Below are 144,179 nucleotides of genomic sequence, written 5' to 3' on the forward strand. Positions count from 1 at the left end.
CAAAGAGCCCCTCCCAAAGGGTGCTCAGAACAGTGGGCTTCTTGCCAGGCTTTGAGTGGGAATATCATTCCACCACTGTCCTCACCATTTCCACTATAATAGGAGATGCAGTCACTAATTTCCAACTCCATTAAATTTAAACAAACATTAGAATAAACAATCAATCCAGTTCATCCAGCTTCTGCTGAGAATAGGGTTGAGGTTGGGGAATGGATTACCCAGCATCTCCTTACTGCAGAGACAATGTCCTTCATCCAAATATTCCCTAACCCATTCCAACTGAGAAGCCACCAGTTCTGTGTACCGAACTCTGCTATTCTGAAGGTGGAGAAGGTGGTACTTAGTCCCAACCCTTTCATCCAGTGCCTTTGTCAATCATAGTATGTGTATGGAGAAGAATGACACAATTTAGGGGATCAAAAAAAATCTTAGGTTATAAGTAAGTCAAGGTTATGAGTCAAGATATAACCAGAATTAAGATCAGGCCATGGTAAGGTTTAAGTTCAGGCCAGGGCTAAATATCAATTTGCAGCTGAAGAATAGAATAAATGTCCATGTTCTTCACAGAAACTGATTCCAGGAAATGGCAACTTTAGCCAAGTCTTCCAATGCTATGCATTGGTCCAGGATGCCTCAGATCTGCTCTTTAAAGGCTAGAGTCCAGAGTTGGTCAAACTAAAGTTAACTTCTCACTTGTGAGACAAGCCATTCCTTTTTCTTTACTATCACTCTAAAAAGGTCCCATAAGAGAGGAAAGATCTTTGCACCCTTTCAGATTTGGTGCTCATCTCCCCACTGCCATTCTATGGTGGAGAAGTCTTGGGAAAGAGTTCCTTTGAAATTGGATTTTTTTTAAGATTTCATTAGGGGAAATAATCTCTAGGATCCCAGATGTCAAACCCAGAGAAACTTTTTGTCCACGGAAATGGGAAAATTCTCCTCCTAACTCTCTTTGGTAGTATTTTTCGCCATTTGCATGCAAGTCTTAGGATGGCAGAAACTTTGCTTCATACAACATTATATCCCCAGTGCCCAAAATAGTTCCTGGCATATAGGTGATGTTTAGTTGAATTTGCCCAGAATGGTGACAGGGCACTAGAACTTGACCAGCTGGTGCCCACAAGCAGAATATATCAGTCACAATCACCTTCTCCACATACATACTGTCTCCCACTTAGCATCTTGACTCCAATGGTGCCAATCAATCTATAGCATCTTCACAAAGGAAGGGTTGGTCCAGGATGTGTCAGATCTGCTCTTTAGGGACTAGAGGCCAGAGTTGGTCAAACTAAAGTTAACTTCTCACTTGTGAGACAAGCCATTCCTTTTTATTTACTACCACTCTAAAAAGGTCCCATAAGAGAGGAAAGATAAATATAGGTGCTCAGTCTTCCATCTTAAACTGGGAGTCATGCCACTGAAACACAAAGAACCCAAAGGCCAGCAGGTTCTCCAGAACTCATTGTTCCAGCAACTTTCCCACAGGACTCCTGGCACTCAAGATACCTTGGGGGGAGGGGGGCCTCCCAATGAAACTATGTGGGTTTCTGTGAAGACTTTACTTGAAGCAAGAGTTCCTGTGCTTTGCTGGGCAAAGTGGGGTACACCTGTAATCCCAGCATTTTGGGAAGCTGAAGCAGGAGGATCACAAGTTCAAAGCCAGCCCCAACAACTTAGCAAGGCCCTATGAACTCAACAATACCCTGTGTCTAAATAAAATATATATAAAAAAGGGCTGGGGATGTAGCTCAGTGGTAAAACACCACTAGGTTCAATCCCTGGTACAGAGAGAGAGAGAGAGAGAGAGAGAGAGAGAGAGAGAGAGAGAGAGAGTTCTTGTGCTTTAATCTTTGTTCTAGTTCAATCCCATTTGCCCTGTATTATAAAGTAAACAACTGGGCCCAGAGATTTGCCAAAGGCCATAGAATGAGAAAGTATAGAGCCTGAATGCCACTGCATGGTTCCCAGGTAAGAGTTCCTACAAAACTGCTAAAGACTTCCTTGTTGCCCTAGGAAGGCTCTGCAGTTAGAAGTCACACTTTGCCTGCCAAGGGTTCAACTCTAATTGAAAGAGTTCAGTGGATGGGGGTGTGTTTCATATTGCATCACAATTGAGACCACCACTGGTCTTGCTCATTCTTCTACTATCTGTGACAAATAGTTTAACCAAAGGAATAAACCCAACCATAAGTCTTCTTCAGCTGAAAGAATTGATAGGTCACATGCATGACACTTTCAGAAAGCCTTCCAACATTTCTTTTAAGGATGGCCACGCTTCCACAAACGAAAAATAGAATAGATCAATTATTTATCAAAAGTGCATTTAAACTCTCCCTGAAGTCTACTTTCCCTAGGAAGTTTTGGAGATGGTTGAAAGGGGACAGTTAGAGGGAAACAAATAGAAATACACTGGGGATGTACCTGAGAATCTGAGTTCCCAGACCCTAAGTTCTAGCCATTTTGAAAACAGGATGTCTCTCTAGACAATGTCTATTCTAGAACATAAATCTCATGTGAGATTCATTCACATTCATTCATTTGTAGCTGAAATAAATACTAGGGTACTTTGTGGACTGGTCTCAGAGCAGCATCCTTGCAAAGAAATAACCACTCATAATCCCTGGCATCCCCTATAAACTAATCACTTCACACACCACCATTCCCCGATAACAGAGAAGAAAGAAAAGAGGAAAATAATCATATTTAGAAAGATCCACAGATACAACCACGATACCCTTCAGTAGATGAATGGATAAAGAAAATGTGATATATATACACAATGGAATATTATTCAGCATTAAAAGAGAATAAAATCATGACATTTGCAGGTAAATAGATGGAGATGAAGAATATGATGCTAAGTGAAGTAAGCCAATCCCAAAAAAGCAAAGGCTGAATGTCTTTTCTGATATAAGGATACTGATTCTCAATGGGGATGGGCGGGGGAGCATGGCAGGAATAGATGAAGTTTAGTTAGGGCAAAGGGGAGAAGGAGTATGGGGTGTAGGAAAGACGGTGGAATGAAACAGACATCATTACCCTAAGTATGAAAACACAAATGGTGGGACTCTACTTTGTCTTCAACCAGAGACATGAAAAATTGGGCTCTATTTGTGTAATATGAATTGAATTGCATTCTGCAGTCATATATAACTAATTAGAACAAATACATTTTTAAAAATTCAAAGAAAGAAAGATCCCTATAAAAACAGACCGGGAAGAGTCATGGTTGAAGTAGAAATGAAAATTAGAATGAGAAATTTTAGACTTGACCCAAGATAGAGACTACGGAGAGAAGAAATGGATTCACAAAGTTAAGTGGCAAAACCAATCAGTAGAACTTGTAGACTGGCTAGTTTTGGAGTAGAGGGTGAACCAGGGGATGAATTTAGGTGTCTAGCTGTAACTGCCTGGATGGTGGTTCCATTTTCATAAGGGATTACAGCAAGTTGAAAATTTGAGTGTCCAAGATGGTGAGTTTAGTTTAATTTGGTTTTGTTAAATACCTCTAATTTGAGGTGCCCATGATGTATCCAGGCAAAATTGTGGGTGTGGATGGTGTGCTTGGAGCAGTATTGAGCTTTATCCCAGTCTCTCCACTATTAAAACCTCTCTTCAGATAGAGACAACTCCTTCTCTCTTTGCCCCTGCCAGCAGTACATGTGTCTAGACCCTTCCCAGATTTGAGCATCTGATAAGCTGGCACAGGAAACTGACAGATGATCTCACAGCTCCTGCCTTTCCATGTTCCTTCCCAAAGATCTCTAATACATCCTCTTGCAGACCTTCTGAGGACCACCGAATTCTAAAAGGAGTGAGGCTGCCCCATCTTCTTCCAGGCACCCTACCCCACCTCTCCTTCTCACGTTGCTGGCAAAGACACCTCCAGCCTTCTGCTGGCTCTCTAGACAGAATCAAGCACAGATCTCTGTGACACCAGTGAAGAAATCTCCTAGTGCTCCAGCCCCATTCTCCTAACCCCAGTCTTCTTTGAAAACTCACCAGACCTAGAACCAAATAGACTCCATTGGGGTTACACCTGTCCCACATTATGAGAAGGCAGCCAGCCATGGACACTAGGACTGCCTCCCCTCACTCCCAAGTGAGGAGCTCCTGGCATCCCCTTTCAGTGCCCTTCCCTTTCAGAGAGGAAGCCCAGATTCAGGGTTTTGTTTTTGGTCAGCTTCCAGCTAACCCTTAAAAGCCACATTGCTTTCATTTTAACCCACAGTGGTAATTTCCAGACCCAAGTAAAACATGGATGATTTAATGGGGTAACTGTGGGCTTTGAAGAACTGTTTCTAAGTTATGATTATTACAGCCTTGGCTTCCTAGGCTGGAGGAGGGGCTTACCCATATTTCAACAATTCTCCCATTTCCTGCTTTTTCTTCAAAGCAGCTTCTCATCTAGGACTTTCAGACAACTTGCCTGTTAGCCACAGCCCGAGACGCCAAGACCCATCTCCTCCCAGCCTTCTCTCCAAAAAAATCCCCTGGCAAGTGTTAAATCATCTTCATCTTGCACCTAAGAGGTGGCTTTATGCTCCCTACTGACTCTTCTTCTTCTGTCCTTCATAAGGGCCAGCAGCCACTTAAGTATTTTATGTTGGCTTAATGAATGATCATCTTGTGTCTCTCCCTGCCAGATCTGCTGGTCAGTAAAAGGCTCCTCCTACTCTAACCTCCACCAGTGTCCGTGCTTCATACCAGTGCCACATTCCTTCTGCCCCCCCACCCTGTTCAGATCCTGCTGTTCTAAGTCCCACTCAACTAAGAAACCCAGGCACTAGGTAGACGCTATCTTTGACTCTCATTTTACAGATGAGAAACTGAGGTAGGTACAAAGAGATCCAACAGCTAATAAGGGAGGAGCCTGGGTATTTGGAGCCAGACTTCTCTCTTCCCTCCTCCACCCCCATCCATCCTGCCAAGTGACCTTTCCCACCCTCCAGCACTTGTGCTCTCCCTCCCCAGCACCAGGCCGCTTATTTGCAGTAGCAATAGAAAGATTTATTCTGACATTTGATGTAGAGTAAACTAACAGTGCGAAAGTTGGTGTTACATAGATCACTGTCCTGGGCAGGGTCTCAGGGCTATAGCCACACAGTCTGTTCGGCCGGCGCCCATCATACCCAGCTAAGGCCTCAGCTTATACCAGGCTTCTGACCCCTTCCGGGGCTCTCTCCACGCCTTCGTACTTGGCAGAAGGGTTTGAGACCCTCCTCTAGCCTGTGGCCTGAAAGAAAAAAAAAAAAAGAGGTGCGGCAGATTGATCCAGGCAGTCTCAGGAGGCGACCGCCGCGACACTGCACCGTCCAGTCTGCAGTCCGCAGATCCCGGGCGCTTGCTGCTCTCTGGCGGCCGGAGTCGGGAGTCTGGGGACCAAGAAATCGCGCCTTCTAAGCTCCGCACGCCCAAGGGCAACCAGTGAGTGACCCGGAGGCTGGAAAGGGAAGCGGAGAAGAGGGACGCGGCTGAGGAGTGAGAACAACGGGAGAGGGGATCCAGAAGAGGAGCGGGAGAGCGCGCGAAGGGAACAGCGAAGGAAGAGAGCAGAGCTGGCACCAGCGGCAAAGCGTAGGTGGCTTAGGAGTCGGAGAGCGCGTCAGCACCGCAACCCCTCCGGACCTTCGCACACGCGGTCTCCCAGAGATCAGAGCCCCTTCTCCCAGGGAGCGCGGCGCCCCCTCTCTCGGCTCCGGCCGCCCCCTCCTCCCTCCACGCGCTGCCCCTCCTCCGTCCCGCCCCCCGCACGGAGTTGGGAGCGCCGCAGTGGCCACTGCCTGCACCACCGGGTCCCGGAGCCGCTGCTTTGCCGGATCGCCTGGGCACGCTCAGAGAGCAGCGCGAGTCACCCGCCCTGACTCTTCTTCAATCCGACTCCACGGGTGGCCTCGGGGAGCCCCAGCCGCCTCCCGACCTGGCATTCCGCTCCCCAGCTGCCACGCTACGCATCACAGGAACTTGGGCAGGACCCGGACGGGACTCGCGCGCGGGGCTGAACCCGAAGCCCTGCGGCTATGCCCTCCTGCCCCCTCCCTGTCAGTTGTTGGTCCTGCATCCCGGCTCGGCCCCCGACGGCTGCGCGTTGAGATGACTTTCGGAGACCTCCTTAGCGTCACTTTCGAGGGACCCCGCCCGGACAGCAGCTCCGGGGGCTCCAGTACGAGCGGCGGCGGGGGCAGCACAGGCAGCGCGACTGCCTCGGAGGCCCCGGCGGTGGGCAGCGTTTCGGGGGCCACGGGCGGCGGCAGCGGCGTGGTGGGAGCGGGCGGCGGCGAGGACAACCAGAGCTCCGCTGGGGAGCCGGGGGGCGCGGGCGCGGGTGGCGAGGTGAACGGCACAGCGGCCGTCGGGGGGCTTGTTGTGAGTGCGCAGGGGGTGGGGGTGGGTGTCTTTCTGGCAGCCTTCATCCTCACCGCTGTAGCGGGCAATCTACTTGTCATCCTCTCGGTGGCCTGCAACCGCCACCTGCAGACGGTCACCAACTATTTCATAGTGAACCTAGCTGTAGCCGACCTGCTGCTGAGCGCCACCGTTCTGCCCTTCTCCGCCACCATGGAGGTTCTGGGCTTCTGGGCCTTCGGCCGGGCCTTCTGCGACGTGTGGGCCGCGGTGGACGTGCTGTGCTGCACGGCCTCCATCCTTAGCCTCTGCACCATCTCGGTGGATCGGTACGTGGGCGTGCGCCACTCACTCAAGTACCCCGCGATCATGACAGAGCGCAAGGCGGCGGCCATCCTGGCGCTGCTCTGGGCCGTAGCCCTCGTCGTGTCCGTGGGGCCTCTGCTGGGCTGGAAGGAGCCGGTGCCCCCGGACGAGCGCTTTTGCGGCATCACGGAGGAGGCGGGCTATGCTGTCTTCTCTTCGGTGTGCTCCTTCTATCTGCCCATGGCAGTCATTGTGGTCATGTACTGCCGCGTGTACGTGGTCGCGCGCAGCACCACGCGCAGCCTCGAGGCGGGCGTCAAGCGTGAGCGGGGCAAGGCCTCCGAGGTGGTGCTGCGTATCCACTGTCGTGGTGCAGCAGCCGGCGCAGACGGGACGCATGGGACTCGGAGTACCAAGGGCCACACCTTCCGCAGCTCGCTATCTGTTCGCCTGCTCAAGTTCTCCCGTGAGAAGAAGGCAGCCAAGACGCTGGCCATCGTCGTGGGCGTCTTCGTGCTCTGCTGGTTCCCCTTCTTCTTCGTCCTGCCGCTGGGTAAGCGATCCCTCTCCCACTAGCCCCTTCATTTCCTTTCCAAGCCTATGGCTATGGCTTCCTGGCAGACATGGATGATCCTCCACCTCCTCCTTAGGGTTCCATCCTAACCCTGTAGGGTTGATTTAGCGACTTTCCTGATCTCTTACTTTGTATAGGGAAAATGAGAAGCAGGTTTCGTTTCACAGGGTTCCAGCTCTTTATTCTTCTCCTGTTCGTTGCTATTACAAATCCGGTCTTGTTTCCAGCCCCCCATGACCATGAGAAATCCTTGTAGATATCGCCCACATTGTGTGGTCAGCTGTGTATGTGACCCCTACAATACCCGCCATCCAGAACTAGAGGCACAGAGTGGGTAGGTCCCCTTGTGTTCATTCATTCATGAGAAGCAGGCCCTGTCCTGTCCACCTGTGCATCACCATACTCTAGACGCCACCTGCTTCCTTCAGCACTCCTTCATTTTGGAAGCTGACCTTAGTGGTATCTGTTGAGTGTATCCTGAGCTTTTATGTCTGAAGGCTCTTTTTGAAGGAGTTGCAGGAGAAGATTGTGTGGGGTAAGAAGGGGAAAAAAAAACAGGGCAAATTACAAAATGGACAATTAGTATTGTTTATCATCATTTCTGAAATTTATGAAGTCGGGGAACTTTCCTAATTCCTTCACAAGTTGCCCTGGGATATGGGCAATGTTCTCAGGGGCTTCCTTTCACTCCTTGAGACCTCTCTTGCAGCAGGGACTAGGGGCTGGACCAGTACGGGGAGGAGAAGGAGACAGCAACTGTGGGGACATTTGCCTGGAATCATTTCCCATGTAGCTGCAGCCTCAGCCTGCTCAAGCAGAGGACCGCCCCCCCCCCAGTGCCTTTTCTCCCTGACCTGCCCCCTTCTTACCTTGTGAGACTGAGTCAAGGGAGAAACAATGCCTCACACCCCCCCCTCTATTGCAGGCCCTCTCCCCACAGCAGTCACAGTGACCTTTATACATTATGAATTAGATGTGTCACTCTCCTACTAAATCCCTCAATGTTTTCCCACTGCCCTGGGAAGAAAATCCAAACTCTACGATGGCCTGGAGAAGGTAACCTTCAAATTTTTATTGTTCAAGCCAAAATGGGACACTATGAGTGTTTACACTAGAACCACTGGCATGAACTAGGGCAATCCCAGACATGTAATTCCCCTCCAGAAAGGGAGGTCCCAAAGAAGGGGCTACCTCCCTCTACCCCTGTTCCCTCCCTCTACCTGTCCCCTGCATATTTCACTACTCTGATCCTGTCTGGTTCCTTTACCAAACCATACCTGACTCTAGATTTTTGCACTTGCTCTTCCCTCTATCTGGACAGCTTCCCCACACACACACCTCCGCCCACCAGCAGCCTCTCCTGGCTAACTCTTCATCCTTTAGATCTTCACTTAAATGTCCCCTTTTCTTAGAGTTATGGGTCTCAGTTGTCCTCCCTATTTTCTGTTTCAAAGGATAAGGTTCTCTGTCTTCACTGAATCATCAGTTATAGTTACATATGTGTGTGCTGCTTGATTTGATGTTTGACTTCCCCACTGGCTCTGAAGCTCTGTGATGGCAAGGTCCCATAACTGTCTCATCATGAATTCACAGTGGCCAGCATAGCACCTGGCATATGAGTGACAATAGAGTGTCACATTGAGGGTCACAGGCTCTGACAACAAACAGCCTGGGTTCAAATCCCAGCTCTGCCTCTGTGGAACTTCAGGCAAGTCCCTTACCCACTCTGTGCCTCTGTTTCTTCATCTATAAATAGGGATGGTGGTGATGATAATAATGCCAGCCTAGAGTGCTGTGGTGAGAATAATATTGCATGAATATAATTGTGGCACTTAGCAAGTGCTGGATAAGCTGATGCTAACTCAGAGTAAGGCATGAGTGAAGCCCCCACTTGAAGTCATCTGTCCCAAAGAGTTTTCCCACTGCTCTGGGAAGAAAATCCAAACTCTGTTGTGAGCACAGGGGCAAGCAATGTTCTGAAAGCAACACACCTGGAGGAGAAGACAAATAAGCAGTCAGGAGAGAGTGGGTGTGCCCCCACCTTAGACACCTACTCAGCCACCCAGGATTTAGAACTCTCTGAGCTCCATCCCCACACCCCTGTGCTGGCCTTGCTCCCCTACATCTTGTTCATAAGCACCCTCGTTCTCCCCCTGCACCTTGATTCACACAGTCTCCCTGGAGGGAAGCCACTTCCCTTTTTATATTTTCTTTAACTTCTTTTAAAATTTTAATTACAGAATAAAACACAAATGAATAGAAAAATTATATAACAAGCACCTATGTACTATAACCACCCATTTTGAACACATGTTAACATTTTGCCATATTCGCCTTAGATCCCTTCCTCTTGCTCCTTTCAAAAAAAAAAAAATAGAACCCAGCTGCAACCCAGTGCCCTCCTCCCCGCCTTCCTCTCTCTCTCTGTGCCTCCCCAGAGGCAAATCTGGCATTTGTCATTCCCGTGTTATTTGTTTATACTCTTAGCACAAGCATCTGTATTCATAACAAAGTATAGCATTGCTTTGTGTGTCTTTAGAATTTATATCAATGGCACCTGCTGTGCATATCAGTCTTCAGTTTACCTTTTTTTACCCAATATTATGTCCTTGAAATTTATGCCATGCTGGGCCATTGTCACAACAATACATTTGAGTATCTTCCAGGTGTGTTGATCCAGTGTCATGCTGAATGTGCAGTTTTTCTTGGTTTTTGCAGTTACAATAAGCACTGCAAAGGGCTACTATTGTTATTTGAGGTCCGGATCACATGTTTCCCTCTTCTAGGAAATCATCCCTAAATTTCAACGGTCTTTGTCCCTTCCTAGCATCTACTGCTCTTTCTCAATTCCTCAGTCTCTGCTGCTCCTCACAAGTGGCATGGGGTCCCTTCAGAAGCTCTGTATCTTGTTCTGGGCAGAGATTTGCGAGGGTGTATGCATATGTGAAGTCATAGAGCTGTATGTTTAAGACAAACACACAAGAGCTAAGGGATGCCGGTGGAGCTGAAGGGAGTGGTATTGACAATAAATGAGGCAAGAGAGCAGAGGCCAAGCAAGGAAACAGAATATTCCAATCTTCCCCATGTGACTTGAAGAGCTAATAAAAGGGCAGAGGCTGCTAAGGGAGCAGGAATGGCTTGGAGGCTGTGTAGGCAGGAAATTGGGCAGGAAGTCTTAACACCCCCCAGGCCTGGGATGGGGAGGTCCCTTTGGAAGAGCCCGAACATTCTGAGCAGCAACGCTTTGAAGGGAATCTGGCCTCTAAGGGGCAGGCAGATCTTGTCATGAAGGTGCCAGGTATATGGCAGGGAGGGGAGGATGAGGGGAACTTGGTTATGGGGTCAAGGATGGGGGTGCTCACAGGAGCATGGGGTGTAGGAAAGGATGGAGGGAGAATAGAAAAGAGAAGGGTTCGGTGGAGCTTCAGGGAACACCTGCTTTGAAAGAACCAGAAGAAGCAGAGAGAGAAGCAGCTGGGCCAGGTGTGGTGGCACATGCCTGAAATCCTAGCGGCTCAGGAGGGTGAGGCAAGAGGAACACAAGTTCAAATCCAGTTAGCTATTTAACAAGGCCCTGAGAAATTTAATGAGACTATGTCTCAAAATTTAAAAAAAAAAAAAACTGGGGATATGACTCAGATGTTAAGTGTCCCTGGGTTTAATCCATGGTACCAAAAATAAATAAATTAATTAAGGTAGCTGGGCAGGATAGCCATACAGGTAGCACCTCCCTCCTCAAAGATCCTGATGGCCACACTAGGTGGGATGAGCACCAGAAGTGGAGGGATTGGGAAAGATCAGTGTGTGTCCACAAAGGCCATAGGCCATAGAAATTGAAGGACCTATAAAGATACTACCCAGGGCTGCCTAACAGTCCACAGTGCCCCCACTCACACCTGCACACACAAAGCTAAGTAGAAGCAGCAGCCAAAACCACAGCAGAGACAGTGCTTTAACAACAGCCACCAATAGCCAAGGCGGGTAACAAGAATATGGTCCAGAGTCATAGAGGGACACTGGCACAGTGGGCCAAGGACTGGTCACCTAATGCTGTGGGTCAGACCGGAGAAAGAGAAAGAGCACCATCTGTGGGTGTCCTGAATTATAAGGAACCCTGGGGACACAGATGCCAGACACCTAAAATCCTGAGGGGCCCAAAGAGACTGGGGATCATCTCCCTCATTTCTGGCTGCCCCACTTTCTTGGTGAGGAGCAACTGCAGAGCACGCATTCCCCTGAGACAGGCAGAGGGTCCCTCAATGAACCTGAGACATCAAGAGTACAACAGTAATTCCAGGCAGCAAAGGTTGCTTCTGATTGCAGAGATGCCTGTGGACATATAAATACCCCTCACCCCTCACCTGCAGCCCCTCCAACCTTGGCTTTCATGCTTATACTCAGCTGAGCATGCATAGTCATGGCACATCCCTGTTCACCTAGGACAGTCCTGTTTTGTGCCTGTTGACCATCGTGATTATGATGGTGCTCCCTGTCCGTTTCAAGGATGTTACTGGTTGGACAAGAGAGAATATGGACATTGGTCTGAGAGGCCTGTGGAGGAGGGGCTGTTGGCAGCCCTACCCAGGACAGACTCATACCCACTGACCTCAGCAAGCTGGCGCAGGGCTAAGTGCCATGGAAAATCACAGGAAACTGCGTAAGTGGTTCCTGCTCACGGGCATCCTGTAGCCCCAATGTCTAGAGCAGCACAAACCTGCAGAGGGTTATGTGGAGAGATAACAGCCAGAGCTGCTGCCTGGGACTTCCCTGGAGGATCCCTGAGGTGGGAGCATGGCCACCATGGGGCCGTAGCCCTGGGAGGGGTGGGCAGCTGGAAGTGTGCCTGGTGAAGCCTTCTGCCCCTGGGATACTTGATGCATGAGTCTCCTTGCTCTCAGAGGTCTGAGCCAATCACTCAGTGTAGTCATGCAGGTCACCTTCCCTGAGGGCCAGAGAGGCACAGGAAGGACAGGGGAAACCTGCCCCTAGCAAGCATCCATCTGCTGCAGAGATTCCTTCCTCTTCCCAGAGTCTCCAGAGGCTGTGTCTCTCCTCGGTGTCTTCACAACAATAACACTTTGCTACCTTTGGCTTTTGCTGCCTGGGAAATGCACCCAGCCAGTCCCAGAGGTGGATCTGTCCCCTACATTTTACACTCACACACCAGCCACACCTCCTGTCATTCCTGATGACCACTAGCAAACCCCTCAAGCTTACACTCTCAGCTGTGTTTTTGTTGGGCAGATCACAAAGTATCCCTGGCTTCTGAGTGCCATCACCCAGGGCAGTCCCAGAGGCTCAGAACCTAGGGCCCCTCCCAAATACACTTCAAGTTGTCCAGAGGCCCAGATATCAGAAGCCCCCACAGTCCAGCCAATGTCCCAGAACAACACACCATCCATCCACAAGCCTCACCAGGTCTTTCTCCCTGCTGTGAGTCTGTCTCTGTGATACAGCACACCTCCCTGACCACCCAGACTTAGTTAGGTATGCACATGCTTCTACTGCACATTACTTTCCCCACAGTATACTGTCCTTGGGAATATTCAATACATAGCACAAAGTTTGAAGAGTGAGAGAACTTACTATGTGGGCATAGAAAAGTGGCCATATTGCAGGGGTGCTCCTGGCTTGGGAGTCTATGAGACTCTCTTGGAATGTGTAGTCTATGAGAAGAAAGGTCAAGGGATGAGGCCAGCAGGAGGATGGAGAAATAAACTGGACTACTGTACAACAGGGAAAAGAACAAACCTCAAGTATACACAACAACATAGGTGAATTTTTTGTACATGACATTAAGTAGAATAAGTCAGATCAGAAATTTAAAGCATATGTACCATATGGTTCTGTGTATACAAAGTTGAATAATATGTGAAATTAATCAACAGCAATAAAAATCAGGGTAGTGATTGCGTGTGTGTGTGTGTATATGTGTGTGTGTGTGTGTTGGTACTTATTGGAAGCGAATGCTAGAACCTTCAACTAGCAATGTTCTGTATCTTGTTCTGGGCAGTTATCACATCACTGTTTGCATATGTAAAGTCAGCAAGCTGTATGCTTGAGATGTATGCACTTATAAACTTGACTGTCAATTTGAGTACCTTAATGAGAGGGACAGAAAGCAGGTAGGAGACTGTGAGCCATGCTGAGGAATTTGTTAGCACAAAAAGACCAGACCAGATGCAAACTTCATGGATCAGCTCAGCTTTTTATTGAGGAAAGAAGTTTCATGCAGGAAGAGTGTGACACCTCTGATGGGCCCACTTTCCTGGTGGAAAATGAGTCACTGGCCAAAGGAATTTGGGCTTATATAGGCTATACTGAGAGACGATTTAGTGAGCATGTGAGTTTGGGCACTCAGGAATTTGGGTTTTTAGAGGGGTGGGGAGGTCTGTGGCCAGCACTTGGAGAGGATTTATCTTGGAAGAGATTAGTGCTTCCCAGAGACTATCATTCTAGTTTTGATAAAACACCTTCTCCCCACCTGTGGCCAGCATCTGGAAAGGATTTATCTTGAAAGAGATTAAAGCTATCAATGTATGGCTTTCTTTTCATTCCCTTTTCCAGGGCCACACTATTTGAGGGTTTTTCATTTTCCATATCTAACAGAATTGATGTCCAGAATGGAAAGCAGGCTGTGACAATCAGGTAAGGAGTGGTGCAGGCAGGTATTTCTGAGATTTGGCATGTTCCAAAGGACCCATCTCCACAACTTCCTGAGATATTTCTTGGGTCGGCAGGTGCAGGGAAAGAGGTGGGGATGCTGTGTGACAGGTCATTGGTGATGGCATTTGTCCCCATCCCCCCACCCCCATGTAATGTAAAAACCTGAAGAAAAGTCTGGCATTAAGTCTCCTACCTGTGCTTCTGTGGCACCTAGCACATAGTACATGTTCAGTAAATGTATGCAGAAGAAGAAGAAAAGGACAGAATCCATGGCCTCTTTACATCCTGCCATGCCAAGAGTCTGTGTGGTAAAGCACAGCTGTTTTAGTCAACTATTTAGCTGCTGTAACTAAAAGATCTGACCAGAACAATTGTAGAGGAGGAAAAGTTATTTGAGAGCTCATGGTTTCAAAGGTCTTAGTTCATAGAAGACCAGCTTCATTCCTTGGGGCTCGAGTTGAGGCTGAACATCATGGCGGGAGTGGATGGCGGAGGAAAGCAGCTCACATCATGGTGATCAGGAAGCAGAAAGAGAGTCTCCACTCTCGAGATATAGAATATATGCCCCAGAGCCCTGTTCCAGCTCCCACCTCCTCCCCACACCCTATCACTTCAGTTACCACTCACTTGATCCCTTTCGGGGATTAAATCATTGATTGGGTTAAGACTCTCACAACCTAATCGTTTCTCCTCTGAACCTTCTAGCATTGTCTCACATGTAAGCTTTTGAGGGACACCTCACATCCAAACCATATTACACAGCCTTCTACTTACTTTATTTTTTGTGTCGTATTGTGGTATTTTATTATTTATCCATCTATTTATTAATTTATCCACCTAATATGAAATTTACCCTCCTAATAAATTTTAAGTATGCATATGGTATTGTTAACTACAGGAACTGTGTTGTACAGAAGAGCTCTAGAACTTATTCACCTTCCTGAACTGAAATTTTATGCCCATTGATTGGCAACTCCCATTGAGGAATTGTGAAGCACCATCCTGCTCTTTGATTCTATGAATTGGACTACCTCAGGTGCTTCATATATGTGGAATGCTATGGTATTTTTACCGGGACTGGCTTATCTCACTTAGTGTAACTTCCCTCTATTAACTGTCAATCATCCTTACTAGTGATATGGGTGTATGACCCTCCATGTATGTGCTTTAAAAAAATTAAGCATAATATATAACATTGATCCAGTAACTGTTACGAATAAGCCATGAGTTAGGGTTCTTTGTGAGGTTGTTGTTTTGGATTTTTGTTTTGTTTTGTTTTTTTGTTTTTTGGGTTTTTGGGGGTTTTGGTTTTGGTTTGTTTTTGCAGTGCTATGGGTCGAAGTAGGGCCTTGGACATGCTAAACACAATTCTGCCACTGAGTTAGAGCTCCAGCCTGGGCTTTTGCTGTTGTTGGTGGTTTGTTTGTTTGTTTGTTCTTTATGGAAAGTTTCAAGTACCTACAAAAATAGAACAGTATAATTAACCCCCGTGTATCTATGACCCTGCTTCAACCCCAGGCTAATAATGTTGGTTCATCTCAACCCCACCCACTCTCCCACCACTGCAGATTATTATGAAAAAAAAATCCCAGATACCATATCACTTTAACTGTATATTTTTCAATATGTATTTCTAGAAGAAAACGACTTTTAAAAAATAACTACTATCTATTATAACACATTAAAATGACCACTTAATATTATCAATTTAATTCAGATATCTACCTAGTGTTGAAAAGGTTGCTGGTTGCTTTATAAACTTTCACTTTGTTAGAATGAAGATCCAAAAAAGGCACATGTATTGTATGTGGTTCATTTACCTACCAGGTTTACTTAATTGATACATCCCTCCCCACCACCACCACCACTACCTCTTTTTTTCTTTTAATTTCTTTAGTAAAGAAACAAAATTGCTTCTCCCAAGGTATATTTCACAATATATGGACTTCACATCTCCATAGTACCATTTACCATATCCCTCTGTTTCCTATCTGCCTATAAGCTAGTTTGATGAGATTCAGGTTTGGTGGTTTGGACAAGAATTCTCTTTTGTGATGTCAAGATTGATCAGGGTTCAGATGCTGTCGGCCTGATTTGTCCATTATAAGGTAACTCATCAGCCTCTCCTCTGCTGGCTTTATCAGCTTTGATCATGGCCGGGACCAATGGGGCTTAAAGTGATGGTATTTTAATCCTATAATTACTTCTGGATTTTTTTTACTAGAATTTCAAAAAGAATTCACCACTAGCTATTTGGTTGAAATAGTGTCTTTAGAAGAGGCAGGAGAGGTACTGAACTTTCCTCCTTATATATCAAATGAGGAGTCAATTCTCCAGTGTTCTTTCCAGAGGTGGCCAATGGGGGTTTTTTAATACCATGATAATGCCATGGTTTTTAGACATCCATGCTATTCTGACACCTTACAGACATCACCATTTGGGACTTGATTAGTGAGCACCTTTTCAAATTGGCTCCTGAGATCTTTAGCACAACCCAGAGAATGTTGAGTACTTCCTTGCTTTCTGATCGAGTGAGACATTTTAGTCTCAGCTTATACTTTTCCTGCTCTGGACCTAGAATTAGTTATTTCTCTTAAAAGTTCTGGTATCTTTTAGTGGAAAATGACAAGTGAGAGACCACGGTCTGAGCTCTCAGCTCTTCCTTGATTCTGAATTGGTTACACATCTAGTGGACAGATCTAGGAAATATATTTTATCTTTTGTAAAGAAAATATACACCACTGATGGGGATGGGTTTTTGTCCTTGGGGACAGATCCCTTCCCTTCAGATCTCATCCTGTGCCCAACTCCTGCTAAAGTGCTGTCCCAAACATTCGATGACCTTTGGATCACCCAGCCTCATTCATTAAAGACCTAAGTGTTGGGGTCACAAGATTTCTCCCTCACTTTCATCCCTGCCCTTGTCATCAGTGTGACATCACTATATTGAGGCTGACCATGATGACACGTTGGCCTCCCCATTACAGTGACCTTCCCTCTCCCCATTCTAATTAGGGCCATGCCCAAGTCCACATGCCTGCCCCAATCTGCTCCTGTCCTGCCTCCTTGGCTCCCATTACTTCTGCTCATTGATCTCAACCACCCAAGCCTTCACCTTTCTGCCCTACATTTTGTCACCTGACCAGTTATACCTCCCTTCCCTAGCCAGCTAGTCCCATGATCTATCACTTCATCCTCTCCAACAATTTTTAACTCTCTCCCATCTACCTACTTCTATGAGTCCCAAATCCTGATTCAAGCCATTCTTTCACATGGAGTACAGTGATGTTCTGGGAAATGTTCAATAATTGGCTTTGGGGGGCTGGGGATGTGGCTTAAGTGGTCATGTGCTCGCCTGGCATGCGTGGGGCGCTGGGTTCAATCCTCAGCACCACATACAAATAAAATAAAGATGCTGTGTCCATCGAAAACTAAAAAATAAATATTAAAAAATTTTTTAAAAAAACAAAAAATAATTGGCTTTGGGATGGAGCTAATTTGTAGCATCTGCCCATTCCCCTAGTATAAATATTCCCACTGTGGTCAATTGCAAGTTATCAACAAAGCGCACACGCACCACACACACACACACACACACACACACACACACACACATCAGCTTGCAAAATTCCTGAAGATTGAACCATCAGCTCTTGTGAATCAATCAATCCCAGGATCTAAGTGAGCACTCACTAAACAAAAATCACCTTCCATAGTCAGGGCTCTGCATGGCAGCAGGCCTTAGGATCTCTCCAAAATTCCTGCAGGTTCCCAATCAGCTCTGACTCCCTCTCAAAGCTCTTTCCCTTCCAAGGGATCTTCCTCTATCAGCTACTGCTTGTCCTTCCTTACCTTCCACCACTCTTCTGCCCATACACAGCGTACTGATGTGTCCAGAGCTTTCTTAAAGATGTGTCTCCTTCAACCTTGTGGCCCCTTTGCCTTCACCCTCTGCCTATCTTCTCACTGTGATCTTTTCTCCCTTTCACTTATTTGCAATAATATTCCTTGCAACTTAACTTCTTTAAAGAATAATCTGATATCCATACTTCTCCACCTACCAACACACATCAGCCTCACTCACATATCTCCTGCCATCCTTCCCCCAACCCTCATCCTCTGAGGACACACTGCCATAGATATGCCTTTGATATGGTCACTGGTGACTGCCAGATTCTCATACTCAGAGGACTCTTCAAGTCCTTCTTTCATTCATCCCTGTATGTCAGCTTGTGTGCTCTCTCCTGGTCTCTTAGGAGTCTTCGTCTCCCTCTTTACCCCCTGCTCCTCCAGGTGTACCTCCTACTCCTTCTCAGCCTTCCTAGAAGGCCCTCTTCCCCTCAGATCCATATTTAAGTTCCAGGCCCACGTTCTAGTTGCCAAGTCCCCACCAGCCCTTCAAACCCCCTGATGTTAGTTTCTTGTTGCTGCTGTAACAAATTACCTTAAACTTAGTGACTTAAAACAACATTTTATCTCCCAGTTCTGAAGATCAAAAGTCCTAAAAATAAGTCTCCTTAGGGCTGTGCTTTTCCTAGAGATTCCAGGGGAGAATCCCTCTTGCCTCTTCCAGCCTTTGGGGGTGGCTGCATTCCTTGGCTCCAGGCCCCTCCTCTACCCTGAAGCAGTGCTCTGTTGTCACATCTTCTCTGACTCTGCCCCTCCTGACTTGCTTCCTCTCACCAGGACCCCTCTGATTACTTTGTGTCCACCTGGAGAACTAAGGATTGTCTCTCTCACTCAAGATGCTGAATGACAGCTACAAAGTCCCCTTCACCATGGAAGGCGGATTTCTTAGGTCTGGACCTCTGGGGGGCTCTTATTCTGTCTGTCACACTTGCATACCCCAACCACATTGTCTTCCCTTTCTGGACTCCCCTTTTCTTTTCCTTAAGCCTGCCACTGTCCCCAGGGTTAAGGGTCAGTTCATGGCCATGTTTTCAGCTTTATCTCTCACCCAACTCCTCAGCCCCAGCTCACATCCCCCAGACTCAGTGGTGTGCACCTTCCTGCCCCAGATGCTGGCCAAGAAAAGGTCCCAAGCATTGCCATGGGACATGGCTACTCCCTGCATGGCCTGAGCCTCTTATGGACCTGCAGAGTCCCTGAAGCTACTCCTCAGGGTTCCCATCTCCAGCCCACGTAAGCTCTGCTTCATCTTGCATGCTGGGGATGATGGAGGATTTTCATTCCTTCACTTTGTGAGTGAAGGCCCAGGAGAACAAAGTTCTGGGCCTGAGAACTAACATGGGGTCTGGGAGGCAATGCTCAGGCAGCTCAATGCTGGGACTCTCTGACAGTATGGCCACTACCTAGAGACCTTCTCTCCCCTGGCAGAAGTGCTATTCTGCTCAGACCTATGAGTCATTTGTCAGTGTGGCCCCAGAGCTCAGAGGCTCATGCCTGGGTCAGGATCCAGTGGGGCTGAGCACAAGGGCCATTCAACAGAACTGCAGTCTTGGTCGCTCAGAGCTTGGATATGGCCTGTTCCAAAGCTACAGATTAGATCAGGAAAGATGAGTGAATAGATGGCAACCAAGAGGAGAAAGAGGAAAAGAAATTAAAGGAGGGGGGGGCAGAGTGGAAGGGAAATGAGCAGGAGCCAGTAGAGGGATATATTATATCCCTAATGTGGCCTCCACACTGCCTCTGTGCTGTAGGAGCTGCCTGCCCTTCCCTCTCACAGCCTGCAGCTATAGAAGGGTGTCCCAGGCCAGACCAATAGTTCTCTGCCACCCCAGGGAGCCCAAGTATCCCGAGGCAATCATGGCAGCACAGAAGGACTTCTGGCCTATTCCTGGTCGATCTCAAGAAATAAGATCCTGCCAATTGCCCCTCACCATGGAAAATTAGCAATGCATGGAATTTAAGAGATTTGGCTGGCACAGCTGGCCCCACAGTGCCCTCAACCCACCCTTCCACATCCTCACAGTCCATGAGATCTGGCTCCTACCCAGCTCACCTCTTTCTGGCAGCCTTCTGTGAGTGTTTCCACTTCAAAATGGCTTTATCTCTTTCCACTCTCCCTCTCACCTTCTCTGCTGCAGCCATCTTAATTTCTGGTTATCCCCAACTCGTCAGGTACCCTGATGCCTCATGCCCTTGCCTCTGTCTCCTCGGTCAGATGCCCTCAAGTCTTCGCCCAAGGTGCTTTATTAGAGAGGCTTGTCTGACCCTTTCTTTTTTAGCAAAGAGGTCCGTGAGGAGTTGGAGGTTTAGCCCCTCTTGGGAGAGATTTTTGAACTCCAGGGTCAGAGCCACTGCCAAACAGCTAGAGAACTGGGAGACGGGAGGGGAATCTGGAGCTGGAATTCCTTCTCTCCTAGACCCTCCGGTGAGAAGAGACCTGAGTATCTAGAAGGACAGAGTATTTTTAACTCCTCTGTATCTTTCAGCCAGAGAGGATGGCGTACTATGGGTAGAAAAATCACTAATGGAGGAGGGGATAGGAAAAGGGGGAGGTTGGGGTGAAGCCTGATATTTCATGGTTGGCTACAAGTTATGGGAGAGACTGGCTGTGAATTCTGATGGTGTGCCAAGAACAAGTTCCCTTCTGGTGATGCCAAAAAAGTACTGTTAATCACACAGTCTGCCCCCTTGGCTTCAGAGCTGTCTGTTCTCAGCGGGCTTGGCCAGTGTGCTCAGTTCCAGCCATGTCCTTTCCCGCCTCACCTGACATCTCAGCAGCTCCTCCTTAGAACACAGAACTGGCCTTTCATAATCTAGACTACAAACAATCCCCCGCCTCAATTTCCCCCAACAATTCTTGGACCAGGCTGACCCAGCCAACATGGCTATTTGCTGACTCAGGAGAAGCCCTACATCTTCTGACCAGCAGGGGTCTGGTCCCCTGGACACTAGGGTCAGACTCCTGAGACAGACTCCCCTGTGTTAGTCAATTTTACATCTCTATAAAAAAATACCTGAGCCAGGTGTGGTGGTGCATGCCTGAAATCCCAGTGGCTTGGGAGGCTGAAGCAGGAAGAATTTGAGTTCAAAACCAGCCTCAGTAACAGCAAGGCACTAAGTAACTCAGTGAGACCTTATCTAAACAAAACACAAAATAGGGCTAGGGATGTGGCTCAGTGGTCAAGTCCCTCTGAGCTCAATCCCCAGTACAAAAAAAAAAAAAAAAAAAGAAAAAAAAATCCTGAGATGATTAATGTAAAAAAGAAAAAAGGTTTATTTGGGCTCATAGTTTGGGAAGCTCCAGTTCATGATCGGCAATCCCTGTTGCTTTGGGCCTGGCAGAAGTGCATGGCAGAGCAGAACACTCACCTCATGGCCAGGAAGTGAAAGAAGAGGAAGAGGAAAAGACCAGGGTCCTGCAATCCCCTTCAAGGACATGCCACCAGTCACCTGAAGATCTCTCACTAGGCCCCACCTCTTAAAAGATCTGTCACTTCCCAGGAACTCCACAGGCTGGGGACCAAGCCTTTAACACATGGGTCTTTGGGGGACACATATCCAAGTCATAGCAACCCCAATACAGGGAATGGGGAAGACAGGCAGGAGCTGCTAGGTAGAGACTAACCACATGACAGAACAAGGACAAGGATCAGAGGGAGGCAGAGAAAAGCTACGATTATGATCAGTCATCTCTATCTACATCCATCCTGTCTCTACTCATGGTGGTAAAAGTAGCCACTGCACCTCCACCCCACTCCCAGCCACCTTTTGAATGAGGAGGAATGGACACAAATGTGCACACTCCAACCTCACCTTTCCCAGCAATAGGCAGACAAGTTATGGTGGTGACCAAGGACTAATCCTTGGATCAAAGTTTTGGGACCAAGCAAAAGAACTTGAAGAAACATTCGGGAACTTGACCAAGAGTGTCTTGGATCAGGTGTCCTAGAAGCAGAGATTGAGATTAGGCTTCTTTTTACAAAGGATTTATTGAGAGAATGTTCTCAGGAGACATCTGGGAGGAAGGGAGGAAGTGGCATGGGGCAGGGGAAGAGCTAAACCCAGATTGTGGTCTCCAACAAAGGCTTGCCTTAGTGTGATGACTCTGGGGATCTCAGGAGCAAGAAGGGCAGCACAGAATTGTACCACAATGAAGCAAGGGACTGTCATTGGCTATGGGCTGCCACATGGGGTCAGATTCATCTCCCCACTTGAAACAGTGCCCATTGTCTGGGAATAGCTCTCCAGAGAGGAGGACAAGTAGGAGCCATTGGTAGCCAATCCTCATAGCAAATGGGAGTGGGGGCATCTATTTAATGACCAAAAGGTAACTTTTTTCCATTTTTATTGGTGCATCATACTTATACCTAGTAATGAAATTCATTATTACATATTCATAAATGTATACAATATAACAATATGATTTGGTCAATATCATTCCTCCATATTTCCCCTGTCCCTCTCCTTTTCCCTCCTCCAGTCCCTTTTCTCCACTCTGCAGGTCTCCCTTCTGTTTTCATGAGATCCCACCCACCTTCCTCCCATTTTTTCTCTCTAGATTCCACATGTGAAAGAAAACATCGAACCCCTAATATTTTGAGTTTGACTTATTTCACTTAATCTAATGTTCTCAAGTTCCATCCATTTTCCTGCAAATAACATAGTTTCATTCTTCTTTATGGCTGAATAAAACCCTATTGTGTGTATATACCACATTTTCTTTATCCATTCATCTGATGATAGACACCTGGGAAGGTTCCATAATTTGACTATTATGAATTGTGCTGCTATAAACATAGGCATACATGTATCTGTATGATGTACTGACTTTAATTCTTCAAGATAAATCCTTGGAGTGGTATAACTAGGTCAGATGGTGGTTCCATTCCTAGTCTCCAAAAGGTAACTTTTGAGCAAAGACTTGAAGAGGTGAAGGAGACAACCAGGCAGATCTCTGGGACTCATCCTAGGAGTCTGGGGTCTATTCAATGCTCTCTCCAGAGAGAAGGCAACAGCCCAGCCTTTCTAAGTGCCATAGGGTACCCTTGAGGCCATACAGAAAGCCAACAATGTCACATAACCTGGGGCAAGCAGAAGAGAGTATGCTGGGCACACACACTCCAAAGACCACTACCACCTGCCCAGGGGCCACCAGTGAGGTGAGGTTAATCACAGAAACACCTGCAGAGAAGGTGGCCTTTGCAGAGTCTGAAGAGAAGAGGCTACCTGTGGGGAAAGGAGGAGTGCCACTCTGGCCAGATCAGCCATGCTCAGGAGTGGGGACAGGCATGCTGCTTGTGGGGAAGCTGCTGCAGGAATAAAGGGAGTGGCTATGGCCCCTGGCCCTCTTAAGTGATGATATGGGAAGACCAAAAGGTTTAGGACCAGACCAGCTCAGGAGCACAGCCTAACCTTGACCTCTAGGGTTAACTAGAATCTCTGCAAGTGGGCTGTCTTGAGGACTCAATGAAAAAACATTTCAAGGCCCCAAAATGGAGGCTAGTGGGTACTGAGCACTCAGAAAGCATTTTAGAGACCACCTATCCAAATGCCATTTCTGCATTCATTCAACAAATATTTTAGAGCCACTGTTCTGGGTCAGGAACTTATAGATAGAGAATCTTATCCCTGCCTCCAAGAAACATCATGTCATAGAGTAATGGAGCAGTAACAAATTTTATTAAAGAGTCAGTATACAGGAAAGGAAAGGAAACTGACACGAATAGTTTACAAATCATAAAATTGCCGTCCTGGAAGCCACGGATAAAATGAGCAGCATCCAGACGGCCAAGAGTGATGTTCGAAGGCTAGAGGTCCTGGGTGGGGGTGGGGGTGGGGGTGGGGAAAGCAGCAGGGTGACAGGTGATGTGCCCTGGAGAAGAGAAGCAGCAAGAGTAGCCTGGAAAAGGTAAGGAGCACAAGGCCACAACCAGAGAGACAGCAGCTATGACAGGGTGGATCAAGGACCTCAACACAGGCAAGGACACCAACTTTGGGTAGGAGGGTGACTTCTTTCTAACCCAGGAGGAAGAGAAGCCAGATGGTTTGGGCATGTGGCTAGCTTCTGTGGCCTCAGTTCCCTCTGTGAAACAGGAGATGAGTTCAACTGCTTTGGGGAAGAAGAAAGGGTGGTACCAGGCTCAGAGCTAGAAAGGCTAGAGCAGGACAGGAGACAGAGCTACCAAGGATGAAGGCTGAGATCACTGCAGCTCCTGGACATGGCTGAGGTTGGAGGCTTAAGTGTACTCAGAGACGGGTTAAATTGCCAGAGATGGGTTAAATTGGGGTTAGGATCTAGCTAGATGAATCCAGCCTAAGTCCCGGGGGGAGATGGAGTGGGGAATGGTTGAGGTGCTGGCAAGCAGGAGGTCAGCTAAGCCCAAAAGGAAGGGCATGATAGGAGGGATACAAGGAGCTGGAAGAAGGTCAAAGTGCAGATGAGGAAAAGAGGACAGGAAGTGAGGAAATGAAATGCTCAGTCTTCCATTTTCAAGGGATTCTGTGCCAAGCATTTAAGGACAAGATAAACAGAAAACCAATAATTACTTACAGTGTTCTTGGCACTTATAAGTAAGTGTGATGATCTGGGGGTTGGCTGAGGGGACAGGAATACAAATAATTCTGCTGGATCAGGAAGGGTTGATAAAAGAAGTTCTGCAGAAGAAGTTCCCACTAAAATCTGGTCTATATGAACCTTAGACCTGCCATCTATGAGATCAGGGGAGCTGTGGCCTGTGGAATCTGAAACCCAAGGCACAGATGTCTATATTTTCTAGGCAACATGTCTGCACACCATGGGCAGAAAGCAAATAAGACACAGTTGTGGTGGACGTTATTGGCACTTACCCATCTCCCCTAGACCTTCAGTGCACATGGACCCACTTCCACCTGAGCACCTTCCTGTATTACTTTGCCCAGGAACTCTCTCTGCCCATCAAAATCCTTGCCCACCATGGTAGCAGGCAAGAAGTAGAAAAATGAACACCCAAACTGAACAGCTCAACATAACTGATGGGAACGGGAGTGTAAATACCCCACCTCCTTTCCCCTCAGTTGGGTCACTCTGAGGTTTGTGTTCTGCACAGTCACCTAGAGCCCCGCTGGTGGTATTAAGCCCCAGTTGCCCACATTGACAACTAATTTGATAGCCACCTCTCATGGGCTTCCTGCTTTCTTTTTTCCCTCCCAACTCCAAGTGTTTCATTTACCTCCCAAATTGATGACTTGCATTTAAATCTTTGTCTCAGAGTCTGCTTCTAGGAGATCCCAAAGTAAGACAGAATCCTCAACAGGATACACTGGGAGGCTGAGTTTGGATTCCCTCTTTCACATGTAAGGAATTCCCAGTTCACAGCTGGCTTCACACAGGTCAATTGAGCATGAATTAGGATATTAATGTTTACAACAAGACCCAGGCAGTATCATGAAATGCTGTGTTGCCCCCCAATCTGAATAAAAACCATGCTGATAGCAATGTCCTTTGGCCTGCTTCAGGAACACCACTGGAAAGCATAGTCCACTGATTTGTCATCCTGGGCTAAATATAAAAGAATTGTAGCCTGAGTCAGAAGTTATTTTCAGCACTTGATCTGACTGCAGCCATTGAGGGATGCTGTTCTTGAGGGCTGCCTTCCTGGAAGTTGAGGTCCACCCTGGTGGCCCACACATTCCAGGGACTACCCAACACCTCTGCCAGGGAGAATCAGCTCTTCAATCCACCCTGTTGCTCCAGCACCCCAAAACCTACCACATCTCAGCCACTGTTTCTGGTCACTCTCTATATGTAGAAATTGGTCTCTCCCCAAGACTATAGTCTCCACTCTCAAAACCACAGGAAAAAAGTAAGAAGGAAGGAGAACAGACACCAGTTTGTGGTATAGTTGTGGTATTGGGGATCAAACCCAAGGCTTCATACATGCTAGACAAGCGTGGTATCATTGAATTACATCCATCTCCAGCCCCTCACTGGTATTTATTAAGAATCTGCTAACATGCTAGTTCCAAGACCTATAAATCTTTACCAAATCCCTTCCAGAGAAATATTATCATCTCTAATTCACAGAAATGCAAGATGAGACTTTAGAAAGCCAGATAGCTTGCTCTTGAGCCATGTGATGCTGTGTGGCCCTCCTCTTCCTCTACCACATCTCTTGGCACCCAGAACTGTTTCTATATAGTAGGGGGTGGACGATATGCAAAGGTCTCCAGGTCAAAGAGTGAGGCACGGTGCCTCTTCCCCTTCACTAAGGGCCCCTGCTCTTATTTGTGGGGAAGGAGCAAGAGGAGATATAGAAGTTTCCACAGTTTGTTAAGGACCCTGGATTGCTCAGTCTCATGGGCAGCTGCAGTCCCTGTCTAGGATGCAACACCCTGGGCCCCCTACTGCTGCTTAGGTGGAGGAGAACAAGAAAGTGGCTTGATTCCTGGAGTGTATCTTTGCAACTGGCAACTAATTTGATAGCCACCTCTCATGGGCTTCCTGCTTTCTTTCCATAGACATGGCCTCCTTCAGGTCTGTGGTGGGGATGTCAGGGTAGAGGTTTGTGGAGAGGAGGGTCTTCCTGGCACAGCTCCCAAACAGTGCCCCCACCCCCACCTGCCTAGTGCCCCCACAAAGTCATCCCAGAAGTCTTCCCCAACCTCAGTAGGACAGCCTCACTGTCCTGCATTCTGATAGCCCATAGGCATTGTTTATAGAAGCCTAACTCTATGCCCAATCTCTGACCTGCTTTAAGCAATTCATGGTTCTTAACCCACAAAATAAAAAGTTGAACTTTCCAGCATTTAAGGCCCTTCACCATCTGTCCCAAATGAAGTCTTCTGAGTTGATCCTACAGGATATTTCCAGGCTCCAAATTTGGCATTCTCTCGCCCACTTGTAGCTTTCACATGTAAGACACTCTGGCCCTTCTCATCCAGGCTGATTCTCTGAGATCCTTAGAAACACAAAGCCTAAGCTCCCTCCCTATGTGAACAAAATGAGTACTCCCCTATCATCACCCCACCTGCATTTCAGTGATGTTCCTATTGCTATCCTGGGAGCAAGGGCCATGCTTCGTGCCTCCTCACAGGAGAACCCAGCACACTGCTTGGCATGGGGCAAGCCTTAGTCCAGGTTTAATTCCCAGGTTCTTACCCGTTTTTGTGCTGGGGACTACTCAGGTATCTGGTGAAATCTATGGATTCATCTTAAGTCGTACTTTCAAAAGCATGAAACAAAAAAAAATGAGAAATGAAACCGATTTTACTGAAAAAGTTGTCAAAATATTTTTACATGAAATCAATGACTTAGAAATGTGCCTCCACATTAAGGCATTAAATGAGATCTGGTGGTGCATTCTAACGACTGTCATTTCCAAATAACAAGAAGCACAGAAAATATCTCATAACATCCGCAGCAATTGAATGTGATAGGAAAATATCCGCGGGAACTGCCAATCTTGCACTACTAGTTTTGATGTACAAAAACAGTAATTTCATATGATTTTGTCCAATTCTACTCTGATTGTTGCCTGCACTCATTGAAGGAAATGATCAGTTTCGGGTAGAGGTGAGTAAACGTTGGAGATGCTAGCTTTCCCTATCCAAGTTTACGAAGCTCCTGAATTATATCAGGGATCTCTGGGGGAGATCCTTTCAATCTCCCTGGAGTGCATAGAGAGCCTGTCCTCTTTGCACCCAAGGCCTGCCTGGACCTCCCGCTCCCAGAGCAGCTAACCAATCCGGGTCTCTGTGCCCTCCAGGCTCCCTGTTCCCGCAGCTGAAACCATCAGAGGGCGTCTTCAAGGTTATCTTCTGGCTCGGCTACTTCAACAGCTGCGTGAACCCGCTCATCTACCCCTGCTCCAGCCGCGAGTTCAAGCGCGCCTTCCTCCGCCTCCTGCGCTGCCAGTGTCGCCGCCGCAGACGTCGTCGTCCCCTGTGGCGCGTCTACGGCCACCACTGGAGGGCCTCGACTAGTGGCCCGCGCCCCGACTGCGCCCCCAGCCCGAGTGCCGCGCCCCCCGGAGCGCCGCTGGCTCTCATAGCGCCCCCAGATCCCAGCTGCCCAGGCACGGACGAGGTGCAGGCTCCAGTCTCTAGCCGTCGAAAGACCCTCTACGCCTTCCGCGAGTGGAGGCTGCTAGGGCCGTTGCGGAGGCCGACCACCCAGCTGCGTGCCAAGGTCTCCAGCCTGTCGCAGAAGATCCGCACCGGGGGCACGCAGCACGCAGAGGCCGCGTGTACCCTGAAATCGGAGGTGGAAGCCGTGTCCCTAGGCGTTCCCCAAGATGTGGCGGAGGGCGCCACCTGCCAGGCTTATGACTTGGCCGACTACAGCAACCTCCGGGAGACTGATATTTAAGGACCCCCCAAGCTAGACTGAGGAATGTGCTGAGGGTGGGCGTGGGGGGCTTTGTGGGGAGGGAGGCTGGGTTTGTTGGAGTGGCCCGGGTGGATCAGGGACTCAAAAACTGTTCAGGATGGTTGCTTCTGTTGCATCTCTGGAGCAAGCCTGGCTGGACCCTTGAAGCATTGGGAGTTTGGGGGGCCCCTGTTGGAGACAGGTGCGCAGAGCTCTTTTCCTAGGAGGGAGGGGCTGCAGGATCTGTGGTGCCATTGGCACCCAAATTCCTGTTTGAGAAACTAACCACCCCATATGCCCTGCCCTGACCCGAGTAGATTGCCCCAAGTATGGCCAGGCAGGCCTGTTCCTCTTCTTCGAGAGGAAGAGGCACCAAAGTCTTGCGTGGCTGCCCCAAGGGTAAAGACAATGGGGTCAGGTTGCCTCAATGGACAATTTCTCCTTAACTGCCTACTAGCGGGACCCAGTAAACCTGCCACCACTGCCAGCAAGCTTTTGGTGGCCTATTGGTTGACAGTCATACAAACCTGTTGTATTTTTCCCTGGGCCCACTGCCTCCTACCCCCACCCCTGCATTGGTCCAGTGCACACTCCATCACCTGGCTCTGCCCCTCATGACTTCCCTTCAAGGGCCTTACTGTTTACACTCTGTACATAGCTCATTGTGCCTGTGCCCATCACTTCTTGCTGGGATTTTGAGCTGCCAACTGGGGAGAGCTTTGTCATTTTGAAACATATTTATTGGTAAGAGTACTTATATTTTGTCCAAACTGTGCAAACTTTAGCCTATAATCCATAAAGAACTTTTTTTTTCTAAAATCCTTAGAAATCCTTAGGCCCACAACAAGATAGACTAGGTCTCTATTTACCTCTCTAGCTTTGACTCAACTGTCTCTTTAACTGATGACTACTGTCCTTTGGGTCTTTTAGCATGACCAAAGGACTTGGGAGTTTTATTGGCTTTTAAAATTCACATGATTAATCTTGGTCACCAAATAGTAATCATAAGCACAAATTATCCCTTTGCTGATCTTCCCAGATGCATCTCTGATGCTCTGAGGACCTCAGTGAGGAAGGTGGTCATCAGTTAAATGGGTAAAAAAATACTTTATGTGAAAAGATATACAAGCCCAAGTAGACAGGTATACATGGCTAGGGAAGAGAATCCATACTTAGCATCAGTGTTTGTTAGCTTTAAGTAAAATCTCATATTCCCACAGATTGTAGGCAGTTCATTCTTCAGCTAGATAATACCAACCACATTTATCCAACCAGCAAGGGAATAATTATTGTGGCCAATGAACCCTTAAAAGGATCAATGGTTAAACATTGCCCTGGGGTACCTGGGATTATTCTGAAACTGGAAAAGCCAGCTGCTGAGCCAACATGGACCAATATTGAGGCTAGAAGTCTCTATCTTGTACCAGGGAGGTAGTTTATGTGAAAGGTCACCACAATTCAAACCTTTGACATCCATTTTACAAGGTTAAAAGGCAGTCAATGGCAGGGCTTGGATAGTTCACATGGTGGTGGTTCTATATAAGGATCTGGGCTTTCAGGCCTGGCCTTCCTCAACCTTGGGGAATAGGAAGGACAGTTCATAGCCAGTTCTGGGAGTATAGTGCATACTTTGCACATATTGGCCACTGTAAAGCTGGGTGGGGGGCATCCCTTGCTGTCTTCTCACAGAGGTAGAAGCCATTCTTCAAATCAGAGGTTGGAGAAGAGGCAGACACCAGTGTCCAATGACTGAACACTGGCAAGCACAGTGGTAAACCAGACAGAGTTCTGAGCGGGGTAAATGTTGGCTCCCATGCTCCAGGCTAGTTGCATCCACAGGTGGTCGACAGTGAGGGTAAGAGAATAGAATGGGAAGGAGCCTTTATCAGGAGGATTTGGGGACCTCCCTGCCCTGTGTAACTCAATGGAAACAGAGGCAGGAGGAACTGAGGGCTTGCTCACTACTTGCTCCAGGTGTGATGATCACCTGCAGAACTGTTCTTAGGTTCAAGCCACAGCCCTGGCACAGCAGCCATTTGCACCCAGCTGCTTCCTCCTATACCCCTCAGACCAGGTACCAAGCCCACTAGCAGTGCAGGAGGACTGCAGAGCCCCAGAGAGGCCATGCCATATAGCAGAGGCATCCAGGGACCTTGCTCTTAAAACCAATAGAACACTGCCACTGACCTTGCCCTTGGGACATGTCAAAGGGTCAAAGAAAACCCAAGAGGAATGAAAGGAATAACAATGCCCTTGTGGAGGAGGGAGGTATTGCAAGTGATTTGGGAACACATCGAAGAAGTACAATTGCACCATTCCCTGGGTCCTCAGGTGCCTCAGTTCTCCAGCTTGGACTACATGATTGATTAGAGAGTGACCCCCGGCTGCATGTAAAAGAGGGCTTTTGCTTTTAGGGAAGCTCCTTTACGTGTGCTCAAGGATGGGTGAAGCCTGAAGAAATTGGTGAGTGGTGAAAGGGACGGTCCTGTGAGATGTGATAGAGACAGAAACAAGCTTCCAGAGACACGGCATTTGCCTAATTCCTCCTCCCCAATCCTTAGAAAGCCTCATTTCTGCTTCCCACCCAGGAACTCAAGCTGCAGTCTGCCCTCCCTCTCTAGCAGGCTCCTGCCACCCACCTTGCCTTGCTTCTCACACTCTTCCCAGGCTGCTTTTGCAAGTCACCTGGGACAGTCCATTTCTCCGCTCTCCTCCCCTATGACTCTGTCATAGTCCATGTTGATGGAAGGCCCTTGCTTGCTGAGATATTCACTCCATGCCTCTGGGCCATGCAAGGAGATCTCTGGGATCCCAGGGTCTCTCCTGATATGATGAACACTTCCTCTCCACCCCCTTCTTCCTCTCTCCCCTTTCTCTAAAGTCTCCCCTCCCTGCCCTTAAAAGTTTCCCCAGGGTTTTATTCTAACTTTTCTTCAACTCTCCACATACTCTCATCCACTTCACATATCTCAATGACCACTTGCTTATGAATGAGTCCCAAGGGGCTGTCTCTAGCTCTGCATGTGTTCACCCTCCCCCTTGGTGACCTCCAGACACCCCCAAATACAAACCCCAAGGCCACTTGCCTCCTGAGCATACCCTGCCCTCTCTTATTTCCAACTTCCGGAATCCTCAGCTCTCAAGACCTCCTTCAAAGATCCCCTACTTGGAATTAAGCCCTGAGTATCCCATAGCCCCCCACCCCCAGGATGCTCACAAACAGTTCATCCTGGCTACAGTCTAGAAAGCCAGCTATGCTGTGCACTCCTGTGGGAACACCTGCTTCGAGTCCACCTTACCCTCCCATCTGAAGCCCCACTGCCCCTGCAGGCCCCTGCAGCAGCAGCCATTCCCTCCCTTGGTCCTTCTGTTTCAGGCGCTGACAGTTCTGGGGAAAGGTTTGGGACCTCCATTGCCCTCCGCTCAGTGACCTGTCAGAGCTCAGACTCCTCTGAGCCTTTCTGACCCTGATTCTATTCCTGTCCTGTTACACCCCCAGGGGGGTACATGTTCAAAATCCACTTGGAAAGAATTTCCTTTTTTTTCTTCTTGTGACTCTAGGGAAGCACAAAACCAGATGCTTGCAAAGGCTAAACCAGTCCCCACAGCCTCTCTGCCTGGCATAGCTCCCCAGGGAGCTATTGGACCCAGGTGGCTCTGGCGGGGTAGGACCTTAGGGAAGCAGGGCCTGGCACTGCTCCTGCTGTCTGAGCTGGCCCACTTTCCTTCCCCCACCCTGCCCCTTGGGAAAAAAAGGCAACAACAAGAATGCTGAACAGAACCTGCCCACATTCTAAAATTACCCAGGTCTGGGGGTAATTAAGGGGAAACCACAGGATACATATGGAATCAAGAAGAAATCCAAGACACGGAGCCACACAGGTTGAGCTATCAGAGCCAGGAACTAGAGGTAAGGATGCACTGGAAGCATCTGCAAGCACCTCAGCTGTGACATTTCTGGACATTTCCTTCAGGGATTCACTATTCATGTATCTCCACTATACTGCTTGTGTCCACCTCTTTCTGTCCTGCCAAAAACAAGAGAAGGAAACTCAGATCCTTTTCCTGAGAGGGAATCAGATTGGTCCCGCTCATCATTTGAGCCAAGCTATAAGGTCACTGGTCAGCCTATGGATTGGCTAATTTTGGGTCAGGCTTAACAGCAGGAGCAGGCAGATGGGAGTGGGATGGGCCAAGTGGGACAACAGCCCACTGGGCACCAGCCTGTGAGGAGCAAGTCTTTTCCAGAGGGGGCAGGGCTGGTCAGATAAAGATTGACATCTCTGGGACACTGGGTCAGCTAAGCATGCAACAAGCAATGAGGAAACTGCTCGGTATCTAGATAAACCCTTGGGCATTAGTTTTCTCACTTGACAAGTTACAAGGCAAATGGGTTACTGGAATCGTCATGCTCTCTCTGCTTCATAATCTATTTGTCCTCTTTGCTGCTGCATCATGACTACTGGCTCCATATTTCAAGTAGTTGTTCAAAGCAGAGCAAGAAAAGGGTTGGCGGTAGCATCTACCTCCTTTTCTCAAGCTAGCAAAGCTTTCCCAGAAACATCCCTCTACCTCCACCTCCATTCAAGGATATATTGCCCAGAACTGGGTCACATGACCACCCTGTGCAGGAGCCTGGAAAAAAATCAGTGTGATTAGTCTAGATCAGGAGTCCAAAAATTCTACAGGCCAAATTCAGCCCACCGCCTGACTTGGGACAGCCTATGAACTAAGGATAGTGGAAAAAAGCTATATATATATATATATATATATATATATATATATATATATATTTCATAATATGTAAAAATTATATGAATTTACTGCATAATATCTCCAATTTTGCTGACTGACCACAAAGCCCAAATTTACTACCTTGCCCTTTATAGGAAAGGTCAACCCTTGTTTTAGGGCAAGTAGGATCACTGATTGCCTTCTGTTGGGCACACTGCTATCCTGAACCAAAATCAAAGTTCTGGCAGCAATAAACCACAGAGAATGGATATTGGGCAGGCAGCCTTCTATGTCTGTTATATCAACACATTCCAAGTCTAGATCCAATTAATTCATTTGAAAACAGTATAAACTAAGAACTTCCCCTTTCTTCAGGACCCTGGCACAAAGGGATTATTCTGGAAGTCCTCTTCCTTAAAAACATCTTCCACCAAATGTGTACTTTTTTGTTTGTTTTGTTTTGTTTTGTTTTGCACCAGGGGTTGAACCCAGGGGTACTTAACCATTGAACTGCATCCCCAGTCCTTTTTATTTTTTATTTTAAGGCAGGGCCTCACTAAGTTGCTGAAACCGGTCTTGAACTTGCAATCCTCCTGTCTCAGCCTCCCCAGTTGCTGGGATGAAGAGCATGTGCCATCATGTCCTGCTAAATGTGTAGAATTTTGAGAGACTTGTGAAAAGGAGAGGGGAACACAAGAAAATAACTGGCTGGCTGTGCTAAAATGCTGGCCTCAGAATTAGAGCTCCAGCAAGCAGTTATAGTGGCCAGTCTCAAATAAGCTAATACAGACTGCCTAACTCACTAGGAAGTGAAGTTTATAAGCCCAAGGTCAATGTGCCAATTTTTAACAATAAATGTAACTTAACTATCATATAAACCAATATCCCCGTGATAATAAATGACCTTAATGACAAACCAAATCATGGTCTGAAAGCCACTTGGTGAACTCAGAGGCAAAGCCAGAGAGTTAATGACCAGAACCCTTGGCCAGGGTTTTACCTCTTCTTCCATGATCCATCCCTCTCCATCCTCCTAACTGACCCAGGCTTCATTCCCAGCCTTTCATCTTGATCTGTGCGTTGAAGATGACTTTTCTTGTCTTTAATCTCAACCATTATAGTTCCATCTCAGAGTGGAACTCTCTAAAGATAGTCTTGAAGCTTTTATTTTCAAGTTCTTAGGGAGAATCTTATGGTCCCCCTAGTGGACAAGCCTATAAGTATTGAATGTCTGGGCCTTGTACAGATTAGGTACTTGATGTCCCCTCTCCCCAGCTGTGAACTGTACCTTATAGGTGGGGCCTAGGTAATTTCTGGAACCCTTCAACCAATCAGGATGCTTCAATCAGCAACAAATGGTGAGGTCAGGTGAAATCACTAAACAATGCATGCATTTGATATTTACAGAGCATCTATTATGTGGGGATCCATCAATGTATGAGGGATAAAAAACCCTCTGCTTTCCTGGTGTCCTCATTCTAGAACACACAAAAACAATAGGTAATAAACAACATCAACAAAATACACAGTAGTTAGATGGTGATAAGCAAGAAACAAATGGGAAGCATCAGGGTCAGAGAGATTACACTTTTAGATCTAGAACCCAGGAAGTCCTCAGCTAGAAGATGATAAAGCAGAGAGTCACACAAGTCCTTGGGGAGAAGCTTCCAGGTAGAAGGGATAACAGGGGCAAAATCCTGACTTAGGAGGGTATGAAGCACATTCAAAAATTAGCAAGGATGCCAGTTTCCATGGTAACACCCAACAGTCCAGGCAAGAGATGAAGATGCCTTTGTCAGAGAGATGGAGGTAAAGGTAATGGAAATAGGTAGATTCTGAAGAGATTCTCGAAGTGAAGCATTTCCCTGTGCCAAACCCATGCTCAGCACACCCTTCCCAAACTATCATCTAGACCTGCCTGCCTGCCTTATGAAGGAAGGCCCCTTAAAATCTCAGGTAAGATTTTTTTTTTAAATTAATGACACTTTCAACTTAAGGTGGAATCCTGACAATTCCTTTATAAGACCTTTTTCCTTAAAATACCAACAAAGAACAAATCCCATCATTATGTACAACTATAATGCACCAATAAAAAATGTGGAAAGAAAAAAAAAACTAAATGAAATAAAAAAGCAAATAAAAAAGACCTAAAATAAGCATAAAAATTCAAAATGAGTCTTAAAAGTAAGGATATCAACCAACCATTTGCAAACAGTAGAGATTCCAGGTCTGAATAAGCTGAATTAAAAGGCTTGGGGCCCTTGCCAGAATTTTCCTCTTTGCATCAAAGGCATCATTGGCTAGGGGTAAAGAGAAGGCTTGATTCTGTCCAGTGCATAGTCCCCTGTGACTCACCCCTAATTCCAAAAAGTCTGCCCAATCATTAAACCTATGTCCACTGCCCCACTGCCCATAAACTGCTTTCTGAATATCTGAGAACAAAGCCATGATTCTCCCATTCTCCTGAGCCTCCTCAGGAACTTGCTACATCTAGCAAAGACTTCATGCCCACTGGCCTATCCATGTATGTGGGTCTGGGGGCAGAAAGAAAACTGGAAATCAGAGTAAGATACTGTCGTTTTCCAGGTGTTTCACCTGATAGAAGAAAAGTAGTTAGCAGCTCTGAACTTTTAGAATGAAGTTCTTCCTTTTCAGTCAAGAATTGGGCAGTGAGGGTAGAAGATGATCTTAACTGCATCTGGTGGAACAAAAAGAATGTTCACTGGCATCTGTTTCCCTCAGCTTGTTGGGTCTTAGTCAAAAGCATCCTCTAAGCCGGGCACAGTGGTGCATGCCTGTAATCCTCGCAGCTCAGGAGGCTGAAGGAGGAGGATCAGAATTTGAAGCCAACCTCAGCAACTGAGCAAGCCCCTAAGCAACTCAGTGAGACCCTGTGTCTAAATAAAATACAAAATAGGGCTGGGGATGTGGCTCAGTGGTTGAGTGCCCCCAAGTTCAATCCCCAGTACTCAAAAAAAAAAAAAAAAAAAAAAGAAAGAAAGAAAGAAAAAGAAAAAAAAAAGCATCTTCCAGGGGCCCAAATCCCTTGGTCTCTTCCTTCCAGGCCCCTTTGCTAAGGTTGAATCACACTTCACCCTGGGTTCCTTCCCAATCCATCAACCCATTGTTCATTCTATCACCAGTGCCCAAGAATAGCCCTCTTGGACTGGATGAAAGGTGTATCAGTCAGCTTTTTTTTTTCAATTTTTTTTTTTTAGTTATAAAATACCTTTATTTTATTTATTCTTATGTGGTGCTGAGGATTGAACCCAGTGTCTCACACGTGCTAGACAAGCACTCTACCACTGAGCCACAACCCCAGCCACTCAATCAGCTTTCACTACAATAAAGCTGTGAAACAAGCTTCCCATAAATGCACAGATTACAACAGTAAGCATTTCTTTTCTTGCAAGCATTTACCTTTTTTGCTTGTAAATGTTTATAGATTCCAGTTTCAGTTCTAGGCTTCTATGGGCTCCCATCTCTTACCCTTTTTTCCATATTCTCCTTGAAACTTCAGCCCTCTGGGACATGCACTTCTCATGACGCATGGCAAGTACGCAAGAATTCAAAACTGTAACTACGTGTTAAAAGTTTCAGCGCCTATTGCATCATGTCTGTCTGCATTTCAATGGCCAAAGCAAATCACAAAGCTAACATAAAAGCCGGTACGGCAAGAAAATATACTCTGCTCCAAGGAAGAAAAGTATATGACTGAATATTTGCTGAATGATTCTCCACATGTATCACAATGGAAGTGAGTCTTGTGGCAGAACAAGCCCTCAACCTGTCCAGGAGCCCCCATGGTATAATTAATAATCAGCCCAGAGACATCCTGTGAGATCTGAACCCTACAACTGATGGGGGCCAGCCAGCTCTAAATGAAGGCAGGACCACAAGCAGGAAAATCTTGGGGACTCCAATACATCGTCAAACAAAATACAACTGCAGAATAGTAGTGTCGCATCCAGAGGGTGGCCATGTTCCTGGCAAGAAGTCTGAGAATCACATTGCTGTGTCTTCCTGAACCTCTTTTCCATAATGTATACTTCTCTGGCCCTAGGCTCCCTGGATTTGGCTACAGGGCATCTTCCTTGGTTTCTTTCAACTCAATCTTCTAGGAAACAACTAGGCCCCTGCAACTTCAGCCCAGGCCTCAACACTCCTTCCCCATCTGCTTCTGGCTGGGCCATGTTCAGGGTTGTGCAACTGCCTCTTATTACCTGTGGGATCTGAACCACAAGGATGCTGTGTAACAGCCAACCACAAAATCTCACTGTCAGGCTCACATGTCTGAGATCATCTGGGCTTGGCTAGGTTCACTCCTGGTCTAAGGGCTGGCCGGTTATTTGCTGATCTACACTAGCCCTGGCTAGGAAGACCAATGTGACTAAAGTGACTCAGCTCTGCTTCACATGTCTCTCATCCTCCATTAGCCCAAGCCAAGCATGTTGTCATGGTGACTACAGAGATGCAAGAGCACAAGTAGAATGCCCAAAGCCTATTGGTACTCATTCAATTCTACATCATTATCTTGGCTGAAGGACACTGGGTCAAACTTGGATTCAAGGAGTGTGGGAATATAGACTCCACTTCTATATTCATTTTCTAAGGCTTCCATAAAAAAGTACCACAGATGGTGTGGCTTAAACAACAAAAATCTTCGCAATTCTGCAGGCCAGGAGTCGTGGTGTCTTCTGAGGTCTCTCTCCTCGGCTTGTAAATGGCTGGTTTCTCCTCATTGTCTACCATGGATTTGCCTCTGTACAATTCTACATCCTAATCTCTTCTTTTAGGGACACCAGTCATACTGAATGAGTCATACTGAATAAACCTCATTTTAAATTAATTCCCTCTTTAAAGATCCTGTCTGCAAATACAGTCACATTCTGAGGTATTGTGGTTAGAACTTCAATTAATTTGAAGGCAGGGACACAATTTAACCCATAAGTACCTCCTTAGTGGGAGCAGATAGAAGGTCGCCTGGGAAAGCATACAGACATCAGAGAGAAGAACTGAGGTCCTTGCACCATCTACCTACCAGAAGTGGCAATACCGGTGTAGATTGTTCTCTGAACTACCACACTGCTCCAGTTTGGGTGACACACTCCTGTACCCTGGGACAAGGACTATTCCCTGCCAAGCCCCAGGTTTTTTATTTGTCATAGGGTCCAGATCATACCTGTTTAGTGTTTAAGAACCACAAGGAGAGACAAGAGCATTTAGTAAATGCTGCTTGCGGCAGCTGGCTGGCCCCCATCAGTTGTAGGGTTCGGATCCCAACAAAAAAGTAGAAAAATCTTAACAGATTTTCATAAGATAAATTAAAATGATAGTCACATATCTATTCCAAAACATACACACACACACACACTGCACTAGACCCAGTCAGTTCTACAAGTAAATTCTTAACTACAAGTTTCCTTAACTAAATTGAGTATCATTTAGGAATAAATGTGAGAAGTAGATATTCTCGAACATGAATGAATTCTTCTTCTTTTTTAAAAAGTACCTTTGACAAAGCTCAACCAGTGTAAATGTAGAAAGAAAAAACGCACAAATCCGAAACACAAAGGAGACATAACCATTCACAAAAAAGAATTCCATAAACAACTTTATGCCACCAAATGTTTAAACCAACATAAAAGGGCCAGTTTTCAATCACAGTCTCCAAAATTGGATCTCCAACAAAAAAGTAGAAAATCTTAACAGATTTTCATAATATAAATTAAAATGGTAGTCCTATATCTATTCCAAAACACACACACACAAATACACACACACACACACACACACACACACACACACACACACACACATATACTGCCCTAGACCCAGCCAGTTCTACAAGTAAATTCTTTAATCCTTTAGGAAACAGATAACTAACATTTTATACTTGCTTTCCCAATCTACATAATAAAAAGATATAATGCAACCCAAATTGTTTTTAAATCCCAAGAGAAAAAAAAAGGCCACTTGTGAGCATATATCATGACCAATGTTGTAGATTGTATTATTGTCAAAGCTTTTGCTGCACGTCCCTGCAGAAAGATAATATGCCTGCCTCCCTGGTTTGCCCAACAAAATTTAAATAGAAGTAACACCTGCCACTTCTGAGCAGAAACATTAAGCTTATCTGCTTTACCATGTTTCTTCAGCCTGGATCCTAGAATTAAGAAGATATGAAATCAATCCTCAATGTGCTTGTGACATGAGCAAGGAATTAACTTCTGTTGTAATTCAATAAGATTTGGGGGTTGCTTGTTACCAAAGCAGAACTTAATCTAAGCTGATTAATACAATATGGTAAAGAATAACTCCAAAATACAAAGAAATCATTAGAAATGTTAATAATGTAATTAACACACTAACGAATAAGAAAAAAATTCTATGATAATCTCAAGAGATGCAGAAAAGACATTTGATAAAATTTAATGTTATTTACAATAAAACAAATTAGATAACCTGATAAAACATACCTACCAGAAACCCAGATCAAACAGCATACTTATTAGAAACTTTATTTTTATTTTTTTAGATGTGGGCTACTGGTATCCTTCTCTTCATGGAGCTTTATAGTAAGATGTTTTATTGGGCAAGGAGTCTGACTCATCTCCAGGGAACAGACATATCTGTCAAGAAACTGACTTTTGACATTTTATAGCACAGAAAAGTGTCACAGGTTTTATTTGTGTCTGGGCTACCTGTCACAAGTAATGAGATCATGATTATCATAGTTGCCCCTTAATTTGGGAACTTATTAGAAACTTTAGAAGTATTCCCATGAAAGTTAGGAACAAGGCTGTGACCCCATGTCAATGTTTTATTCAACACTGTAATAATTATGTAATAGTTAACGCAATCATTATAGCAGTAGCAATAATTAATGTGGTAAGTGAAGGGGAAAAGAAGTAATCAGTATATGTCAGAAAAGAAAATGCCTATCAAAATTTGCAGATATGAATCTCTATCCAGAAAATGCAAGAAAACTGGCTGATTAAATAATTCAAACCAGAAAAGAGGTTAGCCAAGTTGAAATCATATCCAAAAACTAATAAATTTCCTATTCTCCATCAATGATTACTGATGAAGTGTTGCAAAGCCCAGCATGATGCCATACCTGCAATCCCAGCAACTAGGGAAGCTGAGGCAGGAGGATCACAAGTTCAAGGCCAGCTTCAACAACTTATTAAGGCCCTAAGCAATTTAGGGAGACCCTGTCTCAAAATCAGAAATAAAAATGGTTGAGGACGTGGCTCAGTGGTGAAGTGCCCCTGGGTTCAATCCCCAGTACCAAAAAAGAAAAAAAAATCATTTTATTGTTGCAGAAGAGACCCACCCACAAGCTTGAGTGAGGATTCCAGGGCAGAGAGAAGACTTAGTAAAAGAATGGCACAGTTTATTAGAAGAGAAAAGGAAGAAAGAAAGGGGACATCCTTATGGGTGAGAATGGGTCCTTTCAGAGAGGAGAGTGACAATGACCCTCACCAAGTCAAGGATTTCTAAGGACTTCTGGGTCCCTCTGTTCTTGCCTCAATTTCTCATAACCACTTAATCTGTTCATTACCCTTTGGATAGCCCTCAGCAAATTTTCTTTGTAACAGTCTGATACATCCCAGTCACAAGAAGTGGTTAGGATGGTTGTGACATGGTTTCAGAGACAAGGGAGGGTCACCTGGCCACCTGGAAGGCTGTGACACAATAGTTTTTCTTAAGGGGATGTAATTACTACTTGAAATACCAGGCTCCCATCCCCCAGATGCTGTCTGATAAGGCTCCTGTGGTTTTCAGTGGCTTTCACTGTTCCTGCTCACCTGTTCATGGTTGACTAGCTACCTAACAATTAGGGGACATTTCAAATCAGTGGGGGAAGGGCAGACCATCCAATAAGTAATACTGAGTGAACCAGCCAAAGTCAAGGACTAAGCATAAACCTGGATCCCTACCTCCATAGCCACAAAAAGACTCTCAATAGATACAGAAAAGCTGCAGACTAGGTATAAATTGAGATTACCATCATCCCCTCTCTTTGGGTTTGATAATTAGCTAAAATGGCCCACATAACTCAGGGAAACACTTTATCCATTTATTATAAATTATACAGATGAACTTCCAGATGAAGAGATAAATAGGGAAAAGTATAAATCAGTACAGAGCTTCCATGACCCCTCTGGGTACACTACCCTTCCAGAACCTTTGTGTGTTCAGCAACTCAGAAGTTCATCAGATTTTTTATATGAAGTTCAAGAGTTTGTATAGAGCTTAACCTAGCTGCATCCCTTCCTTAAAGGTGAGTGGGTGGGACTCAAGTTCCAACCCTTGAATCTTTTAATCACTTGATCTTTCTGGTGACTAATCCCACCTTGAGAATATCGAAGGCCTTACCCTAGGTCACCTCATTAGCACAAATTCAGGTGTGATCATAAAGGAGCATTATAAATGATAATAACAAAAAGAAAACATTCCCAGAGCTCAGGAAATTCCAAGGGTTTTAGGAATTCAGAGACATGAACAGGAGACAAAGATCAGATCCCCAAAGTAGTCCCTTTACCCCACCCCCAGTCTGAGATTTCATTTTCCACTTTCAGTTACCCATGATCAACTTCAGTCTAAAACAATAAATGGTCAAATTTCACAAACAATAAGTGTTCGATTGTGCACTGTCCTGAGTCAAATGATGAAATCTCACACCACCCTGCTTTGTCCTGACCAGGACCCCCATCATTTCTTTGTCTGAAGTATCCATGCTACCTATACTATCCATTCATTAGTCGCTTATATCAACACTGCTTATACTCAAGTAATCCTAGTTCTGTTTGATAACAGCCCCAAAGCACAAGGGTGGTGATGCAAAGGCCACACATAAAACATTGGAAAGACAGATAAAGTTTGGTACTATTTGGCAATGCTGCAGGGCTTTTGGCAGAAGCATACTATATATAGGGTTCAGTATGATCCATAGTTTCAGTCATCCCCTGAGGGTCTTGAAACATATACCCCATGGGTAAGAAGGACTGCCTTATTCCATAATACACCACAGAACCTAAGGAGACATAGTAACTAAATGTAATTTTATGGGGTTCTGGAACAAAAAGAAGGACATTTGGGGAAAAGTAAAAAATAAATATTAAAAAAAAATTCTCTCCTCTCTCTCTCTCTCTCTCTCTCTCTCTCTCTCTCTCTCAAAAAAAAAAACCCCATATACTAAATTCTGGGTTATAAAACAAACTTGGACAAAGTTAATAAAATTGAAATCACAGTGTGTTCCCTGACCATAATGGAATCAAACTAGAAATCAATAACAGAAAGATAATGGGAAAAATCTCCAAACATTTGGAAACTAAAATGCACATTTCTAATAATCCATGAGTCACAGATAATACTCGAGGAAAATTTTTAACAACATTGAACTCTCTTCCACCAGGCAAGGACACACAGAGGGTACCATCTACCAAGCAGGGATCCGTCACCGAAATAATCTATCTGCTGGAACCTCCTGCCCTCCAGATCTCTGAAGGTAATTTCCCCAGTTCTTCTCTTTACAAGGGCACCAGAAACTCCCAGGTGCCAATAATTAGAGAGAAACACAAAGCCAGGATGGTGATTTTGAATCTGTCATAAGGCCCCTCAAAGATCAAATCTGTGTAGAATTAGGGGCAAGGGCTCAAAAGCCCTCAAGGACACAAGACTTGAGGCCCCAGCTCCAGACTCCAGGCACAGAATAGACCTGAAACTGAGCTCTCTGCAGAGGTGGGCAGCCAGGAAAGGCTGTTCTGCCTGTGAAGCAGGTCAGGGAAAAGTCCTGCCCCTGGGGTGAGGCCAGGGACAGAAAAGGGGTCACCGAGAAAAATCTAAGCCTGAAGCCTCTGCTCCAAGTGGCTCAAGGTACAAACATGTACTGTCTTCAAGGTGAAAAAAGTCAAAGCCAAAATAATAAAAAGCCTCATACAGACCCAGTGAAACCCAGAGGGCCTTGGCAGAGCCATACAGAAATGCCCAGCAAGGACCCTTCACCAATCAGCCACAGAGAATTCCCACAATAAGCAAGTGAGAGTAAACTCCCCGTCAAAAATGAGAGAAAAAAAAAAAGTCTCTGAGAGTTCCCGGTGCAGTGGTGCATGCCTGTAATCCTAGAGGCTCAGGAGGCTGAGGCAGGAGGATCACAAGTTCAAAGCCAGGTTCTGCAATGGTGAGGCCCTTAGCAATTCAGTGAGACCCTGTCCCTAAATAACATACAAAATAGGGCTGGGGTGTGGTTCAGTGGTTGAGTGCCCCAGAGTTTATTCTCCAGTTAAAAAAAAAAAAAAAAGAAAAAGAAAGAAGAAAGAAAAAGTCTCCAAGAGCCAGCTGATCCAAGAAAAAAATACAGCAAAACAGAAAACCAGCCACTAGAGGAGACGGAGCAATATGAAAGTACATTTAAAATCTTACCTAGAGAGACCAACCAGGGAAAAGGGCAATGAGAGATGTGGAAAAGCATCCAGAAGGTGGCGCAGAGAGAAAGGAGAATACAGGAAAGAGAATTTAAGAAATATGAAAAATGGAATGAGAAACTTCAGCATGTGCCAGGTAAAAACTTCAAGAGAAAGTGGAGACAGGACAAGAGAGAAGCAATGTTTTAAAAGGCAACTTTCCTAGACATGGATCCTAAGACTGAAAATTCTGATGAATCTTAACTGGAATAAACACAATGAAATTGACATTTAGACACACTGACCTTAAACTTTGTTGAATCACAGTTAATAAGCAAATCTTCAAATATGCTGAGAATCAGAAGCGGAAGGATCAGAGTAGGGAAATAGATGATGGAAGAAAGGAAAAATAACTCCATTGACGTGGGTTTGTCATCAGTGGACTTTTTATTAGAAATAATAAAAAATAACAGGAGGGGAGAATTAAGCATTAAGGAAAACAAAGCTCAGTGGCAGATTCTTCTCAATAGCTACAGTCCTCAGACATATCTGGAATAGCTATTAAATTGTTCCTTCTCTGTATCATGTCTCTAGACAAGATTTTGTCCTTTCTGTCTAGACAGGAGAATTTGAAGTAAGCCCAGTGAGAACAGAGTTTCCGTTAGGAGGTGAACCAGCAACATAATAAAGTCACATCATGGTGTTGCTCAAAAAAAAAAAATTGAACTAAGTGAAAATGAAAATATAACAGATCAAAATTTGTGGGACGCAGCTTAAGCAGTGCTGAGAGGGAAAACTATGACACTAAAAGCTCACATTAGAAAAGAGGAAAGATCTCAAATCAATAATCTGAGCTCCTGTCTATGTAACGAGAAAAATGAATTAAGCCCAAAGTAGTAGTAGGCAGGGAATATTAAAAACAAGTAAAAATCAATGACATTTGAAACAATACAGGTAAATCAATGAAACGAAAAGCTGATTATTTGGGGGAAAAAAATCAGTTGGTTAACCTCTAGCACAGACCAAAAAAAGACACAAATTACCAATATCAGAAATGAAATATCACTGCAGGTCCCGAGAACATCAAAACTTATGGGATAAAGTCAAGGTTGTGATCAGAGGAAAATTTATAGCTTTGAACAAATATGTTAGCCCATCACTGTGGCACACAGATAATTTGAGAGGCTGAGGCAGGAGGATCACAAGTTCAAAGTCAGCCTCAGCAATTTAGTGAGGCCCTAAGCAATTTAGTGAGGCCCTAAGCAATTTAGTGAGACCCTATCTCAAAATAATAAATAAATAAATGACTGATGTAGAGTACCCTAGGTTCAATTCCCAGTACCAAACAAAACAAAACACACGTTAGAAGAAAAGCTAAAATTCATAAGTATCCATCTCAAAAAGAAGAGAACATGAAGCCTCAAGAAAGCAAAAGAAGAAAAAAAAGGATTAGATCAGAAGTTAATTTAAAAGTACAAAAGAGGATCACAAAGCTCAAATTTCTTTCTTTTAATATAAAATTTTCCAGTGAGCTTGATCTTTAAAAAAGATTAGCCAGGCATAGTAGTGCATGCCTGTAATCCCAGCAATTTGGGAGACTGAGACAGGAGGATTGCCAAGTCTGAGGCCAGCCTCAGCAACTTAGTGAGGCCCTAAGCAATTTAGGGAACTCCTGTCTCAAAAAAGGACTAGGGATGCAGCTCAATAATAAAGCACACCTGTTTTCAATCCCTAGTGCAAAAAAAAAAAAAAAAAAAGATTGATGGTCAATGTCAGGACATCATTATGATATGTGGGCATAAATCAAGAATAAAAAGATATTTTGAAATATAAGGCAATACACTTGAAAACCTAGTAAAATGAAAAAAATTAATTTTAAAATACATCTTACAAATCTCTTGTAAAATAAAAATAAAAATACAGATAGATAATCCTACAATGAAGAAATAAATTAAACCTGCAACTTAAAACTTTCCAAGACTGGATGGCTTCATCTGTGAATGTCATCAAACATTGAAGGATGCAATAACACCAATTTTAAACTCTTCCTGAGACCAGAAAAAGAAGGAATACTTCTGAATTCATTTTACAAGCCCAGAAAAACCTTGATTCTAAAACCAGACAAGGACATTACAAGAAAGAATGGGGAACAACTGAAACCTGGCAGACCGTACGACCACTTGGGAAAACTGTGCACCTTACTGGCTGAAGATGAAGTGACTCTCAGAGCCATCAGATCCATTTCAGACACAGATCAATCAAAACGTGTTCGAATGGGCACCCCAGGAACAAGCATGCCTAAGAGCCACAAACTAAAAACCACCCAAATGTTCAACAAAAATAGATTTGGTAAAACTGGGGGGTGTTGTTCAGTGGCAGAGTACTTGAGGAACATTCAGGAGACCCTGGGTTTGATCCCCGGAACCACTAATAACAACAACAACAGATTGGCTAAGAAAATGATATGTATAAAAATGTATAAAATTCAATCACATACAACATGGATGAATTTCATGAGTAATCTGCACAAAAGAAGCCAACCACATCCTGAGTAGTCCCCATTTGGAAAGTTCAAGGCAAGCAAACAAATCAGAAATGATAATGTTAGAAGTCAGGTTCTTTGGGGAGGGGAGAGGAATTTGTGTTTGGGAAGTGTGATAGCTTGAGTGCATCACCTCCAAGTTCATATGTTGGAACCTTAGCACCTCAAAGCCAAAGTACTGGTGGTGGAGCCTAGTGGGAGGTGTTTGGGCCAGAGGAAGGGTCCTCATGAACAGATGAACGCCTCTTGTGTGAGTTCTGGTTCTCATGAGAGTTATGATAAAACAAGTCCACCCCTCATGTTCTCCCTCTTTCACATACACCGGCTTCCCCTTTTGCCACAAGTTAAAGCAGCAGGAGGTCCTCACCCTAAGTCAAGCAAATGACAGTCCTTGGACTTCTCATCCTCCAGAACCATAAATCAAAATAAATTTATCTTCCTTTAAATTATCCAGTCTCAGGCGTTCTGTTGTAACAACAGAAATGAACTAAGACAAGAAGGTTCATGAAAGGGGCTTTGGTAGTGCTGGCAATGCTTTATGTCTTCTCCTGGCTGGTGGCACAGAACTGTGCAAGGCACCTGATTACTCAAAATATGAATATATGGTGAATGAGTTATCTCTGTGAAGTCAGTTTATCATATACTGGTTACCAATTTGTCAAAATCTGGTGGGATGGAACACCGTTTGTATAAAGTAGCTTTGTCACTTACGGATAGCACCAAATGACAACAAAAGCCTAAGATTCTTTGCAAACTGGTTCCCCAAGACTTAGGAAAACTGCTCAGGACAGATAGTATCGGATCACTAGGAGAAATACTATGCACTCTGCATATTACACTTCAGTATAAAGAGTTGAAGAAAAAAGGAGAAAGGATTGTTATAGAAAAAGAGAGACTTAAAAACTATAGTTCCTAATAAAACAGCTCTCTGATGATTCAGAGATGATTTCCATGCCTCTCAGACATTGCTAAACTGCTTTTATTCAATTGTGGGATGTAAAAGTTTGATGGTGAAGAATTTGTTGCAATATATTAACTGGCCAAAAACATAAAATGACAAGTTTAGGGAAACAGAAATGGCAACAAATTGTCCAAAAATTTATGCCTGGAGTATGGCATGATCTGTGAAATGGATTGATCTGGGTCATTGCACTGTCCCAGAACCCCTTAAATGAAGGAAAAGGTTGATTGTGCTTGGCTAAGGTCCCTCCTATGACATCACAAGTTTTCTTTTGTAAACATTTTCTTTCCACAAAAGTACCTGTGTATCAAAATGAATTTCTAGTTGGAAAAATAAAAAAGAACAGCAGTTACAGTAGGAGCTATGCAGGTTGAAAGTTGATGGACCTTTGACCCAAATCTGCCTTGTAATAGCCCAAGAGATCTGAACCCTTTCAAGGTTAGTTCACCAATTCCTTCATGAATTGCTGGAGTAGAAATGCTTGGTCAAGTTCACCTCTTTGGTTCCCTGATTCATGGAATGAAGGCCATTGTGGTAAGAGAAGCCACAAAGAAGCCCCTATCAGAAAATCCAAGGTAGGAGCTGCTGCCAACATTGAAGAGCACAGAGGTGAGGCTGATTCAAGTAGAGCTCTGGGCGTGACCCTGGGCATCCATGGCTTTTAAAGTTCCCCAGGTGATTGCAATATGCAACCAGCATGGAAACCATAACTCCAAGCCTGAAACCCTGGGTTATTTTTTGTTGTAGTTTTTTAATCTCCCCAGACAATCCTTGTGCTGGAGTGAGGAACCCGTGGTGTAGACAGTACATCTCAGATTTTACCCTGCAATCAAAGCTTCTGCAGCTCTTATGAAAAATATAGAATGATTCGGCAGGTTCAGGGTGGGACCTGGGGTTCTGAATCTCGGACAAGCTCCCAGGTAAGGTGAATGCTGCCAATCCACCAGCACATATTGAAGAGCATGGCTCTAAGACATGCATGAGATAGGCCATCCCAGCCCTGGGACATCTAGGCTGTTGGGAAACCTTAACATCTGCCTGCCTGGTAACTTAAAGATGGGCAACTCCCTGGAAGGAGGAGGGAGCTGAGAGGCCTAGGGATGGAAGGCAAGGTGTGGAGGTAAGGAGCTGATTCACTCCTGCTCTCTGAAAAGCAAGAGTCACAGCCCAGTGTCCCCATTAGCACGGCAGTCAGCACACACTGACTCAAATATGCACACAAATCACCTGGGGATCTTGATTAAATTGCAGATTCTGATTCCTCTGGAAGAGGAGTCTAAGATTCTGCATTTCTAATGAGTTCCAGGAGACATGCTGATGCTGCTGGTCTGGGGACCACATTCTGAGGAGCAGGAGTGTGGGGGGGAAGCAAAGAGGTTTCACTGAGAATTTATGAAGTGGGATACAAACAATCTGGCACAAAATGGAAGGGAGGAGGAAGAGGACACAGACTGTTCAATGTGAAACAGAAACAGCGATCTTGAATCCAGTCCCATCACCACTTGACCTGCCTATTTGGCCAGAGAGAACAATGGGATGGACCGAGGAGGACCAGGATGGAGGATGGCAAGTCAACCTGAGGAGGAATGGAAATATCAGCTATCCCTGGTATGCCCCAGGGCCTTGGCTCCCTCCTGGCAATGGGATCCACTGGCTGCCCTGGTGTGGTCTCAAGCACACACCAAGGATAATTTGATAGAAAAGAGGACTGCAAATCCCCAGCCATCAGCTGTGTGATATCAACTGGAAGGAGATTCAGCTGAGTTTCTCAGGTCAAGGTCATATGAAGGAGAGGAGAATGAAGGTAGATAATGACTGAGTGTCAACACCCCTGCAGGGGAAGCAGGGAGAAATCCTATGCTTCCCAATAGTGTGAAATGCAGGGGCTGGAGATATTATCCCTGAACTTCTAAACCTACACCTACCTACTCTTACCCTATGGCCCATCAATTCTCCTAGGTAAGCACCCAATAGAAATGCATTTATACATTCACCAGGAGACACAGAGTAGCATCTTCATAGCCATGGTTTTGAATAGCCAAAAACTTGAAACAAATCCAGTGTTCATCACCAGAGGGGATGTATAAATCTTAGCACATCATACAGTGAACTATTATCTGACAATGAGAATAAACTAATGACAGCTACACAAACAGGGGTGAATCTCAGAGATTTGATTATAATAAAAATGTAGGTTTACATAAAGTACAAAAATGGGCACAAACTAAAGTGTGAAAAGTCTCAAACCACTTTGCTGTAGTCTGGTTCTAAAAGAGCTCCAAAAGCTCGTGTTAAAAGCTTGGTCCCCAGTATGTGGCACTACTGGGAGGTGGTGGAACCTTTAGGAGGTGGGACCTATTGAGAGGAAGTTAGATCATTGGGGACATGTCCTTGAAGAAGATACTGAGACCCCTTTCTGTCCCTCTCTTTGCTTCCCGGTTGCCATGAGGTGAGTCGTTTGCTCTACCACATGACGTACTGCCTCATCACAGGCCCAGAAGCAATGGGTCTACCCAACCACAGACTGAAACCTCCAAAACTCTAAGCAAAAATAATCCTTTTCTCTTTATAAGTTTATTATCCCATGTACTCTGTTACAGTAACAAGATAACACACCCTTGGTGGGGGTAATGACTGGGAGAGGCACAAGGGACACTTCTGTTTCTAGTTACATGAGAGGTTCAAAATTTTACATGTTGTACACTCATGATCTGTGAGTTACATACACCATTCTATTCCAATAAATAAGTTTTTTTTAAATGGGACCTTATTTTGTCCCCAAAAGAAGCCAGATTTACTGGGACACAGTAAATATATTTATACCAAAGACTTCTTCCTTACACCTCTATTACTTATGTCCAAACATAAAAGAACTGTATACAACCCATAAGTCCAGCTTCACTTGGGGGACAAGATAAATTCACATATTTTATTTATTGATTTAGTAAACTTAATTCTTGAAGCATAATTAAAGTTTCTCCAAAGTGAAATTCTATACTAGAAAAGTAGAAGCTATTTGTAACTAGAACACCACAACCATAAACATTTTATAAATAGTTATTTATTTATTTATACAAGGGATTGAACCCAGGGGTGCTTAGCCACTGAACCACATGACCAGTTCTTTTTTATATTTTATTTAGGGTCTTGCTAAGTTGCTTAGGGCCTTGCTAAGTTACTGAGGCTGGCTTTGAGCTTGCAATCCTCCTGCCTCAACCTTCTGAGCCACTAGGATTACAGTTATGTATCACCGTGCCCAGCATGAATATGTATTTTTATAATAAGGGAGTGAGTTTGAATCCCCAGTAGTTATTGGGTAATTCAGAACCGAGAACTGATTTTGAAAGATCACCTAAAAATGTAGATTTGTTCTTTAGTCAATTTTGATCAATTGAGTATGTTTTGTAGCTAATAACCATTTATCTTTCAGTTCACCCTTCCCCTAAACCAAACTAATAGTGCGAACCACATAAACACAAAGGAACTTTCTTTCCCAACTGTTATTTAAGTAAGCCTTTCTGTGCTAAATCCCCCACCTTCCACCCAAAACAAACTGTATTGTAGGACTATTGTGGTGTTTAGAGACATATAATTCCAAAAGCACTGTCATTAAATAATTTTTCATGTAAACACACACACACACACACACACACACACACACACACACACACACAAAGTGCATGCCTGTAATCCCAGCAGTTCAGGAGCTGAGACAGGAGGATTGCAAGTTCAAAGCCAGCCTCAGCAATGACGAGGTGCTAAGCAACTGTGAGACCCTGTCTTTAAATAAAATACAAAATAGGGCTCTGGATGCAGCTCAGTGATTGAGTGCCTCTAAGTATAATCCCTGGTACTGCACACTCCCCCCTCAAAAAAAAAGACACATGAAGTTTCTCCTCATAGCGCCTGACATACAAAAGTAAGTCATTAGCATTTGATGGACAAACAAAAAAATGAATGAACAAAAAAACACAAGAAATTACTTTAGGAACCAATAAGGCCTCCTTTTATACTTAAGATTGTTTGTGTTGGTTCATTTGTTTGGATTTTGGAAAACTCAAAAAGAGAATTCAGGACAGCAAGGTTTTGTTCTGATATGGCCAGCAGATGGCGCCAGAGGATGTGGGTTATAGTCCCAATAGAGCATTTGCTTCTAGAGATCCACGAACTGGATTATTCCTCACCTCTTAGCCATTGAGAAAGTGGGGGTCAGTCTGGCCTTTTTTTGTGTCTCTCTCTGAAATATGAGAATCCCTCCCAACAACTGCTAGAGTGAGGACAGTGAGAATGCATAAAAAAGCAAAAGTAGAAAATGCTGCTATGAAGCTTGACTATCCAGGGAGGCAAAGAAAGGGAGGGCAGTGGGACAGACATGTAGAAATATGGATGGGAAGGATGCAGTAAAGAGATTGGGAGAGTGAGGTGGAAGAGGCAAGGCCTCTATATTTGGAACAAGGAATGCACAAGTGAAGGGTCACCCTGGAAGAGGCAGAGCCTCATCTCCCATTATGTCAGGAGAGAGGTCCCGTCGGACAGGTGTGAAGCTGGAGAACTTGTTGACTGGGTGAGGACATGACCTCTAAGGGGTCTACTTTGTCTATGAAGCAGGAGGCCACACTGCCTGGTGACAGTGATAAGGGTGAAGTTGTGGGGAGAGGGGAGTAGGAGCAGCTTGAGAGGAGAGAGCTAACAAGGGAAAGCCACGACTGTCACCAGCACTGAAGGTGGGTCTCCGTGGTGGCACTATTTAGCTTGGTGTTTTCATTTTCTTGTTCATTCATTTTGCAAATATTTATTGATAGCCTACTATGATGCCAGGCACTATTTTGGACATACTTCATAGGCAGCAGTAAACATGAAACAAACTTACTTATAATGGGTAACATGAAATTTTATATTATAGTGAGAAGAGGGATAAGCAAATGAATAGGTAAACACACACACAAAAAAAAAATAACATAAGGGAAAAGGAAACAGTCATGGGGAGAGGACAGAGAAGGGGGAGGCTGTGAAAACAGGATGCTCAGGGCAGGCTTCCCAGAGAAGTGACGTCTGAATAGAGATCTGAAGACAGAGAGGAAGAAGCCTTGCAAATTTCTGGAGGAAAATATTCCAGACAAGAAGACCAGCCAGGGCCAATGGAAGGAGAGGGGTAGGAGGTGACAGGCAGGGGACAGATCACATAGGTAGGGTGTTAGAGATCACTTCGTCCTAGTGTGATGGCTGTTGGTGGAAACCAGGGAGACAGCAAGGCAGGACTGATATTTTAAAAGGCTCACACAGGCTAACAGGGTAGATGTGGAAGAAGGGACATCACCTAAGAGGCTACTGCAGCTATCTAGAGCACACAGGCAAGCAGTCAGAAGAGCAGATTCAGGATGTTTTGTAAGGATAGCCAACAAGATTCAATGATGGTAAATCTAACAATTAGATGTGGTATGAAAGAACAAGATCCAGTGATGGTAAATCTAACTATCAGATGTGGTATGAAAGAACAGGATTCAGTGATGGTAAATCTAACAATCAGATGTAGTATGAAAGAAAAACAGGATGAGTCAATAATGACTCAAGGTATTTGCACAGAGCCAAATGGTGATTCCACAAATGATTCTCAAGTGGAGAAGACCAGAGGCAGCTGAGATCTGGGAAGAAGCAGAATAAAGAGTTCTGATTTGGACACATCACATCCACAGCAGATCCTGTAGGCAGTGCCATGCTGTTTTGTTTGGTTTGCTTCCTTTTGCTTTGCTTTGGCCAGCAGGTGTGGCTCTGTGTTTTTCTCCAGAAGCCCCTTCAGTGGCCCAGGAATAGCTGTGGCTTGATCCAGGGCTTAGGTTGACTGGCTTTAATAAAACAAGGGTCAAAAGAGTTGAAGGTACTGGAGAGAGACCAACTGTAAAACCCCAGTTCTGGAACCAATTTGAATTAGTCAGGACTGATCACAAGTGAACGAAACCTAACCCAAACTAATTTAAGCAAAGGAAGAAACCAATCGTCCAGGGTGCCATAAAGTACACTGAAGCCACTCACAAATGAGAAAGACATAAAGTGATCGCATAGCCTTGAGCTGGGGATGGAGAGATGACTGTGTGACCTCATGTTCTCCAGGTAGGGTAATGGGGACAGTAGCATATCTAAGACAAAAAAAAAAAAAAAAACAGGTTGAATCTATAGTGAAATGTAGAGGGGAACACCCCATCCAATAGATTAAATTGTACAAATACTGAGTTTATGGAAATAAAATATGCCCAACACTTTCCATTCCTGAGGTCTAGGTTTTGAACATTCCTGCAAACTCAACATCAACCAACCATCTCTAGAATCATGGAAAGTGAGAATGGTTTTTGTATCCAAACAGGGCAGTGACCAAGTCCTTCCTTTCTTATATTAAATACATAATATGAAGTTAGATGTCCTGGTCACCTTAGCAGGGCAACCACTCTTCCCATGTGTTGATGGTTTGATTCCCGACACAAACCAGGAGTAGCCTCAACAAACAGCCCAGCCGGTCATTATAAGAAAACCCAGTCTCTTGTGTCTACCATTAAGTTTGGAAGACCATTAATTAGACAGGCAATTCTCAAGAATCAAGCCAGCAGCTCCCCTCACCTCACTGTGCACCTCAGAGTTACACTTGAGCCCGTTCTACTTGGTCCTGCAGGGTGACTGCCTTAGAATAAATCTCCAATGTCCCCAAAGGCCCATGCTTTGAAGGCTTGGTCACTAGCCTATGACACTACTGGGATGTGGTAGAACCTTTAAGTGGTGGAGCCAATGGAAGGAAGTTAGATCATTAGGGTACTGGGACCCCAATCCCTTCCTGTCTCTCTGTTTCCAGGCTACCATGAGGCGAATGTCTTCCAACATATGCTCCCACCATAATGTACTGTGCTACCACAGGCCAAAAGCAAGGGGGCCAATGAACCAAAATCTCTACAACTCTGAGCCAAAATAAACCTTTTTTCCTCTTAAGTTAATGACCTCAGGTATTTTGTCCCAGCAACAGAAAGCTGACTAACAGTGGCTCAAATCAGAGGTGTTCCAGTGCTATACTTGTGGGAGGGGCAGACTGCAGGCAGTTCCCATAAAGTAGAAGATAACTCATTGTCATATGGCAGCAAAGTCAGGAAGAGATAGTGCCCCAAATGTTCCTTCTGAGGGCACATTTCTGAGGCTTCCACAAAGCCACAACTGAATGCTGTGACTATGGATTCCCTGATACCCAAAGCACAAGAAACCAACTAAGTCCACATAGAATCCAGTGCAGGAAAGAACTTTTCTCTCCAGGTGACCTTTCAGGCAATGGGAACTATATGGCAATGCTGGCAAGGGTGATGGCCTGAGCATGCCACATTTGATAGATCCCTTTGGTTGTCCATCAATGTTTGCTTGTCCACATCTGCTTCAGGAACTTAGTCGCCACATGGAATGCATCCTGTGTTCTGGGCGTGTCTAGCTGCTCCACGCTGATGAAGGGTTCTTGTTCCTCTTTGTTCATCTGCCTGGAATCTGCTTTTCGAGCTGTAAATCATAAACGCTACCTACATTATGCAATTATTTGCGGTGGAACAGCACACTGGAGGGTTGGATGCTTTGGCAACTCTCCAGGGCCACCCCTCCTCCAACCTGACCCCTCCTGTGTGTCTCAAGGGTCCCTGTTGGCTTCCTCCCAGGGTTGTTCCCACTCCCACAAGATCACATCCTCTCTAAACTGTGTGGCCTTGCTCAGCCGCACACAAGTCCTTCTGGGAACCTCGATTTCCTCTGTTATGAAACACTCCCCGCCTCTCTTGAACATCTGCAGGCACTGAGAGGATGAGGGGACACACAGAATAATGGATCAAATAAACAGGGACATTCTATATGAATTCAAGGTCAACCCTTATCATTGAGTAGCCAATGGGCCTAAGTAGGTCCCTCCTCCCTTTATCGGATCTTAGAATGCTTTGTCTCTGCCAAGGAAGAAATTAGCTAGACCAACGCAGCACATTTTGGGTTGGGTGGGTTGGGATAATGGGGAGGAAGTCTTTAGACCCTACTTTAATCTTTTAAATTAAGTCACACAATACAAAAATATGCATAAATATTCAGTATGTGACTTGCATTTTTACCAATGCATGAACTCCTGTTAACTATGCCCATCTCCTCGCTGCTAATGCCATAGCTTCATTTTGCAGGTTCTTAAACTTTATATAAAAGAAATCATCCAGGACATGGCCTTGTGTCTGGATTTTTCCATTCAACAATAAACCATGTCTTTGAGATAATCCACGTTGTTGCAAACAGTCATTTATTTTATTCTATTGCTAAGTAGTATTCCATTGTATGAATGCACTATAGTTCATCCATTTTTTCTATGGGTGGACAGCTGGGATGATTCCAGTTTCTAGTTATTGTAAACTTCATTGCTATGAAAATTTTGGTACACATCTTTTGTGGGCATCTGCACTCAGATTTCTCTTGGATGGAAATCAGGGGGGAAATGCTAGCAAGCACAAGACCTGCCTTGGTAGAATCAGTCACACAGCCTCCCAGGGAGGCTGTACCCGTGTCCACCCTCTCTGGCAATGGCTTCAGATTGCTTTAGTGGCTTCAATCTCTTTTCTTCATCAAGTACGATACAATAGAATGAGCCTGACTGTGGGGTCATGCAGATCTCAGTATCACTACCTACCTGGGTGACAATGGGCACACTTATTAACCACACGAGACTTCACTTACCTTCAGGGATCAGTCACTCTTCCAGCCAAAGCTGGCATCCATAACAAATCAAGAGACAATGTGCCCATCATTTATGACTGACACCCTGCCAGGTGAATGTTTTCTTCCTCCCTCTTACCCATACCTGACATGGAGTCACCAAAGAAACATTTCCCACCCTCTCATCCCCATGGAGTCCCTTACAATTCCTATGCCTGTGACCCCAAGAACCTGTATTACTTTCTTCCCCCATATTTATGCCATGGGTTTACTTCTGTCCATCTCACTGCAGTTGGTGGGGAAAACCAGGAGCTGGGGAGGGTGAGAGGTGGACAGGTGCCTCCAAGGCACGAAGACGGAAGGAGTCAGACCTGCTTTAACCAAAGTAATGTCTAAATTTACATAGTCTGTTTAAGTACTACTGTGGAAAGATGTCCAGTGTATACCGTTAATCTAAAAAAGCAAAATAAAGGACAGGATGAATACTTTGGCACTGTTGTATAAAAAGAAGGAAAAGTATCTTAATATTGACATATCTAAGAAGAGAAACACCTGACATAATAGCAAGGGGATATGGAGGGGCAATGGTGATTCTGGACAGGTATAACAAGGGTTGTTTCACCAGGTTCGGTGACACATACCTGTAATACCAGCAGCTCAGGAGGCTGAGGCAGGAGGATCACAAGTTCAGGCCCACCTCACCAACTTAGCAAGACCCATTTCAAAATAAAAAATTAAAAGAACTGGGGATGTGGCTCAGTGATTAAGCACCCCTGGGTCCAAACCCCAGTACCCCCCCCACCCTCAAAAAATATACAATTCAAAGGGCTTTTGGGCTTGAATCACATGAATACATTCCTCTGTTCAAAAAAAATGTTATATATATATATATATATATATATAATTTTTTAAGTTATGCCAGCAGATGGGTATGGATCCTTGGCAAAAATTCTATAAACACTTCTCGTGGATAAACTCAGGTATGTGCATGTGTGTATGTAGGTTCATGTTATGTGTAGGTACATGGATGGAGGCTGTATGTCTACATGTGCACAAGAAGCACCTATAGGTGTGTGGGTGGAGTATAAGTGCGGGGACATGTTCCACTCAGCAAAAAGAGAAGAAAATTCTATCCCCACCTCCCATAAGTGGCAGATCCTTAGAACACAGCAGATGGGTCACACTCAGGATATCTCCCTGCCACCAAAAAAGAAAAAAAAAAAATGGTCATGTTATCCACATTCTCAGAGGCTCAAAAGACACCTCTGCAAGGGCCAGATCCACCACCCTGTGACCAGCAACAGATTAACAATGAACACATCTGAGCCTGGCAGGGAGCCACAAGTGGGGTCTCCACACATGGAACTCACCTCACTCCATGCAGTTCATCATCCAATTAAGCTCCAAGAAGTCTGGCAAAGGGCCATGAAGCAGACCTAGGCCCATCCTGAAGGAGCCAGCACTGGGCAGGGTGAGGCCTATATTCCTGAGGAACCTCTCTGTTTAGCCACAAATACGGTGAGGGGGACATCCCCTCCAGTAAATGCAAGCACCTACCATTCTGGGGACATCGTCAGGCCATGGTTCCCCCCACCAACCCCCCCTCAAAGGAGGTGTGATTAAAAACACACACGCAGAGGCTGAGGAGAACTGAGGAGAGAAGCTGAGGAGCACAGGAAGGGTGGCCTCTTTTATTATCCCAAAATGCAAAGTATTGAAGGCACTTGCAATAACAAGGAGGGAGAAGGGGAGGTGCAGGAGTCAGCATCCCAGCACAGAGGTAAATCAACGGGCCCCACAGGGTCACCAACTGGTCTGGAGAAAAGGAACAGCTACAGGGCTGGGTCTGAGGCCAGCCAGATTATCTAGCTCTACCAAAGATTAAAATCCATTCTACAGAGGATTGGGAAGTTAGGGGCACAAGGGGGCAAGGGGCAGGGGCTGGCAGTCACGAGTTAGTTGTTCTTTAAGGAACATGCTCGCTAGGCAGTGAGGATAGCCCTCAGGTCCCCTGCTGGAAGAGGTCTCGGTACATCTCGATGAGACGAGCAGCCTCGCGCTGGCCAGAGAGCAGAGCACCATGGGTGGTGGAGTAGTACTTGCGGTGAGTGGCCTCACCAGAGAACAGCACCTGCATGGGCTGGGTAGGGGGAAGGGGAGGTGAGGATGAAGGAGCAGCAGAGGCCAAAGGGCTTCTTGAATGCCCCAGAACCCTCATCCCTACCACAAATCACAGAAGAACGGGCAGGCATCTAAGATGCAGGTTCTGCTGCTTCCACAGGATGAGGAGCTACACATCCCACCTGGTCGCCTTCCCCTCTTCCCCAAACATCCAGACCTTGGTTCTTTCTGACCTGAGGCTATTAGAAGTCCAGGCTCTGCAGTCTCAAATGCTCTGTGAGCCTCTTAGTAGCAAACAGGGCAAGGGGTTTAACCTCCCTGAGCCTTGATTTTTCTCACTGGCCCAATGTGTTTGTAACTCCTACTTCTGAGGGTGGTTACAAGGACTCAGTGATATCATGGATCTAAAGCACTTAGAACCTGGAAGAACATAAGCATATGATAAAGTCAGGTGGTGATTTAACAAACCTTTATGGAGCCCCTATCAAGGTCCAGGGACTGTTCTGGGCACTTGGATGATAAAAGGTGAGCAGGCTGCTGCTTTGTGGTGCTTCCATGCTGGTGGGGAAGCCAGACATGAAACCCAATTACTAAACAACGGTCATACATGATGTGGTAGGTGTTTGGGTGAGGTGCCAATGGCTCAGAAAAGAGGCCTGGTGGATCCCACAGAGTTTCCCAGAGGAGAGGACCTTTGGGCCAGTTCTCAGAAGATGCTGGATGAACAGAGGCAAAGAACATTCAGAGAAAGGTAAAAGTGGGAGCAAAAAATGCTCCACACTGGGGGCAAAGTGCAATGTTTTGTATATCCAGGAATCAACCTGGAGAAAGCAGGCTCTCTTGGTAAAGTCCAGGCAAAGTTCAAGTTCTTGCATCCCAAGCTTGTGTGTGGATTTTATTCTGGTGCCTTTCAAACTGCAAATGCCAAGGCATCAGCTGTGGAGCCTGATCGAATGCAGTTTTTAATCCATCATTTCTTGGGGGCACTGAGAATGTGCTTTCCTAATAAGTTCCCAGATGAAGCTGAATACCACCAACAAGGAACCCATAGAGGTTGTTAAACAGAAAAGGTGGTGGGAAGGATGTTGTAGCAGACACCTGTTCCCACATCCACCCTTTCTCCTCTATCTCCTCAATTATAAAGCCCTAGTTTTTAATTGGGCCAGATGTCATCCCAAATAAAAATGATGTGGCCCAGCCTCTCCATCATCAAGGTGTGGTCACATGGCAAAGTGCTGGCCAATGAGATGCAAATGCATGGTTGCTTAGAGATCCATGTCTCAGCTCCAAGGGATTCCCCTTTTTGCCCATCTGCCTTTCCTTCTTCTAGACTAAGAGGCAGATGAAAGATCCAGAGCCTCTGCACCTTTCTTGGGCCATAAGGTGGCCCTGAAGATAAAAGTCAGTAACTAATAATACTAGGTCCTGACGCCTACCTCCAAATTTCCTTTTGTGTGCTGGAAGTAAAGTTGTCTTGTTTAAGCCACAGTTATTTTTGTTTTACTTTGCCTTTTTACATACACTAGTCCTGAGGCAGGTGATAAGAGGTTTACTTTTTGCAAAGATGGCTATGGCAGTGGTAGGGACCTCTCTGAAGACCCCTTTCCTTTTTCCCTCTGAGCATAGCAGGGCAGACACAGTGTACCTTGGTTGACTGAAATTTCTTTTGCCAATTTTCCAAAGAATTGTTTTAAATTTAATTCTGTGGGGGTTTTAACATTTATTGTTATATGTACACTTAGTTGGGAAAACCAAAAATCCACTTTGTGGAAACAAAAATATATATTTCTCTCAAATTTACCTTTTTTTAGTGTACAGGTGACATAATTTTGGAGTGGGTCATGTTCTTAATTTTATTTTCTAAAACATGGTGGGAAAATATTTCCATTGAATCAATGCTATCCAATAGAACATTCCATGACACTGAAAAATTCTATAGCTGCATAATCCAACAGGATAGCCCCTTGCCACATGTGGCTATTAAATTTGAAATGTGACTAATGCATCCAAGAAATGAAATTTTTAATTTATTAATTTAAATTCTGGTTAATTTAAATCAAATATGACTAACTGCTACCATATTAACTAACAGAATGAAATGGCTCAGTTTTTATCATCCCAAGAAAGCATTTAAAGTTTCAATTTGATTCCATTTTTTTTTTCTTCCAGATGTTAAGCGCACACTGTCTTGTTTTCTCTTTCATTATAGGTGCCACTCCACTGCTGCCTGACTTTAGCACATCTTAGTGAACACTACCTCGTACCCTTCCTCAACCTGGACCAGACACACACGAAATACCCACACACCCACTCCCAGGCCTCTCACCAAACACATCCCCACTCACCGCTGTCTTAGAGCTCTCGGTGTAGGGCAGGGGCTTGGCCAGCTTCTCCACATCTGCCCCGCTTGAGCCCACCTGTGTGTATGAATAAGAACCTCGGAAGTAGGGGTTGCTGCCCCAGGCTGAGCGCAGGATTCGCCGAGGTTTTGGAATGTTGGGGTTCCCTGTTGGGGAGTCAGAAGAGCCAAGAGGAGGAAGGATAAGAAACAAGGCTGCATACATACAGAAGGCATCCCAGAATGAACAACTCCACCCCATCTCCAGGGCTCCAGGAATACCAGGCTGCCTGGAGAAGGCACTGAGGGTGGAGGAGGAGGGAGGGAGGGAGGCCCACTCATCACCTCTGGGTGACCCCCAGCAGAACATTCCATCTCTCAGGGTCCTAATTGTCCTATCTTAAAAATAACTACGGGAGCTGGGAATGTAGCTCAGTTGGTACAGCATTAGCCTAGCCCAAGGCTGGGGTTTAATCCCCAGCACTGCAAAAAAAAAAAAAAAAATTACAGATAATCATATTTCCCATCTAATGTCAGGGGTCTCTGTTAAATTCTCCTGGAAATATGTGTAGAGGATGTTTCACTAAAACAATCAGATTATAAAAATCAAATCCGACTCTTAGGAAGACCATGGGAAAGGAATGGGCAGTGTTTTTGCCATCAGTCCTTAGAAGGGGAAGAAAACACAGCACCCATTGAGAGTTTCATGCTCTGAAGTGAGAGTGTCAGCAATTTAGGAGCCAAGCTGGTGCCCTGCAGTGGCTCCCGGTGCCCACAGCCATCTGGGTTTCACAACCTGGGGTGGGGGGGGGGGGCGGGGGAGAGCTGCCAAGGGTCTCCCGGGGAAGCTGGCTGAGGAAGGGGTCAGGTGGAAAGGGCGGCAGAGAGCACACCTGTGAACTGACGCAGCATCTCCGTGCAGATCTCAGCCACCGCCTCATCGTCGCACTTCTCCATGACGAGGGCCTCCTCCCCGCAGATCCAGCCACTCAGCACGTGGCCATAGCGCTCAGGCGGGTAGAGGACATCGAAGCCGCAGATCTTGCGGTACCAGAGCTCGGGCGGGTAGGTGAGGGTGCGGCTCTCGGCCTCGTCCTCCCACACGAACTGCAGGCTGTTGCACTCTGGGCCCCAGAAGGGCTCCTCGAATTCAAGGAAGATCTTGTCGGTGGTGCCGATGCCCAGGCGGTGAATGGCAGCCACCTTCTCTGCCGGCAGGCCTGGCTGGAAGAAGCTGGTGTACTGCCTCTTCAGCACGCCCAGCGACACGGTCACGATCACGTGGTCCGCGGGGATCACCTCGCAGTCCTCGCACTCCACCATCACCGGCCACTGCTCATCCTCATCCCATCTGCCCCCCTGGGGACCCACTCTACTCTGACCAACCTCCCCGGTGTCATGATTATGGTCGCCCTCAACCCGGGGCTCAATCTCAGGGCCCCGAGGGCGGGCTGAGGCCTGGTCCCAGTGAATGCAACGGACCGGTTTCCCCAACTGGATGACGTGGGAGGGGATGCCCTCGGCCAGCAGCTCTACAACCCGCATGAAGCCTGAGGGAATGATGTGGTGGGCACCGGGGATCTCCGTCCACTCCCCAAAGGCGCTCAGGGACACCTCGTCTATGCTGTGTGAGCTGCTCTCACAGCTCTCCACCTGTGGGAGGACCCAGAGAGAAGCCAATGACACCAGAGCCAGGCTGGGCAAAGAACAAGAACTCTGGGCAGCACAGCCCTCCTCAGACCCAGACTCCCCCAGAATCGGGCTTCTTCACTCTGACAGCTGTACTTAATAGCAAAGATACCTTCAGGTACTGCTGGATCATGGCAAGCTTCAGGCGCTTGGTGGCCTCCGGGTCGTCAGGGTCATCCCTGATGCGATTGCGCACCTCCTCCCGGGTGAACACCCCTACGCTGTTTTGACTCTCAGCGTTGACTGGTTTACCATGCCGGAAGAACTCCTGGGTCAAGTTATAGACCTGCCAGAGAGACCCCAGGAAACTCACACTCCCACACTGCATCTCCACCCCCAAATGAAAGGAGCCCAATTTGAAAGTGACAGCTACCAGGTGGTCCCTGGATGTGCTGAGCCCTTGACCTCTGCATGAAGGAGCACCTGCTAAGCAGACTGGGAATGGCAGGCTGCCCTAGGCAGCCAGCCTCCTCACCTCAGAGAGGTAGCATGGATTCCAAGGTTGTTGCTGGGCCTTCACTTAGAATTGAAACATTTGGCACCTATACAGTCTGGGGGGAAAGAAACCACCCCCTCAGAGGCTCTGTACAGGTCTGTAGGGCTCCACATCCCACAAAGGAACACAGGTCTACGTACACACACCTTTTCCAAGAATCAAATGCACAACCCTTTCCCTGTCCTCCTGCCCAAGCACCTGTGTTCTGCCCTTTCCCAAGAAAGTAGCCTAAAGCTGTCAACTGACCAGTGTTTCAGGGAGAGGAGCAGAGGGTCCCTGAGATCTGATCACTCAGAGATGCCTCTTTCACCTTGTGAAAGGAGAAAGGGTGGCAACAGCATCTTCCTGGATCCACATAAAGCATGCCCTTCATTAGGGTCTCAGATGCATGTAAAAAAAGAGGCAATGCAAAGGGAAGGGTTGAACACAGAAGGGACATCTCAAGGAAGCCCCAGCACACCAAGGAATGGGAATTATTTTGTGGGCACATTTCAGCAAGAATTCCAACCCACATCTCAGCAATAGTGATAATCAGTCCCTTGAACAGAGTCCTTCTACTCATCCCCTGCCTGCTTGGTATATAACCTCCACAAAACTCTAGGCAGGCCTCCCTAAAGAAGGTAAGCCATCCCTGGGGCAGGCCCCAACATTCACTCAACACACATTTATTAGGCTTCATGCCAGACACAGGTTGTAATGGTGAGCAAGAGAGAAAGGGTCCATGCCCATGACCACTCAAATTTTAGAGATATTTCATGACAGCTGTATTTATGGAACATGCTGTGATAGAAAAGAACCCAGGTGTTATGAGATCTACCAGCCCTAAATAGTTGAGAGATAGTCAGGATGGCATTGGGAAAGAAAAGCAAAGTGTTTCAGGCAGAGGGAAGAGCACAGTCAGAGGCGGGAAGGGAGACAGGTGGGGAGAGATGGAGATGCATTCAGAAACCTTAATGTGGATTAATCTTGCCAAAGGGAGCAACAAGGAGAGAGAAAGTTCAAGAGATGACTCTGAAAAGACAGGCAGGGGCTGGGACATCAAGGACTAAGACTTAATCTAAAAAATCTGTCAGCAGGAAGACAGCAAGATCCCCCACCCACTGCTGTGATTCCCAGGACACTGAAAAATGTGGGCTCCTGGGCTGCACATCTGCAGCTGAGCTGACTAGGGGTGTGCTTCCTTTCCTACAGTGAGTTCAGATTCAGTCAGCACACAGAACAATGGGAGAACAATGTGTGCCCTGCACCCCAGCCCTGGGACAGGCCCTGGGGCCACAGAGTCAAGGGAGGTGACAAAGCCTTCTGAGATCACCACTCCCCACCCCCACCATTCCACTCAAGGGAAAGGCCTCCACAAGAGATAGAAACATGAATTAAACATGTCTTGTAAGTATAAATTATACAAAAGAAAATGAGTTAAATTATTCATTTGTCCTCTCTGCAGTCACAAGATCCTGGGTGTTTGGCCTTAACTGGAGTCCTCAGCAAATTCCTCACACCAGACCACTGCCAAGGCGTCGGGCTCTCAACTACCTCCCCCTCCCTGGGGTTTTTCCTTGAGTGATTAGCAATATGGTAGCCCATCCTTAGCTCATGTTGATTGACTAGAGGCCAAAACCCAACTGAGGAGTAAGGAATGTTGCCTGTCTTTGTGTCCACCACTGCTGAGGACAGCCTTAACTTGAACTTGAGTTTGTCATGTAGGTACAGTCTCCTCCCCTAGGTTAAATAATGGCTTCCTGATGTGATACCAGGAAATGGGACAGGTCAAAGGTAGCTAATACTAGCCCCACCTTTTTTTGGAGGGTTACAGGAATTGAACCCAGGGACACTTAACCATTGAACGATATCCCTGACTTTTTTTTTTTTTTTTTTTGTGACAGGTTCTCACTAAGTTGTTTAGAGCCTCACTAAATTGCTGAGGCTGGCTTTGAACTTGAGATCCTCCTGCCTTAGCCTCCCAAGATACTGGAATGGCAGGCATGTGCCACCATACCCAGCTACCTCAATTCTTATTATTCACTGGGATCTCATTTAATCCTTACAACATTAAGAAGTAGGTACAACCATGTCCTTTTTACAAATAAAGAAAGTAAAGGTCTGAGAGGTTCAATAACTTGCTCAAGATTACATAGCTAGGCCAGGCCCAGTGGCACACACCTGTAATCCCAGCGGTTCAGGAGGTTGAAACAGGAGGATCTCGAGTTCAAAGCCAGCCTCAGCAACTTTGTGAAGCCCTAAGCAACTCAGTGAGAACGAGTTTCTAAATAAAATACAAAAATGGGCTGGGGATGTAGCTCAGTGGTTAAGTGTCCCTGGGTTCAATCCCCAGTACCCCCCCAAAAAAAAATTACATAGCTAATAAATATTATAACTGATATTTGAATCAAGATCATCATCAAGGAAATCCTAACCTCATGATTATGCTTCAACCTTCAGACCCAAAGCATCATGACCCAGATTGATAAAATGATAACCTACTTTATCTACCCTATTTTCCATAACTCATACCCTTGACTTTCAAAAATCAAATGGACCAGCACAAGTTGACGATGATCTACATTTTTTTTTTTTTTTTTGGTATTGATTATTGAACCCAGAGGCACTTTACCACTAAGCCACATCCCTGGCCCTTTTTATTTTTTTATTCTGAGACAAGATCTCACTAAGTTTCTTAAGGTCTTGCTAAATTGATGGGGCTGGCTTCAAACTTGCAGTCCCCCTGCCTCAGCCTCCCAAACTGCTGAAATTATAGGTGTACAATCCCTGTAATCCCCAGGACTACCACACCCAGCTGATGATCTACTTTTAAGGACATTTAAAAGAGCAAAGTTTGGGAGTGTAGCTCAGTGGTAAAGCATATGCCTAGCATGTGCTAGTCTCTGGGCTTGAACCCCAGTGCTGGGGCAGTGGTAGGTCGGGGGAGGTCATGGTCCTGAAAGTCATTTTCAAGAAGCATCCATGCTTGAAGCACTCCAATAGCCTGGGAATCAGGGTGTCGACCAGGAAGGTTTACCTTGAAGAATACTAGTCCTTATCTGATCGATAATAATTCAACCTCTCTGCAATGAGTGAAAATGCATAATACCAAGGAACTATATAGAAAATATACTGCCAGTGCCTACAGAGAAAACACTTTGTGTCCCTGTCCTCCACACAGCAGGACTTCCAAAGCAAGAGATTAGAAAATGCACAAAAGGTGCTTGCTGGCCCATTTGCTGTCCTGGATGGAGTAAAAAGAGTCATTACATTACAAACGCCAGGCTATCAGAAAACAAGGTCTATACATTACCTTGCCTGTTCAGTGCAGTTCACAGCACCACTGAAAGATACTAAGAACATTAACAATTTTTTAAAAACCTGAATAATTCAAGGATGTATGCCATTGCTACCTCTAACATTAGACTGCGATACTAACCAGTGCAATATGGTAAGAAAAATATTCTGAGGCTATGCACCTAATACAATAATCACCAGACACCTGTAGCAACTTAAAATTAAATATTTAGCTTCTCAGTTATACCAGCTACATTTCAAGTGCTCAAAAGCCATATGTGGCTAGTGACTACCCTATTGGATAGTGCAGATTTATCCATCACTGTGAAAATGTTCTACTAGACAACTCTGCCCTAAGGATTAGAAAGAAAAAAGACAAAATTTTCATTTTCATGTAGTACCTAAAGTTCAGAAATATTCATAGAATATAAACTAGTATATTAACAGTTACATTATGGAATACAAATTAGTAGATATACTAATTTGTATTCCATAATGTAACTAGATATTATTAGAATCAAAATATTAATTCAGCAAGGAAGTTAAACTCAATATATAAAAATCAGTTCTATTGCTATATACTGTGAATAATTAGAAAATAAAATTTTAAGAGTATCCAAAAACAATCATAGAAAACACTGCCACCCAAGTATTTTCTAATAACACTAACAAAAGATGTTTAAGGCCATTTTGAAGAAATATTTAATCATGTGCATCAAGTATGACTTGCCTAGTACCTCTCCACTCATTATTTGCATTTTATTCTCAAACTGTCCTTCCTTTCCAAAGGTAGGCCCCATAGTGTGCAAAGACACACAACTAGGATCATAGAAGATCCTGCAGGTCTCCCAACTCCTCCCACTCTCCCCACACCCTGTTGCCTGACCAACCCTCACCTCGTTGTATAAATCGCTGAATTCCTCAACCACGTCCTTGGGGATCCTGCGGCCACGGTTGGTAAGGTAGCAGGCCACCCCATTCTTGGAGTAGAGGCTGATGCGGCCCACGCTGCGCTCCCCATCAGTTGTCTCTTCCAAGAGGCCATTGGCTTCTGCTAGATGATAGACAGGATTCCCCTGGGAGCCATGGATCCAGGTAGCTCCCAGCTCAAAGGTGGCGTGTCCTAATGGCAACAACAATAGGCCCTTAGAGGGGCAGGAATTTCTTTAGACAGGGCCTGAACACTGCCTCCTCTTCTTCCTCCAAGGGAATCCTCCCAACCTCAAGAACAGGACAAGAAAGGGCTCAGCGTCCTCTGATAACCAACTAAAGACTTCAGGGAAACGTTCCCAGTGAAACCCACTTTACAGCTAAGAGCCACCCAGAATGATTCAGGATGGGAACAGTCAGAAGGCTCTCCATTTCCAGTCCAACCTTTTTCCAAAATAACACCAGATACCAGACCTCCCTCCTCCCTGGCGCCTCCCTGCTCGAGAGGAAAACTGTGGACACCTGGGCACTCAAGTTAAGTAAAGGACCAAGATCCTCATCCAGCCTTACTCCAACTCCTCCATACCATCCTCACCCCAGGGTCTAAGTCCTTCTCCCAGATAGAAAAAGGCCCCTTCCAAATGGGGAGGAGAGAGAGGGCCAACATTCCAGTTTGAAAGATTCCTCCTTAGAGAAATCTAAACCAGATCTCCAGGGGGAAATAAGCCTTCTAATCCTTTAGCACAGGGGACAGAGATTCTCTGGTTAGAGCATCTATTTGAGGTGGCTGGAAGGTCACTCCTGAGTCCAAGTTGGGACAGCCCTGGGAAATGGTTCTATTTTCCACCTCCAGCCAAAGTCTAGACTTTGGCATGCTGTCTCTCTGCCTGAGCCTCAGTTTCCTCTTCTAATGCTTCAAGGACCATGGTACATTCATTTCCTTCCCTACTTAGTTCCCAGAGAAGTCAAAACAATGCAAAAAGGATAGAAACATTTTTGGTGTTTTGTTTTTGCACGCTGGTTCAAGATATATGTGGTAAATTTCTTGCCAAGGTGGTCACAAAAAACCATCCTATCCTTGTAAACATGCCCCTTGGCAACATGACTTTGCCATTTCTCCCATCAAGAGGTAGAGTCCTTTTCCCCACCCCTGGAATCTGGGCTGGACTCATGCCTTGCTTTGATTAGTAGAATATGGTGAAAATGATATTTGTGGCTTCAGAGCCAAGGCCTCAAGGGACCTTGTGGCTTCTACTCTCACCCTCTAGAATGTAACAACCATGGTGCAGGGGGTCCAGTCTTATCCTACTAGAGATACATGCTGGATCCAAAAACCTATGCCAACCACCAAGCATGTGGGTGAGGCCATCTTAGATATCTTAACCAACCCCAGTTAAGCTGCCAGATGACTGTTGCCATATGAGGGAGCTAAGGCAAATCCAGCAAAAGACCCACTTACCTGAGTCCTGCCAACATTTCTGACCTGCAGAATTTAAGCAAATCAAATGATGCTGCTTTGAGCAATTGCATTTAAGGGCATTTTGTTATACAGCAATAGCTATCCAATACATTCTAACACACAGCAGTATTAGCCCTCACCCTAAGAACTAGGCATGTTCTCCTTTTTCATGCCTTCCCTTTCCTTGGCTGCTTCTAATTAAATCAGCAGTTACTAAAAATAGCTCGGTACACAAGTACATGCCAAAAACAAGAGAAAATGCAACCTCATACCACAGCTAACAAAACAGAATTTCCTGGCGTCTCTGGAAAAAGCAGGAATGTATAGGTCTCTTTGTCTAAGAAAAGTGATCAGACTGAAGAGCACCAGTAGTTGAAAGCCTGGTGCCTTGCCTGCAAAGGTAACCCAGTGGTCATTAAGGTCATTCTATTACTAACCTTCCTCTAGAGCCTTAGGTTTCAGGCTCCCCAAGTGTCTGGTCTGCTGTGAGTTCACAATGGAAGAGGAAAGCTACCAGTACTCTGAGGAGGGACCTGAACCCTTCCTAGGGCACAGCAGGGAGTTACAAGTTAACACCACCCACTGGGCAGCCCTGACACAGAGCACCTTTCCTGCCTCAGGATACTCATCAAAAGCAGGAAGAGTGAGAAGCTCAAGGTCAGGATCAGAGTCAGTGTTCCACCTCTATCCCCAAGCTTTGCACAGAGCAAGCCCCCAGCAGAGGATGTTGCCTGCCCCCTCCCAGCTGGCCCCTCTGTCTCTGTCATCCTTGTCTATCATCCATGCATCCAAAGGGCATCAGACATCATCTCTATGCCAACCTCACAGACATTTAGTGTCCTGGGAACTAGGACACATGACACAATTACACACAGCCTTGCTCTAACATGTGCTCCCCATCCTGGCCACCTCCATCTTCTCACACTCATCCTTCCACACATACTGCCTCTTCTTCTCTCTATCTGCTCAACTTCTACCACCACCATTGCATACCCAGCCTCCTTCCCCACAGCAAGGCTTCCTACCCAGTCATCCTCTCAGCCTTCCTGGGCCCTTCTCTCCTGCAGTGCCACCTTGTACCAGCATTTTCCTGTATGAGTGTGAATTGCCCCAGGCAATAGGAAGGCTGGTTAGCAGAGGTGGAAGGGAATTTGGGGCCCCTTTGTAGGTAAGGGGTAGGTCTTGAGATTCAGAGAAAGATTCGTACAGGTTACAGCTAATGATGACCATTTAGCATGGTCATGTCTAGCTCTCAGCTCTCAGCTACCATGACTAGGCCATCTGTCTCCTTGTCTTCTGTTTCTATATCAGACCCTGATCATCTCATCCAGATGGGTAATTAGACTGCCTTTCCCCAAGGCTCCCAGCCAGCCAACCAATTGGGTGTTAACAAAGAGTCCCAACACTTCCACGGGCTGTCCCAGGTTTACAAGTCCTTTGGATGGTACTTTCATCCCTACTTCCAGCAGACACTACAGTGTGTGCCGGAGGAGGAGGGACAAAACTTTACATATGCTTTCTAGACACTGGTCTAGGGAAAGACTCTTAACTCATTCTTCTACAAGAAGACAGAGGGTCCCCAGGTGTCCTAATCTCTGCTGGTTCTAAGCCTGACCACCTTCCTCTCCAAGCAAGTGAGCTCACAGGCTCTTCTTGCCCTTGCCAACTAAGGTAGAACAGACACAAACACACACAAAACCCTATAGAGGGCTCATCCACACACTGCAGGCCACCATGTGTGCTCTCCATGGGTCATCTTCATGGTCTTAACCTCTCACTGGTCAGATCCCCACAATGTCTGGGAAGCCCTGACCTCCAGCTGCATTTCAAGCAATCTCCCCCACTCTGTAGGAGACCTGGTAAAATCTGCCCATCCCAAAATCAAGTCTTTTACTTGGCTGCTTTCTCTAGGGTCCTCTTTATCTGAAACCTGAACAGACCTTCTTTACAGACAATCCTAAGACCTTCACATCACCCACAAGAAGGCCCCAAATCCCTTCCACCTCTGCTAACCTAAGTTTCTATTGTCCTAGGACTAGCTCTCTTAGTAATGATACACTAATTCATACTCAAAAATTAATGACTAGTAGGAAGTTGCAGATTCCCCTTCTTGCAACATAGAAGAAACTAGCCCACCTAGCACCAAGCAAGCTGCTTCTAGGTGTCTCCTTCCTCCTGAACACTAAGAATCCTAGCTACCAAGCCAGCATTCTCCAAGAATGGATGTTAGAACTCCACCTTCTCCCCCTCTGTGAAGGACACAAAGGAAGCTTCTGGAAAATATTTACAGGTTATATGAAGAAATGTGCATCCTAAGGAAGAAGATAATGAGATTTCAGGCAGGGTCATGGGTTAGAGAATAAAATGTGACCTAGGGAGGCGCTGCCTGGGGTAATGCTTACCAAGTTTCACGCTCTGAACGCGGCCTCCGATGCGGCTGGAAGCCTCAAGCACAGTGACATCTGTGAAGCCCTGCTCCAGAAGTGCTTTGGCTGCAGCCAGGCCAGCCAAGCCGGCGCCGATCACCACCACACGAGGCTGTCCCCTTCTCCGTAGGCCACGACTGAGAGGGTCATCCGCACTGTCGCCACTGGATTCACAACTTTGCATACCGTCCGCACTCGCCTTCTAGGAACCTAGGAGGAGGAGTGTCACACTCACACAGGCTCCCATCACACTCTGTCCTCTAGAGGGGACCAAGTCCTACTCCTCCCTCTCTGAAGACCTGGACAAGAAGAGTTACCTCTAAAGGATGCAGGGAAGGAGAAAGAAGTAAATAAAGGTAGGAGAAAGGAAGGGAATAAAGAAAAGAAAGGAGGGATACATTTGAGTCCCCACCAGGAAATGGAGCCCATCCTAAGCCTCTGACATCCATCAATTCCATCCCAAACCTGTTAGTACCTCTTTCCTATCCACAGGCCCCAAAGCAGAGGCAAGATGACCAAAAAAGCCAAAGTCAAGAGACACTGACCATGAGGATGTTGATCCTGAACTAACGCAGCCAAGCATGGCTACTGTGGTCCAGTATGTCCCAACCCCAGAAAGCTCACACCAAACCCAGGATGCTCACATCAAACCCTGGAGACACACACTAACCCCAGGATACACATACCTAAGGACAGGCCCCGAGATACTTGCATAGACCACAGGATACTCACCTAACTCCAGAATGCTGACCCAACCCCAGGACGCTCATACCAACCCCAGAATGCTGACACCAACCCCTGGATGCTCACACATACCCAAGGATACTTGCACAGACCACAGGATGCTCACACCAAGTCCAGGATATTTGCACACACAAGGATAGACACTGCTTTGCTCCTTTGCCTGACTTGCCTGGCATGTGCCCTCGTGTTCTCTCTCTCTTGCTCTCTCTCTCTCTCTCTCTCTCACCCCTTCAATTCTCATCTAGGCTTTCTGTTAGTCTTTCACAGTCTCAATGAGGTGGCAATTTGGTGGGAAGGACAAAGTCCCACCCTCCCCCCAGAGAGTGCCACGAGGCTGGTGTCCATCAAGCCTCTGCTATTCCTGGTACATTTTTTTTTACCCAGCCACCCAGTCCCTCGGTCACCACAAAGCAGCAAGGAGCCCGGGAAACGGAGGACCATGAGGACCCGTGGCACCAGAGGCCAGACATCAAATTGACAGTTACACTAAGCCAGCTTGCTCAGAGACGCCAGACTAGAGGAGCCGTTGCTGGGAGGCCAACAGGGTGTCTGAATCTGCCCCAGAAGACACAGCCTCTCTATTCCCAGAATGATCAAGAGAATTTGGAGGTGTCCTGGGACAATACTCTCAGTCCTGATCCTGTTTCTGGTCTTTCCTTGACCCAAACAATGTCTACTCCAGTTCCTTCATTGAGGTTTGAGTAGCAGAAGTTGCAGAATCTAACAGTGTCCAGGATCTAACATCAGAATAAACTCAGGTAGAGGAAGCTTCCTGCAACTATGGTAAAAACAAAAAACTGTCACCCATAACCAAGAGTTAAGTATGATCCTTCTTACTGCATAGCAATCCACTGTTAAGAATACACCCAAGAGAAGCAGGGTATATTCCACCAAATAAATCTGTTAAAGAATGTTTCTAGTGCTGGAATTGTGGCTCAGCAGTAGAGGGCTCGCCTAGCACGTGCAAGGCCCTGGGTTTGATCCTCAGCACCACATAAAAAATAAATAAATAAGATAAAGGTATTGTGTCCAACTACAACCAAAAAAATTTTTTTTAATAAAGAATGTTTCCACCTAATAACTGCTTCATTCTTTAAGTTCTGTTTTCATTTGGTTTCTCCACAAGCTGACCTGGGGGCAGATTCCTGGGAGCTCAAGGAAACACTAATAGGGCAATGATAAAAGAGAAGTCTAATCAATAAAGCCTTTGTTATTAGTAATAAAAAAGAACATTTCTAGTGATTTTTTATAATGACAAAAAAAAAGAAAACTATAAACAACCCAAAGGTCTATCAGCAATAGAATAGATACATACATTGCACTATATGTAGTATATTCACCCAATTGAATATTCTTCAGCAATAAACAACTATCTGATACTTGCAACAACATAGATGTACCTGAAAGACATGACAGTGAGCAAGTGGCAAGAGACAAAAAAGCACATACTGTATGACTTCATTTACACAAAGTTCAGGAAGTTCTGTGAAGACAGGGATCAGAAGAGAGACTGTAAGAGAGGGGAGATGAGTAAGAAGGGTCCGGAGAGAATTTCCTGCATATCTCGATCTGAGTGATGATTCCACAGTATATACATAAAGACTCACCGATTTATACATTTAAGATTTGTAAGGGAGGCCTGTAATCCCCAAGGATCTGAGAGGCTGAGGAAGGAAGACTGAAAGTTTGAGACCAGCCTCAGCAACTTAGTAAGGCCCTATCTCAAAATAAAAAGTGTAAAAGAGCTGGGGATGAGACTCACTGGTTAATCACTGGGTTCAATCCCCTATATCAAAAAAAAAAAAAAGTGTAACTTACTATAGGTATGTATGTCTATCTCAGATATTCATCCCTGCCCTCCAATCCACTCATCTATGGATCAAAGACTGGCATGCTGACTTCCTTCTCTGCACATCCCAAGGTCTGGCTACTGAGGTTTCCATTCTACTTGGAAAGGTGTCCTTGCTTATCAATCTTAGCAAAAAGCAGTCTTTTTCAAAATATACTCAAGCTGCTAAGCTGCTGTTTGCACTTACCCCCACCTATTCCACCTGGCCACAGAATGTTTGACCCACCACCTCCTCACTCGGAATTCCGGACACCCTGACCACCCTCCAAACCCAAAGACTCAGATGAACCCACTCAGGGCAGAACCGATTCTCTAAAGGGACAGAAGGTGGCGCCCGAGGCCCAGAACCTCTCACCGGCAGTTTCCACTTTCAGGAACAGGGGCTCCCTGCCTCCTCTCCGAGAGGCTGTGTCCCGGCTTTCCCCAAGGGATGAGGCCAAAGGCGGTGTCAGGGCTCTTCATTCCTTCCTCCTTCCTCTGTCCCTATTCCCCTCTCCTCCGATCCCTGAGATGCTGAGTCCTCCCCACCCCCTCCAGTGCATGGGGTCAGAGCTAGCTCAAGTCATTCCTCCCCTCCCTCAGGTTCTACTTCCTGCCGTCTAAATTTAGAGGTGAGGATGTGGCCGCCTGCACGCGCCAGGGGACGGGCGGGCAGGCAGGGTCAGAGATGATGCTGCCGGATGTCTGCCAGCCAGCGCTGACGCTGCGTCAGGTTTGTAAACACGCGGCATGCTGCGGAGGGCCCAGCGCCAGCTGCAATGACGCCACCGCTTCCTGGGCACCCCGCGAAGACGTGGCACTGCTGCCGGCCCCGCCCCCATGCCCCAGCTCCCCAGGACTGGGGGGGTCCCCTGCCAGCACCCCTCCTCCCCTGCCCCCCCCACCCCCCCACCCCCGCTGCAAGTAACTTCTTTTATACTATTAGTGGGTAAGATGGATGAAGTGGTTCTCAAGCCTCACTGGAACTGCATCTTGAAAAGCTGCTAAGGGGTCCAGGGTGTAATAAGATTAAACTAAAGATACTGGTCATCCTATTTATCATCAGGCTTCCTGAGTATTGCCTCTGAAAACCAGGGGACTAGGTAAGCTCCTTCTTTGAGAAGCCTGGATAGGAGAAACTGGCAGCCAGTTACCTGACCTCCTGGCTTCCCCAAGGGTATGGCCAGCTTGTCCATTGTGGAGACAATCAAATAAGGCCCTAAGTACTACTACAAGACTGTCAGCATTTTCGAGGGGCTCATGCAAGAAACTAATTCATCAGGTTCTGAAGCTACATTACAAGCAGACTGGTTTTGGAATGGGTTCTGGATATGGTCATGGAAAAATGCTGGCAGGCACTCTCTGTCTTTAAGATGAATGCAGAAAAAAAAAACTCCATTTCCCACATCAGGTCCCAGAAACCTTGAACTCAGAAAGATATCACAGGTGGAGTGTCAGGTGGAAGTAACACAAGTAACTGGAGATCACATTCTTCCAATTTTATTGTCACTCAGAAATTAACCTGCCACCTTTGACCCTCACAGCTAACCCCATAGTCCTGGTCCTCCATAGGCCTTGTTCTAGACCAGTCCCATTATACCTGGTGCCCCCCAGATGCCAAAGGAGCTCCACACTGCCCACAGAGGGCAAGGAGATAAGTGTTCCTTGTGGTCCCCCTCCCTTATCATCCCATGGGTCCACATGAAAGAAGAGAGAAGACATCCAGGAATCCCTACTGTATGCTAAAGGCTCAAGTGGACTTTTGGGTGCTCTGTTGTCTCCAGCACGGGAAGGGAGTGAGCAACTTGTTTTCTGTTGGTCTGTATCATCTTCTCCTTTTGGATTTTTTTTTTTAAATAAGAAACTGCCTTATTGAGGAAGAAAAATCATTTAAATGGTCCTCAGTGCCTGCCTGTCTTTTTCTTGGGTAAAGAAATAAATAAATAACATCCGCTCCTTGATCTGTATGCACAGGAGAAACAGAACACCCTGTACTTTTCACACAGATAAAGGAGAGAAGAAAAAAGTGCTGGCTCAGCCGGGCAGGAGAAAGGAGGAGGAAGCAGGGGGAGGCGGGAAGAGCAGGGCAATAGGCATTTGCCATCTTGCTGCTGCTTCCATGGCAAAATGGGAAAGGGGGGGGGGGGGGCTGGGGCATCCTGCCCAGTGCCTACATTAGGACTCCCATGTCTCCAAGCAGACTAAGCCCCAGCACTTCAAGAAATCAGGCCAGCCAGGACAGGAGTACCTCCCTCTACCCCCATTCAAAATGCCCCACTGCCTCTCCCCACCACCTCCACTCAACCCCGCGTTCTCCCAATTTCACTGTCACTCAGAAATTAACCCTGCAACAAGTGCTTTCTCGTGCAAATACTAGAGACATGGTTAGATGGTTAGTCCTGGTCTCTAACACCTGTCTCTGCTGAGCCGCTCCGGGAAATGCCCAGAACTGAAGGGGAAATGGGTACATCTCCTTGCACTTGCCCCATGCATCACTGAAGCACTGAGCAGTCCTGAGACTCAAAGCTTGAGGCATCCTTAGTGAAAGACCCTCCTTATCAGTTGGGACAAGCCACATCACACTTACAACCCAAATTGTTGCCATTTCCAAACCCAACTTTCCCACAAGGCCCCCATCCTCCTCTCTGAACCTCACCAGTGCCTGGTCTCCATCCCCCAGCCCATCTTCACAAAAACAAGTATGGCCAGGCTTCTCACAGTATGACCAAAGAATTCAGCAATTCATCAAGCATCCACCTCATGCCAGCCACAGGGAAGCCCTTGGCAGGTTGGTCCTTCTACTTTCTGGACCCCGGTGGCCTTTCTGGCTTTGATTCCCATCCACAAAATACCAACATACAGATTCCCACCTCCACCAAAGTCTTAGGCCTCCCAGGCCAGCATGGCCAACCTAAAGACCTGGGGGAAACACCCTCCCTCCCATGTGTCAGAAGTTGCTTGGGTCTTCCTAGCACAGACACGCCCTCATTGGGGGTGCTGGGACTGCACAGTATGTCACTGTAGGGCTATGTTGCTGAATCCAGGTCTGCTCCATTACTGTTTTCCAAAGCAGCAGTCACCATGAACTGTGAGTTCCTCACACGGGCTCTGTGCTACAACAGCTCCCAGCCAGCCCTCAGAGCACCAGCATCTCAGGAAATCCTGTTGCCTGGAGTCTCAACAGTGAGGCTGTTGCCCTATATGGTCACTGAGCAGGGCCAGGCTCCAGGCTGGACTGGCCCCCAGGTAAGCATGGCCATGCCCAGTGATCACTCACAGGAGGGCCAATAGCCCAGCTGGGTTTATGGCATCTCTTCTTCCTCAGTGTTGGAGCCCGCCTCAGCCTCACCCTAACAGTGGCCACTTCAACAAAAACAATGCCAGCAAGAGCCAGACTCCCTGGTACTCACATCCCTCCTCAAAGATACATAGCATTCTGCCCATCCCTGGGCCCTCTGAATATAGGTCACATAGGTCAAGTGCCTGCGCCCTGTCCTCTTCTCAGGATGAATTTCCTTATCCATTTCCAGGAGAAGGCAATTGACTTGAAGTGACATGTCACTTCACCCCCTCCCCCTTGAGGTCTAGGGCTATATCAGCTAAACCCCTCCAAATGGAACATGCCTTCCAACCAGAAGTCTTCCCCCACACTCTAAGCCCCCACATTTGCTCATGGGAGACCTGTACAGAGTACCCTCAGCAGCAAAGATCAGCTCACCTGAAACCCTTCCCAACCAACTTTGGGGACTTCATGCTCTCCTCCCAACAGATATAATGAGTACCTATGGGCAGCAGCCTCCTCACCTTCCCTAGAGGGACCCCTCTCTCCCTCAAGCTTCTAACATAAGGAGAGGAAAAAGACGGAAGCCAGGGGCTGGCCCAGGGAACATCTTTGGACTGCCTGTCAGGTCTGTCAGATTTGGATTCTCAAGTCCCCCCAGACAATGCAATTATTCTTCCAATGTAAAAAATGCCCAGAAATCCCAGACCAGCTGCTTTGCACAGCAGTGCAGACAAAGGGGCTCTGTGTCTACAGCAAGACTCCTCCCACCCCTTCACCCCAGGGAGGGCCCCCCCAACTACTCCCAGCCAGACCCTCCCCAGCCTCCTCATCCAGGCCAGTGAGGAAGCAAAAGGGACAGGATTACTGAGCCAGACTGGGGGAAAAAGCACAGGCAGTCTTTGAGCCCAAAAGAGGAAGGGAAAGGGAGAGAACACAGGCCCAGGAGGCTGGAGACCTGGGCTGAGGCTCCAGTTCAGTATCTTCCTTGCTTTCCAGGTGACACCTAGACTACTATCTGTCCTTCTCTGAACCCTACTTGGCCAACACCTCTGAACTCACTCCAATGACACAGCATCTGTCCCCTGCTTCCTGGGCTCACCTGACTTAGTCCCATCTGATACCTGAAGCCTCCTTTAGTCTTCCATACTTCCCCATTTGTAAAATGACAGAAGATCCAGCTACCTGGCAGGACTGCTGGGAGGATTAAATGAGATAACACTGGTAAACAGTACGGCCAACTGCAAAGACCACCTCAGAGTGGGAGGGGAAGGGAGGGAGATCCCTTAAAAGGCCAGTATAGGAAGTCAGAGTCAGCTCTCCAAGGGCCCAGAACTCCATTTCATGTATAAGAACCCCAATCTTGATGAGAGCTCAAAACCCAGCCTCGGCCTTGGTCCCAACCCTAATATCAGACATCAATCAGGTACCCTACAACCTGAGCTCGATTGACTCCTCCCAGTAATAACTCAGTCTGAACCCCACAGCACTGATTCAGCCTGACCATCCTACCCAGCATTGAGCATGAGGGGGCACCAGAGATGTTAGTCATTAGTCAACTCCAAGTTCATGAACCAGAAAAGGCATAGGTGCCTCATTCCACAGACCTCCAACCACTAGCAGTGTCCTTTGGCCCTCACAGGCCAAAAAAAGGGAAAGGGCCCCATCTTTCTTCCTGGCACCTGGACTCCTCTCCAAGCACAATGTCTTTGTTACCCACATCTTTCCTTAAATATGTAAAGTCCCTAAAAGCACAACTTTAAAAGGCTTTATAAGCCTATTCAGAAGAGTAATAGGGGAGCCAGGAGTCCTTGGCAGGCCTGTGCTGCAAGGACAGAGGCAGCCCTTAACTCAGTGCATGGGGGCAAGAACCAAATGCTCCTCCACCCCCAGGGAATCAGTAGGCAGGACGAGGAGGGCACACTGTGGGTGGTGAGCACCCTGGGCTGGTCTCTCTGTTTCCCAGGATGCTCCGCAAGGCAGAATAGGCCTGCAGACAACCCAGGTTAATTGTTCCAGGACTTGCATCCCTTCGAGGAATAGGTAATTGTATAGCTCCCTGCAGGGACAGGCCCAGGAGACTACTCAACCAGAAGCCTAGTTGTGGGTGGAGGAGGGGAAAAACATTTTGGAAGAAGCCATAGAAAGGATAGGATCTTCTTGATGGACATAAAGGTCCCCTCAGTTGGAGACCTTGGTGAGACAAATAGGTGGAGTTGAGCCACAAGACAGCCTGGGACTGCAGTTCTTCCTCCCATACCCTGACCCCAACAGCTTTACCCAAAGTTCCCTCAACCCCACCTCCCATAGATCCCACCTTTAGCAAAAATTAGTGCATGAACTGTGTTCAGACAATAGATCAGTTCAGGGATTGGTTTCCATTTCTTCTGAATGCTTCCTATGAACCTTTCAAATAATACTGACTCAGCACTCTAGCTTAGCTTCTATCTCCAACTCCAAGCTGCTCACACCCCACACCCTGATTTCCCATCTTCGTGTGTGTCTGTGTGCACATGTCCTGGCTAGCCAAGAAGGAAATCTCCTCTCCACAAGAAGGACACACCTCTGTCCCTTCAAGTCCCAAATCTTCCAGAGGCATGCAGGTACCATGCCCTCTCAATGTCAGGGTCTAACAGGCCAAGTACACCACTCCTGGCTAGTTCTGTAAAAGATCAAATTGCCCGGACAGCAGCCTTTGCCACTAACCAGTGTGGTCTTGAAGAGTAGTGCTTGAGTCTCATTTTTTCCCATCTATATTAATGGTGACACTCACCCCTACCCTGAGTAAGGACAGCCCTGACCCCACATCCTATCCACCGGCTGCTATGTCTCCAGTCTCCTGAAGCTTTCTAAGCAACTCTCAGGATACGACCATCTGGATTTTCTCCCTCTGAGAAGGGCCTGACACAACAACTCTTGAGTTCCCCTCCAGGAAGCCATCAACCACACAAGTATAGAGACATCAGAGAACCAGTCACTGCCCTGGTGATTAAGTTGGTGCAAGACTTCCCTTGGTGATGGCAGACCAGGCTATAGGCAGAGGAGGACCAAGAGAAGACGGTGCTCACAGCCATTCACTCCCCTAGAAAAGGTCTCTGTCAAAGCTGAAACCCAGAGAGGAAGAACCAGTCTCAAGACAAGGGTACCAGTTCTGAGGTGCCCAAGCCCCAGGGGAATCCCAGGAAGAGACATCTCTCTCTCACAATAACAAAAGCACACTTCTTTATGTTTCACTTGATGATCCAATTGAATAAAATAAATGAATTGCTATCATCTCCTTATAGCACCATGGTTTCCATGCAGATCCTGGGGTCTGATCACTTGCTTTTGAATATCAATGGTTTGAATCTCCACCACTTATTTGATAGGAAAACTAAGCCTCAATTTCCTCATCAGTAGAGAGTTGAATGTGACAATGCATGCACAGTGCTTACCCCAGAGCCAGCCACAGAGCAGCAATGGTTCTTATATTATCCTGCAGAGCCCAGTCTGCATACTAATGGCAGTTACCCAGGGAAGACAGGACCAGGTGACCATATGTGCGTGAGGATGGGGTAAATCTACCAGTAGAGAGGTCCAAGAGCCTCCTGCAAGATGACTGCACAGAAGGACTGTCAGGTCTCAGAGAGCCACCCCACCCCACCCCACAGGGACACTGCTATGGGAAAGGAGGAATGGGGCATTGGGAGAGAAGGTTCAGCCCAGGATCCCCCTTGCTGGCTGCACTTGGACCAATCAGACAAGGTTATGAAGCTGCAAGTGCAACTCTAGGACAACCTGTGTGGCCACTAGCTTCCAAGATGGCCCCAATGATGCTTCTGTCCTAGTATTCATACCCTAGTGTAGTCCCTTCCTCCCGCAAGCCCACCTTTGTAACTAATAGGATATTGCGAAAATGATGGACTGTGACTTCTGAGATTAGATAAATTTCCACCTCACTCACCTGGAGCACTTACAGTGGGGGAAGATAGTCATCATGTCCTGAAGACCCTCCAGCAACCCTATGGAGAAGCCCACAGGCTAGGAATTGAGTTCTCCCCACAATAGCCAAACCAGCTTGCCAAGCAAAAGTGAACTGCCTAGAAGCAGATCTTCAGATGACTAGAGTGCTGGCCAATATGGTGACTGCAGCCTCCTGGAAGACCCCTGAGCCAGAACCATCCAGGTTAACTGTTCCCAATTCTTGACCCATATTAATGGAGAATAATAATGTTATATAAATGAGGTCATGTGTGTGTGTGCACGCACAGTACGCATGCATGCACATGTGAATGTTGCTAAGGACTAAACCCAGGATCCAGCCCATGCTAGGCAAATGTTCTACCACGGACCTAAAACCACAACCCTGAGAATAATAAAAATTCATCACTGTTTTAAACTACTAATTTTGGGCTACTTTATTACCTGGCAATAGATAACTAATAGTCAGCAACTCTCTTTCCAGAAGTCCCCCTCCCACTGAGGATCTCAGCCCACTCTGTTCTGAAATGTAGTACTAAGGTACAGTGGGCGGGGAGCCTGTCCCAGGCCCAGCAGCTTATAAGGCCCAGGAGACAGGAACTGCTTCCCAGTCAGCACATTAGACTCACATGGAGATTTTTACAAACAACCCATACCTACACCACATCATTTAAATCAGACTCCTTGGGGTGAGACCCAAATATGGATATTATTTTAGGCCTTGCATGATGCTAACATGTATCCACTTCTCTAAAGCAGGCTCCAAATGCAGACTGTAGGACAGCCCAGAGATATTCAGGATGTGTTATGTAGCAGTGGCAAACATGACCCCAGCCTACAGTTTAACTGGAGGTCTCCCTCTATGCCACCTCTGCCTGGCTACCAAAGACATCTTCACTCCATGTCTGTAATACACCTGAAGCCAGACAGATGTCCTCACCTGCCTTTGCTCATGCACCAAGCATATCCACATCCTCCTCCCCTTTCTCTGCCTCCAAGGCCCACTCTAGCCCAAGGCCCAGCCTTTCTCTGGGGGTTCTCCCACAGGGGAAGTATCAGGCTGCAGGGATGGGGTCTAGCTCAGAGTGTTCTTAAAAAGTCTTTTTTTCCTCATCTGTAAAATAGGAATTACCATTACACCTGCCCTGATCTCTACTGGGTCTTAAGTTTCCTCTCACAAGTCCTCAGAGAAAACTATATTTGTATTTTTGTCTCCCCCAGGATTCAGTCTTGCACGGAGCTCCACTAGCCCCTAGGAGGACAGAGGAATGACTTAAAGAGACAGGGCTGCCCTAAAGCTCATGGCTTCTTAACTCATGAGTAGAATAAACAGTGCTAAGGGTCGCCATGGGAAATTCCAAGGAGGGTATAAAAAGTTATCTATCTAAAAGAGGTGGGCTGGGGAAGGAGTCAGATTTCCACGATGAGAGTTAGCTCCAGGAAGGGGAGCCACAAGCACCAAGGCTCCTAGGCACTACTTACAAGAGCAACCCTCAACAGAGGAGACCAGTGCGGCCAAACCACCTGGCAAGGCCCCGCCGAAACTCCAAAGCCCCAGGTCCCAAGCCGCAGCACTCACCTGACCTCCCTCGGTAGTTGCAGCAGCCGCCCTGGGAGTCGGCGTCCCAGAGCCAGACAGGGAGGAGGCATCTCCCACCTCCGCAGGGCCTTCCCCAGCCCCACCCCTGGGGCGTGGACTGCGCTGAGCTTCCAGATGTCAGCCACACAGGTGTGTGCAGCAGCACTCTCACAGGACAGGACTGCCTGAGCCCGCTAGAGAACACAAGACCCTCCACCCGCACCCAAGGCAGTGAGGCAGCGTCTCAGCCCTCCAGAAAAGCAGGAGAGGCAGGCAGGCAGGCCACACAGCCACTCAACAAACAGCATGGGCACTTCATCCTCCGTGGGCTGCGCCCTGCTGGGTGTGGAATCTGAGTAGGCCTAGGACATGTGGGTGAGGAGATGTCTCAGCTCCACCTCAAAGGACCCAGTCTACAGGCATGGCAGGTGCTGAGAAGACTGGAGGAAGCACAGCCAAGGTTTGAGAAAGAATGGAGAGGGGCAGGTGGCAGGGGACAGATTATTCCCACATCTAAAGCAGTTCAGCAACTGCTACTCTGGGGCAGGCATCAGGCTCTCAGATACTGCAATAACCAGAAGCCAATCCCTAAAGGACCTGGCAAGTCCAGGTAAAACAAGTGCCATAAAGAAAAGAAGTCAGGGTGGAGGGACAGGGAACCGCTCTATGTAAGGAGGTAAGGGAAGGCCTCTCTGCCTTCCCTTACCTCCTTACACATAGATGACAGTGGAACAGAGGAAGTGAGAGTGCTGTGTTGACCTCCTAGGGACTTGCTGAATGGCAGGATATGGGGGCTAGAGCTGGCCAGGATGACTTGAGTGCCCAGTCATGACCACTGGGAGGAACCAAGACTGGTTGTAACTGAGTCAACTGGCCATCTCACTCTGCACTTCACAACAAGCCTGTGATGTGAAAAAAGGAAAAACTAGCTCAAATACCTTGGTGCAGGACCCACAAGTGCAAGGTGGGCACCACAGGCCTGATTCCTGAGCCCTGTTCCCTCCTCAAAACCATCACCAGAGTGGGGCAAGCATCCCTTTAGGTGGCTTCCATTCACAGGACCCAGCATGCACCCTCCCCAAGCCAGCCCCTGCATCAGGCATCAGCTGAAGGCACACGACCTGTCCCTAGGTGATTCAGTGTCCCCAGTGCCACTCACAAGCACAGAGATACACCCTTTGTGCAGATCAGGCACTGGACGCCTGGGAAGTATAAGCTAACAGACGAGGGGGTGGCTGGGCCCTGAGGCTTCTCCCCTTTCCCTGCCAGCAGCCACAGCCTCACAGTGCTGGGGTTAAGGAGGACAGCCAGTCAGCACTTTCCACAACTCTTTCAAAACCACTGACAAGAACCGAAGCTTGTGGGAGCAGCTCAGCTGGGGTGCAGTTTCCCCTTGGTGGCCCCTCGTGACTCTGCACAAAGCCCAACTGTGCTTGACTCCAGCTCCGGGGAGGGGGTGTCTCCTGCAAGTCTATCTTCTCTCCTAGGCCATGAGGCCCCCACTGGGCCCAGCCTGGGACTTGTACTCCCTGACTGCAAAGAGACCTCACAGCCGCAATGGCAGAGTTGTCTGAGGTTTGCTGGGTCCAAGGAATGTTTGCAGGGGGAGGAGGGATCCTCTTTCACCATAAACCATTTTCCAGGAATACTACCTCTCTGTAGTCTCCACACAGCACAGTGTATCACAGAGCACAGGCAGCATGCATGATCACAAAAAAAAAAAAAAGAAAGAAAGAAAGAAAGAAAACTTCCCCCAAAACTCCAGCCACCAGATGCACCTCAAAGCAAACTGCTATTTATTTTGTGCTTCCTGTGCCAGGCCCTGGGCTGGGCTCTTCATTCACTGCACTATTTCATTTTCACTGTATAAGCTACCCATTGTACAGATGAGGAAACCGGCTCCGAGAAACTCACTGACAGGATGAAGGCCACCCAGAGAGAGGGAGTGGTAGAGCAGGGCTCAACCCTTGCTCAGCTCTAAGTCCCCACTCTACCTCCTAGGGTGGCAGGCACAGGGACTGCCCTGGGCTTGGTACTTTCCCTGTCTTACCCCTCCTGTCTTACCCACATACTGACACTGAACACATTGTGCCAGGCACTCTGGGTTGGCAGAGTCATCATCCCAAAGCCTGGTGACTCACCCCAGCTGCACTGCCAAAACCTGGGGCTGCCACCAGGAGGCCACCTGTCTCCTGGTCCGAATGCTTAGCTAGGTGGGCTGCAGGCCAGCCTAGTCTCCCTGCCTCAAGTGCTGGCTTAGGCTTGTCAGCCACATTGTGCCAGGCCATAGCCCTTCACCCTTGCTTTTCTCCCCATAAACAGGGTCAGTGATGTGACGTCATTACTTTTGCCAACACAAATGAAAATTCAAAAAGACTAATTTTTTATTCCCTATAGACAGTCACTTCTTCTCTCACTGGCAACAAATTGCCCCTTCCTAGTGACTTCAGGGTGCCCTGTCCATTCTCACCTAACAAGTGCACAGAACCAGCCTCCAAAGGACTCTACAAAACATCCCAGCCTGAAGCACAGCGTCCCAAGCAAGTGCCAGAAGGTCTGAAAAACCAGGTGTTCATAGAAAGTGTCCATAGAAAGGTGTTCATGGAAAGTGCACGCATGGGCCCCGGCCTGAGGTGTAATCCATAAAACACCTACGGAGTTTAGATGCTGAGTTTGGATGATAAACATTCTTCAAGTCCTTTTGTCGAGTTCAAAGAGACTTAATAACTCTCAAGCTTTTGAAGTCAAAAAGGGTCATTCTTAACATTCTACCATCATTGTTATCACTACTCTTCACTGAGCACATTCGAGCTACAAAACATAGTGCTAAGTACTTCCCCATGAAATATTTCAATTAATCCTTACATCAGTGCCCCTGTGCTACAGAGGAAGAAACTGAGGTCGCAGGAGTATCCACAACCTGCCATCTGACAAAATGCACTTCGATATCTATTCCATAAGATACTAAGCCTCAGGCCTCACTTTTTTTTTTTTAAATCTAGTAATAGTCAAGTTCATTGATTCTCCTTGAGTTACTTCCTAGACTCCAAACCTTTAACTCACAAAGTTTTGTATTGTGCCTGGTGTTGTTTAAAATTAATTTACCAAAATTAAAGACAGTAAAAGAGCCCTGTGTGGGTAACACTGAAAGGCAGCATTTAGAAAACTTTCCTAACAGTGTTTGCCCCTTGGTGGTCCTGGGTGTCTCCTGCTTGAGTCATCTCTAAAATCCAGCTGTCTTGGGGTCTAGTTTTTTGCGAAGCTGAAAAGAATAGCACCCCATTCCCAGGATCAGAAGTACAGGCAGCTGGGCCAGCACTCCCAAGTGAGCGTCTTGGGATAAACTCTGAGAGAGCTGTTGGGTAAGGAAAGGGCATAAGGCCAGATGTCCCAGAACCTGAGTTTGACCCCCACCATTCCATTTCCTGCCACTGACAGTGTCTCATCTGTGTGTCATCTCACCAGGCCTCCCAGGCTACGTGGGAAGGCAAGGAACTGTGTATCCGCCAGGGCCTGGCACACAGTGGACAAGGGGGTGGCTAGTTTCTTTGTTCTGTTTTCTAATAAATTCCAACTCATTTCCAAGTGCTGCTTCTCCTGGTCTCAAGTCACAAGGGCCTTAAAACCCTCCCCTAAGAAGTAGGTAGAAGATTCAGGGATCTGACCTAGCAGGGCAGGACAGCCAGGCCACCCAACTCTGCTTCAGCCCAAATGTTTTCCTTTGTTCTTCATCCTCCACCCCTCGACTTGGAGAGAGCCCTGGGCCCCGCCTATTTGAGGAAGAAAGAACAAGGGGCAAAGGAGGACACGGGAGCGTAGCTGGGGCTGGATGAAGAATCCCAGAGCATCCACTCCTAGGCCTCTCCGAGGTTGCGCGTCAGTCACCCACACCAGCCTGTCAGCACCTGACACTGCACCATCCCAGCTCCTCCTCCTACACTGTTTGAAATGCCACACCTGTCCCCTCACCTGAGCTGCAGAACAAAGAGTCCTCACACTGCAAAGGAAACCAGACGTAGAAGGGCAAGGCAGGGTAGCCTCACTGATTGTCCCCACCAGACACAGGGGATAGGGGGACAGTAGGGACAGGGACCCTGGAACTCTCCCCCCTCCCACCTCCTCCACTGACCACACCCTTCCCAGGGAAGACAACAGGGAAAGATTCTAAACATTGTGGGTAAATGATCAAGAATCTAAAGACAAGGATCATATAAGCAACCAGCCCTGTCCCATGCTTTAAAGAGCACCACTATTATTGGGTGGGTAGGGGAGAGGGTCCTGCACCCCTGCTACCATCACTGCATGTCCCTGCCGTGTTTCTCACTAAGCACCGCTCTGATCACATCCAAAACTTTTAATGGCTCCCTGTGGCCTAACAAATGAAGGCAGGTCCCTGTCACCTCCCACTTGCCCGCAGGCCACTGGTATCCTACACATACCCAGCAGAATCCTCAGACTCCCAGATCCAAGCCTGTGAGTTCTCATTCTGCTTCCCCACCCTGCAGGCCACTCCTCCAGGGAGCCAGTCCTGGCTGCCCTTGCCTTCACTCCTCCTTCTCCTCTAAGGACGGCTCTGCTCTAACCAGGACCCCACCCCAAGCTTTAGTCTGCTCTCGGCTGCTTCTTATACCTTGCCTCCACATGTCTGTGATGACGATCCTCTTCCCCAGGTCCCTCCTGGAGACACCACCTCCATCCTTGAATCACACCAGTAACATCAGCCAGCGGGTGTTTGACTGTCACAACCCTACAAGGGGGGGGGGGGTGACATTATCCCCATGATACAAATGGGGAAACTGAGGCACAGGGAAACTCGGGGCAAAGAAGCTTAACCCTGCTGTTAAGGGGAGGTAGCAGAGAGGTATAGAGCAGGAGACCCTCACAGAATCCAGAAGTTCCAGGCACAGTCACCACCAGGTCCTGGACATCTGATAGGTCCATCCAGGCCCCTTAGTCACTTGTTCAGTGAAGCAGAGCCATGACCGCAAGAGCCCAGAGTTGGCTCTGAACCAGGTACTGTCCAGCCTGCCCTTCCCTCTGTAGTGCCCTTTTCTTCCTCTGATTGTCCAAATGTGCCTGTCACTCAGTCTACCTCTCCAGGAAGCCATCTCTCCATCCTTCCTTTCCTCCCTGGCATATGTGGGCCTGCCCATCAACCATGTTTGTGGTATCCCAACATACAGCATCCTTCCATATCAGCTGTTCCCAACAGGTGTCTTCCGAGTCAGTGAGATATTATTAGGGAGTCTTCCAAAAAAGTCTTCCTTGGTTGACTCAGTTTGGGAAATACAAAATGGTTTCCTTCTACAGGACTTGTCAGAGCCTTTAATGCTCCTAAATCCATTGTAAATCTCCCACAGATGGAGTTAGATTTGCCACTTTCTACTGTTATTTGTCCCCAGAACCCTTGAGGTTTCCCAGAACAGTCAGAGAAATGTTGCCCCATCCACCCCTTCAGGACAGCCTGGCACAGAGGTAGCGGGTAAGACTGGCTTGGCCTTAACCTCCTTTGAAAAGGCAGGTGGGACACCTGGGGAGCCTGAGAGCAATTGAACCCTTGCCCTGACAGCACCTCTGGGCACTACCTAGCATAACAGAACCTCTGCCCTCCATATCTGGCCTCCCTATCCTCCTCCTAGAGAATGTACTCCTCTGCCAGTGTCTGGAGGGACCTCAGCTACCAGTGGTCTCAGTGCAGAGCCTAAGGAACAAGGAGCCTTAGGGGACCCCCAAAGCAAGTTGGACGGCTTATTTGTACAAGTTGGACAGTTTATTCGTGCAAGCTGGTTCTTCTACTCCATTACTTAGCATGCGAGTTTTAAATATTAAACCAAAACTAAAATATGTTAAGCTGCCACTCTGGAGAAGATGCAGTGCCCCACTCAACAAACCCTGTGACATCCCTCCCTTCCCCCAGGACTGAACATCTCTCAGTTTATAGACAAGGAAACTGAGGCCTCAAAGGAGAGCAGACACTTGCCTGTAGGGGCCCAGCCAGGGGCAAAGCAGAGAGAAGCATCCAGGGCCCTCAACGCCCAGGTCCGCTGGGGGAACAGCCAGAGTGGGATAAAACCCCAACAGCAGCTCACGTGACCATCGGCAGCAGCACCCGGGATTCACACCCAGCCAGAGGAACAGACAGGGCACATGCCAGGGATGATGGTCCACAGCTGGGGACACTTCGGGGGCTTTTCAGAGGTGTACAGCTGGGACTGGAGGCCGGAGTCAGCTGTTTCCCCAATCTTTCACCCCACCCTGGCTGGAGGAAGGGTGCTCACCACAGATTGGCTACGCGCAGCACCCAGCTTGGCTGTGGGCAGAGATAAGGTGCCCTGCATGTCATTTGCATGTCACTCTGCCCAGGAACAGAGCCACCCCAAACACCCGCTGTGGTCTTGGAAGCTCCTCCCAGTCAGGAGCCCTAGAAATCAAGCCTGGTTTCCCAGGTGAGACTCACACCTCTAGAGGCCCCTCACCCAGCATCTACTGTGCTCTTCTCTGCCCTTCCCCCCAGTCTCACCTGCACCCTCAAATCCCCACACAGGCAGCTCCCTACATGGTTCATAGGAACTGAGATGGTCCCCTTTACCTGTTCCAAGTCCCGCCTGAACTGCGCAGGTTCCTCAGGACTCCAGTCTAAATCCTCACTACACAAATCGGGGCCCCTAGACCAGCAGCACTGAACTGCCCAGGCGCTCGTTAGAAATGCAAAGTCTCAGGCCTCACCCCAGACCTCTGAATCAGACAGGACCAACCTGCATTTTAACAAGCTACGCAGGTGATGCACGTGTGTTTGAGTTTTGAGAAGCACTTTTATAGACCACCGTTTTATTAAGTCATGGCAATCACAACCTATAACCTTCAATGGCTCACTGGGGCCTAGTACAAGTCTAGACTCAGCAACTTGGCAGTCAAGCTTGCCCCAGCCTAACTTCAACCCACTTCTCCAGGTCTGGGCTCCCCCTCTGCCTTGGGAATGCCATTCCTCCTTTGTCAGCACGGCCACCCAGAACTCTAGGACCCTCTCAAAGCATCACCTCCTTCAGGAAGCTAGTTTGAACTGCACCTCATTATATCACAGCTGGCAAGCTCACTTTTATTTCCTGGAGAGTGGGGACCATGTCCTTTGTCCTCATTGGCTCTGAATACCAGGCTGGGACTCAGGAGATGCCAGGTGCCAATGACAGCTAACAAGGTCTAGTGCCCAGCTGTCAGGAAGTCTGCCCTCAGCCCTAGCCTGCCCACCTGAGGCTCTGCCACAGCCTTCCCTTTAACACAGTAGACAAGGACTTAGGTGCTATGGAAAGGCCTCCTCCATGGGCCTACTGACAACCCTGGGGCCTGGTGAGCTATCGATAATATGTTTGCCCGGTGCCTCAGTTTCCCCAAATGCAGAAGAGAATGCTGACAGACCCTCTCTTCCTGTGGAGTTGGCAAGACATGCTCAGACAGATGAGCAGATCCCCAAAACTCTGAGGCTCAGAATTTGGAGCAAACAGCTGTTTCCAGTTTCCATCTCTCTGTTCCCCCAATTCTGTTCCCATATTCAACTCAGTCCAACTCAGACTCCAGCCACGCTTCTCAGGGCCAAGCCTGAAGCTCTAACTAACAGCATTCTATATGGAATCCCAAACGGGCCAGCTACCTGCAGAGACCCTACCTGACCTCCCTGTCCTCTCCAGGCATTTTAAGAGACAACAAAGAAGGAATGCTATACCCAGGGAGGTGACATTCTAACAGGTTTTTGGACCTGAAGCAGTAGACCTCCACAGCACCCTGAAATCACAGTATGCATCATGCCCAACTACGTGAGCTGGGTTCAGAGCCCCTCCTAGAAGAAAAAGCAGGACATGAAGCAGAAAATTTATTCACCTACATCATACCAGGATCCCTTCCACCTTAGAGGATATGACTTCTCTCCTGTCTCCTCAGCTCCCCAAGCCAGGCACCTCAGGGAATCAGGAAAAACCCCTTGTTTGTTCAGAAGTCCTCAGGTGGCACATTTATGAGAGGCATGAGAGAAGCAGCAGAGTGAACTAGAACGCACACCATCACTGCCAGTTGTATGATTGTGCCTCGGTCTGCCCATCTATAAAACGGGAGTAAGACTGACCTTACAGAGCTGGTAAGAGGATTAAAGGAGTTAATTTTGCAAAGTCCTTAGAACAATGCCTGACACCCAGTGAGCATACCAGAGCCTCATCCTAGCCTCTTGGTCTCTGCCAGATTTCTCCATCCCAGGATGCCATCCTTGTTCTTACCTATTCCAGCTAAAGGCCTTTCCTAAGTGTGCCCACTTGACCCTGGATCCGAACCACCAGCCCTGAGTTCCAGCATTCAACTTGTGGTGTGACTTCAATCTATCCCCAGTTCCCCTGTCAAAGGCTAAGCTCTCCTCCTTCCCAGATCTGAGGTCCCCTGGCTCTCAGTCCTCCTTTCTGAGAGTACCAGTCACATGATTCATCCATGCAAACAGAAGAGCTGTGGGTAGAAAGGTAAGAGACTACAGAGAGGGCTGGGGATATAGCTGAGTCGGCAGAGTGGTTGCCTGGCATGCACAAGGCCCCGGGTTCAATCCCCAGCATGACCACCAAAAAAAAAAAAAAAAAGTCTATAGAGACCCCCATGGTCCCAGCTTCTTCTTCCTCTCCAAATCCCTGACCCCTAGGTTGAGCACCCAGCAACCACCCAAGGGTATAGGCTGAAATGAATCCCAGGCTGTACACCTCTCCAGAAATGGAGAATCTCCCTTCTGGGGCAAGGGAGAGTGAATAGAGGGGACAAAAATCAGATAGGTGGCTACAGAGAGTGGCTGGGGCCCAAGATAAAATCAGCTACTTAAAATCTGTTTTCATGAACCAGCCCAGATTTCCACCAAATAAAGCAAAGGAAATCATTTGCCCTCAACCCACAGTGACCCACACAGACTCCACACACTGGAACACCCCAAGGTGTAGAAGCCTGACCTCAAGCCACCTGTACTTTCTTCACTTCTTCCCCACCCCAGGGATTGAACCTAGGGATGCTCAACACTGAGCCACATCCCTGGTCCTTTTTTTAATTTCTTGTTTTGAAACAGGGTCTCACTAAACTGCTTAGGGCCTCACTAAGTTGCTGAGGCTAGCTTTGAACTTGTGATCCTCCTGCCCTCAGCCCCCAAGCTGCTGGGAATACAGGCATGTGCCACTGCACCCAACTTCTACTTCCCTTTTTCACATCCCACTGGCTCTCTCAGATTCTTGCAGCAATTTGCACAACTGCTTTTGAGGAACAAAAATAAAATCCTCAAAGCTGCTTGAAGATTAAAGGGGCTCCTGTGCTAACTGCAATATCCATCTCTTTTGGCCCAGTCCCATCCTTCCCACCTGGCTCCGATTTCCTGAGCATCAGTTACATGCCAAGCCCTGTGCTCAATGCTCCAGATAGAGCAGCAGGCCATTCAGTCAAAGTTCCAGACAAAGTCTTAGAAGCCAAACAAAATCAAGTAAACAAAGTTAGGACAATTTTAACAGTTATGGCCTCTGATAGATATAATGAAGAAAGTGAACCAGATGCTATAATGAATTACAGGAGAGGAGGGCCCCTCTACCTATACTGGGAAGGCATTTGAGGAAGTTATATTTAAGATGAGACCTGAAAAGTAAGGAGCACAGCCAGCCCAGTGAAGGCACTGGGAAAATCCACAGGCAGAGAAGATAGCACAAGCAAGCAAAGGCCCTGGGGCAGGAAAATGCCTAGGCTGTTGGACAGACAGATATGATTCAGATGTATGTCAGGGAGATAGTGGTCAATATAAGGCTGGGGAGGTCAGCAAGGTCAGATCACAGAGGGTTTGAATGACCAGGAGAAAGTTTTGAGATTTTATTCAAGTGCAATAGAGAGCCATCAATGGTTTTAGTGGAATAAGGTGATATAATCAAAAATTTCAGCATTATTCTTGTTAAAATAGATCAGAGGACACATGCAGATGGGAAAAGCATTAGCCCATTAGCGGCTACTCTCTGCTACTATAGCATTCAGACAAGACTTAAAAGATGCCTTGGCCTGGGGCAGGAAGCCTAGGGCAGTAACCTGGGGTGGTAACAAGGAGTCAGAGCATGGAGAACAGGACTGATCTAGATTTTGTGGAAAGTACTAAAAGAACTTCCTCTTGGACTGGATTCTGAAAAAGAGGGAAAGGAAGGAGTTGATGCCACTTGTCTTAAAAAGGTGAGTAGATTCTAAGCAACACTCAAAAGGCCTGGAGAGGATCCTATCTGGGGAGTGCAGTCTGGGTTCTGTTCCACCCACATTAAGTTTGTTGTCAACCAGGACATCATAAATCAGATAGGTGGCTACAGAGTGGCTGGGGCCCAAGATAAAATCAGCTACTTAAAATCATGAGAATGAAAACATGTAAGATCTGTGTGTTTATGAATGAATACTTGCTTTTTAAAATCCTAAGGAAAAATGAAAACTGGGGCAAGGGAGAGTGAATAGAGGGGACAAAGGGGAAAGCAAAGCTGGGGAGTGAGGAGAAAGGAGGGGACTGAGGACAGAGATGGGGCATGCAGAGCCTACAGCATGTAGAAATGAGTGAAGGGGCTGTCGAAGAAGAAGAAGAAAGAAGAAAGAAGAGAGAAGAGAGAAGAGAGAAGAAGAAGAAGAAGAAGAAGAAGAAGAAGAAGAAGAAGAAGAAGAAGAAGAAGAAGAAGAAGAAGAAGACGACGACGACTAAGGAAGAGGCAGCCAGGAAGGGGAAAAGAAAACCAGGAGAAGTCAAGGAAGGACACTGATTCTAGGAGGAGAATGGAGAGAAGTGGGCAGAGAATGGAAGGGTGTGCAAAGAACCAGCCCTGACTGCATGAGCTGCAGTTTCAGGGAAGTTTCCCAGTCGAGTGGGCTGCAAAACAGAAGGGATGCTCTAAAGGAGCAGGTATAGTCAGCTCTCCAGAGAAGTTCCACTATGAAGAGAAGTGGGTCCTAGCTGAAGGGGGAGGGAGATCAAGGCAAAAGGGGGACTATAAAATGCGAGAGGGAGCAAAGTCTGTTCTTATAGTGTAAGAAATGACCCAAGGGGAAAGAAGCCACTTCTAACACTGAAGAGGGAAGGTAACTGAGGGATGGGCAACAGCGAAAGGATCTTGGAGCCAGAGGCCTGAAATTCAGGAATTGAATGCTCCAAGCTGAATAACAATCTTTAAAGGGGACAGAAGCAACGGAATGCAAATGTGGGGCTTACCCTACACACACCTTCAGAGAAGCACCAGATGCACGCCTACCTGTCCCTCCATTCATGCCCAGTCCCTCTGAGCCCTGGCACCTGCTGTTTGCCCAACCACAGCCAAGTTGCCCCCACGGACTGGAACGTAATGTGCTACGACCAACAGGTTCTGCAAACAACCTGTGGGTACAGCTCACTGTACATGCCACCCACCTCGCTTATCACTTCGGGCACTACCCCTCCTCTTGCAAGCTCCGAAGGAGTCCGTGGGCCCCTCACCTGCTCTACAAGAGCCTCCGCCTCCATTCAGGGCGGTGGTTTTCCTCAACTCCCCGGTCCGGACAAAGTAAGCACTCCAACACAACCTACCCCTTTCCGAACCTGCTCCTGCCAAGCCCCGCGCAGATCGTGAGCCCCTAGTTGGCCCTTCCAAGAAAGCTGCTCCGCAGTCCGCCCGGGCCCTCCAAGGAGGCCACCTGGACGCTGCCCGGAGCCAGGAGCCAGGGTGGCCCGCCTCTCCCCGGGTCCCTGCGGAGCTTTCTCTCCTATCCCCAGCGCCCACCCTCCAGGCAGCCCGAGTAGTCTCCCGGCGTCCGCGCCCGGCTTTGTCTGCGCCCACGGAGCGCTCCTGCCCGGCTCCCCTGGGGCTTTCGTCCAGCACGCAGCCGGCGGGTCCGGCCTGCCCTCCACCCCCCGGCGCCCGGCCCGAGAAGCCCCCGCCCCAGGATCGCCGCCACCTTCCTCCACACTACCTTCCCCCATCGGAGCCAAGGGGCGCGGCGACCACCGCTCTCCGCAAGCCTCCAGGGACGCAGCGCACCCCAACCCTCATTCAGTGCGCCCCGCTGGCCACCGGAGCTCCGGGCCCCTCACCCTCCGGCAGCGGCCACAGCCCCTGCCAACGCCAGGCGGAGATTGGGGGCCGGGCCGGGGAGCGGGTGCTCGGTACCTTTCCCTGCTGAGCCGGGGAAGTGAGTGAGTCTTCGACTAGTGGCCTCGGCCTCCTCCGCCTCCCCTCCTCCGCCAGCCGTCTGGCTTCCTCCTCCAGCCGCCGCCGGGACCGTAGGGGCCCGAGCCAGCCGCCGCGGCCTGTGTGGGGCCCCGCTCCGCCTCGAGTCCCCGGCCCACCCCGCCCGGTCCGCTCGGGCCGGCCCTCTGCTCCGCCTCCGGGCTGGGACGCGCCGAGCTCCGCCCCCGGACCGCCCCTCCGGGGGCGGGGAAGTCGAAGGCCACTGAAGCAGAGGATTGAGGTGCCGCTACTTCGCCCCGCGCTGCCACCTGGGCTCACACCCCTTGGTTCAAGCATAGCTCCAACTTACTCATCCCCAAAGAAAAAGTAGCCGGCCCAGCCTCGTGCAAGGCGTAACGCAAAGTCTAGGCCGTCTGCGGGGCGACCATCAGAGCCAGGACACCTACCTTGGTTAACCCAAGGAATTAGGAACCGACCTTTGAAGATGAGGGTACGCCTCTCCTCCCTCCGGGTTCTACTTTCACTACTGTGGCGCTGCACGGGATCTTAACTGGAGTCAGATGGCTAGTTTCCAAGGGCCGCCTCCGACCTCAACCCTCCATCCCACCCCACCTCCGCCTAGGAAAACTGCCACGCATCAGTCTCGAACCCTAAACAATAGAAGATAGGTGGGCTGGCACTCACATCCCAGCCTGTCCTTTCACAGGCCAGGACTGTGAGCAGAAGTGACGACCTTTTTAAGAAAGTATCTTTTACTGGGCCTGGTGTTGCATATCTGTTAAGACCAGCGTCTCTGGAGGTTGAGGTAGGAGGATCACAAGTTTGAAGCCAGCCTCAGCAACTTAGAGTGTGTTTCAAATTTTTTAAAGGAGGGGGATGTAGCTCAGTGGTTCAATTCCTGAATTCAATCCCCAGGATTCCCCCATCACAAAAATCATATATGAATGAAAAAGTTTTTTTTTTTACTGTGACTCAGTGCTAGAAGACCGACTTAATAAAAGCTAAAGCAAATGATAAATATGTGGCTCACTTGTTTTTCCTTTAAAAAATCAGAATTATTTGGAAATTATTTGTTTTCTATTTGAGATTCTGCAAGCACTGCTTTCCTATAGATTTACTCTTTCTAGTTTAATGGAGGGGAACATTTGTTTGAAAATTTCATCCTATTTAACCCTGGACTGCCAGACACCCATCCAAGGAACACAAGCCTTTGATGGAAACAGGTCCCTATCCCAATTGCATCTTAGTCTTGGGGGAACATACCAAGGAACAAGCCCAAGGGCAGAGTACAGATCAGAATGCTTGAAGCCAGAAGGGTGGCCCTGCAGAAATGAGGTTTGATGCTCCCCTGCAAGAGGGAACCACTTGGGGACAGGCTTCATATCAAGGGTAACTCAATTTCAGATGAGGTTTCTTCTCAGAAGAAAGGCCTTCCCCATCTCTCCATTTCTGCTCCTTTTAGCTGTTCCCTTCACCTGGAAGCTCCTTCTCCCCACCACTCCCCACAAACTCCTATACCCCTTTGGAGTTACATGTCAGGTTAAACATCCCCCTCCACTATGAATTTTTCCCTGTCACCATGAAGAGCAGAATAAACAGAGTTTTTGTTTTTTGGGTTTTTTTAATGGTACTGGGGATTGAACCCAGGGGCACTTAACCACTGAGTCACATCCCCAGCCCTTTTTTGTATTTTCTTTAGAGATGGGGTCTTGCTGAGTTGCTTAGGGCCGCACTAAGTTGCTGAGGCTGGCTTTGAACTCATGATACTCCTGCTTCCTCCTTCCGATCAGCTGGGAGTGCTCCACCATACCCAGCCAGAATAAACTTTGGTGAGTGAATTTTCAGGGTTAGATTCTGGGGTTTGAATTCTGCCTCCATTGTAGCCCACCTGAAAGTTTAATAAATGGCACCTATTCCAAAGAATTATTATATTAAATAAGATTATTAATATGGATTGGATGGATTGTGAATGATAGGAAATGAATTAATTTGGTGTAAGCAAACAGGAAATTTATGCGCTCATATAATGGAAAACTCCAATAGTATGACTAATTCAGGGACCCAGAGACTCAAAAATTATCAAGACTTGATATTCTCTTCCCCATCTCTCCATTTCTGCTCCTTATAGCTGTAAATTAGCTGTGATTCTCACAGCCCAAGTCCTCATTTCTCTTGGCAAAAAGCCAAATTATACCAAGTTGGCTCTGATTGGTTCATGTACCATCTACAAACCAATCACTGAGGTTGTGACTTTCAGACTGAATGGCATACCCATCCTAAAGCCAATCCCATCTAAACCATGTGGACTGGAACTGAGAGAGATTTCAGGGCATTGTTTACCATTAGATGGTGAATGGACCCAGAGCTATGTACCAAGCACACACAAGAAATTCCCTCCAAAAAGTATATTGCCTATTGTTAAAGACCTTCATTATGTTTCATGGATACCAATACCTTTTGAACATTCTTCTGTGTTTGGGGAACTTTCCATTTCATGAATCCTTCTTCCCACCTGTACTCCAAGTCAGAAACTCTCTTTTCCAGTCTTCTGATGATGCTGGCAACATCCAAGCCCTGCCAATGATATGCATCATCGAAAATTTGCATGTGGAAGTGAGCAACATAAGGAACCAGGCACCACCCAGAAACCACCAGGAGGAGGCTAGAAAGAGAGAAAATGGAGGTATCTGACTTTAGTGGCAATAGTGGCAGAGGTGCTAAACCACTTGCCAATAAATGAAATGCATGTTTCAGTTGCCTTTTGCTACTTATTTCTCACAATTCTTTGGGTTGACCAGACCCAGCTGGACAGTTATGCTATAAATGATGTTGATTAGGGACATCCGATGGAAATTTGTCTGGGGTTGGAATTAAAGTGACTTCTTTCTCCATGGGACCTCTCAAGCAGGATGGCCCAGACTTCCTTACAACATGGCAGTTTGGTTTCCCGGAAGATGACAAAGGAATCTACCAAGCATCTTAAGACCTAGGCCCAGATCTGCCAAGTCATGATTTTGACCATGTTCTATGGCTAAAGAAAGTCACAAGCCCAGCCCAGATTCAAAAGGAGGGTAAATCAAGTCCAGCTATTGATAGAAAAAGTGGAGCTGCATATTTCCTAGGGACCTCATACCACAGATTTGATGGCCTAAACAACAGAAACTTATTGCAGTTCTGGAGGGCAGAAGTCCAAGATCAAGGTGTTAGTGGGGTTGGTGCCTTCTAGGGAAAAGAATCTGTTCCACGCCTCTCTCCTAGCTTCTGAGGGGTTTCTAGCAATCTATGGTCTTCCTCAGCATTACCCTGGTCTCTGCTGTCATCTTCACGTGGTATTCTCCATGTTTCTAGCTCTCAAGTTTCCTCTTCTTATAAGGAAACCGGTCACATTGAATTAAGGCTCACCCTACTGACTTCATTTTAACTTAATCGCCTCTGTAAAAAATGCTGTTTCCAAGTATAATCAGACTCTGAGGTATGGGGGATTACTACACCACTATGTTTTCAGGGGAAGAACAATACACCCCATAACAAATATGCACACAAACATAGAAGGAATCCTTTATACCATCTTTGCAAATAACCTACCACAAAGCAGGAGCCCCCAGGAATACTTTTGTTTGGAAGTGGTGTACTGGGGATTGAACCCAGGGGCACTTTACCACTGAGTCACATCCCCAATCCTTTTTATTTATTTATTGTTATTTTGCTGTCTCAAAAATGACACTCCTTGCAAAATCACACCAACCACTGCAGCAGGCTTGGGTATATGTTTTGCTCTCCCACCAAGGGAACCAGGAGAGAGGCATGGAACAGATTCTCCTGCCTAGAAGAAACCAGAGGTATCTGGCATTTCATCTTCGTACTTGGTATGCAATCAGGCCAGGAGATCAGGTGCCTGGAAATATCCAGTTGGCCTAGCGAATTCCAAGAACTTCATCAGAACATCAATGGCCCTGTAACTAGACTTTCTATTTATGCGGGGTTTGCTCATATCCCAGTTTTTTGTTTGACACTTTTTGTTATGTTCAGGTCCTTATCTCAGAGTTTAGGAACACCTTGAAAACAGAACACTATCTTTTTTGCCTTAGGTCTCCCAATGGCTCTATTTCAATGTCCATCACTACCCGCATCTGTTCCTCCCACACACCTGCTTCCTACCTCATCCATATCACCAATTCAGAAAACTTCATCCACCTGCAGCCCAACCCTGGACAGTAGCCACTGCACAGAAAACCAAGAAAAACCAAACTAGGAGTATGTCGCAAATCACATGAATTAAGGAGAGGCTCAGACAGGGGAAGCAGAGCAGAGAGAGAATGTGGAACAGGTACTGATTCCTTAAGCCCTTTGCCTTCCTCCCCAGTGCAAAATAGGAGCATTGGACCAGATGCTCCTTCTAGGCACACCCTTTCTAGATTCAGAGATGTCCCCCACCCTTCAAAGAGCTGCACACTGTGAACCAACTTAACTCAGGACATTTTTCTGACCCCTGATATCAGCACCACAAGAGGCAAACTTGGCCCTGAAGACTGTCCCAGACATGGAAACATGGAGAACCCTGACCTCCTTGGCTCTGGTGAGCCAGACAGACCTGGCCATGGCAGGAGTGTGTATGCCCATTATGTCAGTGTCCCGGTCCCTGTCTTTCCCCGGCAGGAGCCATGGTGGATGGGTTTTCTGACCACAACCTTCTGTGTCAGAAATAAGTAAACAGGACGGGCTGATGGCTGCTCCAGAAGCAGATGCCACATACCATCTAAACAGGAAGCACTCAACCCACGCAAGGGCTATCTTCACTGCTTCCTAATGGAGGAGAAGGAGCAAGAGAGAAAAGGGGGAGGGAATGAGCAAACAAGAACACAGAGAATGAGGCAGAGAGGCCATGAAGTAGAGAGAAGAAAACCACAGCCCACAACTCACAGGTGCCAAAACCAAGGTCTTGGGATGCTGGGTTTCCTCCAAGTGCTCGATGTCCCCAAAGGTAACCCCCCAGGTGTCCCTACTTGTCAACCTCCCCTGCCTTTCACTGATCACTCCAACCCCTTCTACTGGCCAGCCCTCCTTACATGTGACCTCCTGCCCCAGCCCTCGATTCTAAACCTGCTCCTTATCTCATGGAGATCTCTCCATCTTCTTCTACCCTCCACCAAACCTTGCTCAGACCACAGCTTATCCTAAAAATCCTCAAAGATAAAACCATCCCCCAGAGCATTCTTCCTTTTGCACAGAAAAGTTCCAAAATGTGTCTCCATCCAGACTTATTCCAGAGAAAATTAACCTCACCCTTTTGGATGCCTTCTGAATCTCTCTGTAGTTTTTATGATTTCTCCATTTTCATGTAGGGACACAGAGCCCTTTGTTGGTCTAATTGAGGCCACCAACAAATGAGAAACCAATTTAGCCTCTTGAATCTTTTGACTCCCATCCTCTTTCCTGGATCACTTTTAGCTGATCTTCCTTGATTTACCTCCCCTTATCTTCGTTAATGGGAGCACATCAGGGCTGGTGACAGGTAGTGGGAGGATGGGGCCACCAACTTCCTGGGAGGAGTAGTTATCCATTAACAGACCATCCTCTGAGTCACTGGGAAGACTGGGAGATCCCAGAGGTTAGAACAGGCTGACTCATTCTTGTCTTTATTTTAGCTGAGAAGCAAACAACTCCACACATAGAATGGCTAGTTCATTCCTATTTCCCAACAGAACTAAAAGCCAGAATCCCACTATGTAGAAAGATGAAAAAGGCCTCAAGAAGGTCCTTGTGACAACGCTGGAAGAGGTGACCTGCTGAGAGAGAGGAGAGTCCAGAGGCCTTCCTGTGGATAAGAATGAGGATCGAGATTTATGAAACTCAATATTGAGATTCAGACTCAAAACATATACAAATAGATACATTTGGAAATGTTATTTACTTTGCAAAATACCCCCTTCTTAGATTTAGAGTTCCTGTAAATAGCACTCCATACTTGGTGAAATCCAAGATTGGCTTGGAGATCTATTACAAGTTAAGAGAGAAAGAATTCCCAGAGCTGGTAGCACTAGGAACTTCTGCTAGAGTGGCAGCCATTCTCTCCTAGACTTGCAGATCATCCAAATGTCCTGGTCTCTGTTCCCCTAATTCAATGTTTTTCACCTGTGGGAAGATCACGTGGAGAGCACTCTGCTGGAACTCTGGAAACTATCAGGTTGTCAAATCCAGCGGTCCTCACCTCTTAGTCCTTTGGAAGCCTTCCTACACTTGACTGCTTCCTCCTACTGGGGAAGCTTTCTGCTCTTGGCGTGTTTGGTCTCCTGGTTTCTCTCCTGCCTCCCTGAAAACTTCTCCTCTGAATAAGGAGGCTCATCTTGGTCCCAGTTACCTTCCCTTCCCTGCACTCTCTCTAGCCTCATGACTCCAGCGTGGCATCTGCTCAGTCTACAGCCTTGATCACTCTCTTGATCTAACCACATCCTGAATAGTCTGGAGGCTGAGGCAGGAGGATTGTGAGTTTGAGGCCACCCTCAGCAACTTAGTGAGACCCTGTCTCAAAATTTAAAAAAATAAAAGGATTGGGGATGTCGCTCTGAGGCTAAACGCCCCTGGCTTCAATCTCTTGAACAAAAAAAAAAAAAAAAAAGTTAAACTCTTCTGTATCACTTTTTTAAAATGAATATTTTTTTGAGCAGCTTTGGGTTATACAGAAAAATTGAATAAAAAGTACAGAGAATTATCATATACCCCCTGACCTCCCTCCTAATCTTTCCTATTTTTAATATTTTGCCTAATTGTGGTACTCACTGGTGGGCCCATATGGATGCATTATTAACAATAGCCCATAGTCTACATTAGAATTCATCCTGATGTTGTTCACATTATGGGTTCTGACAAATGTAAAATGTCATATATCCACAATTATAGTATCATCCAGAATAATAGTCTTACTGCCCTGAAAGTATTCTATGCTCCAGCTATTCATCTCTTCCTCCTCCCAAACCCTGTGTAGCCACTGGTTCTTTTTACTTTCTCTAGTTTTGCCTTTTCCAGAATATTCTATAGTTGGGATCATCAGCATGTAGCCTTTCAGAGTAGCTTTTCCCACTTAGTCTTAAATGGTTAGTCATCAAATAGCCCCGAAATATCCAGGGTTACCAGTGTCTTGTCATTATACCAGGTCACTATTCTTTTGGTGAGCTTATTATACTGTTTAAAAAATTTACAATTATTTTCTATAAGAAAATGCAAACACCCTGAGGTGCTCAGAGGTCAGCTTGTACTCTCAGATGGATAAGGAGTAGAAATTTGAGATGGAGGAGAGAAAGGTCGCATGTGTTCATCTGATCCAGGTCTTGGTAGGTAGGAAAATTTATCAGCTTGGAAAAGGGAGAGAGGCCTTGGATGAAATGGTGCTGGGAATTTAACTCAACAACAACCAAGTATTTGGCATGGGGAAAAATATAGGTGATTTGAACAATCAGGGTAGTAACCTTGACCTAAAAGACAAATGTTCCAAGCCAGAAAAAAAAATCATTCTTCTCCAGTACATACATAATATTTACAAAAAGTTACCACATAATAAACCATGGGGCAATCGGCAACCAATAGCAAGAAATAAGCATCATAAATACAAAAGGTTGAAAATTATTGAGCAAAGTAGCCAATATTAGACATGAGAGAACCAATTATAGAATAAATCCAAAGAAGGCAGACTTAGAAATTAAATACACATAAAATATAAAACAAAAAAGGCACAAACTAACAATATTAAAAATGAAACGGTTGCATAATGATAGAAAAACCCAGAAATTTAAACTATAAGCAACTATAAACTATGAATGACATGTTGCCATTTAAAACATTTCATCTAGATAATTTCATCAAGAAAATGTTTAGAATAATACATCTATCAAAAATGACTCAAGAAACAAAAAAGCCAAATAATTGTATAATCATTTGAAAAATGTATTCAGGAATTTAAAAATCTACTCATTAAAAAAATAAGTTCTGACAGGTATGATAGTGCACACCTGTAATCTCAGGACTATGGAAGCTGAAGCAAGAAGATCCTGAGTTCAAGGCCAGCCTTAGCAACTTAGCAAGACTCTCAGCAATTTAGAAAGATACTGTCTCAAAATTTAAATTTTTTAAAAAATAGGATGTAGCTCAGTATCCCAGGGTTCAATCCCCAGTACCTCCCTCCCCCACCCACAAAAAAAAAAAAACTGATGGGTTTTGTTTGTTTGTTTTTCCTATTCTGGGAATTGAACCCAGGATGCTTTACTGCTAGGCTACATCCACAGCCCCCTTTTTACTTTTCATTTTGTGACAGGGTCTCACAAGGTTCCCCAGGCTGACCCTGAGCTCAGCATCCAAAGTAGCTGGGATCACAGGCATCCACCACTGTGCATAGCAAGTTCTGTTGGTTTTATAGCAGTGTCTTCAACGCACTCATGTTATAGTTCATTTTAATCTCATACAAAACATTCCAGAAAATAAGAAGATAATATGCCCCAATTCAATAATGAGGCTTGAAAAACCTTGATCCTCAAACCAAACAAAAATGAAATGAGAAAGAAAATTCACAGACCAACATCAATTATAAACATAACATTCAAAACAAAATACTGTATCCAGTAATGTATTCAAAGCAATAATACATCATACTGTAATTAGATTTATCTCCAGAATCAAGAAATGGTTCACCATTAAAACATACTATATATACACATTTTTAAAGCATTTAAATATACAAGATAATCAAATATAGAAAATTTGTTTAAATTCATGCCTATTAATGATAAAAAATCTTAGGTATCTAAAAACAGAATGGAATTTCCCAAACCTGGGGAAAGATAACCACCATACCTTAAAAAAAAAAAAAAAATACTGAAACTACATGAGGTGGCCCACACTTGTAATTCAGCTACTCGAGACGCTGATGCAGGAGGATCACAAGTTCAAGGCTAACTTGGGCAACTTAATAAGATCCTGTCTCAAAATAAAATAAAAAGAGTTAGGGATGTAGCTCAATGATAGAGCACTTGCCTAGCATGTACAAGGCCCTGGGCTCAATTCCCAATGCCAGAAAATAAAAACTTGGTAGATAAACATTAAATGTTTACCCTTCAAATTCTGGAATAAGGCAAGGACCCCCAGTATCCTCTATTTATCTCATCTGGCCAGTTTCCTTCTAAAAGTTCAAGAAAACTAACTAGACAAAGAAATAAGTCAGAGCAAATAATCAAGGCCAGATACTATACAACATTACTGAAAGGAAGAAAGAGAATAAGGAGGAAAATAACATCACGATCACAATGAACACAAGCCCGAAAACCATGTCCACAAACCAGACTTTAAAACATCACCTACCCTAACAAAATGAGCTAAAAGACATTAGGAAATTTATGTAAGCTCTGAAATAACAATATAAACCAGAAAAGGAAAATTTAGAAATAAAGAGATAGTATTCAAAAAAATAATTTGAAATAAATAATTGTAGAAATGAAGGCTAAACTAGAATGAATACTGGTAAACCAACCTCTTTTTAAGAAAACAACCAAGGGAGGCTGGGGATGTGGCTCAAGTGGTAGCGCGCCTGCCTGGCATGTGTGCGGCCCGGGTTCAATCCTCAGCACCACATACAAGCAAAGATGTTGTGTCCGCCGAGAACTAAAAAAATAAATAAATATTAAAATTCTCTCCCTCTCTCTCTCTCTCTCTCTCACTCACTCTCTCTTAAAAAAATAAATAAAGCTCAGATGCCTGCGGGGTCCAGGGTTTTATTCATTCCATAAAATACACTGTGCATATTAAATATACAGACATGTTCCTCCTTTAAAAAAAAAAAAAGAAAACAACCAAGGAACTGTACACATCACTTCCACTAATAGCCCATTGACCAGTATATAGGGCCACAACTAGCCAGAGGGGAAGCTGGGAAGAAAAATCAGAGCTGGGCAATTAAACTCCCAGGAAAACTTCTATTGCTATAAAATAAAAGAAAGTGGGAAAGATGGGATATTATTTAGTAACTTTTCTAACAGTCCACTACAGTAGCCATCATTTCAAGTACCTGGGTGTCTCTAAGATATGACTTGAAAAAGACATCCTAAGCAAAAGATGAGACCCCAAGGTCTTGAGGGGTGCAGTCAGCACCTGAAGCTCAGAATCCAGCTGTTGCGGGAGCAATGGCTCACACCTGTAATCCCAGCAGCTCGGGAGACTGAGACTGGAAGATCAAAAGTTCGAGACTAGCCTCAGCAATTTAGCAAGACCCTGTCTCAAAATGGAGGGTGGAAATGGCTGTGGATGTAGCTCCATGGTTAAGCACCCCTGGGATCAATACCTGGTACAAAAAAGAATGGAAGGAAGGAAAGAAGGAAGGAAGGAAGGGAGGGAGGGAGGGAGGGAGGGAGCGAGGGAGGGAGGGAAGGAGGGAGAATAATGTTGTTGCCTTCACATCCAAGTCAATTACTTCATATACCTTCAAGGAGCCATCAGTAAGTTGAAAAAGGAGACTGGTGCAGTATAGAGAACAACAAATGAAAGTTAAAAGTTTTCAAATGGTAAAAAATAAATAAATAAAAATTAAAAAAGATTGTCTTTGGGTGAGATTAAACATCAAACCATGTGAATAAATACCCCTGAAGCCTTCTAAGGGTTTGAAGAGGCTGGGTTACCAAAGACATTCTAAGCCTTTAAGGTGATCCTGGTCCTCCAAACCTGTGCCAGGCTGAAAGCTACACAGAACCCAGGAAGGGCACGCATTTCCAAGCCCGCTTTAAATGGAGAAGAATTGACCACCAAGTGACAGTGCCAGCAGGTCAAAGAAATGAGCAGGACCAAGAGGGAGACCAAAGAATTCAGTCCATCCTCAGAGCAGGGAGTTTCATGAATCCTGCCCACCCAGTGGGCTTGACCATAGCTGTGGACCACCCACCACTCTGCAGGTTTCCCACTCTCCCACTGGCCAAATGAGATGCGTTGGTTGTAGTTATCTTATTTTCTCCCCAGCATTGTATTTTCACACATCCTGGTATGCAGTGCAAGCCAGATAACTTGACTTCTTTTATAGGCCATTGAACACAGAGAAGTTTATCTAGCCCTCATGCAAAAAGTCACACATCATCCATAAACCCTAGGCTTTGAGCTAGCATCTGATAGGACTTAGGATCATCTCCCTTGGGGACAGAATAAGAGTTTTTCTGTATGTGGTATCATGGAAGCACCTGTCATTTTGTCCTAAGTGGGTGGGGGGCATCTATCTCACCCCAGGACACAAATGCCTCTAAAGAAATTTTCTCTAATTTTTTTTTATATACTGGAGATTGAACTCAGGGGAGTTTTACTGCTAAACTAAGTCCTTGGGCCCTTTTTAAGTTTAATTTCAGACAGGGTCTCACTAAATTGCTCAGGGCCTAAGTTGCTAAGGCTGGCCTCGAACTTGCGATCCTCGGCCTCCCAAGTTGCTGGGAAAGAGGCGTGCAACACCAGGCCCGGCTTGATTTTCAACTCTCTTTTTGACTCACCAGCAAATTTTATGGACCAGCGGGTGGGGCCATCTAAGATTTCCAGAGCTGGTTTTCAAAACCTCTTTCCACATTCCCCACAGTGGTCTACAATGACTTCCTCTTGGTAGTGAGGTTAGAATAGGGCCACTAATTCTCTTAGGCTCTCAGTTGAAATCAAGACACAAAGTGTCTGATTTTAACATCCTGCCATGTTAGAGGGTAACAAACAACCCAGAAGAAACAAACCTTCAAACCTCAGAGAGATTTTTTTTTTTTTTTAACTGTGAACATAAGGCTAAATTAAGCATTTCCTTTGTGGGAGGGGGATCACTTAATTCCAGCTCTTTTTTCATCAATGAAAAAATAAATAAATAAAAAGTTTTGCCACGAACATCCTCCAACCTCGGAAATTCCACAGTTAACTCAGCTCCCAACTCCACTTCCTGCTGCAGAAGGAAGATGAGTTCCGGTTCAGATATTCTGGGCCGAGCTTTGGCTGCCTTCCCTGGATGGTGTGTTTATTTGGCAGTTGCCACATTCCTCCTCCACCCCTAGGTCCCATCGAAGCCTTCCTCCTCCCTAGCTGGATACTGAGGGACAATGGAAAATTGGAAAATGGCAGACCCACTTCAAAGGGCTCTTCCTTCCTCCCTCCTTCCATCCCTCCTTCTCAACCCCTTCCTACTTCTTATAGAGCAACCTCTGATGGGTATCTCCAAGCCTTGTGCTCTGCTTATCACCAAAGCCCTTGGAATCTTGTTTCTGTCCCCATCACTTCACTGAAACTGTTCTTTAATGATTCCGTCCTCTGTGGACCTTTGTACCTCCTCCTGAGGGATCATTTGACTCGCCAGCCACTTCCTCCTTCCTTAGAAGTGTTCTCAATTTCTTTGGCACCAGCTCCCTGGCTTTCCTCTCACCTCTCTGGATGCTTCTTCTGGGTCTCTTTTTTTTCCAGGAAACTCATAAATGTGATGGTTCCTCTGAGTTTAGGGGCTTGGTTGACTTCTCTCAAGCCACACTTTCTTCTAGAAGGGGCTTCTCTTGCCATCATATGCTAATCAACCATAAATCTACCATCTTCAGTCTAGATGAGCCCTCTGACCTCTCATATAAACTCCCTCTTACAAGTCTCCACTTGAATGAACCCCAGGTACTTCAAACTTACTTCAGTAAAAGGAAGCCCATTTCTTCCACCCACCTGTAAAATCCAATTTCTTTTTTTTTTTTAATTATCTGATTCAGTGAAGGAACTAGTATTAATCCAGATAATCAAACTAAAAACTTGGATGTTTTATAAAGTGTTGACGGATCCCCCAGCTCATTCAACCATGTCTACTAAATAACCAGACCCTGTAGATGTGCCTCCCTCGCAATCCTCATATCCATCTACTGAAGTTTGGACTTCAATTAGCTTCTGGAGGCTGTAACAGTTCCTACATAATCCCCATGCCCTTTTGCAATCTATTTTCCATTCAGTACTCCATTCAAACGATTTTTTTGAATATGTGGGAAGAGAAATTTTTTTAACATTGAAAATCTGGTCCCCAAGACATCTTCCACCAACCGTGATCTGCCCTTGCTCTGCGCCTCCCATGGCATCCTTCAGGTCTCCGTCCAGATATCATCTGCAGCTCTAAAATACTTTTTCTAACCACCCCAGTCTCTAGGAGATGTCCCTCCTCTGCTTCTACCAGCACCAACTCCTGGTGCCTCCCAAAGCACCCACTACACTATGGGCTCCTAGAGAGCAGGACTGACTGGGTCTTGGTCTCTGAGTCACTCTACCCAGGAAATGCTGAATGAAGACTTAAATAACAGAACAGGACATTATTTCATAATTTCAGAGAAGCATTCATGGAAAAGGTAGAGCTAGCAATAGACGGTTCATCAGCGGAAGATCTAGACAAATGAAGCAATTCAGAGAAACACCATGCAGGGAAATGGCCTTCGTAGAGTAAGTTGACTCTGAATGCTCACTCAGTAAAGAACACTGCTTAGAGCCAAGGTCAGGATAAGGGAGGATGAGAGTCTAAGGTCATAATCCTGACCACAGGAAGTCACTATCACAGGATCAGATCAAGGTTTAAAAAGAGCTGTCTGATGAAGGTACAAAGACTTTTGACCCAGAAACCCCAGTTCTTGGAATCTACCCTAAAGTTACACCACCACAAATACAAAACAACAAAGAATTTCACTGAAGAACTATTTGTAACAGCAAATGATGGGAAATAACCTATATGTCTGTCTACAGAGTACTGGCTGAATAATCTCTGATACATCTACATAGTTGTACAAAAGAATACGGATGATATATGATGTGGAATGACTTCCAGTACGTAAGAAAAATTTCAAGTGCAAATGATATGTACAATGTATTTCCCATTGTAAAAATAAAAGGTAAATAAGATAAACATAGGAATACAGATATGGACCAGGGTGGTGCACACTTGTAATCCTACTTCCTGAGAAGGCTGAGGCAGGAGGATCACAAACTGAAGGCTAACCTGGGCAACTTAGCAAGACCCTGTCTCAAAATTTAAAAAAAAAAAAAAATGTCTGGGGTTGTAGCTCAGAGGTAGAGCACCCCTGGTTTCAATCCATGTCAAAAATACATGACCCAGCATGAGAGCACTCCTATTGGCCAAATTTGGGGTATTTTGAACATCAAAACTAAAAATGATTATAACTGATTGCATTGCACTGAAAAATAATAATCCAAAGGCCCAGAAAGACATCTCCAAATCATTATTTTTTATTTTATTTTTTCCTGTGCTGGGGATGAAACCCAGAGCCTTATACTCCACTCCTGAGCTACATACCCAATCAAGAATCCCCATTACTTCAATCCCCAATGATTGATTCAGACCAGAACCATACATAGATGTGTAAAACATTAGGTGAAAAGTTGGTATAAATGAAATATTTACAACATGACAAAATAAAATCCTATTTATTAGTTGCAAAGAGGGAAACACATTTCAACTGAGAGATCATGGGCTTCATTACAGAATAACCAGATGCTCTGGGCCTCCTACCATATATTTGTACTCAAAATGTTCAATCTAATCAATATATAAAACTGGAGAAAGTTTGAGAGTAACCAAATCTTTGAAGATAATTTCTAAGTTACCGAAAATTCAGAGATGAGAAAGACAAATAAACAATCTCACAAGGAAACAGATTAATCCAGATTATACAACATTCCACAAGAAATAGCCTAGATTCTTCACAAAGTTAAAGTCATTAGGGGAAAAAAAAAGGAAAAAAAAAAGGACTGACTGGGTCTTGGTCTCTGAGTCACTCTACCCAGGAAATGCTGAATGAAGACTTAAATAACAGAACAGGACATTATTTCATAATTTCAGAGAAGCATTCATGGAAAAGGTAGAGCTAGCAATAGACCGTTCATCAGCGGAAGATCTAGACAAATGAAGCAATTCAGAGAAACACCATGCAGGGAAATGGCCTTCGCAGAGTAAGTTGACTCTGAATGCTCACTCAGTAAAGAACACTGCTTAGAGCCAAGAGATTAAAGAGACACAACAACCAAGCACAATGGTATACACCTGTAATTCCCGCAACTCGGGAGACTGAGGAAGGAGGATTGCAAATTCAAGGCCAGCCTCAGCAATGTACTGAGGCCCGAAGTAGTTAGTGAGACCCTGTCTCAAAATAAAAAATTAAAAGGGCTAGGGATATAGCTTAGTGATAAAATGCTTCTGAGTTCTATCTCTACTACCAAAGACAAGAGAGACGAAAAACAATACCAAGTATAGCCTTTGATTGGATCTTGGTTCAAAAACTAGACAGCTACAAAAGATATTCTTAGGACAAGTGTGGAAATTGAATATTGCCTGGATATTAGGTAAAATAAAGTATCTTAGGTGTAAAATGCCATTGTGGTTACAAGGAGACTTTCCTTTTTCTTAAAAGATGTATTTGAAAGTAATTTAGAGGTAGAATATCTTGGTATCTGAGATTTACTTTTAAATGTTTCAGGAAAAAGTATCTATTTTAATACATATAAAATAAAATGTGAAAAAAGTCCAATTTTGAACCTAGGTGGTGAGGCATGGTGTATGTTGATCAGGTGGAATCCATACTATCCATTCCACATTTCTTATGCCAGGAATTGTCATAGCAGAAAGTTGAAGAAGTAAAAGCTTTCCTTTGTTGACAGAGTAGGAGAAGAAGCAGATACTCGAGGGCCAGATATGGGAGTGCTAATAAGTATTCTTTTTTTTTTTTTTTTTTGGTCCTGGGGATTGAATTCAGAGACACTCAACCACTGAGCCATATCCCCAGCCCTATTTTGTATATTTTATTTAGAGACAGGGTCTCACTGAATTGCTTAGTGCAATTCTGGATGCAATTCTTGTCATTGCCGAGGCTGGCTTTGAACTTGTGATCCTCCTGCCTCAGCCTCCCAAGCCGCTGGCATTACAGGAGTGCGCCATTGTGCGTGGCCTGATAAGTATTCTTATGGTTTCATTTTCAATCATGGCACACATGCTTCTTGTGCATTATAGTACATTTCAAAAATGCAAATAAACAAAAAGACATAAATAGAGAACACCCATAATCACAGCTCCCAGGGAAAAAAATTAATTCTATGAATGTTTTACTGTATATCCATGTGGTCTTTTTAATTTTCATTTAACTAGGTCTCCCTTCAGTCTCTTCCGGGTGTTTAGGGCCATAGTTGCTCAGGTTCTTACAGAACCCCAGAACCCTAAAATGCCACAGGCAGGTGGCTAGAGCTCAAACAGGTCACCCCACTGTCCTTCCCAGCATCACCCTCTGTGTTCCCAGTGGGATCCACAGGGGCAGCAGGTGGACACTGTGTCAATCAGTTGTGAGGCCTGGGACTGAAGGAGAGACTGGCATCCTCTGGGGTTCTGGCCTGGTGACAATCTCTATAAGGAAATCCAAGCCAATGTACAAATATACCTGTATACACACACACACACACACACACACAAATATACCTCTATATGAATGTGAAACGTACCTATACATGCACAAAAACACATTCATATGCACACACATAAACATGCAAACACTCCCCAACACCAACATATAGATACACACACGGACACACAGATACAGACACACTTGCCATTTTCTCTGTTACACCCACCTATCAAAAAATTAATTGGGAGGTGGGTTGGGGTTGTAGCTCAGTGGTAGAGTGCTTGCCTAACATGTGAGGCCCTGGGTTCAATCCTCAGCACCACATATAAATAAACAAAGTTAAAAATCCACTGGCAACTAAAAAATATTTTTAAAAAATTAACTGGGGAAAGGAATTTGTGTCTTGCCTTTCTTTCTTTTCTTTTTTTCCTATTGGGACAAAAAACACCCATTTTTTCCCTCTTCCCCGCCTCAGGAAGAAAAGTGAGGAGAAGGAGAGGAGTTGATAAATTTTTTTGTATTTCCTAGGCACCCTGTGAAATGGGTCCCAATAAGGTCTGAGCTAAGGGCAGAGGAGCTGATTCTTTGAGACCAAGAGGAAAATGGTCTAATCACAGCTGGTCGCCACCAGGGCCTGCAAAGCAGGGGCCTCCCCAGCCTCCTGGATGTAGGAGACACTGACTTTCCAACCAGCCTGCAGAGAAGGATAACCAAGCACAGACATCTGCCAACCTGGCAGGCAGAGCTTTAGGGCCAGGTTTATTTTAATTTTGCAAATCCAAGCCAAGTGACTGTTTATTTTTTGCACCAGAGTGTTGTGCAGTAATTCACACCTGTTGTACTAACAACGGCTCTGGGCTATTGGAGCAACTAAAATCTAGAATGGGCCTCATTTGTAGACAGGCTCTAGAAAGTAATCCATACCAGTTTCCCACCTGGACCTTATAAACCCCCATGTTCATCAGTCATTGCCTGGGGTCCAAGGGGATAGTTGTCCATTTGTGGGCATAGTGATTAGGCACAGGGAGAAGGGGCAACTGGAAGCTAAGCAGCCAATGCTCCTCCACAGCAGCTGGGGAAATGTACACCTGCTGCTAAAGGGGATGTAGATAGCTCCAGGTAATCCTCTCTGGGTACCTTTTGTGCTAGTAACAGCTCCAAGCCATGGTTCTGTCATGTGAATGGGAATTGAAATCCCCTTACAAGGCACGTTGCTTATAGGCCCAGGCCGAGTTTCTGATTGGGCAGGTCTGGGGCAGGGCCCAAGAGTGTGGGTTTCTAACCAGTTTCCAAGTGATGCTGCTGCCAGGGTTCTGGAGCCCAATTTTGAGAACTCTAGGGCTAAGCAGTTGAGACAGGCAGTTCCCAATGGTTAAAGGCTGAGTTAGGAGTGCAGATGGAATTTCCTGATAAAAACCCTTGTTAAAGTCATGTGCTCAGCTGCCCACTGCACACTGCTTTCAGGCAGGGGCAGAGGGAGGAGCACAGAGAAGGAAGGAGAGGTCAGGAGTGGAGAAGACATCTCAGCCTCTGCAGCACTGGGCTCAGACCCTGGCTGGGAACAGGGATTGCTGACGAAGAGGGCAGCAGGAGAGCCCTGGCTCCTCTCCCCGGAGCAACAAGTCCTTAGAGCTGAGAGCCAGCTTTGAGCAACCCTGTCCCTGCCCTAAATGCCCCGAGGGAATGGTGTGAACACTCAGTCCCATTCATTGGCAAAGCAGGGCTCTAGGTCTCTCCACAGCTAACCTTGAGAAGCCCACCGCCCTGAGAGCTGAAGGATGTGTCCATTGACCTAACTCATTAAAAGCAGACTGAGGTTTGAGCCCCAGCATCCTGATTGCCACTCTGGGTGGTATTCCAGGAAGACTTTTCCAAGCAGGGAGAAGCCTCTCACACCCAATAGCAGGCGACTGGAACAAAGTTGCAGTGGCTCTCCTCTGAGTCCTGACTCTTTCTTCTAAAAGGAATAAACACTACATAAACTGGCTTACGCAAAAAGGAAAGTCATTTCTTCATACAACTGTCTCCAGGATACTGGCTTCAGGAATGGCTTGATCAGGGATCAAGCAATAGCTATCTATATCTCAGCTTTACCTTCTTCCAGTTCGGCACCTGTCCTGAATTTAAAAGGGTGGCAGAAGCTCCAGACCTCACCAGCTTCAGATCTCTATGAAGGTCTAGCAAGGCAGAGCCTCATCCTGGTTACTCAAGACCCAAGAAGAGCTTTAGTTAAACTTGATTGACTGACTAGCTTAGGCCTAGGTCCTAGGTGCCTCCCCTGAGCGGGAAGCTGAGAGGGTAGGAGCAGAGACTCCCCATGGGAAAATCACTACTGAAAAAGGGGGAGTAGAAATGGAATCCCCCAAAAGAGCAGACATCCTCCCACAGGGAACACTGCCTGAAGGTTCTGATTACCTGATTACCTAGTTGTTTTATTGTCTATCTGGTTGCCTCGCTGTCTAATTATTTACTTGTCTAGTTACCTAGTCACCTGGTCAAAGGGAACCTGCTGGGATAGCACTCGGGTTGATAAGACCATCTTGCTTCTATCAGGCCCTGAAGCCAAAGGAGAAAACAAGATACAATTTATACATAGTACAAATTAGCTGAGGATAAAGGTCTAGTGCTCCTGTGGGTGCTCTTCAAGGAGCCAGGGAGTGGGCCCTGGCCTGAGTTCCTGTATAGCCCCTGAACTGGCCATTCCTAGGGATCAGGGCTCAAAGATTTGTGGTCACCACAGAGAGCAAAGATCCTTACATCAGGGACCCAGAAAGAAACAGATACAGATTCAGCATATTTCTGGTAGAGTTTAATAAAGGGATTGGATGTAAGGGGCCTCCCAAACACCTTCCCCACCGGCAGCCTAAACATCTCCCCTGTCAGACTCTCATGATGTTTGCGCCTGAAACCTCAGGGTAACCTCATCGTAAAGCATTGCTCTCTGCCAGTTAATCTTTGAAAAATATATCAAATTGCAGTTGGGAACTCTACAAAGTTTGTAAAGCTCTGTAAAATGACAGTGCAGGGTTTTCTTATTTTAAAATTATTAAGAATTTGAAGGTGGACTGGTGTGTTGGCGCATGCCTGAAATCCCAACAACTTGGGAGGCTGAGGCAGGAGGATTTGCAAGTTCAAGGCTAGCCTAAGCAATTTAGCAAGGCCCTGAGCAACTTATAAAAATTTAAAAAAAAATAATGAAAAGGCCTGGGGATGTGATTGAGCACCCTGCAGGAGCACAGAACATTGAGCCAAGTGGGGTGCCCTGAGCCACTGACCAGGCTGCATAATTACCATGGCAGCTGGATTCTGTGACAACCCCTAGTCTGGCAGCCAAGGGGAGGGAGCTGTTAGCAGGAAAGGTTAGAACCCAGAGGCAGAGAAAGCTGTAAGGAGAGAGCTGCCTGGAAAGAAGCTGGAACCTAGGACATGGACACAGCCAGGGGCAGTGTTTACTATAAGGGATCTTGCCCCACCTCTCTGCATGTGGGGGCTTGTGCCTGTAATCTCAGTGACTCGGATGCCTTGAAGCAGGAGGACCAGGAATTTGAGGCCACCTTCAGCAACTTAGTGAGATTCCCATCTGAAAATAACAAATAGCTGGGGGTGTAGCACGGTGGTAAAGCGCTCTGCGTTCAATCCACAGTAGGTGAAAGGGAGCCCTATCTCTCTCCCACTCCCTTCGGTTTCCAGTCTCTGCTCCCATTGCTTTCTCCAGGCAGAAGCCAGAGTGTAGGGAGCCCACTGGGGTAGTCACACAGCTTAGCCTTCTGGGGGCACTTCCTCAAACAGAGAAGATCCAAGAGTGGATGCAGAAAGAACAGCCCTGGGCACGTAGAAAGTGCCTGGGGAGCACTCGCAGGGCAGCTGGGACCCAGGTCAAAAGGCCCGGTGGTGTCCAGGAAAGAGAAAAGGCCCCAGGAGATCAAGCCCACTTCCCAAGTACAGCCTGAGCAGGCCTGGCAAACACAGCCACAGAGGCTAATTAAGAAGGGCCGCCTGCCTGTGTTAACCAGGTCAGAGGCAGAAAAAGCCCAAGAAACTTCCATGGCTCCAGGGACCTAGAATGCCCAGAGGAATATTCAAGAGACTCCAAAAAGAAGCCCAGTGAGAAAGGTCAGCTGGACCGAGAATTCTGGGTTGCACCGATCTAGCTGAGTGGAGAGGCAAATTTTGTCCTTGTGTTCTTGGTCTTTCTTGAACAGCTTCCTAGGCTCCTCATTGGTGCAAAGATCCAAGAGACAAACTCAATCACACCAAGAGCTGAGGCAACAGGGCAGGCAGAGCCGGCTTTGTAAGTGTGCAACTTGTGCAGCAACTCGGGGCCCCCACACTTGGTTTAATGTTCCACTGTTGCCATCTTCAAATTCTTAACGTTGAACAAGAAACTTTGCATTCCACTTTGCACAGGGCTCTACAAATTATGTAGCAGATCCTGACTGCAAAAATTGGCTCACTTTTAAAGAGCAACTGGAAGAGGGCAATGCTTAACTCTGAAGTTTCAGGCACACACAGCAATGCAATCCAGTAGGGCAGATATTCAGGTTGGGGAGGGTGGTGTTTTGGAGCTCTTTACATCAAATCACATTGATGAATGCCTACTGCATCCAGGACAGGATCAGCCCCATGCAAAATATGAAGATCAAGGGTAAATCAACCCACAGAAGGCAGAGTGTGCCCTTTGCCCACACTCCTAGGAAAGTACAAGATCTTCTGGTCCTGTGGGCTGCAGGTTAAGGGATTCTGTCGCCTCTAGGTTCCCAGCCCAAGATTGTTCAGTCTCTGAAAGTCTCTGAAGAACTAGCTGCCCTGTCAAGGTGCTGGGTACCCATTGTCTTCTTACATCCTATATACAAATTCAGGTGTCTGGGGTGTCGGAAAGGGGGTAAGCAGGAGCCAACCTGAGGGCCCCACAGAGGTCAGGGGTAGTAGAGGAGGGAGCCATCATATAAGCCAGACCCCCTGGGGTGTCCAGTGTCCTTATTCACTTCCCAATATTTCTGAGATGGTCACTCCTTGTTGATAGATGGGTCACAGAGATGCCAAGTTCTGGGCCACCCCAACAGTAAAAATCTGAGGGCACTAACAAGGCCTTCCCAGCAGTGCCATGAGCCACTGTTATTACCTCCCTTTGCAGAGTTGTATGGCTCTGGTCCCAGAGTTGAGTGCCAGAAGCCAGGCAAGCCATGCACGCTCCAGCAGCTGCCAAGTCATGATGAGTGGGTGGGTTCACCTGGCACGGAGGTGGGTCTATGCTCCTTGATGGTGAACTGAGCTTGGCAGTGACAAGGGGAAGCATACCAGGCACCTACTCTTCACCAGGCTCCAAGCTAAAGTCTCTTTATAACAAAATCTCCAATTTTCATCATCGTTAATTACTCCCATTTTCTGGATATGGAAACCAAGGCTCAGGATAATGTGTCTTGCTCAAATCACCCCCCTCCATGGTAAAAGACGGGACTGAAATTTGAACCCAGGTCAGTCTGATGCCAGTGAAGTGACAGAGAATGGGGGTGTGCAGGAGACACCGCTCAGCAGATGCAGGGCCTCTCAGCCCTTAGGGAGACACTGAAGAGTTCTGGACCAGGGACACATGGGGTTCAAGGTTCCCAGGGGTGGCTTAGGCTATTCGCAGACTGGTAACAAAAGGGCAGAGGGAATCTTTTGTTTTTAGGGGAGGCTTCTAATCAGCCTATGCTGCCCCCAAGTGGTAGTTTTGCAGAATGGATTCCTTTGCTAAGGACCGGCTCATTTGCTCAGCCATTCCCAAATTTGAGTGTGCATTAGAATCACCTGCAAGTTGAGTGCTTCTGTCTTGGTAGATCTGGGGTGGGACTGAGAATACATCTTTCTAACAAGTTTCCAGGTGAGTGTACTTTTTTTTTTGTACCAGGGGTTGAACCCAGGGGCGCTTAACCACTGAGCCCCATTCCCAGTCCTTTTCATTTTTTATTTTGAGACAGGGTCTCATAAATGCTAAGCACCTCATTAAGCTGCTGAAACTGGCCTTGAACTTATGATTCTCTTGCCTCAGTCTCCAAAGTTACTGGGATTATAGAGGTGCGCCACATTACCTGGCCAGGTGACCACACTGTGAGAACCACAGGCTTTCAGGGGGCCACCCAGTCAGGTGCCTGTGGGGATAAGAGAATTCCGGAGGACCCTGGCCTTTGAGAACTGAGACTCAGACGTGAGACACCTGAAACAAGTGGCAAGTCAGGTTTGAGGGGTGGGGGGGACAGTGGGAAAGGGGGTTTGGAGGGCGTGGGATCTGAGAACTGTTAGGACTCAAAGGAGCCGACTTCCAGAGGAAGCCAGAGCTTTGAGAATCTATAAAACAGCTGCCTCATTTTCATGTCACTTCTACATCTTTAATAATAGAAAAATTTTCTATCACTGACATGAGCATTTTACATGACTTAATTATTTCTCATCATAAGTCTGTGAAAGAAGAAATTGCAGTATCATCCTCCTGCTAGGGGCTAAGGTGCGTGTCCATCTCCCACCCATCCCCAGAATTCATATGTTGAAGTCCTAACCCCAGTAACTCAGAATGTGACTGCTTTCAGAGACAGGGTCTTTGAAAACATCATTTAGTTAAAATGAGTTTGTTAGAGTGGCTCCAAATACAATTGATTTTTAAAAAGAGGAAATATGGACACAGACATGTACAGAGGGAAGACCACATGAAGTTGCAGAAAGGAAGAGGGTGGCCAGTTACAAGCCAGAAAGACCTCAGACAACCCAGTCCTGTGAAAACTCAATGTCAGACTTTTAATTTTCCACAATAATAAGAAAATAAATTTTTGTTGTTCAATCAACCCAATTTGTGGTATTTTACTATGGTAGCCCTAGCAAATTTTACAGATAAAAAAAAAAAAAACTAAAGCACACAGAGGCTAAATAATGTGTTCATTCGTTACCCAAGGAGTCTGGCTCCAAGCAATGTTTTTGTTTTGAGCCACCAGTCACTAGGCTCCGAACAAAGAGTAAGTCTTACCCTCAATGATTGGAATTTAGAGACAGAAGCACAGGATTGGAGTCTTCCTTCATGCAGCCTTTGGGAAGTGTATCTCAGACTGGTGCTAGCTGCGTGTCTCACTGAACCATGTGTTTCAATTCCAGCATAAGCTATGTTGGATGCTGGGCTCAGGGAACAACTCTTACCACCTGACCTTTCTTGTGTGTCTCAACCAGGTGCTGGCCCCTAATCTATAGAGCATCCAGGGGAACTCCTGACACCTGTGCAATACCCAAGCCCCACAGTGGTCATTCAGGTAAAGGAAGAGTAGTCCCCACATGCTGAGGTCCAGTCTCCTAAAAGCAGATGGCTCACAAAGTGCCAGATGATGCTGTTGCCACCTGTGCCTCGTCACAGCAAAGATCCTGATCCTCAAGGTTACAGGACAGAAACCCATGGCAACCCACTGCCTAGATCTCTATGAGAAGTACCTGAATGCTTTATCGTTGCCCCTCTTCAGAGGTCAGAGGACATCATGACCCTTTTTGATCACTGTTAACTGGGCTAACAAAAACTCTGGGATCAATTGAATAACAACTTACCAACACACTGATACCGCTTCCCAGCTGCCAAGCCAAGCAGACAGCCCACTGGTTCCTGCAGAGAAGCGCAGCACAGTGGTGGAACAGTGGAGCCGTGTAACGATGGGTTGGAGCAGGGACAGCAAGCACAGCCTGTGGCCACGCAGAGCCCACCATGCAGGTGTGGAGGGCCTGAGGCAATTCAAGCCAATGCGCACCAACCAGTCCCCCTTCAACGGCCAGGCTTGGCACAGTACTGAGGCCTGCTGCAGAAGCCCGCCCCACGCAGTGCTGCAGCCCAGAACTTGTGAGCACAGACCATTCAACGACCTCAACCTCCTGCTTCCTGGCCTGCAAAGAGAAAATGGAAGTGGAGCCTACCTGAATGGAATTTGGGACTCAAGAATTGACCAATAGTGTTAGTACTTTCCCAAAGCCTAATTAGCATAAGTTTGGACCAATAGCAGTGATGCAAGTGCTATATAAACCCCTAGATGAGCACACTCAGAGGGAAGAGAAACTATAGGGTGCCCACTTGAACTACAAAGAGTTCTGTTCCTGATTATTATTATTATTATTATTATTATTTAAGAAATCCTACTCTTACACTTACTCAACCTGGTCTGTGAATTTCATTCCTTCAATTCAGGAGACAAGAGCCCAAAAAGAAAAATAAATTGATGGTCAGCTGCTGGTGTCTGCTACATGGCACATCTATAAGAGCTGCAGCACTTCTCAACCTCTTGCAGACCCCACCTGCTAGCAAAAGCAGAGAAACAAGTCTCATCTCAAAACTCTGGTTTCAATACTACAGAGCTCCCCTGCCCTGAGCTATTACTTTTAACAAGGTGATAATTATCAGTGAACATAACTCCTCACCCTGACCATACTGATTTGAGACTTTCTGCAGAATGAAACATAAATATATGAAAAATAAAGGGGACCTTGCCCAGGACATAGTCAATAACACTCCCATACACACCACTCCCAAATACCTGGGCATAGGAGAAGAAAACAAAAGACAGAGATCCACAATTGGGGATGATCCAAGTGGAAATCCAAATCTTGCTGAAAGAATTTCTACAACTAAAATATTAAAGAGTGTGGATTCGGGGCTGGAGCTATCTATGACTCAGTGGTAGAGTGCTTGCCTAGCATGTGTGAGGCACTGGATTTGATTCTCAGCACCACATATTAAAAACAAATAAATGAAATAAAGATCCATCAACAACTAAAAATAAATTTAAATAGTATGGATTGGTTTTTGTACCTCTACAACATAGATTCTGAAATAACTGTAATTGGTGCTAAAATGTCTTAATCCAATAAATTCAAACAAGGTACCCCTTAAAATCTTAGGCAAAAAATGGAAAATCAGCTATGCCTCACCTTAACCATCAGAACCATTGCCTGGCTAAATTCCTTGTTCTCGTAGCACACACTACCCTAAATATCCATAGTGGGCATGGACTCTCAGAGCCAGTGAATATTAAATTAATCTTTGATGTTTAGCAATTGGCTTGATTAGATGTATTCCCACGGACCTTCCTCTTCCCTTCTCTTTCAAATAGTTATATGCCAAAAATATATTAAAACAGGACCATCAAGAAATGAAACCCATAGTCAAGATTTATTTATAGAGGGGATGTAGCTCAAAGGTGGAGCACTCGAAAGGCCCCAAGTTCAATTCCCAATACCAAAGAAAGAGATTTATCTAGAGAAAGGGTAAATCCCCATACTATTTTTTCATTTAATAGCATATTCAAAAACTTGGAAAGAGTGAATGGAGCCTCACAGTGAATGAGCACAATCCTAATGCTGTGGTCCCACCCATTCAGTCCCCACTGCCTTCTCCATCAGAAAGATGACAATTCACCTTCACCTACTTCCTTAGAGAGTATGTCAAAAGCCCTGCCATCACACATGATCTTTACAGGCAAGATCTTCATCACATCCAAGTTTCTCCATGACCCACTGCTGGCTACATGCTGGGCTTTCCTGGAGACACAGGCTGTCACAATTCCTGAGCTTCCCAGTTTCCCATTACAGCTTCAGTCACAGAAGCAGTGACCCCAAATCTTGGCCCAGCCACTGAGGCCTCCTTGATACAATAGGAATGGCACCTACAAGAGGGATCCAGATCTGAAACCTCTGGTGAATCCTATTTGCAGAAGGAAGTGGCCTCCCCTGCCCTCAGTCCCTTGCCACATGCCATGGTGTTATAACAGGTCGCCCCCTAGTTACCAGAGAACACTTGGGGATAAACTGAGTAAACAGCAAAACAACATACACCTTACAGACACATCTCACAAGTTGGAGGTGAGCAGAAAGCTGCAGTTTCTCATTTCTTAACTGGAACATCCTTGATAAGAGACGGGATCCATGAGTTTGCACAAACCCCGAAGTTATGGTAGCACTGAATGCCCTGGCCAACATCTGGCCCCATTTACATATTTTTACAGACTCTAGAAACAATGCCAACAGTCTGGCTACCTGGCCTCACCAAAGACAGCAATAAAAATTCCTTCTCCGAGGTCAACGTCTTTTGGAGTGAAGAACTCCGGGGATTTCTTGCCTCACAGAACACATATACACATCAAGGTCACACATGTTCCTGCACATACCAAAACTACAAGTTTACAAAGCCTCAACAAGATTCTTCTTAACCCCTGTGAAGTTCCGGGCATCATTGACAGTTGCAGACATTCATTTCACTTCTCAGGACACACAACACTTGGCATGTTTAAAAAGAGCTTTAGTCCAGTGGCTTGGGAGGCTCAGGTAGGAAGATGGTGAGTTCAAAGCCAGCCTCAGTAAATTAGTAGGGCCCAAAGCAACTCAGCAAGATCCTGTCTCTAAATAAAATACCAAAAATAAAAAATAAAGAGCTGGGGATGTGGCTCAGTGGTCAATCGCCCCTAGTTCAATCCCTGGTACAAAACATAAATAAATAAATAAATAAATAAATATAATTAAAAGAGCTTTATTAAGATATAATTTACATACTGTATAATTCCCCACTTAATATGTATAAGCCAGTGGCTTTTAGTATATTTATAGATCTGTGTAGCCCTCACCTCCACCAATTTTAGATTTCATTGCTGCAAAAAGGAACTCCCCTGATCATTAGCCCTGTATACCCAGAGGTGGAATCATGGAATCATGGGGTAACACTATGTTTAGCCATTTGAGGAACTGACAGACTGCCAGCCAAAGTGACTGCACTATAGTACCCTCTCCTCACTCCAATTTTAGTACATCTTTACCAATGCTTTTTACTGTCGTCTTTATTATAGCCATTCTAGTTGATGTGAAGTAGTATCTCACTGTGGGTTTAATTTCCATTTCCCTAATGAGTAAATGAGGTTGAACAATTTTCCATGTGCTTACCATTGGTATATCTTCTTTGCTGAAATGTCTATCTAAATACCTTGTCCCTTTTTAACATTTTTAATTATGGTCAAATTTAGATAACATAAAATTTACCATGTTGACCATTTTTATAGATATACTTCAGTGGCATTAGGTATATTCACAACGTTGAACAACCATCACCAGTATTTCCAAAAGTTTTTAATCACCCCAAACAGAAACTGTACTACTTAAAGTAATATCCCCATTTCTCCCTCCTCTGGTGATATAAACAAAATCAAACAATATAGTCCTTTGGTGTCCAGCCTATTTTACTTCAGGTTCTCAAGGTTCATTCATGTTGTAACTTGTATCAGAATTTCATTCTATTTTAGGGCTGAATAATATTCCATATGAATACCACACTGTTATTCATTCATCTGTTGATGGGCACTTTAGTTATTTTGATTTGTTGGCTATTAAGATTAATGATGATATGAACATTGACATACAATGTTTAAGTCCCTGTTTTTAATCCCATAAGTCCCCATTTTTCATTCTTTTCCATGTATACTTAGGAAGGAACTTGTGGGTCATATGTTAATTCTAACTAACAAATTATTTTCCACACTGGCTACACACCATTTGACATTCCCACCAGCAACCACAGGATTCCAACTTTACATCTTCACCAACATTTGCTATTTTCCTTTTTGTTGTTGTTGTTGTTGCTGTTTTATAGCCATCCTAGTGGGTGTGGAATATTATCTCATTGTGATCCTGATTTGCATTTCTCTAATGATTAATGCTGTTGAGCAACTTCTCATGTGATTTTTGGCCATTTGTCAAAGCAGATGTCTGCTCTGAAAAATCATCTATTGAAGCCCTTTGCCCCTTAATTGGGTTGTTTATTTTTTGATGCTGGGTTGCAGGTGTTCTTTAAGTATTTGGATATTAAGCCTTTATCAGATAGATGATTTACTAGGATTTTCTACCATTCTGTGGGTTGTCTTTTCACTCTATAAATAATATCCACTTTAATTATATCTTTTTATTATTGAACTTTAAAAGTTCTTTATATATTCTAGATACAAGTTCCTTATCAGAGATGCAAGTTGCAAGATCTTTCATTCTGTGGGCTGTGTTTTCACATTCTTCTGTGTCCTTTAATGCACAAAGGCTTTTTAAATTTTGACAATGAATACTCAGCTCTTGAGCAAGACCTTCGGTGGAACTTTCCACTCCCTTATTGGTCTTGGAGGGCAGGCCTCATAGAACATCATAAAGGCTTACTTAAACAAGTTCAAATTCAGCAGAATGAAACATGGCACAATGCAGTTTCAATCAAACATCAGGAATGAAAGGTAATAAAGAATCTGACTTCACTTTTTTTCTTTTCATTTTTTTTCTTTTTGTACCAGGATTGAACCTGGGGCACTTAACCATGGGGCAAGATTCCCAGCCCTTTCTTGTATTTTATTTAGAAACAGATGAGTTGCTTAGGGCCTCACTAAATTGCTGAGGTTGGCTTTAAACTAATGATCTCCTGCCTCAGCCTCCCAAGCCACTGGGATTACAGGTGTGAGCCACCACGCCTGACTTTACTTTTGATGTTTGGATCCTGACAGCTGTCAAACCCCACCCTTCCCTTTTGCATTGTACTCTACACCTGGGCAAATCAATAAAAAGTCCAGGTGCTGGCAGAAAGTTCAATTCATGCAAGTCCCAACCCATGGCCAGGAACCCTCACCCCAGTCTCACACTCACAACAAAAGACAAGCCAGTGCCCTCTCCCTGGTGACTCAGGCAATTTGGGGCAACATTCTCTCTAGTACACCTCTCATTATGTGAGAGCTTTTCTTACTTTCTTAATGTGTGACTATACCATTGGTCTCAACATTCAAGCCAATTTTTGGGTGGATGGGAAGATCTAATCTACATCTGTGTGATGATCACAACAAAACCCATCTCCTAATAATCTCAACATTCTCCTACATCACCCCAATGCCAATACCACACTTAAGACTATTAACTGTAGCAGGCAAGTGCCACAAACCTTCTAACCCAGTGGCTTAAAAGGCTGAGGAGGGAGGGTTTCAAGTTCAGAGTCAGCCTCTGCAATTTAGTGAGGCTCTAAGCAACTTTAGTGAGACCCTGTCTCAAAATAAAAATAAAAAATAAAAAGGGCTGGGGATGTTGCTCAGTGATTAAGCTCCCCTGGGTTCAATCCCTCAGTGCCAAAAATAAACAAATAAAAGAAAGAAAGTGAAGTATCCCATTAACAATTGTTATATGGATTAAACATAGAATTGATACTACACTTGGGGATGTTGAGTAGGGCAGGCGGAAGAACGCTTCCCAAAGATGTCTAATCCCTAATCCCTGGAACCTGTGACTATATTACCTTATGTGACAAAAGGGTCTTTACAGATGTAAATAAGGCTAAGTATTTTGAAATAGAGAGATTATTGTGGATTCTCCAGGTGAGCCCAATCTAATCAAAGGAGTCCTTAAAAGCAAAGAACCTTTCCCAACTGCATCAGGGAGAAGGAACTAGAAAGTACTCCACTTACCATCATCACTAGCTTCCAAGATGAAAACAGGGAGCCACAAGCCAAGAAATGCAGCAGCTTCCAGAAGCTGAGAGTGGTCTTAATTTATAGCCAGTGGGCTGGGGATATAGCTCAGTTGGTAGAGTGCTTGCCTCACATGAACAAAGCCCTGGGTTTGATCCTCAGCACCACATAAAAATAAAGGCATTATGTTGTGTCCATCTACACCTTAAAAAAAAAAAAAGTGTTAGTCGGCTGTAACAAATGCCTGAGATAAATCATCTTAAAAGGAGGAAAAGTTTGTTTTGGCTTATAACCTCAGAGGTTTTGGTCCATGGTTAGTTGACCTCATTTGGGACTATAGTGGCACAGTACATTAGGGCAGGAATATGAAGCAAAGGATGCCTGTTCACCTCCTGGTGGCAGGAAGAAAAAAGAAAAACAGGAAGGAGCCAGGGAGTTCAACACCAGGTTCAAGGGCAACTGCCAATGACCTAACTTCCTTGCACTAGGCTCCCCCTCCTAAAAGTTCTACCACTCCCAATAGCAACACTGAACTGAAGATCAAGGCTTTGGGGAACTTTTCAGATTTAAACTATAGCAGCAAGGGAAAACATTCTAGAGGAGGAGGAAATTAATATATAAACAAGAATTTAGGATTGTGCTCATTGATATGAAGGAAATACAGGGCAAATGGGTCAGTCGTGGCTAGACCCTTCTAAGAAATGATAATTAAACTGAAATCTAAAGAACTGAAAAGGAGCTAGCAACACACAAGAAAAAGGTGTTCTGAACAGAAGGCCAGAAATGTGGGACACTCTGCGGCATAAGAGTCTGGCTGATCAAGGAACCAAAAGACGGTATGAGAACAGAGAGCAAGGAAGATAGGTAAGGGGCGAGGGTGGAGAAACAGGCAGGAGCCAGAACATGCAGGGTTGGTGAGGGGGGGGGGGCATGGAACTACAGTTTGGACTTTTAAGTGCAGTGGGAAATTTTTGAAGGTTTTTCAAAGTCATGGCCAAATGGTGCTGGATAAGAGAGTTCTAGTTGCAATGAAGTAGGAAGACCCATAAGAGGAGAAGCAGTACATACAAGAATAAAAATTGATAATCAAATAAAAGTTAAGTGGTTAAAATAATAATATGGTGAAAATCCAGTAGGGAGCAAGATCAGGATAGCTTGATACACCCAGCATTCTCTGGAATCTGCAGAATGACGCTCTAAGTATGCCCCTTACCTCTAAATTATAGGGGTTGGGTCAGATTCTCTCCTCTTGACTAAGAGGTGGTACCTGACCCAAGGTCACAGAAATTACTGCCAGAATCAACCAGCCGCTTCCCCACACAGTCTCCCTGCCTGGCCCTCAAGGACGCCAAGTTTTTTAAGGTGAAATAACACCCGTTCCTCCATGCAGCCCATCAAACCCTTTGCTTGGAAAAAGTACCTTCAATTTTGCCAGCTACGAGGGACCACTGTAGAACTGGGGGAAAAGCCATCAGGAATCACGGACGTTCTCAGCAGGTCCACAAGGGGGCAGAAGAAAGTCAATGGCCCTGCCGAGTTGCCTCTTCTGGTTCCCAAACGCCTGCACAAAGCGGAACACCGTGCGGAGAGGAGCTTGGCTTGGGCGAGTGTCCCAACGGAAGGTGAGGTCTTGGGAATGTGTCAGCTGCTCCCCCCCTCCCGCCCTCATCTCCTTGGTGGGCAGGGCCTCTGGCACTCCGATTGCTAAGCAAAGGTGTAGTTTCAGCGGGAGTCTAGCCTCAGCATGACCCCGCTGGGACATCAGACCGCGACACCTAAGATACCATGCACCTCACCTGGGGCTTACCTGGAAGGCTGCCATTGGCTGCGGGCTGTCGGGTGGGCGCTTATCCACCAAACACGAAAGCTCCCTTTGGGCTAAGGGTAATTCTTTGGAGAAGAAGACATGCAGCTGTGGTCCGACCGGTACAACAATAGTGTACTGGACAAGCCACCAATAGTCCACTTCAGACCTGTATCATTTACTGCTGTCCACTCCATCCTCTTTCCTGTTCTTCCCTGGATGAGAACTGAGAATGCATGTCTTTGCACAGACCTGGGCACGGAAAACGGTTATCCTAGTGGTTGGGACTGTTTGTGAGGCTCCTGCAATTGGGATTCTCTGGCTCACACCTCCTGTCCAGGCCCAAAGGAATCTCTTGCTTATCTTTTGCCTCCTCTCCTGTTTTTCTGCCTGACAACAGAGGGATTCGGTCATGCTCTTCACTTTTGACGATTTCTTTTTCTCCCAGTCTGACTTTCTCCTCTTTATGACTTGGCAATAAGCAAAGGTCTCATTCTCACCACCTTATCACTTAAACTAAAAGGGGTTTGTGACTTTTAACTAAAATAAAGCTTACTGCAATAGAAATGCAAAATACCAGTTAAGATCCCCACCCAGCTGCAGGTGGCTTTGGGAGCCTGCTAAGTACAGCAAAGGTTCAGAACAACTGGATGATCAGCATTTTCTTCTTCCTAGAGATTTCTGGGACTCTCCCATTGAGTCAGCAGAGAAATTAAATGAGTTTGTTTTTTTTTACCTCCATTTGCAAATTATTTGGTCTTAGCCTATCAGTTGCTTCCACCCGTCTTTGAATCTGCATTCAGTGATACAAGGAAGAAGAAACAATGGAATATTTATCCTGCCAGTGGTGGCAGTAGCATCTGGAAGTCAGGAGCAGCATAGGTGGTGGTGGTGACCACAGTGTACCCCCAAGAAGCTCCAGCAGCAGTTTTAACCCTGTTACCCTTGGTGCCCATGTGATTTCTGGGCCTGCCTTTCTAATCATCCTGTGAGTATTTCTAATAGTTTTTTTTTTCCATAGTCAGAGCAGGTCTATGCTTTTTGCAACTGTGAACTAATGTGGAGTCTACAAAGGGTTGGAGCAGGAGGAGATGATATAATCTTACTTGCTTTGAAGAGGTTCTGTTGGCTTCTGTGTGGTCCAGAGATTGGAGCACAGCTGCCTAAATCTGAGTAGTTTAAAAAATCCTGTAGGGCTCCTTGAACTAGGTAGTGGCAGTGAGGAGCCTTGGTCTGGTGATATAATAGATGTTTGAGAAGTGGAAGCAGTGTCTCTGTTTACAGGAGGCACAAAGGTTCCAGATAAGTCCTCCAGGGAAGCGAGATATCAGCAAAGCACATGGGTTTCTGACTTTTGCAAATAAATATTGTGTTAGGTTGATTGCAAAAATGACTCCAAGGCTGTTCCACTCCCCCCCTTTGTGATGTGATTTTGTAGCACCTTATATCAAGAAGCAATGTCTTCTGCAAAATGCTTTCAAGCAAGCCTTTGTTTAGAGACTTGTTTGGTCAAAAGAGTGTGGCAAAAGTGACAATATGTTAATTCCAAGTCAAGAACGAATGAATGGGGCTTTGAATATTTTCACTTGCTTTCCTGAATTCCAGCAATCACTGTGAATAAGGCTGGATTAGCCTGCTGGGTGATTTCTACCCCAGGCAGCCCAACAACCCAGCATCTGATTGCAAAAGCATAGGCGTGTGAGAAAAGATAAGTGCTTAATTGGATTTGAGGGTAGTTTGTTATGCAGTAAGAATTAATCAATACACAGAGACAGAGAGAGACAGACATGTGTGTGGATAAATATAGATATATAACCATCCCAAATTAACCTACTGCCTTCTAGATTTTGAAGGGTGCTTGGCTGTGTGGGCTTCCTGCTATTATCCTCTGCCCACAGATTGTACTTCCCTATCCTAAGGCCTATGATTCAGAAGTCTGATTTTATCCCAAAGTCTTGGACCCAGCATTAGTCTCTATTCCTGGTCTTTGGGATTTGCTTTGGTCAGGCCTTCTTTCTGCTAAAAACCACTCTTTCTCAGGGCCAGCCAAAACAAGGGTCTTTTGCTCTGCAAAACATGCCATACGTCATGTGGGGACATGAGATGGAAGGAAGGGCCAGAGGAGGAGAAAGGGGAGGAAGCCTTTCCCAGGAGCTAAGAAGAGCCTGCCCCAGGTCTTCTTTCCTAGGGACTGAGAAGGGGACACAGAACAAGCACATGTACCTTCTCTTCATGGACAGAAGCAGGAAGACTTGACCCTGCTGCCCAGTTACCTGGGAATGCTCTTCCTGCCTGAAATGACAGGAATGATCTGCCCATCCCCACCTCACCCCATCCACCCCAGCTGTCCATGCCACAGAGACAGCTTGTCATGGGCTACCTATCAGACCATATCAGACTGTTCATGGAGGTAATCTCAATCACTGACCTGAAATATGGGGTCCTATGGCCAGAGCCTGTGCCCTCTCTGACTATGATAGCTGCCCAGGGGTTGAGACTGACACCAACTATGGTGGCCCTGAGAGATTCTGTCCAAGAGCTTGCGGTGGAATACAACACCTTGTAGATAGGGTGCAGTGGGGGAGGGGGAGTGTAAGGGATTCCTCCCATCTTAAAGAACCTGCCAGAAACTGCAGAACTGCAGGCATAGACCCTGTGACAGTCAGATAAACACACATTTAGGTGGAAAGCTGGTGGGACTTCCCCCGAGAGGGTCCACAGGCTGGCAGAGCATGCGGGGTGAAGTAGGCGATAGTGAGTTCAGACCAAGGAGGTCCAAGGGAAGTTGTTTCATGACATGATGCTTTTGGAATCTGTTCTGCACAGACAGAAATGGCCTTGGAGAGAAGGAGGCTAGGGATCTGTCTTCATGGATGCTAGAGAGAGACATAGCCCAGACCCTCCCTCGAGATCTTCTCTGATGAAGACACAGCAGAAAGAAGGGCAAAGGCAATGTGAGCCTTCACGCCTGCCCCCTCCCCATCTGGGGTTCAGGAAACAGAGCAATCTTGTGATGGGATGTGCATTGGTGACCTGAGGTTAGGCAGATGCCATCCATGAGCTGCAGAGGTTGAAGCTGGCCAGCAGAGGACAGCTGTGAGCCTATGGTCAAGCACCTGCATAGTTGTCCCTTTCAGGGAAAGCAAGCCAGACTCCAGGTGACTGAGACCTTGCTTTAAAAACATCTCGGTCAAGGGCTGCTGTCTAGCCATATAAGGGGTCCTCAGGTTGGGAAGGGTACCAATGCCCTGCCTACTTTGCCCCAGTAGGCAGACCTTTATTTAACTCAACCATATCTCAGTACTATACGTAGGAGCCTATTATCTAATAACCTGATCTAAGAATTCCCCTAACCCTGGTCCCAGACCATACCCCCACCCACAGCAGACCTTCATTTATTCAAACTAATATTTACCAAACACCTATTATATATCAGGTGCCCTATTAGACATTTGAGATCCTTCCCATAAACACATTAGAAAAAGACTCCTACTCTCTAAAGGTTTCAATTCTCTGAAAAGAAGGTACCATCACACCATCCACAGTGACCCCTGATTGGCTAGAATTATTTGGGTGGCTCTGAATTATTTGGGCAGCCCACAGCTTCAGACAGGTGAGTAGAGTAACTGTGAGAAGCTCTGCCTTGCAGCCTGAGCATTAGGTCCTCCTCTGACCATCAGACCAAGAAAAAGCAATAAAAAAGACAGAAGAAACCTGGGTCTAGGAGAAACCTCAGTTTTTCAGAACATGTCTTCTAATTCTTTCTCTCAGAAGTTGAGTATAGCCCATTATTGTTTGAAAATTGCAATGTGCTGCTGTTTGTCCAAAGTGCTTTTGTTTAGCAGCAATCCATTGCTTATTTGATGAGAAATTACAAGGGTCTGAGAAAATTTGCCCCTACACCTTAATGTATTATATCTGGAGGGGAGTCCCTAGTACTCATGCTCAAAATCTCATCTTCTTCCAGAGGTTGGTTCCCTTCCCTCGATTTTCTGTGTTAATGGCCCCATCCTTCTCCTGACATCATAGCTGGAAATCCTGATGTCATATCCAATCCTTCCCTCTCTCCCACATCTATCCAGGAACCCATCAATTCTGCCTCCTACATTCCTCTGGATTTTGTGGATTCTGTACCCTTCTTCTCCATCCCATGATCACTGTACCAGCCAAACCACCATGATCACTCACCCACATAATTCCTATTCCATTGCTGTGTGTGTGTGTGTGTGTGTGTGTGTGTGTGTGTGTGCTGATTTTTTTTGGGGGGGGAGTACTGGATTGAATCAGGGGTGGTCTACCACTGACATATATCCCTGCACTTTTTTTTTTTTTTTTGAGACCAGGTCTTGCTGTTTTGCCCAAACTGGCCTCAAACTTTACATCCTTCTGCCTCTGCTTTCCAAGTACCTGGGACTACAAGTGTGCATCACCATACCCCATATGCTATACCATTGTTGATGCTTGCTTTAACATCAGCCTCCAGATTTCTCTTCTGAGGAAGAACCAATCAAGACTCTCTGCATGGGATCTGGGGCCAAAATGCAACCTCAAAGCTCGCTCACTTTGTCCTAGGTTCCAACCAGGCCAGTTCTCACAGCTGCCTCCTGCCATCCCCACTGCTCCTGGGGACCTCTACTCCTAGCACTGCTACTTCTGCTCTTCCTCTCTGAAACCTGCCAAGTGAGTCCGAGCTCTATTCTCAATTCCCTGGAAGCTCTCCCCCAATCAAGCTTTCCAGAGTAATCTCTCCCTTTGTAGCATCCTGTCCTTCACTATCAGAGCTTACCTGAGGCAAGGCCATTTGTCCCTGTCAAAGCTGTGAGCTCCAGAGGGCAGGGTCAATCTGTGCCTCCTCTTTGGCCTCAGCCCAGTGCCCGGTCCCCATGAAGGACTAAGAAGACATCTGCTGTATATAGAGCGAAAGGCATCCATGACATGATTAAATCAATGGATAAGATTTCAACTCCTGGCAAAAATACAGCTAAGAATCCTAGATGCCGCATGTAAAACAAACATCTGAAAGTGGAGAGAAGGCAAATCAACTAGGGGCTTTGGGATCAGGAAATGACACAACAATAAATTCTCTGGATTCACCTGTTTGCTTCATATATCCTGGACAGGGTGCAGGAGAACCCAGTAACCCAGAAACAACAATAAACCCCCAAGAAAACTCTCCTCTCTTCTTTGCCAAATGACCAAGATGGACAGTTTAGCAAGATGGGAAAACTTTTAACAATAATTGTGCTAGTCAAGCCAAATACCACAGAATGAATGAATGAATGAATAAATAAAAGTGTGGCCCTACCCTCAACCACATCATCAAAGGCCAAGTGCAGATCCTAGACTTCTACCTTCACCAGGCTATAATGAGGCAACCTAGCCTCTCCTCTCCTGGCCAGGCTGGTATTAGAAAAAAAACAAAGGGAAGCCAGGACTTTGATCCCAGCAGGCAGCAATGAGATTCTCCCGTTCCCAGAGGTGTCAGCGGAGTCCACATGAGGAACTTCTGCCCTTCTCCTTCCCCACTGGGCTGGTTGGTCTCAGGGGAGGCTTAGTGAACACTCAGGACTTTCCCCACTACCCAGCAGTAACAAAGCTACCCCTCTCTCCCATTGTGTCAGTGGCAGTCATATGTGGATTAACCCCTTCCCTTCCCAACCATGGTATCAGTGGAGGCCAGCAGGGAGGCTGAATTTGTGTCCACTGCCCACCAGTACCGAGAAGTTCCTCTCCACCCTGGAGCCTCAGCAAAAGCAGAATGAGGAACCTGAACTTCACTCCACCTGGCAAAAAAAAAGGAAGCAACCCTTTCCTGAGCTGCAGCATGTCACATGAGTTCTATTAAAAAAGAAAGTTTATATAAGCTCCAAGGTCTCTGGGCACAGTGGTACACTCCTGAAATCCCAGCGACCCAGGAGGCTGAGACAGGAGGATTCACAAGTTTGAGTCCAGAGTCTTGGTCAAGACTCTGGCTCAAAAGAACAAATAAAAAAGGGCTGAAAGTGTGTGTAGCTAGTGGTATTGTGCCCCTGGGTTTCAACCCCCTCAGTGGTATTGTGCCCCTAGGGACAAAAGAAAACACAAACTCTAAGTTCTCATAGCAACTAGAATGTCAACATGTTCAGGTTTTCACTTAAAATGATTTATCAAGTCGAGAAAGCTCGACTTGAGGAAAGATGATCCACAGATGCCAATGCCAAGGAGACACCAACATTAGAATCATCTGGCAAGAATTACAAAACAGAGCCGGGACTGGGGCTCAGCAGTAGCGCACTTGCCTGGCATGTGTGAGGCACTGGGTTTGATTCTCAGCACCATATATAAGTGAAAAATAAAGGTACACTGACAACTAAAAAAAAAATTTAAAAAGAAAAGAAAGCAATTATGTTGTCTAACCTGAATGACAGAGAAAATAGACCAAAAAAAAAAAAAAAAAAAAAAAGAACAGAGCCTGTTCTGTGGGACTCTTAACAAAAGATCTAACATTTGTATCACTAAATTCCAGCTGGAGAAGAGGGCACATCTCAAAAAGTATTTGAAAAAATAATGGCTGAAACTTTCCCAAACTTGGCAAAAGATGTGAACCTACAGGTTCAAGAAGTTGAGTAACCTCAAACAGGATTAAATCAACTAATCCAAATCAACACATGTCATAGCCAAACTTCTAAAATTAAGGAAAAAAAATATTGAAAGCAGAAATAAATGACATATATTACCTGTAAGGAAAAAATAAAAATAAAAAATAACATAAATAATAAAATGGTCAATCCAAGAAGACATAGCAATCCTAAATATGTGTGCACAAAACAACAGGCTATAAAATACACGAAGCAAAACTTGATCAAGTTGAAAGAAGAAACTGACAAATGCACCATTATAGTTGGAGACTTCAACTTTTCTCTCTCAACAATTGATAGAACATCTAGAAATGCAGCAAGGATATAGAAGATTTCCATAATACCATCAAATGACAGAATCCAGTTGACATTTATAGAACACTGTACCCAACATTATCAAGAAGATCCCAAGCCAGGTGAGGTGACACATGCCTGTAATCCAGCAGCTCTGGAGGCTGAGGCAGGAGGATCATGAGTTCAAAGCAACTCAGTGAGACCCTGTCTCTAAAAAAATGCAAACTGAGGCTCTGTGCCCCTGAGTTCAATCGAAAAAGAGAATCTCAAATTGGAGGCCAATTTCAGCAACTTAGTGAGAACATATCTCAAAATAAATAAATAAAAAGGGCTGGGCATGCAGCTTAGTGATAAAGAATCTCTGGGTTTAATCCCATGTACCAAAAAAGAAAGAAAAAATTAAAAAAAAGAACTATAGACCAATATCCCTCATGAATATAAATAAAAATATCTTTAAGAAAATACTAGCAATATTAAAAAATAGAGTTCATATATATTCAGATACATTTATACTGCATAACAACATTTCAATCAACAACAGACTACATAAACAATAGTGATCCTATAAGATTATATTGCCTAGTGACATCGTGACCATCTTAGTTTGTCTGAGTACATGCTATTATGTTTGCACAAGAATGAAATTACCTAACAACACCTTTCTCAGAACGTATCCCTATCGTTAAGTAACACATGACTCCATGTGTGTACACATATATAATGATCCAGTGGGTTTATTTCAGAAATGAAAGGCTGGTTCAGTTTACAAAAGTCGATTAATATAATCCAAAATAATCCATCACATTAAGAGGCTAAGGAAAAAAAATCATATCAATTGACACAGAAAGCGCCCTTGACAAAACTCAAAATTCACTCATGAGGGCTAGGTTTGTGGTTCAGTAGTAGAGCACTTGCCTAGAATGTGCAAGGCACAAGGTTTGATCATCAGCACCATTTAAAAACTAAATAAAATAAAGGTATTGGGTCCATCTACAATCCATCTACAAAAATTGTTTTTTTTTTAAATTCATTCATGATAAAAACTCTTTAAAAATCGAGAACAAAGGGGAATTTGCTCAATTTGATACAGCACATCTATGAAAAACCAATAGCTAACATCATATTTAGTGGTGAAAGATAGTGCATCCCCTCCCCCCTACACACACACCAGGTGATTAAAGCAACAAAGATTTATTTCTTTCTCATGTTGCATGACCATTGCATGTCAACTGGGTAAGTGGGGTGAGGTGCAGGATTGTGGTTTCTTTGTTTTGTGGCTTCTGCACTGAGGAATCCTGCAAAGGGAGGCTCCATCTCCATGCTTCCTCCATTGCCAAGGCAGGAAAGGTTCCACCTGGAAGGTATGCATATTAATTCCCAAGTCAGCTTTTCTGCCAAGATCAGAAAACAGGGCAAGGATGTCCCTTCTTACCATGGCCATTCAACATAGTACTGGAAAAACTGGCCAGCACAAAAAGTCAAGAAAAGGAAATAAAACATACAGATTTGAAAGGAGAGAATAAAACTGCCCTCTCTTTGCAGATCACATGATTGTAGAAAATCTCAAGGAATCTACCAAAAAATAAATAAATAAATATAGAACTACTAAGTGAGTTCAGCAAGATTGAAAGATACAAGATCAACAAATAAAAATTTAGTGTGTGTTTGTGCGTGTGTGTGTGTGTTGTGTGTGTGTGTATATATATATATATATATATATATATATATATTTTTTTTTTTTTGAGATGAGGTTCCCATTAGGTTGCTCAGGCTGATCTCAGATTTTTAGACTCAAGTGATCTTTCTGCCTAAATATCCTGAATAGCTGGTTTTCCAGGCATGTGCCACGATGCCTAGTTTAAAATTAATTTTATGTTTATACACCAGCAATGGAACACATGAGAAACAAAATTTAAAATACAATACCATTTGCAATTGCTCAAAATAAATATGTAAGTGTAAATTTGACAAAACATGTACAGGTCTTACATACTGAAAACTATAAAATACTGATTAAAGAAGAAATTACAGGGGCTGGGGTTCTGACTCAGTGGTAGAGCGCTTGCCTAGCAAGCATGAGGCACTGGGTTCGATTCTCAGCACCACATACAAATAAATAAAAAGTAAAGGTCCATCAACAACTTTAAAAAATTAAAAACAAAAAGAAGAAATTACAGAAAATCTAAACAACTGGAGAGTCAAAAATATTCATGGATTTGAAGACTTACCATAGTAGAGAAATCAATTCTTCTCCAATTGATAGACAGGTTTAACACAATTCCTATCAAAATCCCAACAAGACTTTTTGGATAGATAATATTATTCTAAAATTTATATGGAAAGGAATTAACATGATGAGAAAGAATAATAAAGTGGGAGGAAAAACTAATCAATATTAAGTCCTAATGATATAGCCATTGTCATTGAAATGGTGAGTCACTGGTGGAAGAATAGACTTGTGGATCAATGACACAGAATAGAAAATCCAGAAATGGGTCTATGCAAGCACAGCCTCCTGATCTCTGACAGGGGAGCAAAAGCAATTCAGTGGAGGAAGGATCGTTCAGAGGCAAAAATACACACCTAGACCTAAATCTCATGTCTTACACAAAAAGGAATTTACAATGGATTGTAGAGAAGTGTAAAACGTAAAACTATGAAACTTGGGGAGAAAACCTAGGAGAAAGTCATTAAGACCTTGGATTTGGTGAAGGGTTCTTAGACATGATCCCTACAATTAATTAATAAATCAGACTTTACTAAAATGAATAATGTTTTTTTTTTACAAAAATATTCTGTGGAAAAGATGAAAACACAAGCCATGAAGAAGAAAATATTTGTAAACCACATATCTGACAAAAGACACATATCAGAAGGTATAAATAACTTCAAAACTCAACAGATTAAAAAAGAAGTGTGATTAGGGATGTGGCTCACTGATAGAGCACTTATCCAGCATGTGTGAGGCCTTTGGTTCAATCCCCAGCACCACAATAAAATAAAATAAAATAATCATAATCATAATCAAATTAGAAAATGGGAAAAAGACCTGAAGAGACTTTTCATCAACAAGGATATATGATGGCAAATAAGCACATAGAAAGATGTCAACATCATGAGCCTTCAGGGAGATGCAAATTAAGACCATGATAAGAATATTACATAACTCCTAGAACTGCTCAAATAAAAATGGTGACAATACCAAATGCTTAAGAGGATATAGAGAAACTGGATCTCTCAAACTTTGCTAATGAAAATGTAAAATGGTAGAGCTACTCTGGAAAACAGTTTGATGGTTTCTTAAAAAAACTAAATATACACTTAACCACACAACAATTGCACTTCTGGGCACTGATCCCAGAGAAATCAAGAGTTATGACCACACAAAAACCTGTTAACGATGGTTCACTGCAGCTTTATAGCAAAAAAAAAAAAAAATGGAAACAACCAAAATGTCCTACAATAAATGAGCAGCTGAACAAACTGTGGTACATTCAGACCATGGATTATTAATCAAAAATGAAACTGTTGATACATGCAACAACCCAGATGGATTTCACGGGTATGGTTCTGAAAGAGAGAAAACATTGCAAAATGTCATATACTGTATTCTTCCATTTATATAACATTGTCAAAATGAAAAAAAAATGTAGAGAATACTTTAGTGGTTGCCAGGGGTTAGGGATGGTAGGGAGAGGTGGATGTGACAAGGGTATCTTAAAAGGGGTGGTAGTTACACAAGCTTATGTAAATGATAAAATAATAGAACCATGTACACACACATTGTATCAGTGTCAGTTTCTAGTTTTGACACTGTGCTGTCTATCATAATCCAATTAGAAAATGGAAAAAGACATTTCATTAATGAAGATATAGAATAGCAAATAAGCACATGGAAAGATGCTTATAATGGTTATAATTATGTTAAGATGTAACCACTGAAAGAAACTGGGTGAGAGGGACATGGAATCTCTCCATATTACCTTTGCAACACTCTGTAAATCTCTAATACTTCCAAATAAAAAGCTTTTTAAAAATCCTTATATGAGCCAGGCATGGTGGTGCATATCTGTAATCCTAGCAATTTAGGAAGTTGAGGCAGAAAGAAGGATTGCAAGTTCAAGGCCAGCCTTGACAACTTAGAGAGACCTTGCCTCAAAATAAGATATAAAAAGGGCTGGAATGTAATTCATTGGCAGAACACTCCTGGGTTCAATCCTCAATAGGGGAAAAAAATCATCATATAAAATCTAGAAGTTGAAGGATCCCATGAGAAGAAAAACTGATGGAGTCCCCTACCCCAACATTGTTCTCTCTATCCAGAACACAGATAGCGCTCATGACACCACAGAAATTAACCTGTGCTGGTCCTTGATAAGTCTTTACAGCAGGTTCTCCTGTGATCAACAAAGAACTAAGACCCAGGAAGAGGCAGCAACTTTCCCAGTGTCACATAGCTTAGTTATTGCTCAGAATGGGAACATGAATAATCATGACTTCTGTATGAAGATTGGAAGAGTTAGGGTATAGAATAAGAGCAGTGGTACGTAGAATAAGAGCCACTAAAACAGTCAAGAACTTTGAGATGGAGGATTCAAGCCTTAGAAATAGATTGCATGGGGGTGGGGGGGTAACTTCAGGAGGTGACCTTGGATAGGGTCATCCTTTTCATAATGATGGGGTACTGAAGAGAACTGGATTTTGGAGGACCATGAGCTCCATCTCAGAGCTGTTCAGTTTCAGGTCCTTTGAAGATACCTAGTCTTTCAGGAGACACAGGGTTTCTTGAATCTGCAGCTATCCGAGCAGAGATAGCTCTGCTCCCTAGGGAAAAAATATATATATAAAGGATACCACCAGTGATCTACTTCTTCCAGCCACTCCTACCTGCCTAGAGTTACCACCCAGTTAATCCATATGACTGGATCAATGCGGTGACACACAACTAAACCAGTCATGGTCACTCCAGGAGAATTGGGCTGGCACGAAATAATGACACACAGAGAAGTACCTTAGTAATTACTTTGTGTTCGGTGATGGGCCCTATGACCCAGCTCCCACCAAGGAGTCAAGACAGGCAAGAAAGAGAGGGAGCACACCTTGAACCCAGGTTTTATTAATGGGGGGAGCTAATCCATGGAACATTCTATCCAAAAAAGGGCAGAAGGGTAGGATTACAACAAAAAGATGGGTGTAATTCAATCCCATCAGGTGACACTCACTCCCAGAGCTACACCTTTCTAAGCAGAGGTAAAGTACAGTTGCATTGCAGAGTGCAGTACCAGTTCTGTACCTCTTACTCAGGACTTAGAGGTGTGTGCATAGCTCCTGAACAAGGTTAGCTCCCCAGCAGATCAATCCACTAATTAGGTTTCAGCTCTCTTGATCTAATCATTTCACCTCTGAACATTTCTTTGTCTCACACATGAGCTTTGGGGGACACTTCATATCTGAACCATAATAAGTGGTTTACAAAATTCCAAAGCAAATAATCAAATCAGAAAGAGGCAAAGAATTGTAAGGAGGTTGTTAAATTGATTCCTGCTGTCATATTAATGTATTGTAGATAGAAAACTGAGAGTCAAAGCCATCTTCTAATAAATACACAATCAATATCAAGTGTACAGTTCCCAGGTCAGCTTGGTGACTCTCCACAGCTTCCTACCTTTCTAGTGAGATTTCACCCACCTCCTAGCCCTCCTTTATAGAAATTCTAGAGCTGTAGTTTCTCTTCTCACTTTCAGCAGGGAACCATGATTCAGGATTGGGCAAACTGGCATGAAAACTCTTGAGTTCATCCAAATCCTCTGCCTCTGAGTCCCAAGTTCACTTTTGCAGATTCATTTGCATGCAATTTGCATTGCTGTGCAAACCTGGCTTTCTCTTTAAAGTGCTAGTGCTTCTCTTCAACTATGTCCCAAAGAAACATGGGCTTTAGTGATAAAAATAATAATAATAATAAGAGCAGCCCCTAAATTTCTGCATTGATTCAAAATCCATTTATTGAGGATCCAAAATTCATTTGTGAGGCTGACTTTGAGAATTAAGTATATGTCTTGCTTTCCTGCCTCCATCTCCTAGCACAGAACATAAAGATGGAAAGGGGACAGATTACCCCCACCACACAATGCTCCCAGACTAGAAGCTGAACTGGTGGAACTGGCGTAGAAGAATTAGGATCTGTTGGCCTATGCGCTCAGGCAAAGATCCAGCAATCAAAACTCTCTGCCAGCTCAGTCGGAGTGACCTATTTACAAAGCATATGGCCAGATAATAAAGGTTCTTATAGGGCCACAATTTGGAACTGACATTGCCCCAGCTTCACGGCACAGAGGAGATCGATCACACGCTCACTTCCCTGCCAGGTAGATTTCAGGATTAAAAAAAAAAAAAAAAAAGGCAAACTCTCAATCTGGAGATGCCTTTTCATCATAGCACTTCTGCATCCACTCAACTTTGACACAGAAGCTGAGAGGCAGCCTTAAGGGTCTTGGGCCCTTGTTTCAGAGCATATAAAAATGAAGACAAAGCAGTTTCTTGAGTGATCTCATCAGTAGGAGATTTCCTCCCATTGGGTCTAATTAATCTGCACCAAGCCACAGTGAGCACCATAGCTGGCACCTGAAGCAAATTTATATTCACTCAGGAACAAATGCACTCCAGCATGGCCATTGCTCCTCTGTACAGCCTCTTGCTGAGCAATGTAGCCTTCAGCTGCTACTGGTGCTATTAGGCCTTCTCTGGAACCAAAACTCCCACAGGGCTCTTCCAGAGAGACTAACAACTCAAGCATCAGAATGGCAAGTTTCCAAAGGTGTGTGTGGCTCTGTGCAGGATGGAGGAGGCATGGCTGCATTTCCCTGTGGTCATCAACCTCCCACATGGTCCCTCCAACACTCGATACAGTAGGTCTGTGTAATCAGTAGGATATTACAGAGATGTGAGGCTTCTAAGGCTGTGTCACAAAAACCTTTGCAACTTCTGCATTGCTCTTGGATCACTTGCTCTGGAAGAAGCCAGTTGTCATGTCAAGCAGCCCTTTGGGGACATCCTCTTGGTGAAGAACTGAAGCATCTATCCATCCAGTCAGCACTTTTTTGCCCACATGTGGGGGAGCCACCATGGAAACAGACCGAGCTCCATCAAAACTTCATGTGGACCAGCTCACTGCAGTTTTACAAAAGACATCCAAGAGGATCACCCAGCTGAGCAGCTCCTATATTTCTGACCCACAGAAACTGTGAAGATAAGAAATATTTTTTGTTTTTTTAAGTTGCTAAGTTTGGTGGTAATTTGTTACAAAGCAGTAGAAGATTAATGTGATGTGCTTTCATTTCTCTTGGGTAAACACCCAGGTCTACAATAGCTGGATTATAGCTGATAAGCATATGTTTATAAAAATGTTGCCAAAGAGTTTTCCAAAGTGGTTATACCATTTTATACTCCTACCTATACCATTGGCAAGTTCCAGTTGTTTTGTTCTAAAATTCACCTCACCAAAGGCAAATAACTGTCTTTAATAATAGGGTATGGGTATCAGGTACAGGACCCTGGTTTCACCCAGCTGCCATTCTCTCTTGACTCCACGGACCAACCACTAGGCCATGGCCAAACTGGAGTGAGTTTTTGATCCTTCCACAGTTCGGGGAAATACCTCCCAACTGCTCATATAAATGGCCTCAGAAATCATTTTGCACTTCAGAGTTGGCAAAGCCCTTTCCCATACGTGCCCAGAGTTCCTGAAGGACCCACCAGTCCGTGTTCACAGATGAGTTTGCACTAACAGGAAAAAGACATACTTTATAGGCTTTTTGCCTGTATCTCTGGACTACAGGTTCTCCCAAGCCCCTTGGTTTTTCCCTGTTATTTCTGGAAGTAGCTAGGGTATCTCAGATGAGCTTAGCCCAAGTCTCTTTCTAGAAAGACAAGTATTTAGAAGCCACATGGGGGCAGCACCTCACTATGGCCCCTGCTAATTATCCTGAGTACCAGCATGTGGTCCCTCCTAAATTTCATCCATTCATCCCCCTGAAGTTATCATTTGTACGTGACCAGAATGCTAATAGGACTGTGGACAGTGAAGACAGGACTCAAGAGGGTTTACAGGAAAAGGAGGACACTATTGATAACTGGACTGGAGGACATTCCTGTTATAATCTGGCTAAGAAGTTGTCTGCATTTTGCCCATGTCCTGAGACTTTCTGTGGGGCTGATTTTAAAAGCAATAGACTTATTAATCTGGCAGAAGAAATTTCTAGGCAGAATAGCATTCAGGCGGTGGCATTGATATTGTTGGCAGCTCTTCGCCAAATGGATTGTAATAATCAGGAGCAGAGAGATTTGGAAAACGTGGACTTGAAAGGCCAGAGTAAAATGAGGGCTAAGGAAGTTGCAGTTGTTAAAGGCATTACCACCACTGAAGAAATGCTAAAGACTTTGCCTAGAGATAACAAAAAAGATAGTTTGAGGACATCTCAGGAGCTGGCAAGACCACGCTCACCTCAAACTCAAAGGAGTAAAAGTGAAAATTCTCTGGAGAGGAGACCAGTGGGGCACTCTCTTGCACTAGGAAGTTTTTTCAACATGCTCAGATACCCAGGCACTCAGAGGCTGCAGCAGCCAGGGTTCCTGGAGGTTTGGCTACGGCTCGAGATGGCAGCAGACCTTAGTATCAACCACGTGGTGCTAGATGTGCAGTATTACAGGATACTGGAGCTAGGGGGTCATGGAGACTTCCTCCTAGATTTCAAAGGAAGGCCTGGGAAGTCAGGCAAAATGCCCCAGGCTCAGAATCCCTGTGGTCAGCCCTGGAGAGCACAGTGTGGAGATGTGAGGAGGAGAGCTGCAGTGGAGACCCTCAAGATTAAGAAATGAAAGTAATGCAGGACATCATCCTAGGAACGCTATAGGAATCAAGCAGAGACAAGCCAACAGAATAGCCACATGGGGCAGGGCAACAAACAAGGCCACTTGGGACAGAACTACACAAGCCTTTTGGAGAGGACATCATGATGAGATGCCGGGCACAGAACTATAGGACTTGTTTACCTAGGTGGATTTGAGTCTTGCTTTGGTCCTTTGGTCCCATCCCTTCTTTCTATGCCCCTATTTTATATATTGGATACTTATAAATTGCTTTTAATTTTACAGGAGCTCACAATGCGAGATTGCCTTGGGCCTCAGAGAAGACTTTGGACTTGAACTTTGAGCAATCTTGGAATTGTTGAAACTATGGTGACTCTTGGGAATGGACTAAATAAATTTTGCATTGTCAGTTGAATGTGAGCCTTGGGGGGCCAGGGGCAGAATGTTATGGTTTGAATGTGAGGTGTACCCCCAAACTCACATGTGAGACAATGCGAGAGGGCTCAGAGGGGGAATGATTAGGTTGCAAGAGCCTTAAACCAATCCCTGATAGGTTTAATTGAGTGGTAACTGAAGGCTGGTAGGGTGTGGCTGGAGGAGGTGGACATTGAGGATGTGGTTTGGGAGTATATATTTTGTATCTGGCAAGAGGAGTCTCACTCTCTCTGCTTTCTGATCATCATATGAGCTGCTTCTCTCTGCTACACTCTTCCGCCAAGATATCCTGCCTCACATCAAGCCCTGAGGAAGGAGCCTGCTGTCTATAAACAGACCTCTGAAACCGTGAGGCCCTAAATAAACCTTTCCTATTTTACAGTTGTTTTGGTCGGGTCCTTTCATCATAGCAGCAAAAAATCTGACTAAAACACTAGGCCACACTATGTTTGGGCATCCTGCAGAAATTGGGGAAGGACTCTTGTAGTAGATTCTGTGGGGGTTCCACCCAGATTCCCTCCCCTGGGCAAGTGCATCCATCTGCTGCTGAAATGCAGCCCCTTTCTCCTGAGACTTGCCTTCAGCTGATGGGTGACCCCTGGAAGATTATACTTCAAGCTCTCCCAAGAACTGATTGATACAGAGGTACAGTGGGGGCAGCTCTGTGATCCATTTATACCCTATAGTTTTCCTTGAGATCACACTGAAGTTAGAGCCCAGATGAGACCACATCCCTGCTGAGCATCTTGCCCTATCCTGGCCTGCTTCATTCCCTCCCTTTATGCTCCTCTAAGAGCACTTCCTCAATAAATCACTTGTTCTAGAATCCCCATCTCAGCTTCTTACTCTAGGAAAGAAACCCTATCCTTCCTCCCAACTTTGTGTCCAGAGAGCTGTCACAACTTTGCTTCAGCTTAAGAACTTTATGGAGATCTCATGAAATCTGCTCCTGCTTCTGCCTATAGTCTCTCTCTGTAAGATTCAAGAGCAGTTGTGGGATCAGGAGGGAATCTGAATACCCTTCCACTCTTCTCCATCCATTTCTCCTTACTCCCCTTCATCTCTCTCCAGGAGCCCACCCACTAGCTACCACAGGAATCCTTTGCCCTATGAAAGGCTGCCTTCCTTTGGAATCCCACCCATGGGACCCCACCATGTATGGGCATATCTTTGACTTTCAAAAAGCCTTGTTCCATCAGTACTATTAATTCAACAGTTTTTTCCTAGTAAAGAAGCAATTTACTACATGAAGTTACTACAATTCACTACAATGAAACTTAAGCTCACTTGCATGAGCACCTTCTAAAGTCCTACCAATTTATAATCGTAGTTATTCTTCTGCTTGAAGGAGGCTTCCAAATGACATTATCTCAGTCCCCACAAACCATAACTCTGTCCTTAGAGAAACCAAGGTTCTGAATGGTGAGGTGATTTGCCCAGGATACAGGCCTGGTGGCAACTGGGTAAGATTCAATCCAGATTTGCTGCCTCTTATCCTCCATCCTGCCATTGTCTCTGAAACTCCCCCAGGGCCACAGAGGCAGCCTCTAGGACCCATCCCTTGTCTTCCCTCAGTCCCCAGAATGCATCCTTCCTGGTTGCCACCATCAGCCTCCTACCTCCCACTCTGCTCTGGCATATCATTGTGGAAGCTTGTCAGGCCAAAGTGGTGCTTGGGCAAAGTTATATTTAAATCTCAAGATAGAAGTGAGTCTATGCACACTCTGTCAACTGGTATAGATATGCACAGAGCCTTATTAGAACCTGAAATCACCTCTCTCTATTTCTATGTCCCTTAGCTGATGATAAGCATTATAGAAGACTCTGTCCTGGGACACTGTAGAAGTTGGACTGTATATCAGAGAACTTTTGCTGTGAAACAAACCATTCTAAAATATGCTGGCCTACAACAACAACAATTTATTTATATCTCAGTTCTGGAGGTTAGCAGTCTGGGCTGAGCAATTTATCTGGCTAGACTCCTTCACAAAAATGCAATCAGTTGACAGGTTGACTAGGACCTGGAATCAACTGGCACATCTCGTCCCTGTTCCACATAGTCACTCATCCTCCAGAGGGTAGCCCAAGACTGTACACATGGTAGCTGGCAGAATTCTAAGATAGCAAGTAGATAGAATAAAGATGGATCTCTCCCACCTCAAGGTGGATTTTTCCTGTGGACCGAATCTCCAACTCTTCCTTGGGGCTTCAGCCAGCCTATTCTGTAAATTTGGGGCTTACCAATTCTCCACAGTTGTGTGAGCCAATTCCTTAAAATAAATCCTTGTATATATGTCTACACATCCTGTTGGTTCTGTTTCTCTGGAGATCGCTGACTAATACACTAGCCTGGATTCAATGGGCGGGGAATAGATTCCACCTCCTGATGGGAGTGATGGCAAAGTCACATTGCAAAGGACAAGGGCATGGGAGGGGACTAATGCAACTGCCATAGATGGGTGTAGGAATGAAGTGAGAGAAAGCAAGGGTTGGAACCTGCAG

General features: G+C 45.7%; 2 protein-coding genes and 1 long non-coding RNA gene across 13 annotated transcripts; 1 reads left to right on the top strand and 2 right to left on the bottom strand.

Annotated features, from left to right (window-relative positions):
* The first annotated feature begins 4,790 nt into the window (after window positions 1–4,790).
* Adra1d (adrenoceptor alpha 1D) lies at window positions 4,791–59,967 on the top strand. 3 transcript variants are annotated; one of them, XM_078051473.1, is made up of 3 exons: window positions 5,479–7,204; window positions 42,304–42,396; window positions 59,825–59,967. In XM_078051473.1, the coding sequence occupies exons 1-3, from the start codon at window positions 6,094–6,096 to the stop codon at window positions 59,860–59,862; spliced, it is 1,242 nt and encodes a 413-aa protein (XP_077907599.1). In that variant the 5' UTR covers window positions 5,479–6,093; the 3' UTR covers window positions 59,863–59,967. The 3 variants fall into 3 exon arrangements, with proteins under 3 accessions (XP_021578862.2, XP_077907599.1, XP_077907598.1); XM_021723187.3 differs by lacking the exons at window positions 42,304–42,396; window positions 59,825–59,967 and adding an exon at window positions 27,544–41,524 and having other exon boundaries at window positions 4,791–7,204; XM_078051472.1 differs by lacking the exon at window positions 59,825–59,967 and having other exon boundaries at window positions 42,304–43,198.
* On the bottom strand, window positions 57,146–93,959 carry Smox (spermine oxidase). 9 transcript variants are annotated; one of them, XM_040276538.2, is made up of 8 exons: window positions 93,773–93,959; window positions 70,206–70,439; window positions 66,311–66,537; window positions 61,755–61,928; window positions 60,847–61,096; window positions 59,961–60,121; window positions 58,084–58,173; window positions 57,146–57,634 (listed from the first exon to the last, which is right to left on the bottom strand). In XM_040276538.2, exons 2-8 carry the CDS (start codon window positions 70,411–70,413, stop codon window positions 57,497–57,499), a joined length of 1,248 nt encoding a protein of 415 aa, XP_040132472.1. In that variant the 5' UTR covers window positions 70,414–70,439; window positions 93,773–93,959; the 3' UTR covers window positions 57,146–57,496. The 9 variants fall into 9 exon arrangements, with proteins under 9 accessions (XP_040132472.1, XP_040132471.1, XP_005320562.2 ...); XM_040276537.2 differs by having other exon boundaries at window positions 60,847–61,201; XM_005320505.4 differs by having other exon boundaries at window positions 60,847–61,606; window positions 93,773–93,958.
* A 39,593-nt stretch (window positions 93,960–133,552) lies between these two features.
* On the bottom strand, window positions 133,553–138,170 carry LOC144377607 (uncharacterized). The gene is made up of 2 exons (XR_013438600.1): window positions 138,066–138,170; window positions 133,553–133,731 (listed from the first exon to the last, which is right to left on the bottom strand). It is a non-coding gene; the product is annotated as an uncharacterized LOC144377607 (long non-coding RNA).
* Window positions 138,171–144,179: the final 6,009 nt, after the last annotated feature.

Source organism: Ictidomys tridecemlineatus, chromosome 5, assembly GCF_052094955.1.
Source record: "Ictidomys tridecemlineatus isolate mIctTri1 chromosome 5, mIctTri1.hap1, whole genome shotgun sequence".
NCBI classification, from domain to species: domain Eukaryota; kingdom Metazoa; phylum Chordata; class Mammalia; order Rodentia; family Sciuridae; genus Ictidomys; species Ictidomys tridecemlineatus.

Coding starts and splice junctions, on each gene's coding strand:
- Adra1d (XM_021723187.3), top strand. CDS start 6,094: ATGACTTTCGGAGACCTCCTTAGCGTCACTTTCGAGGGACCCCGCCCG. Junction 7,205..27,543: donor CTTCTTCGTCCTGCCGCTGG/GTAAGCGATCCC, acceptor TGTGCCCTCCAG/GCTCCCTGTTCCCGCAGCTG.
- Smox (XM_005320505.4), bottom strand. CDS start 70,413: ATGCAAAGTTGTGAATCCAGTGGCGACAGTGCGGATGACCCTCTCAGT. Junction 66,538..70,205: donor CGTTCAGAGCGTGAAACTTG/GTAAGCATTACC, acceptor TGTTGCCATTAG/GACACGCCACCTTTGAGCTG. Junction 61,607..61,754: donor TGATCCAGCAGTACCTGAAG/GTATCTTTGCTA, acceptor GTCCTCCCACAG/GTGGAGAGCTGTGAGAGCAG.